This window comes from Panulirus ornatus, chromosome 58 (genome assembly GCF_036320965.1).
Source record: "Panulirus ornatus isolate Po-2019 chromosome 58, ASM3632096v1, whole genome shotgun sequence".
NCBI classification, from domain to species: domain Eukaryota; kingdom Metazoa; phylum Arthropoda; class Malacostraca; order Decapoda; family Palinuridae; genus Panulirus; species Panulirus ornatus.
In genome coordinates this window covers 7065394-7209572 of record NC_092281.1, presented here as the reverse complement: position 1 = coordinate 7209572, position 144179 = coordinate 7065394, and the positions used below count along the sequence as shown (strand labels likewise).

Genomic DNA, 144179 nt, shown 5'->3' with positions numbered 1-144179 from the left:
TCAGATATCCAACATCAGACAGTCTGATAGCTTCAACCTGCCAGCCTAATAGCGAAAACCAATCAGGCTGATAACCACAACCAATCAGTTTAATAACTCCAACCAGTCAGTCTGATAGCCACAACCAGTCTCCCTAATAACTCCTACTAGTCATTAGTGTAGTTACAACCAGCCTACATTTAGTTACGTTTAGTCTAATAGCTACAACCAGCCTGTCTTATAGCTACAACCTGACAGTCTAATAACTACAACCAGTCACTGTATCAGCCTCAGCGGATTATAAAAGCCACAACCAGTCAGTTTGAGAGCCGCAATCAGTCAGTGTAACAGCCACATTCAGTCAGTGTATTAGCCGCCCCCAGTCACGCCAGGTCACAGTGAGTAATGAGGCATTATCAGCGACGTGACGTCATGAGTTATACTTTCGATTAGGGTGGAGTGGGGAGGAGGGAATGGGGAAGGGTAGGTGGAGATAGTGGGGAGGAAAAGAGCGTGGGGTGGAAAGGGAGGAAGGGGGAGTTGAAAGTAATTAATAGAGTCATCAGTTTCCCCCCAGGGGAGGTTTGGGTGTGGTTATTGGCTCCTTGCTGCTTCCACGGTGGGCACGTCATACACCCGCAACACCAGCCGCACACACACACACACACACACACACACACACACACACACACACACACACACACATGTCTTGCGAAGTCGTTGCCTCTCCTGCGACATTCCTGCCGTCTCTAATCATTAAGACCCGACGGGTCCTCAGGGCGCAGAGATTCGCCCTAAAATACGTAGGCAAACTGGACAGCGTTAATTCACTCGCTATCTCAGTACTGAGTTGTTATCATAACGTAAATAGCATGTAACACGTTGTAATGAAGTCGTTATTAAAGGTGTTCGGACGTATGGCGCAGGGGAGGTTGGGGGGGGGGGGGTAGGAGCAGGGTCCCAGTCAATCATTATTATCACTTTTTATCTCTCACCAAAATAAATATTCACAAACCCTCCAGCATTTCAGGCATAAAATTGTAATAATGAGGACGCAGAAAAGCTTATTAATTTTACTAAACCCGAAAGAAATAGAGCAAATTAAATTGTGAACTTAGACACACGGCAATATATTTCTTTCCCGATATTTATATCGCTGTTTATAAGACCCTTCCATTTCAAATGATGATTTGGCTTTTTGCTTTTTAATTATGCATTATTAGGAAAAGTTTTTCTTTGAACTTAAATCTGTTTAGAAAAGTTTAAAATACACGTAAACCAATAACGTTTTACGTTAGCTTCAGGGCGGAGGCTGGCAGGATTGCAGCTGTATGACCCTTACCGACGTGATCAAGGGTCGTAACAGTGTGTTCCAGGGCTGCGCACTCGTGCTTCCGTAGTTAAGGGCGAGTTGTTTGAAGACAAGACCCCTGAGGAAAGCCTCTAATGACGCTGTCCTTGTTATGGCAACTGCTGACGCCTTTGTAAATTCAGGTCTAAGTCGAAGCGCGCGATTAACGTTCGAATGTAAGGGTCTGTGAACGCACGATAGTCAGGAAACGACTAATTCTGGTCCATCAGAAATCAGCTGAGGTAATACAAACTTCAATTTGGGTAAATTAGAACATGGCCAGCGAAGCGGTAATGCCGATTCTAGCTTGCATTGCCTCAGCCAAAACTCGTGTATTCAGGGTGGTAACGTGAAGTAACATTAAAGGATAAATCACAAGAAATAAGTCATTAATATAATCATAATAAAGATGGTGTTGCTCAGAACTCATTGTTTATTTCGATGGCTCGTGAAGTCAGCTATGGACACAGTCTTAGCGAACGTCCCGCAATGAGAGAGGCTGACGAACGGCTGCGTTCGTTGGTGGCTTGAGCGGCGGTTCCCATTACCCTCATCTCTCACAGGCTTTCCTTCTACCAGGTTAATGAAGTGTGTAATTCTCTGATTTCTCTGGGTCTCTGGAGGCAAGTATGGAGTGCGATTAGATATGCATTTAATACGTGGATAGTTTCATGAAATAGAATTGATACATTATATATATATATATATTTTTTCTTTTCTTTTAAACTATTTGCCATTTCCCGCGTTAGCGAGGTAGCGTTAAGAACAGAGGACTGAGCCTTTTTTGGAATATCCTCACCTGGCCCCCTCTGTTCCTTCTTTTGGAAAAAAAAAAAAAAAAACGAGAGGGGAGGATTTCCAGCCCCCCGCTCCCTCCCCTTTTAGTCGCCTTCTACGACACGCAGGGAATACGTGGGAAGTATTCTTAATCCCCTATCCCCAGGGAATATATATATATATATATATATATATATATATATATATATATATATATATATATATATATATATATATTAGTAGCCGATATGGCGATATCAGATGAATTGAAAATGAAGAGGACGATGATAAGAATATAGAACTTGATTTGAGCTTCTTAGTTGTTTGTAGAGAGGTTAAAGGAGGAGAGAATGACGGTAGAGAATTCCACAGCTTGACTTCAACACCAGTACTTTGTATCATCACCTCTTAGGGAGACATACAGAAGACAAAGGTGAAATGATGCGAAGTGACCCGACAATTGTCAGTGTTATCAGTATATGCAATTTGGTCTTGAAAATCAATCTTATCTATTATTATCATTATTGTTACTCATTATTATTATTATTACTATCATTATTATTATCAGTATCATTATTATTATTATTATTATTATTATTATTATTATTATTATTATTATTATTATTATTATTATTATCATTATTATCATTATTATTATTATTATTATCATTATTGTTATTATTATTATTATTATTATTATTATTATTATTATGAAAATTGTAATTATATCAGGTTTTTAATACAGAAATGCTATGCTAATACTGTATCCAGACTTAAATAAGGAAATATTTCATCGATTGGCATGTGTCGTGTTATCGCAAGTTAATTATTCTATTGGTTCGAATTCTGAGCAACAGATGTCGTAGCTGTTTTGGCATTGCCGCCTTTGTTATTGATAGCCTGTAGGCGTTCACGTGACACTTCATCTCTTCCTGTTCTTAGTTTTTCCTTTCATGCTGGTGGTATTGATAATATATGCAGGCAACTGTACATTTTCGAACGTAGCACTCGCCATTACCATCACTCTCTCTCTCTCTCTCTCTCTCTCTCTCTCTCTCTCTCTCTCTCTCTCTCTCTCTCTCTCTCTCTCTCTCTCTCTGTTACCATCTCCCCATACGTCATAGTAAGCTGTGGGGTCCAATCGTTTAATCTCGAACGCGCATCTCAGGTTTCGGGTCATCTTCTCTTTATGTTCCGTTCGGCGCATTATGATACGTCCTCTATTTCCAACGAACCTTTCTGGCATAAATGAAAAGCAAAGCTTTGTAGTAAACTACAAAAGCTAATTAAAGGAACTTTCATAAACACGTAGCTAAGACTGAACGAGGCCAACAGATCAGATATTTATTGAGTTATTTAATGTTACGATAAGCTTTTTGGCCTGCCTCTGGCGTGGCCTGGGTAGAGTATGTATGGCTCCGGGAACAAAGTCCGTTGCCTCTGAATGATTTATAAAGATGCCGACTTGTTACGGGGTTCCTTTGTACTCCAAATTTTTCCCGTAGACAAAGACTCCCAGATGTTAAAAGAAACAAATGTTGTAGAATTTTTCTAAGTTAGACAAAAGGTTAATTCATGCTAGGCAGGAATAGTGCATGCACAGAAATCTTTTATGTTTATTCATAAGAGAAAACATTTGTTATTTTGGATACTTGGTGTAGAGGTTTTAGAAGAATAGTTTCCCCTTAATTTCTATCTTTTTTTCGACGATATGTTTCGCTTGATTACATAGTTTGTAAAAGAATTTAATGACAAACACAGGAAATTAGATTTAGTTGTGATACGTACCCGCCATATATATATATATATATATATATATATATATATATATATATATATATATATATATATATATATATATATCAGACTCATGACACTATTATCTTTTAACGGTTGATAGAAACTAATGTCTTTTAATCTGTCTCCACGACCACCGCCACCATCAATACCACCACCAACCCACCCACTTACCATGTTTCCTTCTTCACTAGCCCCACCTTTACTCCAGTTCCCTCCCTACCCTCCCGCTCCCCAACTCTCCTCCTCCTCCTCCTCTTCTTCCTTCGTCTCCCGGACTCAGAGCCGGCCTCAAATGCCCTTATCAATAATTCAGAACCTCCAGCCGATTCCTTCATTGTGCGCAGATGGAAAAAGTTCCTAAATCCAGCAAATAGATAGACAAGGGAATTGCCGTGGGAGCTGGCGGGGCTTAGTGTCGGGGGCCCCATCACCCATTCCCCCACCACCACTCCCACTCTAACATGCACTCCACGAACCTCACCTTCCCCTCCACCCCCTCCACCCTCCAATCCCAACCTCCAATAAGTGTTTATATCCGTTTTTCCATTTTTTTTTCTCCAAACTCTCGTGAGTGGAGAAAATAATGTACGGGAGAATAAGGTTGTATAGGAGAAAAGTCCTTGTTGGAGATAAGTTGTGTTGTAGTAAGGATTGTGAAGGGGAAGGAGGTTTATGCTGGCGTTAATTGTTATTGCTAAAGTATTGAATCTTGTGGAAATGAGGTTTCAAAATGTGGAGGTTGGGTTGGGTTTTTAGTTTTGCGTTAAGATGTAGTTTCTTCGGCTGGAACTGTGGGACACGAGTGGAGGTTGAGTGTAGACGAGGATAGTGTATAAGGAGAGAAAAATGCCAAAAATTGAAGGTAATAGTTCAGGGTATTTTTTAGCTCAAAAAACTTTTTGTTTCAAAATTGAAAGATAAGATATTCAAACACTTCTATATTTGAAATAATCATGGAAAATATATCATAATGCTCTTAGTCACCGATACATACCCCGTAAATACGATGCAAAGGAACAGAAAATATTTCAAAATTGACCTCATTTAACAGCTTAAATGAATGTCATAAAGACGACTAAACGAAATTTTAACTCCGGATTTGAATTAAGCATGAAAAATACTTCTTATAATGAGTTTTTAAAGGAAATCTATTTTTCTGCGAATAATGCCAAAAATTGAAGGTAATAGTTCAGGGTATTTTTTAGCTCAAAAAACTTTTTGTTTCAAAATTGAAAGATAAAATATTCAAACACTTCTATACTTGAAATAATCATGGAAAATATATCATAATGCTCTTAGTCACCGCTTCATACCCGTAAATATGATGCAAAGGAACAGAAAATATTTCAAAATTGACTTCATTTAACAGCTTAAATGAATGTCATAAAGATGACTAAACGAAATTTTAACACCGGATTTGAATTCAGCATGAAAAATTCTTCTTATAATGAGTTTTTAAAGGAAATCTATTTTTCTGAGAAAAATGCCAAAAATTGAAGGTAATAGTTCAGGGAATTTTTTAGCTCAAAAAACTTTTTCTTTCAACATTGAAAGATAAGATATTCAATCACTTCTATAATTGAAATAATCATGGAAAATATATCATAATGCTCTTAGTCACCGATACATACCCCGTACATACGATGCAAAGGAACAGAAAATATTTCAAAATTGACCTCATTTAACAGCTTAAATGAATGTCATAAAGACGACTAAACGAAATTTTAACTCCGGATTTGAATTAAGCATGAAAAATACTTCTTATAATGAGTTTTTAAAGGAAATCTATTTTGCTGAGAAAAATGCCAAAAATTGAAGGTATTTTTTAGCTCAAAAAACTTTTTGTTTCAAAATTGAAAGATAAAATATTCAAACACTTCTATACTTGAAATAATCATGGAAAATATATCATAATGCTCTTAGTCACCGACACATACCCGTAAATACGATGCAAAGGAACAGAAAATATTTCAAAATTGACCTCATTTAACAGCTTAAATGAATGTCATAAAGACGATTAAACGAAATTTTAACACCGGATTTCAATTAAGCATGAAAAATACTTCTTATAATGAGTTTTTAAAGGAAATCTATTTTTCTGAGAAAAATGCCAAAAATTGAAGGTAATAGTTCAGGGTATTTTTTAGCTCAAAAAACTTTTTCTTTCAAAATTCAAAGATAAAATATACAAACACTTATATACTTGAATTAATCATGGAAAATATATCATAATGCTCTTAGTCACCGATACATACCCGTAAATACGATGCAAAGGAACAGAAAATATTTCAAAATTGACTTCATTTAACAGCTTAAATGAATGTCATAAAGACGACTAAACGAAATTTTAACACCGGATTTCAATTAAGCATGAAAAATACTTCTTACAATGAGATTTTAAAGGAAATCTATTTTTCTGAGAAAAATGCCAAAAATTAAAGGTAAATATGATGCAAAGGAATAGAAAATATTTCAAAATTTGACTTCATTTAACAGCTTACATGAATGTCATAAAGACGACTAAACGATATTGTAAGATTAGATTTGTATTCAGAATGAAAAGTACTTCTTATAATTCGTTTTTCAAAGAAATCTATTTTTCTGAGAAAAATGCCAAAAACTGAAGGTAATAGTTCGGGGTATTTTTTAACTCAAAAACTTTGTATTTTAGAATAGAAAGATAACATATTCAAACACTTCTATATATGAGATAATCATGGAAAATATATCATAATGCTCTTAGTCACCGATACATACCCGTAAATACGATGCAAAGGAACAGAAAATATATTAAAATTTGACTTCATTTAACAGCTTAAATGAATGTCATAAAGTCGAATAAACGAAATTTTAACACCAGATTTGAATTCAGCATGAAAAGTACTTATTATGATGAGTTTTTAAAGGGAATCTATTTTTCTGAGAAAGATGCCAGAAATTGAAGATATTTTTTAGCTCAAAAAACTTTTTGTTTCAAAATTGAAAGATAAAATATTTGAACACTTCTATACTTGAAATAATCATGTAAAATATATCATAATGCTCTTAGTCACCGATACATACCCGTAAACACGATGCAAAGGAACAGAAAATATTTCAAAATTGACTTCATTTAACAGCTTAAATGAATGTCATAAAAACGACTAAACGAAATTCTAACACCGATTTGAATTCAGCATGAAAAATACTTCTTATAATGAGTTTTTAAAGGAAATCTATTTTTCTGAGAAAAATGCCAAAAATTGAAGGTAATAGTTCAGGGTATTTTTTAGCTCAAAAAACTTTTTGTTTCAAAATTGAAAGATAAAATATTCAAACACTTCTATACTTGAAATAATCATGGAAAATATATCATAATGCTCTTAGTCACCGATACATACCCGTAAATACGATGCAAAGGGAAAGAAAATGTTTCAAAATTGACTTCATTTAACAGCTTAAATCAGTCTCATAAAGACGACAAAACGAAAATTTAACACTGGATTTGAATTCAGCATGAAAAATACTTCCTATAATGAGTTTTTGAAGGGAATCTATTTTTCTGAGAAAAATGCCAAAATGCCAGGGTATTTTTTAGCTCAAAAAACTTTTTGTTTCAAAATTGAAAGATAAAATATTCAAACACTTCTATATTTGAAATAATCATGGAAAATATATCATAATGCTCTTAGTCACCGATACATACCCCGTAAATACGATGCAAAGGAACAGAAAATATTTCAAAATTGACCTCATTTAACAGCTTAAATGAATGTCATAAAGACGACTAAACGAAATTTTAACTCCGGATTTGAATTAAGCATGAAAAATACTTCTTATAATGAGTTTTTAAAGGAAATCTATTTTTCTGCGAAAAATGCCAAAAGTTGAAGGTAATAGTTCAGGGTATTTTTTAGCTCAAAAAACTTTTTGTTTCAAAATTGAAAGATAAAATATTCAAACACCACTATACTTGAAATAATCATGGAAAATATATCATAATGCTCTTAGTCACCGCTTCATACCCGTAAATATGATGCAAAGGAACAGAAAATATTTCAAAATTGACTTCATTTAACAGCTTAAATGAATGTCATAAAGATGACTAAACGAAATTTTAACACCGGATTTGAATTCAGCATGAAAAATTCTTCTTATAATGAGTTTTTAAAGGAAATCTATTTTTCTGAGAAAAATGCCAAAAATTGAAGGTAATAGTTCAGGGAATTTTTTAGCTCAAAAAACTTTTTCTTTCAATTTTGAAAGATAAGATATTCAATCACTTCTATAATTGAAATTATCATGGAAAATATATCATAATGCTCTTAGTCACCGATACATACCCCGTAAATACGATGCAAAGGAACAGAAAATATTTCAAAATTGACCTCATTTAACAGCTTAAATGAATGTCATAAAGACGACTAAACGAAATTTTAACTCCGGATTTGAATTAAGCATGAAAGATACTTCTTATAATGAGTTTTTAAAGGAAATCTATTTTGCTGAGAAAAATGCCAAAAATTGAAGGTATTTTTTAGCTCAAAAAACTTTTTGTTTCAAAATTGAAAGATAAAATATTCAAACACTTCTATACTTGAAATAATCATGTAAAATATATCATAATGCTCTTAGTCACCGATACATACCCGTAAATACGATGCATAGGAACAGAAAATATTTTAAAATTGACTTCATTTAACAGCTTAGATGAATGTCATAAAAACGACTAAACGAAATTCTAACACCGATTTGAATTCAGCATGAAAAATACTTCTTATAATGAGTTTTTAAAGGAAATCTATTTTTCTGAGAAAAATGCCAAAAATTGAAGGTATTCAGGGTATTTTTTAGCTCAAAAAACTTTTTGTTTCAAAATTGAAAGATGAAATATTTAAACACTTATATGTTTGAAATAATCATGGAAAATATATCATAATGCTCTTAGTCACCGATACATACCCGTAAATACGATGCAAGGGAACAGAAAATATTTCGAAATTGACTTCATTTAACAGCTTAAATGAATGTCATAAAAACGACGAAGCGAAATTTTAACACCGGATTTGAATGAAGCATGAAGAATACTTCTTCTAATGAGTTTTTAAAGGGAATCTATTTTTCTGAGAAAAATGCCAAAAATTGACGGTAATAGTTTAGGGTATTTTTCAGCTCAAAAAACTTTTTGTTTCAAAATTGAAGATAAAATATTCAAACACTTCTATAATAGAAATGATCATGGAAAATATATCACAATGTTCTTTGTCACCGATACATACCCGTAAATATGATGCAAAGGAATAGAAAATATTTCAAAATTTGACTTCATTTAACAGCTTAAATGAATGTCATAAAAACGACTTAACGATATTTTAACACTGGATTTGAATTCAACATGAAAAATACTTCTTATAATGAGTTTTTAAAGGAAATCTATTTTTATGAGAAAAATGCCAAAAATTGAGGGGTATCTTTTAGCTCAAAAAACTTTTTGTTTCAGAAGTGAAAGATGAAATATTCAAACACTTCTAAACTTGAAATAATCATGGAAAATATATCATAATGCTCTTAGTCACCGATACATACCCGTAAATACGATGCAAAGGAAAAGAAAATATTTCAAAATTGACTTAAATTAACAGCTTAAATGAGTGTAATAAAGACGACAAAACGAAATTTTAACACTGGATTTGAATTCAGCATGAAAAATACTTCTTATAATGAGTTTTTAAAGGGAATCTATTTTTCTGAGAAAAAAACTTTTTGTTTCAAAATTGAAAGATGAAATATTCAAACACTTCTATATTTGAAATAATCATGGAAAATATATCATAATGCTCTTAGTCACCGATACATACCCGTAAATACGATGCAAAGGAACAGAAAATATTTTAAAATTGACTTCATTTAGCAGCTTAAATTCATGCTATAGAGTCGACTAAACGAAATTTTAACACCGGATTTGAATTCAGCATGAAAAATGCTTCTCATAATGAGTTTTTAAAGGAAATCTATTTTTCTGAGAAAAATGCCAAAAATTGAAGGTAATCCTTCAGGGGATTTTTTAGCTCAAAAAACTTTTTGTTTCAAAATTGAAAGATAAAATATTCAAACACTTATATACTTGAAATAATCATGGAAAATATATCATAATGCTCTTAGTCACCGATACATACCCGTATATACGATGCAAAGGAACAGAAAATATTTCGAAATTGACTTCATTTAACAGCCTAAATGAATGTCATAGAGACGACTAAACGAAATTTTAACACCGGATTTGAATTAAGCATGAAAAATACTTCTTATAATGAGTTTTTAAAGGAAACCTATTTTCCTCAGAAAAATGCCAAAAATTGAAGGTAATAGTTCAGGGTATTTTCTAGCTCAAAAAACTTTTTGTTTCAAAATTAAAAGATTGAATATTCGAACACTTCTTTACTTGAAATAATCATGGAAAACATATCATAATGGTCTTAGTCACCGATACATGATGTAAATATGATGCAGAGGAACAGAAAATATTTCAAAATTAACTTCATTTAACAGCTTAAATGAATGTCATAAAGACAAGTAAACGAAATCTTAACACCGGATTTGAATTCAACATGAAAAATTCTTCTTATAATGAGTTTTTAAAGGAAATCTATTTTTCTGCGAAAAATGCCAAAAATTGAAGGTAATACTTCAGGGTATTTTTTAGCTCAAAAAACTTTTTGTTTCAAAAGTGAAAGATAAAATATTCAAACACTTCTATGCTTGAAATAATGACTGAAAATATATCATAATGTTCTTAGTCACCGATACATACCCGTAAATACGATGCAAAGGAACAAAAAATATTTTAGAATTGACTTCATTTAGCAGCTTAAATTCATGTTATAGTGACGACTAAACGAAATTTTAACACCGGATTTAAGTTCAGCATGAAAAATGCTTCTCATAATGAGTTTTTAAAGGAAATCTATTTTTCTGCGAAAAATGCCAAAAATTGAAGGTAATAGTTCAGTTGATTTTTTAGCTCAAAAAACTTTTTGTTTCAAAATTGAATGATAAAATATTCAAACACTTATATACTTGAAATAATCATGGAAAATATATCATAATGCTCTTAGTCACCGATACATACCCGTAAATACGATGCAAAGGTACAGAAAATATTTCAAAATTGACTTCATTTAACAGCTTAAATGAGTGTCATAAAGACGACAAAACGAAATTTTAACACTGGATTTGAATTCAGCATGAAAAATACTTCTTATAATGAGTTTTTAAAGGGAATCTATTTTTCTGAGAAAAATGCCAAAAATTGAAGGTAATAGTTCAGGGTATTTTTTAGCTCAAAAAACTTTTTCTTTCAAAATTGAAAGATAAAATATTCAAACACTTCTATAATAGAAATGATCATGGAAAATATATCACAATGTTCTTTGTCACCGATACATACCCGTAAATATGATGCAAAGGAATAGAAAATATTTCAAAATTTGACTTCATTTAACAGCTTAAATGAATGTCATAAAAACGACTAAACAAAATTTTAACATCGGATTTGAATTCAACATGAAAAATTCTTCTTATAATGAGTTTTTAAAGGAAATCTATTTTTCTGGGAAAAATGCCAAAAATTGAAGGTAATAGTTCAGGGTATTTTTTTGCTCAAAAAACTTTTTGTTTCAAAAGTGAAAGATAAAATATTCAAACACTTCTATGCTTGAAATAATCATGGAAAATATATCATAATGCTCTTAGTCACCGATACATACCCGTAAATACGATGCAAAGGAACAGAAAATATTTTAAAATTTACTTCATTTAGCAGCTTAAATTCATGTTATAGGGTCGACTAAACGTAATTTTAACACCGGATTTGAATTCAGCATGAAAAATGCTTCTCATAATGAGTTTTTAAAGGAAATCTATTTTTCTGAGAAAAATGCCAAAAATTGAAGGTAATAGTTCAGGTGATTTTTTAGCTCAAAAAACTTTTTGTTTCAAAATTGAAAGATAAAATATTCAAACACTTATATACTTGAAATAATGACTGAAATATATATCATAATGCTCTTAGTCACCGATACATACCCTTAAATACGATGCAAAGGAACAGAAAATATTTCGAAATTGACTTCATTTAACAGCCTAAATGAATGTCATAAAACGACTAAACGAAATCTTAACACCGGATTTGAATTCAACATGAAAAATTCTTCATATAATGAGTTTTTAAAGGAAATCTATTTTTCTGCGAAAAATGCCAAAAATTGAAGGTATTTTTTTAGCTCAAAAAACTTTTTCTTTCAAAATTGAAAGATAAAATATTCAAACACTTCTATAATAGAAATGATCATGGAAAATATATCACAATGCTCTTTGTCACCGATACATACCCGTAAATATGATGCAAAGGAATAGAAAATATTTCAAAATTTGACTTCATTTAACAGCTTAAATGAATGTCATAAAAACGACTAAACGAAATTTTAACACCGGATTTGAATTCAACATGAAAAATTCTTCTTATAATGAGTTTTTAAAGGAAATCTATTTTTCTGCGAAAAATGCCAAAAATTGAAGGTAATACTTCAGGGTATTTTTTAGCTCGAAAAACTTTTTGTTTCAAAATTGAAAGATAAAATATTCAAACACTTCTATAATAGAAATGATCATGGAAAATATATCACAATGTTCTTTGTCACCGATACATACCCGTAAATACGATGCAAAGGAACAGAAAATATTTTAAAATTGACTTCATTTAGCAGCTTAAATTCATGTTATAGAGTCGACGAAACGAAGTTTTAACACCGGTTTTGAATTCAGCGTGAAAATGCTTCTCATAATGAGTTTTTAAAGGAAATCTATTTTTCTGAGAAAAATGCCAAAAATTGAGGGTATTTTTTAGCTCAAAAAACTTTTTGTTTCAAAAGTGAAAGATAAAATATTCAAACACTTCTATACTTGAAATAATCATGGAAAATATATCATAATGCTCTTAGTCACCGACACATACCCGTAAATACGATGCAAAGGAACAGAAAATATTTTAAAATTGACTTCATTTAGCAGCTTAAATTCATGTTATAGTGTCGACTAAACGAAATTTTAACACCGGATTTGAATTCAGCATGAAAAATGCTTCTCATAATGAGTTTTTAAAGGAAATCTATTTTTCTGCGAAAAATGCCAGGTATTTTTAGCTCAAAAAACTTTTTGTTTCAAAATTGAAAGATAAAATATTCAAACACTTATATACTTGAAATAATCATGGAAAATATATCATAATGCTCTTAGTCACCGATACATACCCGTAAATACGATGCAAAGGAACAGAAAATATTTCGAAATTGACTTGATTTAACAGCTTAAATGAATGTCATAAAGACGACTAAACGAACTCTTAACACCGGATTTGAATTCAACATGAAAAATTCTTCATATAATGAGTTTTTAAAGGAAATCTATTTTTCTGAGAAAAATGCCAAAAATTGAAGGTAATAGTTCAGGGTATTTTTTAGCTCAAAAAACTTTTTCTTTCAAAATTGAAAGATAAAATATTCAAACACTTCTATAATAGAAATGATCATGGAAAATATATCACAATGTTCTTTGTCACCGATACATACCCGTAAATATGATGCAAAGGAATAGAAAATATTTCAAAATTTGACTTCATTTAACAGCTTAAATGAATGTCATAAAAACGACTAAACGAAATTTTAACACCGGATTTGAATTCAACATGAAAAATTCTTCTTATAATGAGTTTTTAAAGGAAATCTATTTTTCTGAGAAAAATGCCAAAAATTGAAGGTAATAGTTCAGGGTATCTTTTAGCTCAAAAAACTTTTTGTTTCAAAAGTGAAAGATAAAATATTCAAACACTTCTATGCTTGAAATAATCATGGAAAATATATCATAATGCTCTTAGTCACCGATACATACCCGTAAATACGATGCAAAGGAACAGAAAATATTTTAAAATTGACTTCATTTAGCAGCTTAAATTCATGTTATAGAGTCGACTAAACGAAATTTTAACACCGGATTTGAATTCAGCATGAAAAATGCTTCTCATAATGAGTTTTTAAAGGAAATCTATTTTTCTGAGAAAAATGCCAAAAATTGAAGGTAATCGTTCAGGGGATTTTTTAGCTCAAAAAACTTTTTGTTTCAAAATTGAAAGATAAAATATTCAAACACTTATATACTTGAAATAATCATGGAAAATATATCATAATGCTCTTAGTCACCGATACATACCCGTAAATACGATGCAAAGGAACAGAAAATATTTCGAAATTGACTTCATTTAACAGCCTAAATGAATGTCATAGAGACGACTAAACGAAATTTTAACACCGGATTTGAATTAAGCATGAAAAATACTTCATATGATGAGTTTTTAAAGGAAATCTATTTTTCTGAGAAAAATGCCAAAAATTGAAGGTAATAGTTCAGGGTATTTTTTAGCTCAAAAAACTTTTTGTTTCAAAATTGAAAGATAAAATATTCAAACACTTCTATACTTGAAATAATGACTGAAAATATATCATAATGTTCTTAGTCACCGATACATACCCGTAAATACGATGCAAAGGAACAGAAAATATTTTAAAATTGACTTGATTTAACAGCTTAAATGAATGTCATAAAGACGACTAAACGAAATTTTAACACCGGATTTGAATTAAGCATGAAAAATACTTCATATGATGAGTTTTTAAAGGAAATCTATTTTTCTGAGAAAAATGCCAAAAATTGAAGGTAATAGTTCAGGGTATTTTTTAGCTCAAAAAACTTTTTGTTTCAAAATTGAAAGATAAAATATTCAAACACTTCTATACTTGAAATAATGACTGAAAATATATCATAATGCTCTTAGTCACCGATACATACCCGTAAATACGATGCAAAGGAACAGAAAATATTTTAAAATTGACTTCATTTAACAGCTTAAATGAATGTCATAAAGACGACTAAACGAAATTTTAACACCGGATTTGAATTCAACATGAAAAATTCTTCTTATAATGAGTTTTTAAAGGAAATCTATTTTTCTGCGAAAAATGCCAAAAATTGAAGGTAATAGTTCAGGGTATTTTTAAGCTCAAAAAACTTTTTGTTTCAAAAGTGAAAGATAAAATATTCAAACACTTCTATGCTTGAAATAATCATGGAAAATATATCATAATGCTCATAGTCACCGATACATACCCGTAAATACGATGCAAAGGAACAGAAAATATTTCGAAATTGACTTCATTTAACAGCTTAAATGCATGTTATAGAGTCGACTAAACGAAATCTTAACACCGGATTTGAATTCAGCATGAAAAATGCTTCTCATAATGAGTTTTTAAAGGAAATCTATTTTTCTGAGAAAAATGCCAAAAATTGAAGGTAATAGTTCAGGGTATTTTTTAGCTCAAAAAACTTTTTGTTTCAAAATTGAAAGATAAAATATTCAAACACTTCTATACTTGAAATAATCATGGAAAATATATCATAATGTTCTTAGTCACCGATACATACCCGTAAATACGATGCAAAGGAACAGAAAATATTTCAAAATTGACTTCATTTAACAGCTTAAATGAATGTCATAAAGACGACTAAACGAAATTTTAACACCGGATTTGAATTAAGCATGAAAAATACTTCTTATAATGAGTTTTTAAAGGAAATCTATTTTTCTGAGAAAAATGCCAAAAATTGAAGGTAATAGTTCAGGGTATCTTTTAGCTCAAAAAACTTTTTGTTTCAAAAGTGAAAGATGAAATATTCAAACACTTCTATGCTTGAAATAATCATGGAAAATATATCATAATGCTCTTAGTCACCGATACATACCCGTAAATACGATGCAAAGGAACAGAAAATATTTTAAAATTGACTTCATTTAGTAGCTTAAATTCATGTTATAGAGTCGACTAAACGAAATGTTAACACCGTATTTGAATTCAGCATGAAAAATGCTTCTCATAATGAGTTTTTAAAGGAAATCTATTTTTCTGAGAAAAATGCCAAAAATTGAAGGTAATAGTTCAGGGTATTTTTTAGCTCAAAAAACTTTTTGTTTCAAAATTGAAAGATAGAATATTCAAACACTTATATACTTGAAATAATCATGGAAAATATATCATAATGCTCTTAGTCACCGATACATACCCGTACATACGATGCAAAGGAACAGAAAATATTTCGAAATTGACTTCATTTAACAGCCTAAATGAATGTCATAGAGACGACTAAACGAAATTTTAACACCGGATTTGAATTAAGCATGAAAAATACCTCTTATAAAGAGTTTTTAAAGGAAATCTATTTTTCTGCGAATAATGCCAAAAATTGAAGGTAATAGTTCAGGGTATTTTTTAGCTCAAAAAACTTTTTGTTTCAAAATTGAAAGATAAAATATTCAAACACTTATATACTTGAAATATTCATGGAAAATATATCATAATGCTCTTAGTCACCGATACCTACCCGTAAATACGATGCAAAGGAATAGAAAATATTACGAAATTGACTTCATTTAACAGCCTAAATGAATGTCATAAAGACGACTAAACGAAATTTTAACACCGGATTTGAATTAAGCATGAAAAATACTTCATATGATGAGTTTTTAAAGGAAATCTATTTTTCTGAGAAAAATGCCAAAAATTGAAGGTAATAGTTCAGGGTATTTTTTAGCTCAAAAAACTTTTTGTTTCAAAATTGAAAGATACAATATTCAAACACTTCTATACTTGAAATAATGACTGAAAATATATCATAATGCTCTTAGTCACCGATACATACCCGTAAATACGATGCAAAGGAACAGAAAATATTTTAAAATTGACTTGATTTAACAGCTTAAATGAATGTCATAAAGACGACTAAACGAAATCTTAACACCGGATTTGAATTCAACATGAAACATTCTTCATATAATGAGTTTTTAAAGGAAATCTATTTTTCTGCGAAAAATGCCAAAAATTGAAGGTATTAAATAGTTCAGGGTATTTTTTAGCTCAAAAAACTTTTTCTTTCAAAATTGAAAGATAAAATATTCAAACACTTCTATAATAGAAATGATCATGGAAAATATATCACAATGTTCTTTGTCACCGATACATACCCGTAAATATGATGCAAAGGAATAGAAAATATTTCAAAATTTGACTTCATTTAACAGCTTAAATGAATGTCATAAAAACGACTAAACGAAATTTTAACACCGGATTTGAATTCAACATGAAAAATTCTTCTTATAATGAGTTTTTAAAGGAAATCTATTTTTCTGCGAAAAATGCCAAAAATTGAAGGTAATAGTTCAGGTGATTTTTTAGCTCCAAAAACTTTTTGTTTCAAAATTGAAAGATGAAATATTCAAACACTTATATACTTGAAATAATCATGGAAAATATATCATAATGCTCTTAGTCACCGATACATACCCGTAAATACGATGCAAAGGAACAGAAAATATTTCGAAATTGACTTCATTTAACAGCCTAAATGAATGTCATAAAGACGACTAAACGAAATTTTAACACCGGATTTGAATTAAGCATGAAAAATACTTCATATGATGAGTTTTTAAAGGAAATCTATTTTTCTGAGAAAAATGCCAAAAATTGAAGGTAATAGTTCAGGGTATTTTTTAGCTCAAAAAACTTTTTGTTTCAAAATTGAAAGATAAAATATTCAAACACTTCTATACTTGAAATAATGACTGAAAATATATCATAATGTTCTTAGTCACCGATACATACCCGTAAATACGATGCAAAGGAACAGAAAATATTTTAAAATTGACTTGATTTAACAGCTTAAATGAATGTCATAAAGACGACTAAACGAAATTTTAACACCGGATTTGAATTAAGCATGAAAAATACTTCATATGATGAGTTTTTAAAGGAAATCTATTTTTCTGAGAAAAATGCCAAAAATTGAAGGTAATTTTTAGCTCAAAAAACTTTTTGTTTCAAAATTGAAAGATAAAATATTCAAACACTTCTATAATAGAAATGATCATGGAAAATATATCACAATGTTCTTTGTCACCGATACATACCCGTAAATATGATGCAAAGGAATAGAAAATATTTCAAAATTTGACTTCATTTAACAGCTTAAATTCATGTTATAGTGTCGACTAAACGAAATTTTAACACCGGATTTGAATTCAACATGAAAAATTCTTCTTATAATGAGTTTTTAAAGGAAATCTATTTTTCTGCGAAAAATGCCAAAAATTGAAGGTAATAGTTCAGGGTATTTTTTAGCTCAAAAAACTTTTTGTTTCAAAATTGAAAGATAAAATATTCAAACACTTCTATAATAGAAATGATCATGGAAAATATATCACAATGTTCTTTGTCACCGATACATACCCGTAATTACGATGCAAAGGAACAGAAAATATTTTAAAATTGACTTCATTTAGCAGCTTAAATTCATGTTATAGAGTCGACGAAACGAAATTTTAACACCGGTTTTGAATTCAGCATGAAAATGCTTCTCATAATGAGTTTTTAAAGGAAATCTATTTTTCTGAGAAAAATGCCAAAAATTGAAGGTAATAGTTCAGGGTATTTTTTAGCTCAAAAAACTTTTTGTTTCAAAATTGAAAGATAAAATATTCAAACACTTATATACTTGAAATAATCATGGAAAATATATCATAATGCTCTTTGTCACCGATACATACCCGTAAATACGATGCAAAGGAACAGAAAATATTTCGAAATTGACTTCATTTAACAGCCTAAATGAATGTCATAGAGACGACTAAACGAAATCTTAACACCGGATCTGAATTAAGCATGAAAAATGCTTCTTATAATGAGTTGTAAAGGAAATCTATTTTTCTGCGAAAAATGCCAAAAATTGAAGGTAAAAGTTCAGGGTATTTTTTAGCTCAAAAAACTTTTTGTTTCAAAATTGAAAGATAGAATATTCAAACACTTCTATACTTGAAATAATCACTGAAAATATATCATAATGCTCTTAGTCACCGATACATACCCGTAAATACGATGCAAAGGAACAGAAAATATTTTAAAATTGACTTGATTTAACAGCTTAAATGAATGTCATAAAGACGACTAAACGAAATTTTAACACCGGATTTGAATTCAGCATGAAAAATACTTCTCATAATGAGTTTTTAAAGGAAATCTATTTTTCTCAGAAAAATGCCAAAAATTGAAGGAAAAAACTTTTTGTTTCAAAATTGAAAGATAAAGTACTCCAACCCTTCTATACTTCAATTAATCATGGAAAATATATCATAATGCTCTTAGTCAACGATACATACCCGTAAATACGATGCAAAGGAACAGAAAATATTTTAAGATTGACTTCATTTAACAGCTTAAATGAATGTCATAGAGACGACTAAACGAAATTTTAACACCGGATTTGAATTAAGCATGAAAAATACTTCTTATAATGAGTTTTTAAAGGAAATCTTTTTTTCTGAGAAAAATGCCAAAAATTGAAGGTAATTATAGTTCAGGGTATTTTTTAGCTGAAAAAACTTTTTGTTTCAAAATCGAAAGATGGAATATTCGAACACTTCTTTACTTGAAATGATCATGGAAAATATATCATAATGCTCTTAGTCACCGATGCAAAGGAACAGCAAATATTTCAAAATTGACTTCATTTAACAGCTTAAATGAATGTCATAAAGACGACTAAACGAAATCTTAACACCGGATTTGAATTCAGCATGAAAAATTCTTCTTATAATGAGTTTTTATAGGAAATCTATTTTTCTGAGAAAAATGCCAAAAATTGAAGGTATTTTTTAGCTCAAAAAACTTTTTGTTTCAAAATTGAAAGATAAAATATTCAAACACTTCTATACTTGAAATAATCATGGAAAATATACCATAATGCTCTTAGTCACCGATACATACCCGTAAATACGATGCAAAAGAACAGAAAATATTTTAAAATTGACTTCATTTAACAGCTATAAATGAATGTCATAAAGACGACCAAACGATATTTCAACACCAGATTTGTATTCAGAATGAAAAGTACTTCTTATAATTAGTTTTTCAAAGAAATCTATTTTTCTGAGAAAGATGTCAAAAACTGAAGGTAATAGTTCAGTGTATCTTTAAGCTCAAAAACTTTTTGTTTTGAAATTGAAAGATGAGATATTCAATCACTTCTCCATATGAAATAATAATGAAAAATACGACATAATGCTCTCAGTTACCGATACATGCCCAGTAAAAACGATGCAAAGGAGCAGAAAATATTCTAAAACTGACTTCTTTTAACGGCTCAAATGAATGTCATAAAGACGACTAAACGACATTTTAATACCAGATTTGTATTCAGCATGAAAAATACTTATAATGAGTTTTTAAAGGAAATCTATTTTTCTGAGAATAATGCCAAAAATTGAAGGTTTCTTCACCTCCCTCTTAACCTTCCTCCTTCTCAACGTCTGATCACGACCTATGGTAACTCTGGTACTTCATCTTAATTTGACTGTCAACCTCGTTCACTTGATTTAGGGACTTCAAGGCGGCTATCAAGTCACCCTCTCCTCTTCTCTCTTTTAAGGTGGACAGCAGTGTAACGCTCATCTTTTCAGTGTGGCTCAGCTTTCTTAACTTTGATACCGTCTTGGTTGGTCTTATCTTGACCTTTCCAATCGTATCTCTGCATTTCTTTAGATGCGTCGACCAGACCTGAGAGGCATAATGCAGTTCCGGTCTTATGTATGTTGCGAATAGTTTACCAAATATTTCCTGATTTTGGTAGTTGCCAGAAGACATTTTACTCCTTCCAAATTCTCCTAATGTAAAATTAGTTACACTGTCAACACCAAGATCTCTTTCACACATGGAATCCTGTCGCTTATATCCCGCTAAGCAGTGTTCAGACTGGGATCGTCTCTCGCAGTTTCTTTTTAAATCGTACTTGGTTCGACTCTCATCATCCAGTTATCAGACCAACTTTGGAGTTAGTCCAGGTCCCCCTTGAAGCTGATGCTATCGTTTTCATTCGTTATTTCTCACACAACCTTTGCACCACCATCCACAGACATCTTTAAGTTGGATCCTAGTCCTCCAGGCAAGTCATTTACGTGCATCAAGAACAGCGGTGGGCCCACGACCGACCCATGCGGCTCCTCCAGTTCTAACCTCGGCCCATTCTGAGAATGTCTGTCTCTCTCTCCTGCGTCCTGTGTTCCTCAAACCAATGACGATGTCAAATCCTTATTCCTGCCTGTAACAGCTCGAGCTTTTTTCTCAACCTCTGTTGGGGTACAGCGTTAAAAGGCTTTCTGGTAGCCAGGGAAACCACAGACTGCCCGTCCATCTCTGGACTAAAACAGAGCAGAAGTCTCACAGGTTCGTGATGTTTGTCTCTCTGTTAAGAAATGGTTCCTTTTCAGGTTGTCTTTCATTTGCTTTCTGATTATATTTTCCAGTGTTTCATATAAAATCTCTGTCGTCGAAACAGACCTATAGTTCAGTGCGATTTCCCTGTCTCCTCTCTTAAAGAAAGACATGATATATGTATAAGATTATTTATACTTCAGGATCTTTCTAAAGGTTCATGCAGCAGGAGGCTGTACTACTTCCAGTGGCAGGGAAATATAGACTCCTTTTGAGTAAGAACTTCTTTGACGCGACTGTATTTCCGGTGAGACAGCCTCGTCAAAGGTGACTTTTCGCTATTGCAGGTGTAGAGTTTGTTAGTATCTTTTATATATATATATATATATATATATATATATATATATATATATATATATATATATATATATATATATATATATATATATATATATATATTTTTTTCTTTTAAACTATTCGCCATTTCCCGCGTTAGCGAAGTAGCGTTAAGAACAGAGGACTGGGCCTTTTTTGGAATATCCTCCCCTGGCCCCCTCTGTTCCTTCTTTTGGAAAAAAAAAAAAAAAAACGAGAGGGGAGGATTTCCAGCCCCCGCTCCCTCCCCTTTTAGTCGCCTTCTACGACACGCAGGGAATACGTGGGAAGTATTCTTAATCCCCTATCCCCAGGGATAATATATATATATATATATATATATATATATATATATATATATATATATATATATATATATATATATATATATATATAAAGTAGATTTTAACGTGTATTATATTTTGTGTCAAGATGCGCTAAAGTTTCAGTCAACTGGACTAAATATTTATTAAGTCTTTGGTGCTTTTAATTCTCCAAAACCGAGACTGCAGTTTCTATGCCACATTATTATTATTTTTTTTTTTTTTTGCTTGTTATGTCAAAGATGTGCTACTAATTCCCATTTAAGGCCTTTTATTTTTCTAGTGCTTCCACTTTACATAGTGTTTTGTAGGAGCATAATTAATGAGCAAGATGGGGGTAATTTTGCCCGGGAATAAAAATTTCATCGATAGAAAATAATCACAAATAAGTGATCGAGTCTCGTGGTAGCGGGAGGAAAACCGCGCTACTTACCGGAGCGCGTCTCCCAAGGGATCCACAATGCAGAATATGACGATGTATATTTGAACACGTTTTCAAAGGAGCTCACTGAAGTAAGCCACTTTTCCTTTTTAAAATGCGATTATGCCCCGGCGCTAGTATGGCCAGAAAGGTACATCATACATAAACCACAGGTAATTACATAACACCCGGGACTTGCCTGTTCCTCAGCCTTAATAGTCTCTAAGTCGGCTTGCGGCCCGCGCCCGTTACACAAACGCTCCCTCAAATGTTTGTTTACCTGCGCGCGATCATTCGGGAACACCATAATCCCCCGCACGCCGTGGCTTCCTCCGATGCACGCTCAACACCACGCCCCAACCTTACCTCCCGGAACTACATAACAAGATACAAACTGTTTTCCCTCAACTTTATCAGTCCTGCAAGGCGATAAGATTTTTGTTTTTGATTAGGGCGATCATTGCCGCTTAATGGCTTGCTTATTTTGAGGGCGAGTGTCTGGCTAGGCTGCAGATTTTCCCCGCCCGGAAAAGTCTCCTCAAAGCCGCTGTTAATTTTACAAGCCAGCGTTGCGAGGTGCTGGCATATTTACCGTTCAATTAGGATTTATGCGTTGATTCCCCTACGGACGGCGTTTCAAGGAGAGAAAATATAATTTGTCAGACACTGATTTATTATTCACGACAGTATTAAGGTAGCGGCTTCGAAAAGCATTAGGGAGGACATTGTTAACCCCACGGAGCTCGGCGGTACGTCCACCCTTGAGCAGCACGGTACGTCGCCATGAGCACGACGGTGCCTCCTCCTTGAGAACGACGATACGATCCTCGGGTGCGATAGCGTGATATTTTGACCTGATTCGAGTTACGACCCACGACGGTGCGATCGCACAATTGGTGCGATCGACAGTGTGACCAGCAACAGCCCAAGGGTCACTCCGTCGTGCTGAGGTTGAACTATTTGTTATGGGAGGTGCTGGGGGAAATGCGACTCTAGCAGGATATACATATGAACGTACGGACATCGAATCCCGTTATTTACTTTAAATCACTTCGCCTGTAATCACTCGATTCCCTTGTCTCCCGCAGAACTACAGAAAAAGCCGTTGGGGAATTTGCACTATTAGCAGACCACGTATTTTCTGGCAAATGCGCATTAATTCGAGGCACTAACAGCAAGGAAATATCATTTAATGTTCATGTCTATTAGTCGATTTTTCAATAAGACATACTCGGTGGGTTACTTTAGTTTCAGATATTTGGTATTTTCGTCATTTATTATTAAAGGATTCTTGGTAAATCTTAATAACGGCCCAACACGTTGTTAAACTGATCTTTTGGTTGGTTACTTGAGCTTTTCGCCCACCAACGTCCACTGTCGTTATAACAAGGTGTTAAAGATTATCACAAGACCAGATACAACTTTAGATTAAATTTTACTCATCATCCTCAAGTCTTATTTACGGACTTTTATTAAACACTGATTCTGATCGAGATATCTAATCATCGTAAACTTTAAAAAAAAAAAGAATTCATGAAGTAAAAGAAAGATATAAAAGAGCGAAATTCCCTAACTTTCCTGACAAAATATAACCACCACTCACTGGAAAAAAAAAAGGAGGAAAGATAAGTTGATAAGATGGGAAAAATGTATGAACACTTAAGGTTTGAAAGGAGATTCCGTGCGGGAGAAAATTGTCCCAAATGGTGACGTACTCTTCTTATCTGGGATTGGCATCCGCTTGAGGATGATGGTCTGTCCTAATATTAACCATATGGTCAGAAATGCCCTGGCGCTCTAGGTGGCGCTATAACCCAGACGTTTTACTCTACGTTATCACACGACCATGAGAGAGGGTAGGCAGGAGGCAGTGGCTTGTGTGCGTGGTTAGGGAAGCAACGTTTGGGATCAGATAAGTGAGGGTGAGTGTGTGTAATGAAAGGTCACTTGCCGGGATCTGTGACCGAACGAATGGATAACAACGAACATTGTTATGTGCAGCGAACGATGTCGCTAGCTCTCGTGCAGGCATGATGGAAGCAAGTGTTGTATAAGATCATGTAGAGATGGTGAATATTACGATGATTATCTTCCAATTACTTACCTTGACATTGATGATTATGTCCAACACGGCTGTTTCCCAGTACTGCCTCTCTGAAAAAGTAAATGAGGGAGTTACAATGTGTCTGGACCAAGACGGACATGGACGCTGTGGCTTCGTGTGTTCCTTATCGCTCCCAAAATCTTGTCTTATTCCATTTTCATTCGACTGTCTCTTGTTATCAGAGTTGGATTTGCCAGGCGATAAGGTTGTTAGCAAAAGTTGTGAAGTATAGCATTATGTTCATAATAAGCGTGACCCCCGTTATCCCACTACAGGGAAGTTTCACACAGCAGCGGTGTAGTGACAAAATACTTGCATGAAACTAAACCAAAAAATATTTCTAAACATAAGTATCATAATTATCATTACACATTCTCAGGGTTGAATCGTGAACATTGGACGCTCATTTATCTAATCTTCCTTAAACGTTATATAACAAGCTGTACACGTGAACTGGTTATATTGAATTAACACGCAATGAGAAACTTTATTTTCATATTTATATTTACGTAACTTGATATTCCCATGAGTTTACAATATGGGTTAGATCCACACCATGAAAAACAGGAAGCGTATATCATGACATTTCATTCTCCCGACAAAGGACGTACTAAATATGCTTTTAAATGTTATATATATATATATATATATATATATATATATATATATATATATATATATATATATATATATATATATATATATACATACGGTCTTCCGTGGTGTAGCGGTTAGCGCTGCTGGTCGTGACGCATTCACGGGCCGCCTGGGGTCGAGCGTGTAGGTTCGAACTTTGGTTGAGGCAGTCGGTCCACAATCAACACAGCTGTTATTGATGCTAAAACTGTTTTTTACAGATAGCTGATGTGAAAATTGACTTCCACGAAAAGTGCATCATTCCTGTGTGTTCTGGTCCACATCATCTTAATGAAAACGGACTTAATGATAATAGATAGATATTAGGTAGACTAAGACATTCCAAGGAATATGAAGAAGAGATATATATAACTATCAGGTCTTCGTTACACAGAGTACGTAAAACATCATGTCTGCTTTTCGTCTGATTATTATAAAGCATAAGTTCACAAAACGTTAAGACGTAATGCCTTGCCGTGAAATGCTGTTGGGCATTCGTATTCGTAAGTGAACAGAAGAAAAATCAATTAGGTGAAAATTCAGACGTGTTGGAGAACCACTCAGGCAACGGCAGCTGAGAAATTATACCGAATGATGCGTTAAGGATCTGATGTAGGACGTTAAGCTTAAGATCACACGAGTGGATCGCAGTCCCCTACACCATTGTATATTCTGGCCTGTGTCAAGTTATTAAAGTAACGTCAGATATGACTAGGCTAAACCAGCGTTACTGACCACATGTCAAGCACGGGCTCGCCCGGGGTCGGGTTTACCATGGGGTCGAATCCTGGGCGCAGCAGTGAGCCCATACACCCAACCCAGATGTTCATCCTCCCCTCGGGGCTGGTCGATTAATGGGTGCTTGGCTTAATCTGGTGTGTGTGTGTTTAGGAATAAAGAAATAGTAACATATATACAAGGTTGAGACGGGACAATACGAGTCTAGAGCTTCTCTCCCGGTAACACACAAATAGTAATGATAAATACGCATATAAATCTTATATGAAGCTGATCCTTTCTTGGACTTAAAAAAAAAGACTAAAAATCTTTTTTCCTTATTGCCAGACGCAGTGGCGGCCAACATAAAGTCATTTGCCGGGCCGGATGTGGCCCGCGGCCATACACTGCCTACCTCAGGGTTACATTCTATAAAAGGGCCAACAGGAAAGAAAACAGATGAAGAAGACAGAGTTGAAGTCCCGGGCTGGGGTGATCATAGATGTATAAATCGTCTAGTGATGAGTGGAGTGATAAAGATAATGGTATAACAGGAGTCAGATCTTACCGTAAAACAGATCATTTAATTATATATATATATATATATATATATATATATATATATATATATATATATAAACACACACATAAAGAGGAGAGAGAATACTTCCCACGTATTCCCTGAGTGTCGTAAGAGGCGACTAAAAGGGGAGGGAGCGGGGGGCTGGAAATCCTCCCCTCAAGTTTTTGCTCTTAAGACTCAGCCCTCTGTTCTTAACGCTACCTCGCCAAGGCGAGAAATGGCGAATATGTATGAAGTATATATATATATATATATATATATATATATATATATATATATATATATATATATATATATATATATGAATTATAAAATCATGATTATACTAGTATAGTTGCCCTGCATTTTAATACATATTTGTGATTTCAGAATCAGATGCTTTTAGTGCGGAAAATGAATACAGAACACCTTTTTCTGTGTGTGATATGAGGTTATTTTTTTCTTTTTATTTAGAGGTAAAAGAGTTCCGCGGAAAAGATGAGAGAGAGAGAGAGAGAGAGAGAGAGAGAGAGAGAGAGAGAGAGAGAGAGAGAGAGAGAGAGAGAGAGAGACTAGTCAAGTAAGAGGTCGAGTGACTTTTCACGCTCACATCAGTCAGTCCATCTTTAGTGCCATGACAGAAATGATCGTCGGTTATATAAGACGCGGTTAAGGGTGTCCTCCTCATTTTTCCTGTACGTTGGGAGGCAGTTGGCACAGATTTCCGTCCGCCATGAGTCCCAGGACCATACTCTTTGTTATCATTCATCCCAGCATGTCCACCTCATATAGATTAATCTCAGATTTTCGCAGGAGGGAAGTCGGAGGGGCGAGAGGCCTGACTGCCTCCTCTCTCGACCTAAATGTTGTATGTGGGTCGACAGGCAAGACTCTGTTTTCCCTCCTCTGGTTACAGACAAGAACACATCCCTGCTGGAGCTCCACCGGGCACATCCGATCACAAAGTAACCGTCATACGGCTGAAGGTTGGGCGTCACGTGACGCGCGCGCCCTGGCAGAAGTGACGTTCGATATCGAAAGTTTCCACAGCGAAAGCAACACTGCCTAAAAAGGTTCGGACTGCATTGTGCGTCTGTCCTCTTTGAGAGACGTCTTAAGGAGCCTTTTTTTCTTTTTAAGTTTATCTCTGTCATGTGCGCTTTCTCGTCATAATAGGGGACAAAAATTAACTACATGGATATAAAATTCTAAACCCATGTACAGCCAGGTAAGAGTACATGAAGTAATTTCATTAGGAATTATATTATTTTCGTCGAGGCTAAGACACCAGACAGCCCGGGACGGAGGCGTGCGTTGAGGTGCCCTGCCACAGTGACCCGCCGGGCATACGAGGTTGAACATACCCGACAGGCGAGGTGCGCGGCTGAACGTGGAGGTGGGGTTAACAGCGGAGCAGTTAGGTTAGCTGATAGGTTAGCGGCGGGGACATGTTGATGGTGGGGTTAGCGGCAACAGCTTATTTGTGAGAGGCGGAGCATATTTAACACTGGAGGAACAACGGGGCATATTTGATAGTTTCGTCTTGTTTGCTAGTGCCTGTGGACAGTTAATAACAATGATAATAATAACGGTAGCATTTAATAAGATCTACACAAGCGTACTTACCTATCTCTGTGTTTAGTGATTTTTATCCTTTTATAAAGAAAAAACGAGATACGAGATCACACTCGGCCATCACCTGATGTTATCGGGTAATAAATGATGAGTTGACGTCCGTCCCTGCCCTCGTTTTCCGCCGCCACTGCAGCTGCATCATGTCTCAGGTCATATATATATATATATATATATATATATATATATATATATATATATATATATATATATATATATATATATATATGCAGTACTTTAATGTTTTAGAAAATGGATTCGAATGCAAAGTTTAATAAATTAGTCTGCACACAGTATTCATTATATCATATGTCCAGACTAGACTGCTTATATATTTCAGAATTTGGCTTTTAATTATATCGCTGGAATAAATATTTTTGATTTTTTTTTCTGTGAAATGTTACCCAGATAGATTTATTTTTGTTTAAGCGTTTGGGTACAGAAGTACGGCGCTTGAAGATGTCAATATAAACCTCGGGTATGATGGGTAAGCCTCTTACGAACTTTGATAAAACAAAGTAAACAATAACGATATAACGTGTGGGATGTAGGTGAAAATAACTAAGGGATACTCATAAATAAACAGTGATCCATGTTCATACGGTTGTAAGTACACGATACCCAACTACGTTACCCGTAAACACGCTGTAACTCCTCGCTTACATAGATGTAAATATTGAACAGACCAAATTATGTTTGTGAAAGATACGCAGTTTGTATGTATATAGAGATCATCACACAAATTGACCAGTCAAGCACAGTGTAATGAAAATTGTTTCTCGTGGCGCTTAGAAGCATTTAAATGATCTGATTTGTTCCTGCTCTTATCATAGTGGCAGTTCCCTATGGGTGATGGGGGAAGGACATGGCTGCCGGGGTTAACACAGGAGTTAATCTATTATGAACGCAAGGGCTCGGAGCTATCACATGAGCAGAGTTGGAACTAACACTCGAGCTAAGTTGAGGTTAACACGTAAGTCCCTGAGGGCCAGCTCTTTCCATAGTAAAAAAGAAAAAAAGAGAAAAGAAATGGTTACATATGAATTATAAAGAAACATTTGGTTTCCCTCTTGTGATATTTAACTTTTTGTCCATTTTTTATCATTTCCTTTTTCAAGTCAACGAATAATGTAAGTAAATGAGGTGTAGATAATGGTAGTTGTAAATAGCCCTTTGAGCACATAGGTACGAGTCTTAAGCACGTCGGTACGACCTTTGAGCACGACGGTACGACCCTTGAGCACGACGGTACGACCCTGGGATGTGATAGCTTAGTCTCTGAAGGTCCACGACCGAGTCGTCATACCCCACGGTCGTTCCGTTGTGCTTCTGGGATCTGAGGTGTTGCTTCTGCAGGTTTGCTGTTTCCTGTGCATGACCATCGTTGTGAGCTGAGCACCACACACACACACACACACACACACACACACACACGGGTGGACAAAATATCCACTCCGTTTCGAAAGGCAAAGTGAAAGGTTATACTTCTGTTTGGGGAAGGGAAGGAGTATTTTCACTGGCTTCCAGTTCTGTGTATGTGTGTGTGTGTGTGTGTGTGGTGTGTGTGTGTGTATGTATGTGTGTGTGTGTGTGTGTGTGTGTGTGTGTGTGTGTGTGTGGACCTAGATTTACGTATATATTTCTATGTGTATGGATATTCTCTCACTTTTTCCTCTGTGTGTGTGTGTGTCGTAGGTGGGAGGCAGCCATCGGCCCGGGAGGTAGAGTAGCGTCACTACCACCCTGGACCTGAAGGGTTAATGACGGAGGAGCACTGAGCCGCCACTTCAGTGGCTGTCAGATGTCACTCCTTTGGCCTATGTCGCTATTTTTTCTGCGTTGCATGTTCCCTTACCACCAACTGACTTACCATAGGATGGTCTGTTACCACCACATGACTTACCCTAGGGTGGTCTGTTACCGTCACCTCCTGACTCAGTGGAGAATTATTCAGACCACCAAGTTATTATCGGACCCACCCCTGCAGGGATGAATGCTAGATCATTAATGAGTTAACGGTAAATAATGCAGAACACAAGTAACAAAAGCTTAATCATCAAGAGGCAAAATAAGTAAAGAGCCAAGTAAAGCAAGGTCTACATAACGTAGAAGCTATGATAATTCAAAGGGTAAACAATTGAGAAGCTAAATCCGTGAAATCCCAAATAATTCACAGGGAAAATTATTCAAGAGCTATGTAATCCCCACAGCTGAGAACACTATCAAGGATTTACTTAAACAGGGCCGAACAGGAGGAGGATTTCCAGGGCAGGGATTTATGTGTAATAATTATCATAAATCCCATAGGAAGTCCGATGATTACCTTAGTGTTACCTTGGTGATCATGATCATCTCTCTCTCTCTCTCTCTCTCTCTCTCTCTCTCTCTCTCTCTCTCTCTCTCTCTCTCTCTCTCTCTCTCTCTCCCTTCCTCTCTCCCCTCGCTCTCACCCTACACAGCCGTGGTTCCCTAACTTGTGAGCCGATGATGACACGATATATTTAATTAATTAGGGGGGAGGGGGGGAGGGGCGAATTAAATCAGGCCCCTCGGCACCGATACTAATTGGGACGCTTAGGGCTGGGATGGGGGTGTTGGGAGAGCGGCCAACCGGGCCCACGGTGTGTGGTGGCAACCCCTAGTGTTGGCAGCCTGTCCCCAGTGGTGTTGTCAGGTTAGCAGCATATTTCGCAGTACGGAAGTCGTGGTGATTGTTGGCAGCCTGGCCACCGTGATGGTTGGAAGGCGGGTGAGTGTTGGTAGGTCATTGGTAAACAGGACCTATAACTTCTGATATTTCCAACTATTGGTGGCAGACACCTGACAACTTCAGGTGCTGGGCATCCTACGACGTATTAGTAACCCTCACAACAGTTGGCAGCTTGGAATTGGCACCTGTTGGCAGTCCTGCGAATGCTGTGAGGCCGACTTTAGTGTCTATTGCCATCATTCATGCCTGATGGTGGCAGTCGGGTGACTGTTGGCAATTAGACGATTTCCAAAGACTGACCAAATGCATCCTCTGTGGCTGTTGGCAATCAGGACACCGTCAGTAGCCCATCGACACGCTGTCAGTCAGGCAGCAACAAGTGCTGGAAGCAAGTGATTGCGTCACTGTTCGAGGTCAGGCCCAACTTCACTGTTGGCAGGCGATACTGTGGGTGGCGAATGGTGGGAGAACGAATACTGACCACGTATGCCCTGTGTGTCCTAGAAGGAAGACTAAAAGCAGTGGGAGCGAGGGGGGCTGGAAATCCTCCCCTCCCCATATATATATATATATATATATATATATATATATATATATATATATATATATATATATATATATATATATATGGAGAAAACAGGTTGAGAACACTTTAGAACAGCAAGGTCCCAAGTTTGGTAACTGAATAACTGAACGATAAAATTCAGACTGCAAAAATTGTTGCAATAAATGCCGGGGAACGAGAGGAAGACGCGTCCGAAACAGTCAAAACCAACGTCAAAACAAAGGCAGATGAAGCTGGGGTGAAATCCGCTACATTTAGCGAAGGGGGAGAGGAGGCAGGCTCTCAATATGGCTATAAAAAATTTATTGTTCTCAGTAGAATAACATTTTCTTTATAGTTGTAAGTATTTAATATATATATATATATATATATATATATATATATATATATATATATATATATATATATATATATACACTGTATATGTTCGTTATATACAGGCTTAACATTCTATGGGTAACTGAGGAGTTAAACCTGATTATTATATAATAACATTTTTCAGATCCTCCGGAAGAAAAAGTTGCAAACTCTTCATGTTATGTTACTCTAAAAAACAGTTATGTTTATTACTATAATTAATATCATTGTAACTATCATTATCATTATTAGTTTTTTGCATTTCATTCACATACGTATGAGAAACCAACACGCAGACACAGTTCACAAGACCACCACACCAGCTCGAAGCCTGCCTCAGGGACGAACAGACCCGTGTGTTGTTCAGTGCTTCGCTGGGGATCACATTTCTGGAGGCGATTTTTCCCAGGTGATTGCGCCAGTCACTGTAAATAATAAACAAAGGAGAGAGAGGGAGATAGAGGTTGAAAAACGGAGAGAGAGAGAGAGAGAGAGAGAGAGAGAGAGAGAGAGAGAGAGAGAGAGAGAGAGAGAGAGAGAGAGAGAGGAGCGAGGTTAATAACTCACCTTGCCTTACCCCAACCAACAGTCCTCTGGCGGAGGTCGGCAAGTGTCTCGATCTTTCTTAAACTCGTTGATGCCACGATTCCTCCCTGACCTCGTCTCAACTCATTGTTGACATTACGTGCAACTGCAGCTGGTCTGGCAGGGAGATGAGACGGAAACTGATGACTAAAAGACGAACATAACTTTTAACCAGTTTATGAGTTGCACTGTGCTGGTGTTGATGGCGTGTGTGCTCTCGACATATCAGCTTAGTTTGAAGTGTTTTACGTTAACACACTGGGCATGGGTGGAGGATGTGTGTGGTTACTGCTGGTATATAATGGGGAGAGAGTTTTACACTATCATTTGTACACACACACACACACACACACACACACACACACACACACACACAAGGATGGCAACCACTCATGATTTTCTTGTGGTTAAGGTGATCGAAATATACTTTATACAGCGACACACATACCTTTTTTTTTTTTTTTACTTTTAAATGCATGTAGAGTCGGACAAACCTGTCGTGGTAATAACTGATTGGACAATATATGTATTTCAGTTTCAGTATATACATTACAGGCTAGTAACACACAATACGTTGTGTGATACAGGGATGTATATGTGAGACTGACAATGAACAGTCTCGCACAAATAAACGATACGTTAACAAACAAGTTCTCTCGTTTTATACAAACAAGATATCTTGCCATGTACAAACAAGTTGTTATATACAAACAAGTTATCTGGGTATATACAAAAAACTTACATCTTCCTGCACAAACAGTTACCTTGTTATACACAATCAAGATATCTGGCCATACACAAAGTTATCTTCTCTGCACAAACAAGTTACTTTGCCGTACACAAACAATTCATGATCTTGCTACACATAAACCAGTTATCTTTCCATATACAAAACAAGTTAACTATGCCATACAGTGACATACACAAGCATGACATCATGCCATAGCCTGGCATACCCGAGCTAAATATCACGCCATACACCGACATACGCAGAGGAAAGTAATATCTTCCAAATACACAGGAAAAAGGTATTCTTGCCATACACCTACACACGGAGCAGGGCGGCCATACGCAGCAGCATTCAACAAGAATTTCGGCACCGGAAGCTGTAGAACTGTGCCCTAAACGACTCCAGAATGTTTTTGGTCAGATTGGACTGGTTCAGCTTGTAGTGGTTGGTTGATGTAGTGGTGGCGGTGTGTGTAGGGGGAAGAGGCATGAGGGAGACACGGTGTTACGGCAGTGTTACAGTTGATGTCACGGGGATGGCTGGGGAGAGGTGGTGTTACAGGGGTGGTGTGTGTGGGGGGGTACTGTGGTGTTACAGGGTGGTGCGGGGGTACTGTGGTGTTACAGGGTGGTGCGGGGGTACTGTGGTGTTACAGGGGTGGTGTGGGGGGGGGGTACTGTGGTGTTACAGGGGTGATGTAAGGGGTACCATGATGTTACAAGGGTGGTGTAGGGGGCACCATGATGTTACAGGGGTGGTGTAGGGGGCACCATGATGTTACAGGGGTAGTGCCAGGGTCATTTAGGTCGTCATGGTCAGGTTATAAACACCCGTCGAGAAAAAAAAATGAACCTATTTTTCAGGTATTCAAGACGAACTGGACAGCAACATACAATCTGGCTGTCTGGACGACCTGTGGTAGTTCAGTACCTCCACATGTGTTCACTGTGTGGAATGAACACACGTTTGGGATGCGGTGGTCAGTTGAACGAGTCCTTGTATAATGTATTTCACTTATTCTTAGTCTTATTCATCATTGTGAAGTTATGATATTTACTATATGATTTTACCTTGAATTATTTTCTGTTATTAATCATAATCAGTAACTAAAATTAAAAGAAATATGGATTTTTTCGTAAATATGGCAAAGGAAAGTCAGAGTTTGAGTCTATGTTTGGTTAGCTTGCAAAATAAAACTGAGTTTTTATTGGAAAAATGAAATACGTATTAGATACAAACGAATTATTTATAATTGGTAATGCGTGGCCCAAATGTAAAGTGAGTCTTATGTGGTCTTGGAATTATTCGTAAGATCTTCTTCAGTTGAGAAGGATGTAGTAGTTTGATGTTGACGGCCTTAAAGACCCTGGCAGTTGATAGGCCTAAAGACCAAACAACCAATTTCACTCGTCCCACAATTTTTTTCTCTTTTTTTATTATCACTCGAATGGTCGCGTCTGTTCCTGGCTACGGGTCAATGATCTATACCTGCTAATAACCAGGAAACGAACAATGCACGCACATGCACGGAGTTGTTAAATCATAACAGACATAAGATCAGAAGCTGTCCTGAGCCCTCCCGGTCGTCCGCGTCGACGTTCGAATCAACTTTCTGAAGCGTTCGAACCCTTGGAGGACGCGAGCGTGCAACACGAGAACAGCGCGGCGGTACGACCCTATGAGTACGTTGGGACGACTCTTGAGCACAATGATACGACCCTTGGGCACGACGGTGTTAACCTCGAGGAACAGCGAGTGCGAAACCTTGAGCTGGGCGGCGCTGCCATTTGAGCACGAGATACGACACCGTCCCTAACCTGCCGTTCAGAGCCCCACATTGCGGAAATAGTATGAGACAAATTGTCCTCTGCCAAACGTTAGAATATCATTGAAGTATGTGGATAAGGAACTTCTCAGGAAGCTGTTCATATCCTACAGAAGGCCAGAACTTAAGATATGTTCCTCAGGTTTGGCCACTGCACGTCAAGGACTACTTAAAGACTTCTTAGAGAAGGTCCAGAAGAAGTCAACAACGATGATATCAGAGTTTAGAGAGCTAACGTACACAGAAAGGCTAAAAGCCTTAGATTTCTCCCACCTCGGACGAGAGAAGAGTAAGATCTTAATCCCGGCTAATGACGTAGACTGAGAACAGTTCTGCCAAACATGTTAGGATATTAGTACACCCAGACGTCATAACGGTAAAGTAAGCAAGGAACTTGATGTGAGGGTGTGCTTACCCATGGAATAACATGACTGTGGACATGGTTGGTCAGGATAGCAAATGTGAGAAGTTGTATGGTTGTAGATAATGTTCAAGGGATGGGGCCGCACGAGTATAAAACACCCGCCACCCCCAGTATAGTACAAATAGGTAAACACACACTGATACAAACAGACACGCACACACACAAAACCAGATGAGGATGATAAATCATTACGTAATATGAACACGAGAGACGGTGTAAGAGGAGACATGGCGTGGTTCAGTTCCATTAGATTTTCCCGCCCAGCCTAGTGCAGCATATGCCGAGAGAGCGTCCGTCCGTGCGTGCGTGCGCCCGCCTGCCAGCCCGAACCCGTCCCCTCACACCACACTACTACTCCCAAAACCCACTCTTAGATACTCTATTATTAAACCTAATTATTATAACACTCATGGACACTAATGAGGACTAATTTCTCCTCATTCGCCTAGTCATCCAGCTCTCCTACGAAAAACATTAGACCACAAAATTTGTAAAAAGGAAAATCGTGGTGGTGATGCCGGCCGTGTTTCCGGCCTGCCTGCCGGTCGCAGCCGGCCGGGCAAGGCTACTGCTGCTCATCTCGCCCACAGAATTATCCTGATTGGCGAGGGTAATGCCGGAGGCGGACTGGGAAAACAGCGCCAGAATTCTTTCCTTATTGCGCCGGAAGTGGAGTGAAACGCGCTAATGCACTCACGTGACGCACGCGGCGTCCAGCATCTCTCTCTCTCTCTCTCTCTCTCTCTCTCTCTCTCTCTCTCTCTCTCTCTCTCTCTCTCTACACACACACACGGTTTAAAGGTCTCACTTGCAGTGGGAGACATCGATGTCTGGTGTGGCTAATCTGCGAACGAAAAGTCACCTACAGCCAGGTTGTATCGTCGTCAGGGGACGAAAAAGAGTATAGTCTCGTCGAGAAACTTTTCATTGTAAAATAGTCCATTGTCTCTCTGCTCCTGATTGGAGCGCAGCCTTCAAGCTGCTGGAGCCCCATGAATGCGGGCCGTCATTCCCGTTCGCCGTTTCCCGCCATAGCGAGGTCACGCCATAGACAGATGACCGAGCCTTAGAAGAAAAGTCCTTTTTTGACTCTTTCTTCTGTTCCCTCTCTTGAAAATAATGTAGCCCTTTCAGTCGTCTCCTACGACACGTAGGAGATATGTGGGCAGTGTTCTTTCTTCCCTGTCCCAGGGATAATATATAGGTGCAAATGGATTAATACCAGCTTATCCCGACCGTATTTTTACGTCCTGTCTCAGCCCAGCCCATTGACATCACGTCGACCCCAGTATACCACGTCAATCCTGTTTACTCTATCCCTTACATCCCTAACAATGTCTTCCATATTCAGGCTTCGAACCTACAAAACATCTTTCCCGCCATCCTTCCACGTCCTCCTCTGTTTTCCCCTTGTCGTAGTTACCTCCACCTCGGAGACGTGCACTCTCCTTACCCTCTCCTCGCTCGTCCTCTCCTTATGTCCAAACCATTTCAGCATACCCTCCTCAGCTTTCACATACATACTTCTCTTGATATATATATATATATATATATATATATATATATATATATATATATATATATATATATATATAGAGAGAGAGAGAGAGAGAGAGAGAGAGAGAGAGAGAGAGAGAGAGAGAGAGAGAGAGAGAGTCAAAAACTATATCGCTACACTTGGGTTTGATAGGATTAAAAATGAGCTGTGTTGTTCATCTAGTTTGTTTCGGTATACTTTGAAGGTTTGGTTATTTTTGTTTTTACTTCTCAGACATTACAAAATCCCTTCCTCGTGCCAGGTTCTTGACTTGATTAATTGAAATATCTAAAACTATGTAATGAAACAGGACAGACAAGTACACTTCACTGCTGTGTTGATACTTCAAGCAGTTAAAAAGCTAAGGGGATCAGTTTCCACTTCCAGGTATTATGTAGCTTTCAGGACATTTTCCTCGTGCATGAACGAATAACCATAAATGTTCAAAAGGTACGGATCTACATCAGAAACATCCATACTAACTCAGACTCGAAGTTGCGGCCGTTCCAGTCGTCAACAAACACTTATACACAGGATTGAACGCATAAATAATAGCGAGATTTCCCATGGAACACGAATGAAAGACTAAGATTACACCAGTATTATCTGCCGTGTTTTTATTTTGAAGTGTGACTTTTCGAACTCAGCTAGATATTCGAATATTCTCCAATTGTTGTGTATCTATTTTTTTTTTTTGTACATTAAATATTCAGGTATATTTTACCAGAAAATAAAAGCACAAAGTTTTCAGTATAAGAGAAAGCAGATGATAGGAATATAGAAGTATCCAATAATTCTGCTCTGGGATGTTCCTTTACTTATGTCAGTGCACATATCATTGTGCTCATGTAGGTAGTGTTATCGCTAAACGAGGGGAGTAGCCGTGCCACCAAGGTTTCAAATATCAAAACAAGTGTAGTCATGCCTTCTTCCCTCGACAGTAGGCTACATTGTTGGATGTGACGCTTATCAAGAGATACCAAGCGACAATCAGTGTTGCCTAGTCTGTGGCGGCTGCGCGCCATACAAGCCCACACGGCAGACGACGCTTCTGCCCGGCACTGCCCTGCGTCAGCACCGTCACCACCTACTCCACATAACCGAAGTGTGTCGCCTCACTAGAATAAGTGGCCACCTGAACTCTTAACCTTTACCTCACCTAATGACAAAAGATACGACTTGATTAGCCGTCTTGTGTATGCTGGGTGCAACCCGACACCCTAATGCTGTCTGCTCCTACCCGGCTCATCCGCCAATCTTGTCAATTATGTCAACAAGACGCAGGCGGAGGGGAATGGCAGGCAGCTCCCCGACTGGAGAGTGGCAGTATCTCCTTACCTCCGGACGGACATCGAAATAACACCGCACGGAGACACGCATGGCGGCAACCTGAAACCACGAGCCATCGTTGTTATTTTGATGGTTGAGGGACATACGCTGGTTGCATCACTCATGATGGGTTATGGCGAAGCTGCTTAAAGCCTCCGTCAGGCAGGTGGTGATGCCTGGTAAGAGGAAAATTGCTTACGTGACGAATTGGCATTTTACATATTTATTCACTGTCATATAGGGTCGTTATTTACAAGTTACTGGAAGGAAAATGTCAACTGATAAGTGAATTGCTTATCGGATAATGCCCTAGTTGAATACTGCAGCCAATAGAGAGACGGTTCAGCAACCAACGAACGACTCAACTAACCAGTTACACAGCCAGTCAGCGCGCTCATCAGCCAGCCAAGCGACGGTAGGGACGACCACTTAACATAGCGGTACGACCCTTGAACATGTAGGCACTGCTCCGGCCAGAAGTCACCCTCTGCGAGGCTGTATCGTTTTCAATGGAGGGAAAGAAGTACAGTCTCATTAAGACTCCTGCGAAAGGTGGAGCCCCCATAAAAGGAGTCTGAGCGTTGCATGTTAGCAACAGTAATGATCATAATGATACAAGTTGTAATGATGATAACGAGAGTAATGATAATGATCATTCCAAAATAATGATGATGGATTTTCTTTATCCACTTGTTGGTGGATTATTTGGGTTCTAAGCCCGTCAACCTCACGTTATAGTAACTATCTGATCAAATCTCGAATATCTTTTATGGAGTTGATTGTAAGACCCCGTACGCTCTCACTACGTATATATAGCTCTCGTCTTTTAGTGCACAATATGATTTCTCTAGCATGTACATATACTGCACAATTAGATCGCTGTTAGAAACACTGTACACTTAGATAGCTGTTAGAAGTAGGTTTGTTTCATATTAGGAAGTCTGTCGTGGTGAACGCTACATGTAGATCAGCCGCTCACTACAGGTCAGCAGCAGTACTCTTCAGTTCGCACATAAGTTTATGCGCTGGATGAGATTTTCTCCACTTGTGTCAGTGGAAATACCGGCGATCATGCTTGTTAACGAGTGTCATTCACTAGCGCAGCATTACTGTTTGTTAATTTGCTTCAGTACGTGTCGTAAAGAAAATTAACTTTTTTTTAAGATAACGAGATATATTTGATTATTTAGGATGTATTAACTTGAATTATATGTATATATATATATATATATATATATATATATATATATATATATATATATATATATATATATATATATATATATTTTTTTTTTTTTTTTTTTTTTTTTGCCGCTGTCTCCCGCGTTTGCGAGGTAGCGCAAGAAGCAAGAAACAGACGAAAGAAATGGCCCAACCCACCCCCATACAACATGCATATACATACGTCCACACACGCAAATATACATACCTACACAGCTTTCCATGGTTTACCCCAGACGCTTCACATGCCCTGATTCAGTCCACTGACAGCACGTCAACCCCGGTATACCACATCGATCCAATTCACTCTATTCCTTGCCCTCCTTTATATATATATATATATATATATATATATATATATATATATATATATATATATATATATATATATATATATATAAAGCTCTCTGGGTTTAATCATATGACCATGAATATTTTTGTACAGTATATATCTGTTAATGGTTGTGTACAAGTATATAATCATATCCTCTCATGTATGTACATACAGTTGTGTGTATGTATCCGTATACATTTAGCCTATGTACAGTGTATACTTTTGTGGGAATGTGTGTACATGCGTGTTATGATCGCTGACGTCAGCGAGTTGCTAGTTAGCTCCAGCGCCACTGGAGGGAAGACTAGCCCAGCTTTCTGCCCACCCATTGCCAACATGCGAGTAGGTTTTCTGTCGCGCTTGATGTCTCTCTGTAATTTCTGATTTTACTGTTTACTAGCAATCACGATTCTTTATTATTGGATGGAAACTCAAATGCAGAAAGTTTTGTTGTAATCCGACAATTACATACAAAGATTTATGCCTGGAATCCAAAGGTTGAACAAAAGGATCACAAAAAAAATGAATTTGTTATAGAACCAAATATTGCTTGTTACCTTTTAAGTAATTATTTAAGATACTTTTAAAGCCCATCCATTTTCTTGTAAAGTTACTAATGGCAAAAATAACTTATGATTATAAAACCCTTAAGATTCCTGTTTACTTCGTAATCATCATGGTCCACATTGAAATGCAAAGTGTTTTGTAAACTCCTAATCCCATATTGAAATCCTCTAATCCTTATTGAAACCATCTGACTCAACATTCGGCGCTCTTAAATCAAATTGGGAACTCCCTGAATTCAATATAAGAATCCCTATATCCAATTGGAAACCCTTAAATCCATAATGGAAATGCAAAATCCACAAAGGGAAGAAGGAACCACACAGGGCAAGAATCCCCAGAGAATCCGTCTACTTTCCTTAGATACTCCTCCAGAGAAATCTTGAAAGACTCTCCAGAGAATTCCTCAAGAAAAAATAACCTAATAGTTGACTAGCGGAAACATTGGACCTTTGACCAGGTGATAGGTAAGCTACTGTTTCTCTCTCTCTCTCTCTGAAGGAAAAGAAGAGAGAGAGGGAAGATGAAGGAAGAAGTAAGAGTGAAGGATATTCATTCACTCGTTCATTCACTAAATCAGTCAGCAAGCTAACCATCGGTAGCGTATAAACATTTCCCAAAGTAAAACTTCTTCGTTATCCACAAAATTCATCATAATTATCTCTCCGACTAATCTGCTCCCCACCAAATTATGTCCTTTGATCTGATTATTAATACAGGATAGGTTATTTTTCACCGCCAAATAATTTCGTGTATTACCTAGCCCCTCGCTGCCATCGGCGGCTTATTAGTTCCCTCCAGGCTCGTCCTCTGCGAGCTAAACTTACCGATCCGATGCCTACTTAATTCAAAATGTATTCTCAAATGATGAAGGGAAAATCATTCATCGAGAAAATTCTGAATCCATGTAATTTACTTGCCCTCAATCTCACCTTTCATTTGGCGACATCTAATTTGATATTTTGGTAATGAAAGCGAGTACGACCATGATGGGAATTCGAGTGTCATATATTTTCGCAAACATTCCGAATGCATCGTGTTTGTCAGTTTCTTGGCATTGTTCGACCTGCATGTGGCAATTATCAGTCTGTCGTTATTTCTTTTGCTACAGTTGTACCTCATCAACTGTATTTTCCAAAGTAGAATATTTGATACAAACATATCATACTATAAGATAAAAATGAGGTGATGTATGTAATAACTTCTCAGTGTTTATGTATCAGATCATGTTCATGCCAAGCTGCGGTTGTCGAGCGATGCATTGTGGGAAAAACTGTTAGCCAGAAAATTACAGAAGCCACGAAAATCGTCTCACTTTGACCCCCGACGGCAGATTAAGAGGCAGCGGCAGAAAAGGCGGGAAATTGTGACACGGTTTTCAATCTGCGTGTGTGTCTGCTCCCTGACACGGCGGCTGCCGATATTAAGTCATATTAAACTCCCTGCTTGCTTGCTGATATATATATATATATATATATATATATATATATATATATATATATATATATATATATATATATATATATATATATATACCGGCCTTAAATAAAAGAAAAAGATAAAACCTTCGGTGAGTGTACAGTTGGGTGATGGTATTATGAGGAAATATCTTCCTGATCTAGGGCATTCAATGTCGGACGTTCACAGATTAGAGGGAAGTGACAAAAGAGTGTCACTCGGCGCGTAAAACAGTTTTGGTTGGTGGACTGAGGGTGTTCAGCCATCTGCAACGCTCTTACCGGGATTACATCCCTCTGTGACACGCCGCTCCTCCGTCATCCCGTTTTCTCAACGTTACCGTGACATAAAGGCGTTTTCTGTTGCAATATGAATAAACGACTACAGCCATTATCATGTGAAATCTCATGTAATATCAACACTGAAATAAAGACAAACATGAATTTCTTCCAGATGTAGGAGCGAGTAGATTAAAATCCTGGAAATCAAGAGGGTCACCGGCCCCACTGGTTGGTAACGGTGTGAAAAACTAATGTTTGCGTTTTCGGCGGAATTCCATTTGAAGTTCAGTGAGTCATGAGGAGCGGCACTTAGGGCGTCGAGAGGGGGGAAAAGTAGACCATTTAAGGACCCGGCAAATACAGGCAGTGTTCTGATTTACATCTCTCACACCACGCTCTAATGCCCGGCCTTTTATTACTGGTGATCTGAGGGACTTGCAGGAGCCCTCTGGTGGGATTAATACTGTGAGTGTTAGGGCTGGAGGGTGGCTCTCCACACGGCCATAATTAAGGGATAATTGTGAATGGAGATTAAGCTCCTACGTTTGGTTGGGGAGGCAGAGAATAATGGCTCCGAATCCTGGAGAAATCTTGGCTAGGATATCAGCATTTAAAACTAACATCTGGCACGAGTTCCCTCTTGGTATTTTGTCGAGAGAAATTAATTTACAGTCGTTATGTATAAATTACATCAGGTGGGTGTCATTAGATATTTATCTAATAACAAATTGGATAAGCTGATGATGGTGTCGCGATGGAACACAAAGGCTTATCCTTATGGACGGCATTATACCTTACTATGTAATAGATAAGATTATAGCCTAAAAAGATAAGCTTGCCACAACATTTTCATCTCATTTTCAAAATCAATTTTTCTTGTTTGTACTTATAAGAAAAGTGATTCAACTCTTATTGAAGGAATGTATTACTTTCACTATGATAACGAAGCCGTATTTCGCAACGTGTATCAGTTCCACTATTTAAAAAAAAATTCATTTGTAAGAATAGACTGTGGTTCTTGTCATAAATCTTCTGATATTGTTTATACACTATTGATAATAAGGTAGTAATACCTTGAGGTTACAGAATATATCTATCAGCTCTACGAAAGAAATATAGATTCCACTGAATGTCGCCGCCTGAAACAGCAACAATAAACAGATGACGCGAACTCTTCATAAAATAATCGGGATCTAATTAAGAATATTTGAGATACGCTGAAGATCAGACATACAGCGAAAAATATTTGTAATTTTGTTGAGAATAAGACGTAGTGAAGCATATTTGAAATATAGGATAGAATACAGACATTGGCAAAGAGGTTATAATGGAAAGGATGACCAGTAGCTGTGTACGTACAGGGAAGGGAGAAACATATGGGAACTTGGACTTAATTATTCATTTTATTATACAGTTTGGAAATACAGGTCTGTCACGTGAGCTGGGCACAGTAAGCCACTGAATGTCTGATGGCCTCGCTGTTTCCTCGAAGCGGCAAAGTTGTGGGATTATCTTCCTTCTTCCCGTAACCCTTACTCATGATACCTTGGCCTCAAAATACCCGAAAAGCTACAAATGAATTTTGCATTATTTTTCTGATTTAATGTTTCTATTTTCATCCGAAAATGGTCATGATTAGGCCATGTATTTCTCTGTGCCATTTAGGATATCATAATGATAATAATATAAAAAAAAATAGAATATTGCAGGAATGCTAACGAGTTAAGAAGCAGAACACAAGGGCCTTCGGTAGGTACCTGTGAAACGAGTTCAAGATATCAAACGTCAGGTCAAGGACCAGGCTATCATACCCATAAGGGTCGTAAGCCCCGTCTTGTTCAAGGGTCGTACGTCCCATTGTCCTCTGGGGTCATACTTGATAGGCTACGGACTGGGATCTGAGTTAATGGATTATTTGTCTGTGTAAAATATTCCCCAGGTCCACACCAAGCATGGCCTCTTGTCAACGACACTCCGTCCTATGGTATAACATGACCGGCCAAGGTTGGGTGTGTGTGTGAGTGCTTTGTGGTGGTTAGGTGTGCGTGTTGTTGATTATTTTCCTGCGGTTGGTTGGTTATTTGGGCTCTAGGTTAATGCCAAGCTTCATGAAATATCGACATAGTTAAGATTTTTCTATTATACCCTCGACCCAAAGGACAAGATACTGGTTTGTGGTTCACAAGATTCCAAGGTGCCGAAATTGACGTGGCTGCGGGAGATGCGACGGTCTGGGAAGGTGAGTGGGAGCTGGGGGTGTGAAATACGAGGGTGTCTCCCGCATAATGCGTGAGACCAGACGTCTCTATTAGAAAGCGACTGGTCCTTAAAGTTCAGCATGATGCATGTAATTCATGAAATGCAAGGCAGACATGTTGATGTGAAGATGATGAGTTCTACAAGTCTGCCAGGATGATATTCATGGGAGTTCAAGAGGTTCAGAAGAACGCGTATGTGATGGTACTGTAGATGGTAGTGTGGGGGGAGGAAGGCGAGCCAGCAGCCGCCTGCATATTAGTCTGTGCAGGGCTGATGGGCTGGCCAGCCCCACAGTTGCTAAACAGGAGATAAGCTGAGATTTGTGTACATAAAACTAAGGCAAGGCTCTATATGGGGGATGTAGGGTGACCAGGTGGAGGAAGGTTGTGAGACGGTGAAAGAAGGAAGGAATGGAGGGATGAGGGAAGGAAATGAAGTGAAGGAAGGGGACAAAAAGGGTTGAGGAAAGTACGTGGAGAAGACAGATAACAAAGGACCTGATATATTCTGTGACGAGGTTAGCTGAATTTGGCCATAGTAGACTAAACGACAAATATATGCAGATGAAGTCAGTGAAGCAGAAAGCTCCTTCCTACTCACCACTGTATATGGAGTGAGGATAGTAAAGTAGAAGATTCTCCCCACCCACCACTATATAGATGGAGACAGGATAGTAAAGCAGAAAGCTCCTCTTCAGCCCCCACTATAGATGGAGGCATGATAGTAAAGTAGAAGGCCTCCACATCCACCGATATAGATGGAGACAGGATAGTAAAGTAGAAGGCTCATCTCCAACCAATACTCCCTCCGGCACATCAGCCAAGAGTACAACAGATTGGCACAGCATGTAGAGAGAGTATGTTGACAAACAAAATGCATAAGAATTTTGATTGGAAAAATCATTTAAACGCAAATTGTCGTCTGCAAAGAAAAATTACCGAAAAACGTGCATGTTATATTGTCATTCTCGATCAGTTATTTTTCACCGATTGATATTTGATATTTTGTTGCCGAGTTTTGAATATCATGATAGCGCGAACAGGTGAAACAAGGGAATAAAAAGGTAAAGAAAAGGGATAAAGGAGTGAAAGAAAGATCTTGATGCAGATGACAGAGGTTCGATGGAGCGGTTACGGCTCCATATTCAAATCAGTCACAAGGCATCGTATGTGTAATTAGTATAGTGCAGTATAGATAATGTACACAGGTTGAAGAGGATCAGGAGGGTGAAGAATGGACAAATGACTAGACACGCAGCATTGTTTTATCATTCTGATAACTTACTCATATTTTCCATAGAAGTGTCTGGTTCCATTCTGTAAATACATTATTCACTGAATCCGTACCTGAGAAATATTTAGAAATTCCACATAACATTATTGGTGATTTAATTGAAAAATGTCACAGGAAGTTCATATATATATTTTCTGTAACCTGTGAGCTTTTTCCTATGAATTATCGATCTTAATGAAAAGATGAAGCACAAAGAAGAGGAGAGTTCGCCTTACCAAACTAAATGTTTTCACGAGATGAGCCGTTGCTGTTGATGCTAATTCTGAGGATAATAATATTGCTACTAATAATAATGTAGAGTCACAGCTGTAGAAAGATAATCAAGACAGAATCACATCCTAATAGTGATGATATTATCATTATCACATAGAGTAGGGAGCTTCGAAAAAGTGTGTGTGTGTGTGTGTGTGTGTGTGTGTGTTGGGGTGGGGGTGGAGGGGGGAACTCACTTGAGCAAATGCTGAAGGCGACGATGCAGCCCACTGCAGTTCTGTACAAGTGAGTCTAAACAAAATGAGGGCTGAGGCCCCCCCCCCTCCACCCCAACTTTTCAAAGTGGGGGGAGGGGGCTGAGGCCACCACCCGTGCCGCCGCCACTGTACTGTACAGAATACTAACATATTATCGGCATAACAAACATCAACAGGTAACCATCTCAAGATGCAAAAGACTAAATATTCATAACGAAAGCAGGGGAGTGGGAAATGGCGCACAAATTACTTCGGGAACATGTGGCGTCTATTGATGTGAAAGGAAGTAGAAAACGGGATTTTTGTGGCCATCCCCATATAAGACGGGTAAGAGTAGCTCTCCATTAACATCTCCAGAGACCGTTTAACGCCCTAAGAAACCCCGCTGGCCGGACACTTTGTGATTCATAAGGAAGCGATGTGGTGTCTCCGTTGCAGGTCAAATCATCCAGATTTTTTCTGATTTATCTTCTGCATCCTTTTCTATTCCACGTTTGTCAGAGATATTGGTTTGTACGCATATGCACTTTACTCATCAACTTGGGCATGTCTGGTTAAGAAAGATGGACTGGTTTTGATTGAAAGCATATACGGGTGGATAGATAAGCATATATATATATATATATATATATATATATATATATATATATATATATATATATATATATATATATATATATATATTTTTTTTTTTTTTTTTTTTTTCAAACTATTCGCCATTTCCCGCATTAGCGAGGTAGCGTTAAGAACAGAGGACTGGGCCTTTTTCGGAATATCCTCACCTGGCCCCCTCTGTTCCTTCTTTTGGAAAATTAAAAAAAAACGAGAGGGGAGGATTTCCAGCCCCCCGCTCCCTCCCCTTTTAGTCGCCTTCTACGACACGCAGGGAATACGTGGGAAGTATTCTTAATCCCCTATCCCCAGGGATAATATATATATATATATATATATATATATATATATATATATATATATATATATATATATAGCAGACAAGGTAGCTCCGTTGTTTTGAACACTGAACACCGGAGCTGCAGTGCCATTCCCTTCCCCTCAACGCCTTACAGATCTCAAACAATGGGGACATTCTGATATACATACACATATACAATTGGCAGGTGTTACATCAAACTTTCATCAAAAGAGGACAAACACACACAAGTGCTCCCTGACATACGTCCGAGTTCCGCTCTGACCTACCGGTCGGATCTAGAAATGGACGGAAGTCATATATCAGCATATACATACATACATATATCAGCATATACATACACAGACATATACATATATACACATGTACATATTCATACTTGCTTGCCTTCATCCATTCCTGGCGATACCCCTCCCAACAGGAAACTGCATTGCTGCCCCTGCTTAAGCGAGGTAGCGCCAGGATAGGAGACAAAAAAGCCACATTCGTTCACACTCAGTATCTAGCTGTCATGTGTAATGCACTGAAACCACAGCTCCCTATCTACATCCAGGTCCTATAGGCCTTTCCATGGTTTAGCCCAGACGTTTCACAAGCCCTGGTTCAATGCATTGACAGCACGTTGACTTCGGTATCTCACATCGTTCTAATTCACCCTTCCTTTCACGCTTCTCACCCTCCTGTATGTTCAAGCCCTTAATGCTCAAAATCTTTTTCACTCCATCCTTCCATCTCCAATTTGGTCTCCAGGTTCTCCTTGTTTCCTCCACCTCTGATACATATATCCTCTTTGTCAGTCTCTCCTCACTCATTCTCTCCATATGTCCAAACCATTTCAACACCCCCTCTTCTGCTCTCTCAACCACATCTCTCTCACCCTTTCATTACTTAATCAAACCTTCTCACACCACATATTGTCCTCAAACCTTTCGTTTCCAACACATCCACCCTCCTCCTTAAAACCCTATCTATAGCCCTTGCCTTGCAACCATATAATATTGTTGAAACTACTGTTCCTCCTTCAAACATACCCCTTTTTGCTCTTCAAGATAATGTGTTCTCCTTCCACACATTCTTCATTGCTCCCAGAGCCTTCAGCCCCTCCCTCACCCTGTGACTCGCTTCCACTTCCATGGTTCCATTCACTGCCAAGTCCACTCCCAGATAACTAAAACATTTCACTTCCTCCAGTTTTTCTCCATTCAAACTTACCTCCCAATAATAACCTTGCTCTTATTCACATTTACCCTCAACTTTCTCCTTTCACACACTTTTCCAAACTCAGTCACCAACTTCTGCAGTTCTCACTCAAATCAGCCACTAGATCTGTATCATTGGCGAACAACAACTGACTCCCTTCCTAGGCCCTCTCATCCCAACAGACTGCATACTCACCCTTCTCTCCAAAACTCTTTTGCATTTACCTCACTAACCACCCCATCCATAAACAAATTAAATGTCCATGGAGACGTCACACATTCCCGGCCGCAGACCAACATTCACTGGGAACCAGTCACTCTCCTCTCTTCCTACTTGTACACATGCCTTAAATCCATGGTAAAAATTTTTCATTGCTTCTAGCAACTTACCTCCTACGCCATATACTTCTAAGACCTTTCACAGCATCTCTATCAACCCTATTATAAGCCTTCTCCAGATCCATAAATGCTACATACAGATCCATTTGCTTTCCAAAGTTTTTCTCACACATTCTTCAATGCAAACATCTGATCCACATATCCTCTACTTCTTTGTCTACCATGCACTGTTTTACTTCAATATTTGTATGACTCCTTTTTTTTTTGGCACAAATCTAGTCATCACAGTTCCAGCAATCCAAATGTAGTCCTTATCCACTGCAAACTATTGGTTACTGACAATTCTTTTTCAATTCATTACCCTTTGATGGAAGGGATTGTCTTGTAGATTTCCATTTTTGTTGTTATGATCAAGACCTCATTGAACCAAAACCCTTGTTAGATGGGATACGAACTTGAAATGAAACAAACCAATATTTCGTTACAGAATAATGATTTTGTCATAAAATATCACATTTTTTCTTATACCTTGCACATACAAAACAACAATATATTTATCTTTTCTTTTATTATACTTAACCACTGTCTCCAGCATCAGCGAGGTAGAGCAAGGGAACAGACGAGGAATGGCCGAACCTACCCACATACACATATATATACATAAACGCCCACATACGCACATATACATTTCAATGTATACATACATATACATATATACACATGTACATATCCATACGTGTTGCCTTCATCCATTCCCATCACCAGCCCGCCACACACGAAATAGCATCCACCCCCCCCCCTTCATTGAGGCAGTGCCAGGAACACACAAAAAGGCCACATTCATCACACTCAGTCTCTAGTTGTCATGTGTAATGCACCGAAACCACAGCTCCCTTGCCACATCCAGGCAGCACAGACCTTTCCATGGTTTAACCCAGATGCTTCACATGACCTGGTACAATCCATTGACAGCATGTTGACCCCAGTATACCACATCATTCCAATTCGCTCTATTCCTTGCACACCTTTCACCGTCCTGTATGTTCAGTCCCCAATCACTAAAAATCTTTTTCACTCCATCCCTCCACCTCCAATTTGGTCTCCCACTTCTTGTTCCCTCCACCTTTGACACATACATCCTCTTGGTCAATCTTTCCTCACTCATTCTCTTCATGTGTCCAAACCATTTCAACACGCCCTCTTCTGCTCTCTCAACCACACTCTTTTTATTTCCACACATCTCCCTTACCCTTTCATTACTTACTCAATCAAACATGTCCATATGTTCACATGGAGTGAACAAGATTTTGAGCGATCAGGGCCTGAACATACAAGAGGGTGAAAGGCATGCAAGGAATACAGAGAATTGGAACGATGTGGTATACCGGGATCGACGTGCTGTCAATGGATTGAACCAAGGCAAGTGAAGTGTCTGGGGTAAACCATGGAAAGTTTTGTAGGGCCTGGATGTGGAAACAACAAATGTGGCCTTTGTTGTTTTTTCCTAGCACTACTCGCACACATGTGGGGGAGGGGGTGCCATTTCACGTGTGGTGGGGTGGCAGCAGGAATGGATGAAGGCAGCATGTATGAATATGTATATGTGTATATATGTATATACCTGTGTATGTATATGTATGTATACGTTGAAATGTATAGGTATGTATATGTGCATGTGTGGGCATTTATGTATATACATGTGTATGTGGGTGGGTTGGGCCATTCTTTCGTCTGTTTCCTTGTACTACCTTGCTAACATGGGAGACAGCGACAAAGTATAAAAAAAAATATATATTTTATTTATTTATTTATTTTTGCTTTGTCGCTGTCTCCCGCGTTAGCGAGGTAGCACAAGGAAACAAACGGAAGAATGGCCCAACCCTACCACATACACATGTATATACATACACATCCACACATGCAAATATACATACCTATACATCTCAACGTATACAAATATATGCACACACAGACATATACATATATACACATGCACGTAATTCATACAGTCTGCCTTTATTCATTCCCATCGCCACCTCGCCACACAATACATTCAATTACAGGCCTTCAATTTATTTTTTTTAATTTCCTTTCTAAACATTCTTCAGTATCAGTGTTATCCAGCTTGAATCTATTAGCCTTTAATACAAGCATGGATCAGTAACTTATCTCAATACCCCCTTCCTGCTTAAGTTATCGGATAAACAGTAGGCTCGTGGAAAAAAGACTAGATATTAAAAGATAAATGCTTTCTTACAGATTTGTGACGCTTGTATATCATAAAAGTTCATTCGTGTGGAGGAAAATTATAATAAAACATCCTAAGATTCATGATACAGGCAACAAATACAGCATCTGGCATGCAATAGTACACTGGTGATAATCATCCCAACTCTCAAGTATTTCATCATTACTAAGTCACTCCAGTGAACAGAAAAACTTAATAACCTGTTTAACATATTTGCATAACAAATACTACTTAAAGATTATCATCATATAAGCATGACTCTTTGAAAATACTGTATTATGAATTACTGAAACTCATCATTAATTATGAAAAACATTGGGCACCCGCAGGCAAAAAATTAGAGGACGGAGGGCATGTTCCTTTATCATGCATTATTAGTATTGACTTTTTTTTTTTACCATGATATGAAAATAATGAAATTCACTTATCATGAATTATGCTATCAGTTTGTAGGGAATTATTTCAGTATTCATGGAAAATGACAATACACACAGTACCTTACCATACCTTCCCTTCCCGGATCCCTATTCTATGGGGGATCTGCAGTGCTAAAGAAGTTGGCCACATCCATCAGCTGGGACCACAAGTCAAAAAGTTTGGTAATGTTATATGTGTCTTTGTGAGGGAAGCACCAGACGGTTGAAGATAAACTGTTCTTGTTTCAGAACAATATATTGGGCTTCTTGGTTCCTGTGATATGATGAATCGGTATTTGTAGTCCTGGAAAGCTAGGTGCGTCCATGACATTAACAAAGAAGGGTAACTCTTACATACGTCTGGGGATTGTGATTTCAGTTGGTTGTATCTTTGCTGGAGTGTTGTGTAAAACTGGGTTGGGATGATTGTTGTTTAATCCTTGTTGCATAATCATGGTGTGTACATGATTTGCAGTGCTATGTTGGGAAGGGGGGTTCTGTAGATATAGGTTGCTGAAATGTGAAGTAGGGACAAGATTTATATTTCTACTTGGTTGGTGGTTGATTATCAAGAGGTTTGATTGGATGGATCTTGTGGAGTTGTAAAACTGAATGCCATGCATATTGAAGTGCAACCATATTATAAGCATTTCTGCTTCACTGTGGTGCTGATGACTGTTCTGGGTGCTCTGTGTTGTGTAGTTTGCAGATTACTTACATTTGATTTTGACAGGATGGATGACAGGCAATGCTTAGTTTAGGGTGAAGAGGATGCTTTGTTTGTAAAGGATTCAAGGGATTATTTTATCGAAATCTGGTACCACTAAGTGTTCTCCAAGTGTTTTATTGGGTCCTGGCCTTTGTGTTGAATTTTGTGATGTGGGTTGTGATTGTTTTGTCTGTCATAAGTGATATCCACAAGATGAATGGGGTTTTGTTAAGTGGGAGTGGTTTTCCATTCACTGTGATGTGAGGGTGCATGCTGATTCAGTTCTGTGAGAGGTTAAGACATTAGTGATGGATTTCTGTTGGGAGTAGACATTCTGTTTTATGTGAGCCAGGGATCTAGTTGTATGATGTAGTGTTGCATGTTTGTTGTTGCTTGAGCAGTTTCAGGGGGCATATGAGGAAACTTTCAGAGTGTGATCTTACAAGGATTGATAAGGTATATCGGAAGAAATTTGAAGTGTGCTGATGATACTTCTTTATGAGAACTTCATTTGCAGATCTTTAAGATTTTAGAGGTGAAGCCTTTGTTAATCACTCTGCATGGGAGGCCAACTATGAAGCTGGCTAACCATTTTCTGTCTTCATTGTGTAAGATGATGTCAGGTATTTTTTGTAAGATATGTAAGTGGATGGTGTTGAATGCCCTGTTGATGTGTGTCCACTAGTACTATGCAGGAGGGGGTTTGAGGTTCGTTGAAACCATCCAGGATGCATTGTGTAAGATTTGTGTGCAGTGTGGTATTAGATTTATTAGGTCTACAGTAATGTTGTGAGGGTGAGAGTGGGATAATCTAGTTGACACCGTAAAGGACAACGTTTTCAGGATGTCTGGATACAGATGATAGCAGTAATATTGGGGGGATTATGAGGAAGGGGAGTTAGATGGTTCAGAGAGTTTATGGATAGGTACTTATTGACAGATTTCCACATGTGTGGAATTATTATGTGTAACCAAGAGTGGTTTAAGATATATATAAGTGCTTGAATGGCACTGGGCTCAAGTGTTTTAAGGATAAGTTTTATAATTTGTCAGGGCCTGTTGCATGAGAGTTCTTTGAAGTTTTATTTGAGTTGCAAGTGTAACTGGGAGTCAAGTGTGGTAGAGCAGTTGTTTCGAGTAAATCACAGGTTTTTCATGCGTCTGGATAAGATGTCTATCTTAAAATTTCTCTGCTTTTAAATGTCTATGCCTTTGAGATGCGTTAAGACTAAAAACAATCCTTTCATCAACCTTGATCTCTTTAACAATATCTCACAAAATACAACAAATGAATTTACACCCTATGTGAAAATAATAATCATCTATTTATATTAGAGTATATACAAGAAAAAATATCTTTAATCTATTAGGGCTTTTCTAATATTCATTTAGCCTTAATAAAAAAAGGTTGACTTCATACACAGTTCTTGATGCTACATGCCACGAGCATCAGCAGTGCCTTCAGGAACCTTCACTGTAGTCCCATTCAACTTCTTCGTTAAACACACCTGACAACCCAAACGTGACCTGGAGAGAGGTACATGATTTTGAATCATTAACTGTGATATAGTCCTCAGAGTAGAATAATTATAAATGTAAATATGCCAGAGACATTTGAATAACTTACAAAGACTGAAAAGCGAATAAACACTACTGAGGTAACTGGTATGTACATGCTACTGGAATATCTATAGAGTGTAAGTGACAGAATAACTTGTGTCACCCACAAAGACTGGAAGGCAAATAGAAATATCAGATGCAACTGATGTAAACAACAGTGACTTTACAGATAAATTCTAAAAAATGTTTTTTTTTTAAAGTTAAGATGGTATGAGAAAATACCTACATGATAATACATTAAATACATGTGATGAACACTTCTAGTCTCCTTTGTTTACACAAAATCAACATGCTGAATTCATACGATTCTGATCTTTTCTTTACTACCCAAAACTTACTTTTACTGGAATAGGGTTCACATTTATGCAGCTGAGCATACATTTGACAATAAGAGACATTTATTTTCCAACAGTTTATGCAGCCAAACTTTTGCACAAATTGATGTAACCAATCAGAGAATACCCAGCTACTACTGGATCACTCTATGGCTGGTACAAGGTAAGAGCAGCATGTTTTAGAGGCAAACACAGGGAACAAACAACATAGTCATGGGGGAGATGGAACAATGAAAATAAAAGTTAATACAATACAAAAGATTCATCAAGAGGAGGACTGGCATTGGCTGATCACGTAACCCTTAATTCACAATGGAAGAATGCATTCACTCATGCTGAATACATTTATACCAACCTCTTTCAGGAACTTGACCATTGGTATCAATGAGGGAGACCAGTATTTTCTGTATTCTCCACTTTCTTATGCACTGATCTAAGCTTCTAGAACTTCTTTCCTTGCCTTCTACATTTCTTTCTCTCAATCATTTTTTCAATAATTCATTCCTTAGCAAAAGCATATTTACTCTTAGTAATGAGATAATTGTAAGGCTGACTACAACTGAAGCTTTCCTTTAGACATAAATATAACATATCACATTGATTACATACACAATGTGTACAGGTCATTGTAAACAATGCTATGTCTGTTTGTCTGTAGACACATTCTTGTTATCATCATAACTTAAGAATTCATGACAGAAATTTCATACTTACACCGTGCATATCGCCTGTTGAAGTTACAAACTCATCCGATTAGGGGGACATAACAGCATAAATTTGTACATTAACTAGGAAAGTTTTTCAGTTTTTCTCGGTGCTGTAACTCAGGAATGCTGAATGATGAGAGCTTTCATAAATTAATTGGCTCTTTAGTGTTCCTTCCATGCCTTAAATCTAACCTGAGTTTGGGTATTATGCAATAAAGTGCCTCTTGTTATGTTCTGGATATGTAATGCTGTATAAAATATACAGCGTCATAATCATGTTATAGTTGAGATTGGGATATGAAATAAATACCCTGTATTCAACAAATCATTTTTTTCTAATAACTATTGTACTCTACTATAATTTCTGGATTCATCTAAGTAAACCAGCATATGCTGGCTGACCAAGAAGTATCAGGACATTTTTGTCTTTTCCATCCGAAGATCCAAATGATCTGCATCTAGATAACCAGGACTTCACTGTATAGCAGAAAAATAACAGTTAAATTTCTAACAGCTATACAAATCACCCTGTTAAGGTTACAATAAATTCAAACCATAATACATATGCTCATGTTTTTTACATCCATCAAAATCCAAAATCCTAACACTGCTTGGTCCCAATGATTACTTATTCTCAAGTCTTGATCTGAATTGTCAAATGACCCGTACAAAAAAAAAGAGCATTTTAGGGGACCTTCCTGCCCAAAAGGAGCTCACCTTACCCTACTCCTACGTGGAACAAAGTCTCACAGCAGAAGTTCGTCACTGAGTTTGAAAGAATGTGTGAAATGACCAAGTTGGGGTAAATATTAATAAAAGCAAGGTTATTAGGTTTAGCAGTGGAGAGAGAGAGAAAGGCTAATTGGAGTGTGAATTAGAATGGAGAAATCTTAGAGACGTGAGGTGTTTCATATATCTGGAAGTTGACAAGGCAGCAAGTGGCATCATGGGAATGGAAGGGAGTCATAGGGTGGGGAGGGGGAAAAAGGTCGTGGGAGCAATGCGGAATGTATGGAAAGAAAGGTTGCTAAGTAGGAGTGCAAAGATGGGCATGTTTGAATAAATAGTTAGTTTCAGCAGTGTTGTATGAATGTGTGGTATGGGCTTTGGATAAGAATGTACAGAAGAGAATGAATGTACTGGGAAAAAAGTGCTTGAAGACAGTATGTGGTGTGGGGAGGGTCGATTCAGTAAAGTAGGAGGGAAGTTTGGTAATAAAAAGAGTATAATTGAGAGAGCTGAAGAGGGTGTAACAAAATGCTTAAACACATGGAGAAAATGGGTGAGGAGAGGTCAGAAGTGGAGGTGACCTGAGAGGGCAAGGACAAAATTGGACAAGGAGTGATGGAGTGAAAAAGGTTTAGAAAGCACAAGGGTAGAAGGCGTGTACAAGGTAGAGTGAGTTGGTCTACAGGGTTGATGTGCTGTAAATGGACAGGACCAAGGCATACGAAGAAGTCAGACAAAACCATAGAAAGGTCTGCAGGGTCTCGTTATGGATTGGGAGCTATGGTTTCAGTGCATTACACATACCAGCTACTTCACTAATGGGAAACTGTGAATGTATGAGAAATCATTTCATGTGAAAAGGGTTGATTGAATGAGAATAAGGTAAGGGAGAGGTGTAGTAGTAGGAGGAGTATGTATGACATAGCTGGAGCTGGAGAATGTGCTGATATGGTGTGGCCATATGGAAAGGTTGAGTGAAGAGAGGATGACTGAGAGGGTTTGCATGCCAGAAAGGGAGGAAACAGGGAAAAGGGGGGAACCATGTTTCAAAGATTCAGGGCCTAAATATGCAGGATGATGTGAGGCATACAAGGAATAAAGTGAAAAGGAGCAATAGCTTTACAGGGGATGATGTGCTTAAAGTGGGCTAAACTAGGGTATATAAAGCAGTTGAGGGAAACCAAGGAAAACTCTGTGGGGCTTGATTTGGCCACATCTACCCCAGCTGCACACATAGGTTGTGCAGCTGGGAGGCTGGCTGCTATACCTTCAACCATCATTGCAGTACGCGTGTCAGCAGATCATCCGCCTAGTTGTTAATAGAAGTCATGAGAGTAGGCAACATTTGAAGGCTATACACTCTAACCAGCGACAGCACTATTCCCACTTTCCTCCAGAGGAGCATTTCACTTGCTGCCTTGGTCTTAAGCCTATTTCTTCCCAAAAGGGCATCAGAAATCCAGCAGTGCACAGTCAGAGTGTCAGTCAGTGATTCGACTTTCCTCATCCACCAGGCCAGTGTGAGGTTCAACGCTTTGATGACTTCGTTGAGCTCAGCTATGTTGATGTGACCGGATAAGTCTTTGCACAGACAGCTAATGTCTTTGATGGTGCGTCTGTTGTCTTCAAGTGTGACACCAAGCACTAGAGAACTTAAAGATCTCCTTCAGACAAGGCTTGCAGACCTGTTGCCTCTTGAGAATGCCCTTGAAAACTCCTTTCTGTCTTTTTTTCTCAGGCCTGGTTTAAGATTTATTTCTCCAGTCCTTCCTTCCATAAACTGGTTGCCTTTTTTCACCACAACCCAGTGGAAGCTTTCATGCATTAGTCTTTTACAATATCGTTACAGGTTTATAATAACAAATCTCAGTTTAAATCTGTTACATCTAAATGTAGATTTTTCTCTCAGTTTGGGAAGTTTTCATCAAGAGAGTTTCATCCTTGCCTACTTGTATCTCTTAGAAACCTTTGGTCTTCACCAAGTTTGCTGAAGAAACAGTATATTTGCACACCCTGTTCCCATGACCTTTTCCAGTTGTGATTATAGTATATGTCTCAAGAACTTGATCTGATAGCAGATATTAAACAATTTGGACTGATACAAAAAGATTAGAAAATGCCCTATGCAAAGGTGACATGTATATCATTAAGTGTTCTTTATTCTTGTATGTGGATTTCTGACATTATTTGGTTTGACTTGAGCTTTATGTTGGAGCAAAGTTGTGAGAAATCGGTCTGTACCTTACCCTACTCAGGTTCTTTCACTGGAGGAAATCTGGTAAGTTGTTTTGCACCCTTCTACCTTTCTCAGAAGGGTTCCATAGTTTTTGATGTTTTGGATACACTCTGTGTATCATGAAATAACCCCTAAAGAAAAATGTGATTTCTGACACATTAATACCATTAACTCTAAGATTCTGAAACAGTAACCACATAATTGACAATGATTCTTTAAATGTATTACATGTATCCTAAATCAAAAGGCAGTTGTTTCAGTAGAACCTTTTTACAAAAATTTTTCATGGTTATATCATATGAAACTTTCAATACTGTCCAAGGCAGAATGGATGTTGTGCTATATTTATGGACACTTCTTATTGATCTGTGACATCAAGATACCTTTTCATTACCACACTTAAGAGTGGGAAATTCAAACATATAGATTTGATATTAGTTGTATAAAAAATTTTTCAGCAGTGGCATTTTTACATGTATGGTGATGTCCGAGAACCAAATGAATTTACCCCATAGCCCAGTCAATTTTCATCTTTATATATAAATCATCTTCGGTTAAAATGATACTAATACACAATGAAAATTGCTGTATTTATACAGTCAGGATACACTAGATTATTATTCAAAATTTTAACATGGAGAAATCATCTGTTCAATCAAAATGAAAAATTCTCCCTAACTACTACGATAAATATAAAAAGAAGAGATCTCTAAGAAAACTAGCAACTTTAAGTAAGTACATATTAGGTATAGTTAAAGTCCTGATCTCATTAAACTCAGAACAACTTTTGTGTCCTGAAAATAAAAGTCTCTTTCCCTTGTTTTAACATGGCTAAAGTAAGGGCAGGGTTAGGTCAGGAGAATTTAGAGATCAGGCCAGCTACAACACTCTAACTATACTTGAGGTGCTAAGTAACATATGAAAGTATTGTAGTCTTCCTTGGTTCACAATGTCAAAGAATTCAATGATGAGGATCATATCAAAATCACCTGACATTCAAAAAACAAAACATAAAATGCTCTCTACAGGCAGTGATATATTACATTCCCTGATATAGGCATACAGTTTACCTTCAGTAGTTAAAGGTTAATACTCATATGGTAGTCCAAAGTTGTACATACATACATCTAACTTTTTCCGATGTAAGAATCTTTTGTTGATGTAACCAGTAAAAGTTTTACGCTATTACAATGGGTACAAAATATTAGGACAGGAATACAATATAAATGCAAACATAAAATCATCTCTTATTTGAAAATGGCAAAGCACACACATACCCACAAGAAATGAGTGTGGGACTCACTCCCCATACTAAACAAAAAGGTGATTAAACATAAATACATACACACTTACATATGTAAAGAGAAAGTTGTATGATACAAAAGAAAGTTTAAAGGATCGGGCTCCACAAGCAGAAATCCCTCCCCACACTCTACAAATAGATAGCAACACACACAGATAACAAAGGACCTACATTTGAGGAGCTTTTTCTAGATGTGTTCAGATAACCAACAGAGTGCCACAAGGTTCAGTTTTGGTACCATTACCCTTCTTGATCTATGTAAGTGATTTGCCTGAAGGTATGGAATCCTACCTGAATATGTTTGCAGATGATGGAAAGGTCATGAGGAAAGTGAAAAGCAAGGATGATTGCATCAACTTCCAAAGGGACTAAAAACACTCCAAAGTTGGTCTGAAACATGGTTGATAAAGTTCAACCTAAGCAAATGTAAGGGAATGAGGCTAGGACAAAGTGAAAGACAGCCTCAGTTTGAGTATTATCATCTAGCTGAAAATAAGCTTCATGATTCTATGTGTGAGAAGGACTTGGGAATCAACTTCATCACTAACCTATTGCCACAGTCCCATACTTGGATAACAGTTAGGAAAACAGAGTATCTGCTAGCAAATAACAGAGCAGTTTTCAAGTCTATGGTTAGGAAATATTTAGCTAGCTATTCATATCCTACATAAGACCAAAATTAGAACATGCCTCTTGGGTTTAGTCACTGCACCTAAAGAAGTACCAAGAGCTAATAAAGAAGGATAAGAGGAAGGCAAGAAAGATGGTACCAAAATTAAGAGAACAAAGACACAGGTAAAGGATGGAGGCTATAAATTTAGCCTACATGAAAGAGAAAAGAGTGAGGGGTGCCCTGATCACAACCTTTAAGTTTTTAAGAGATTAACAATGTGGACAGAGAACACTTTTTCAAGAGATGTAGGGATAGAGCAACCTGAGGACATAACATAAAATTAAATAAGAAACGTTAAATATAATGTAAAGAAATACTCTTAAAGTATGAGTGGTGGATACATGGAACAGAATGACTGAGGACACGATAAATGCAGACAGAATACATACATTTAAGAGGTGTACAACTCCCTTCTCATACAAATAAGTACACATAAGTAATTACAAACAGGCAAATAAGTAATCAAAGACAGGTAATTACACATGGGTCTCCATGGTGTAGTACATACTGACCATGAGTCACCATAGGCCTACCCAAAGTCAGACCCGCATGGGTTCAGATCCAGGGTGCAGCAGTTGCCTCACAGCCAATCCCAGTCAATCATTCTTCCATCTAGGCTGTTTGATAAATGGGTGCCTGGCTTAGCCTGAAGTGTGTGTGTGTGTATGTATTTATATATATTCATTTATTATACTTGACTGACGTCTCCCATGTCAGCAAGGTTGCACCAGGAAACAGATGAAGGATGGCCCATCCACTCATATACACATATATATACATAAACGTCCACACACAAGCACTTAAATATACATATCAGTGTATACATGCATATACATACACATACACAGACATATGCCAAGAAAACATACAAAAAAAAAAAGCCACTTTTGCTCACACTCAGTCTCTAGCTGTCATGTGTAATGCACTGAAACCACATCTTTCTATCCATATCCAGGCCCCACAGACCTTTCCATGGTTTACCCTAGACATTTCACGTGCCCTGCTTCAGTCCACTGACAGCACGTTGACCCCGATATAGCACATCATTTCAATTCACTCTATTCCTTGCCTGCCTCTCGCCCTTCTGTATATTCAGACCCCAATTGTTTAAAATCTTTTTCACTCCATCCATCCACCTCCAATTTGGTCTCCTGCTTCTCCTCTTTCCTTCCACCTCTGCCACATATATCCTCTTTGTCAATCTTTCCTCACTCATTCTCTCCATATGTCCAAACCATTTCAACACACCCTCATCTGCTCTCTCAACCACCTTCTCTGTTCCCTCTTTTGGAAAATTAAAAGTGGAAGGAGAGGATTTCCAGCCCCCTGCTCCTTCCCCTTTTAGCTGCCTTTTACGACATGCAGGGAATACGTGGGAAATATTCTTTCTCCCTTAACCCCAATATATAAAGATATTATACTTTTTAAAGAAACATGTCCTGGGTTAATCATGAATAAATAAACAAATACAATATATATACCTGAATTAGAAAGAGTGAAATATTACTGGGTGTAATGATGCAACTTCTCTTTGTAAAAGCCAGGCAAAAATGTTACACACACACACACACACACACACACACACACACACACACACACACATTACAAAATTTCTTATCATACTCAGATGATACACAAAAGTGTTTCACACACAGGTACAATATGGCAATCAATATAAATATGTGAATAAATATCATTTCCATACTTCCCATAGTGTCAACAATGCTATCATGTGCATCATAAGAAATAGAAAATATCCACCCTAAAAATATTACCATACACAAGGAACAACTAGTTCTCAAGATGTTATCATACAAAAGAAACAACTAGTTCTCAAAGTATCATCATACAGAAGTAACACCTGGTTTTCAAATACCTTATCAAGTTCAACAAAGACTACAAATCCTTTGATGAGCTGCAAAACTAACATTATTCCTGAGTTCTTGGAGGTTTTCCAGAGATAAATAGCCTATAGGATATAATATTCCTTTATAATCCAGCTTGGTGCTAGTTGTATTTCAAAAAGCCTACATCAAGAAACTTTGTGACAAAATTTTACAAGCAAATAAAAAGGAACTTTATAACAGTAAAGAAAAAGGATCGAGTGAGTGTACAGTTGGAATTTAGAATTATGTAATAATGTTGCCAATCAGCCAGTCTCTTTTCTCTCCTGGAGGGTTTACTCTGTAGTACTAATGTAACTGAGATAACATGCAGTTAGTGGTACTATGGATACGGTATAAAGAGTGTGTTGTAGATGAGTATTCAATAGTAACTGGTTGAGCAAACTGCTTACAAAAGTGATGCAGCTATTGAAGGGTGCATTAGCATATAATGCACATGACATCTTAACATGCTGAATTTATTCATCAAATGTTTGAAGCTTTGCTTTTGCATCTGGTATTGATTTTAACACACATAGATGTGGAGCAGCATAGTGGTAAAGTAGCTTTATAAGGTTTCACTGATTACTTTTAATGTAGTACAAAGAGCTCTCACAGAGTTCACTAAATAAACTGTTACATAGCTTTCATATTAAGTCTATGAGACTAAATCATTATGCTGCAGAGTACTGCAGGGACAAATGAAAGGAATCTGAGTGACATATCTCTTTACCTATATAATAACACAAGAAGGTAAAGCTACAATAACCATATTTGGGAGGAAAATCTCTTCTTAATATGAGGCTGAGAACAGGACTGAAAACATAAATATGTTCTACAGCACCTGAGAAATTATACAAGCTATTGGATAAGTGAAAAGCTTTTTGTTAAAATATGAAACTTGGATTTGTTATGACTGAAGGAAAGATGATGATTGTGATATTATATACACACAAGACAAAGTGAAATCTGAACTGATGAAAATAAATAGTTAACAATAAGATAATTGAGGAAAATGTTCAAGATAGGATGTGTCTCTTCAGTGTGTTGCACTGTACAGCAAGAAGTAACTAAAACAATGAGATGGCCAGTCATGAATAATGTTTTTTTTTTTTTTTTTTTTTTCATACTTTGTCGCTGTCTCCCGCGTCTGCGAGGTAGCGCAAGGAAACAGACGAAAGAAATGGCCCAAACCCCCCCCCCCATACACATGTACATACGTCCACACGCGCAAATATACATACCTACACAGCCTTCCATGGTTTACCCCAGACGCTTCACATGCCTTGATTCAATCCACTGACAGCACGTCAACCCCTGTATACCACATCGCTCCAATTCACTCTATTCCTTGCCCTCCTTTCACCCTCCTGCATGTTCAGGCCCCGATCACACAAAATCTTTTTCACTCCATCTTTCCACCTCCAATTTGGTCTCCCTCTTCTCCTCGTTCCCTCCACCTCCGACACATATATCCTCTTGGTCAATCTTTCCTCACTCATTCTCTCCATGTGCCCAAACCATTTCAAAACACCCTCTTCTGCTCTCTCAACCACGCTCTTTTTATTTCCACACATCTCTCTTACCCTTACGTTACTTACTCGATCAAACCACCTCACACCACACATTGTCCTCAAACATCTCATTTCCAGCACATCCATCCTCCTGCGCACATCTCTATCCATAGCCCACGCCTCGCAACCATACAACATTGTTGGAACCACTATTCCTTCAAACATACCCATTTTTGCTTTCCGAGATAATGTTCTCGACTTCCACACATTTTTCAAGGCTCCCAAAATTTTCGCCCCCTCCCCCACCCTATGATCCACTTCCGCTTCCATGGTTCCATCCGCTGACAGATCCACTCCCAGATATCTAAAACACTTCACTTCCTCCAGTTTTTCTCCATTCAAACTCACCTCCCAATTGACTTGACCCTCACCCCTACTGTACCTAATAACCTTGCTCTTATTCACATTTACTCTTAACTTTCTTCTTCCACACACTTTACCAAACTCAGTCACCAGCTTCTGCAGTTTCTCACATGAATCAGCCACCAGCGCTGTATCATCAGCGAACAACAACTGACTCACTTCCCAAGCTCTCTCATCCCCAACAGACTTCATACTTGCCCCTCTTTCCAGGACTCTTGCATTTACCTCCCTAACAACCCCATCCATAAACAAATTAAACAACCATGGAGACATCACACACCCCTGCCGCAAACCTACATTCACTGAGAACCAATCACTTTCCTCTCTTCCTACACGTACACATGCCTTACATCCTTTTATCGAGGATGAATAATGTGTATGGGAAAATAAAGTTTTGAACTTTCTTCAACATTGGTGATTAGTTGCAATCATAAGAAAATACAAAGAAACTGAGTAACATATCTTTTTTTAAGCTTTTTTTTTATTTTGCTTTGTCGCTGTCTCCCGCGTTAGCGAGGTAGCGCAAGGAAACAGACGAAAGAATGGCCCAACCCACCCACATACACATGTATATACATACACGTCCATACACGCAAATATACATACCTATACATCTCAACGTATACATATATATATATATATACACACAGACATATACATATATGCACATGTACATAATTCATACTGTCTCCCTTTATTCATTCCCATTGCCACCCTGCCACACATGAAATAACAACCCCCTCCCCCCCTCATGTGCACGAGGTAGTGCTAGGAAGACAACAGAGGCCCCATTCGTTCACACTCAGTCTCTAGCTGTCATGTAATAATGCACCGAAACCACAGCTCCCTTTCCACATCCAGGCCCCACAGAACTTTCTATGGTTTACCCCAGACACTTCACATGCCCTGGTTCAATCCATTGACAGCACGTCGACCCCAGCATACCACATCGTTCCAATTCACTCTATTCCTTGCATGCCTTTCACCCTCCTGCATGTTCAGGCCCCGATCACTCAAAATCTTTTTCACTCCATCTTTCCACCTCCAATTTGGTCTCCCACTTCTCGTTCCCTCCACCTCTGACACATATATCCTCTTGGTCAATCTTTCCTCACTCATTCTCTCCATGAGACCAAACCATTTCAAAACACCCTCTTCTGCTCTTTTAACCACACTCTTTTTATTACCACACATCTCTCTTACCCTATTATTACTCACTCGATCAAACCACCTCACATCACATATTGTCCTAAAACATCTCATTTCAAGCACATCCACCCTCCTCCACACAACTCTATCCATAGCCCACGCCTCGCAACCATACAACATTGTTAGAACCACTATTCCTTCAAACATACCCATTTTTGCTTTCCGAGATAATGTTCTCGACTTCCACACATTCTTCAAGGCTCCCAGAAATTTTTACCCCCTCCCCACCCCATGATTAACTTCTGCTTCCATGGTTCCATCCACTGCCAAATCCACTCCCAGATATCTAAAACACTTCACTTCCTCCAGTTTTTCTCCATTCAAACTTACCTTCCAATTGAAGGTAATTTTAAGCTGTCATACATAAAGTATAGAAACCAAAGCCTACCATCCACATCCATGCCCCCCAAGGCTATTTCAAGGTTTACATGGACCACCTCATATAATGTAATTCAACCAACTGACAGCAAGTCACTTTCACATACCAAACTGATCTAATTCATTCTGTCTAATGCAAACCTCTCAACCTACTGAGCATTCAGGCACTTATACCCTAGAGCTTCCTACATTCCATCCTTCCATCTTTTCTTGTTCTGAGAATAGTAGCAAAGAGGAACACAGTTAATCAATAAACATTTTGTGTAGTAAGCACTATGCCCTAGCTCTGACTTTTCACAAGATTCTGTTGTAAGTACTTCTACGTTGGTAAGTACTTCTCTCTCTAACACAACTTCAGACATATTGATCCTCTTTCTCAGTCTTTCTTTGCTTATCCTCTCCATAAATCAGATCCAATTCAAAACACTGGTTAGGTCTCTCAATACAAGTGCACTTACTACTAAACACATTGCTTTTACACTGTCATTCCTCGTACAACCTGCTTCACACTCCGTATCCTCCTCAGGTATTACATTTCTTACATATACATCCTCACATACATACACACACTCTACATGAATAAGAAAAATGATTACTCAACATCCTTTATAAACAATTCATCCACTCTACTTTAAACTATGCATCATATGCCTGGTGTTTCACCTTCTCAAAAGCAAATATAACAAAGCTGTAAACCACACAATATAATGCATTCAGAGCAATCACTGGCTGCCGAGCAATCGCAGATACACAGCATCCAGCACCTTCACAATGTTACAAAGATCCTCTCGTTACAGTCCTCCCTTAACATGCTTGGCACTCGCTTCTAAGTGACAGCACTAGACCCTTCTCTTCCATACCACTCTATACCTAATCACCATCCCCCCCATAAAAATAAAAAGTTTACCCCTGCCTCACACTTAAGTAACCTCTACTTACACACTCCCTCTCCATAAATATAACACTGACGAAACACCTACACACTAACATAACCTAGCCAGATTTTAAAAAAATTGACCTCCAATTTCAGTTTAGACTCACTGACTTCCCATCTTTGTTTAAAACTCCAACCCTCCAGACAAAAACCCATCAGAAATAACACTCCCCAGACAAACATGGTTTATACTTTTCCACCTATGCTCTGGACATCACACATCACTATAATACTACAAACACCATTTCAACATATTCAAAGACCCTTTGTGCCCATGATGCAACTACCATAAAGAAGACAATGAGCCCTTACAACTCAATTGCTCTCTCTCTCTCTGAAGAAACCCCAACTTACAACAATGCTCAGCTGTCACAGACACAAAATATCAACATTTCTTTAAATTTTTGAACCACTCAGATCAAAGTTACTATTTCATTTTCATCAGTTTAAGAATCTTTTCCTTTTTTCTAAAACATGAAAAATCAATAATATAAGTAAATTTGTTAAGATGAATATATATATAATTATAGCACAGAATTTCCTTTACCTTCAACAATTTCATCCTAACAGCATCATTTACAAATTCAGTAACTATAACAGCAGACAGTACTTTTCAAGGGCATAACTTCCTGCCTGACCTAAGTGATGAACATTTTACTTTAAGAAAATGAAAAGCATCTCTATATCCCATTTGATGCAAGTCCTCCAAAACTTCAGCTGGGGGTGGTATGAGGGCACGGACTAGTCGTATCACATTTGATAGTGTCACAGCCATCTCTTCTTTTGCAAGGCTTATATAAACAGGTCTTTTTGCGCTATTTCGAGGACAGATATCAACTAAGCTGTCAAATGGACTTATGGTAATGGTTGGTTGCTGGATAATGGGAAGGTTATTACTAAATCCTCCATCTATGTATTTCTCTCCACGAAAGACTGGATATTTACGACCCGAGAACACTGGGATAAAGCAAGAACACAAAAGACATTGGATTAACTCTTCTTTTGATTCCCAGCTTGAGACCAATACATTTTCAGCACTACTAACCTTAGTCAGGGACACAAACAGTCTATCATTGGCCCTTAAATGAGCATCAGGAGGTAAGGCTTCTAGACCCAGTTTTAAGTAATCCTCAATGTTGAAGTTGGGGTTAAATGGGCCCATTTTCCATCTGTGAGCTTCAATTGCTGTTTCCATAAAGCTAGATTTCATAGTTTCCAATGGCACATTACATACCAAACAAGCTGCCAGAATTGCACCAGCAGATGCCCCAGCCATGTCTGTCCTCTTAAATAGATTTGGCCAATGTTGCTTGAGGCACTCAACAGCACCAAGTTGATAAATGCCTAAGAAGCCAGAGCCAGACAGCGACACACAAGCCCTCCTAAAATGGCATAAGCCTTCAGACTTAGATAAAAATTTGGAACCTCTATATGCTAAAGACAAAAGAGAAATGTGTCACCTATGGTAAAGATACTAGACTACGAGATAACATAAAATCTCTACACGAGAGAATATCTGAAATCTTTATGCATTATGTGAAAATATCCTTAGCTCACAAGGACTTCATCATAATATCTACAATGACACATACTTGCTACTAAAATAAAACTGTAAAAGAATTCTGATACAGTATTGTACAGATATAAACACCTACACCAGTTCAACACTGCTCATTTTTTCTGCACAAAGAAATGTTTTTATTTATAATATGCTGATAGCATCAATACTGAGAGGAATCTTAGTTGAAATGTTCCAGTTTCTGTATAAAATCAATTTTATAATACTATCTCCTACTATATATTTACAACAATCTTGTCATGACACAAGAATCATGACGAACTGATTCACAATTCACAACTGTCTTCTGTTCTCCACTAACATAAATCAGAATTTGGCATACAATCTACCACTGCATGATGAATACTGACAAGATACTCTTAGTCAACAGCACAGGGAAAAAAAAAAAGATAGCAAAGTTGCAAGATTGCAGTAAATAATACAAGAGAAAAGTGAAGGAGTTCTCAAGAAATTTTACAAATGCACAAGGTACTAGTTCTACTTTATCACAAATCTAATCAGCCATCTACCTGTGTGTATAACCAAAAGGATACAGGATACGTAAACTCTTATTTGAGGCTCACCGTGTCACATGGGTACACCAGCCATGGTCCCAAAATTTGTTTTCTATGGTATCAGGAATGCCTAACCATTTTCTATCACATTACATGATCCTTATCTTGATGGGCTTACCCTTAGTGCCCATAAATCCCATGTTTTAGAGGGGTGGCAGACCATGTGTGTGAATCTGAAAGTGTAGCTCTGCTGTATGTTACATCAGACCACCTGCCCAAGCCAGCAATCAATCAGCATCTTTGTCGCTGGCTGCATTAGCTGATGAGCATCAAGTTTACTGCTGCAGTTCCACTCAACTTGTAATCACAGTATTGTGATACTCTTGCTCATTTTCTGCCATACTTCTGCAGTTTGTCTTCATTATAAGCTCTTGTGATGGTAATATGCAGCCTAGTGAATAATTGTAGATAAGCTGAAAAAGGTGGAAGCAAAGCCAAAGATATACAAGGGACAATGCTAATGCATTATGGGTCCACCTCATATTTGAGGCTGTTTTAATAACTTGGGAATGGACAATATTATGGTTATTTTTGATGGTTTTGGACTTGTGGTGTTTATATTCAACGTGATGCTCATCTTGCTATGCTTGTGAGTTCTGGGGATAACAAACTTTGCTATTAAATAAAACACCAAACAAAAAGTTACGCTACATTAAGTACACTGATTTATGACAATATCAAGCATAGTGTGTGCCCCAAATCATTTCATAGCATTCATGGTGTTGTATATCCGAAAAACATGTAAGGACTGATCTAGCTTAGCAGACAGAGTGCCACAACACAACCTGATAAATGTGATACAGGACCATCTGTCAAAAAATTGACAAAATAAAGCAGGCTGTTCATGAACATGTAAACTATTTACTGTGAGTGTCTATTCACTACAGTAGGACCAAAAGTCAAAACAGGAAATATCCTCAAACTGGCCTCAATATCAACAACCTCTAAAATAGTACCATTTGTGGATGAAAAACAATCATAAGTGAGCAACAGCTTGAACCCTCCAAAAGTGACATCCGTACTTATTAACAATGTGAATATTGAAAATAGCAATTTAAGTAAAGAAACTGACAATGAACCAATTGGACAACTTAAAAACAGACAATGTAGAGCATGAAACATGTCAAAGCAGCTCAAAACACTCTAAAGTCTTATAAGATCATCCAGGACTCAGCATTTGCTCTGATCTGCATCGATTCGCAGCAAGTAGTGCCAATCCCAAAACTTACTACAAGTGTACAGTACTACAAAAGAAAATATACAATTTTGGTGTACATAAAAATAAAAGAGGCGAGTTTCAATGTATGTCTGGAAAGAGACTGTGGGAAGCATTTATCAGCATATACTACGAGCTGTGTCAACCACTACATTAATATCAGTACTGACAGTGACATGGAAACATTAATATTGTTTTATGATGACTCTGGAGACCACACTAAAAGCATAAACATGGTTCTTGTCTGCCTTTAGAAAATTCATCAAGAAAGGTTTAATATAAGAGAACATTACTTTTGTGGTACATGGCCATTCTTATTTACCCTATGATAGGAATGTTGGCCATACTGAAAGGAAACAAACTGAAGCAGAAATGTATTCAGAAGACCACTATGTAAACCTGTATTACGGTTGAAGAAAACCAAGTCCTTTTATTGTGATTAAAATGGGCTGGCCCACATTCCTGGCATTTGATATACTTCAGGAATCAAACTCCAAGACAACAACAAGAGCAAGCTCCAAGGATGGCAGGGTGTTTGTTTATTCTAATAAATAAAAGCGAGGCTTTGCCATTAAACCAAGTCAGCAGCACACAGCTCCTGTTCAAATACAGCAGCAGAATGGCATGTCAAGATTATATAACCAGAAAGCCTTTAACCTTTCTTACAGGGTTTTGCCTGAGAAGTATCAAAAATCAGTTGAGAAAGTGCAGAACCTCAAAGTCTTGCTCATGTACATGCCACTACATCACAAGGACCTCACTACACTATAAGAGTGTGTTGATGATACTTAAGCCATTGAAAAGGTTTTACCAGACAAGGATGAGGGATAGTATTGATTTCACATTCATTCACACTGAGAGATAAGTGAAAAGCATTGGCAGTCAGTGTAAATACAGTATTATATTATTTCGACTTCTCTGCATAAGTCACATTCATTTCTCTACCTATCTATTTATCAATCTATATCTCTGACGCATGTTCCCTCCAGGAGCTCCCATCAAGGGGGTGGCCACAGCAAATGAGTCTCCACTTATCCCTGTCCTTACATGTCTCTCCTCAAATTCACCATTCCACACATTCTTCCATTCTATTTTCCCATGTCACAAGAGTTCATCCTCTCACACCAACCTCTTAACTGTACTTTCATACACTCTCCTTGTAAACTCCCATTCTACCACTTCACAATTCATTCCCTTTCCATACCACATCTCTTATACACCCCCTCATCTTTTTTCTTCATTCCATCTAGTCATACTATATTCTCCTTTTAACTCATTTCCACAGCCTGGATTCTTGACCACTGAGACTTATTCCATGTTCATGTTTTGACTGCATAGGTATGGGATGGGAGGACTATACTGTCCCTAAATCCTTTCTTCACTTCCATACTTACACCTTTGCCCTTCACTGTTCTCTTAAGAGGTCCAGTAACTCTTCTACCTACCCTGTACTGCTCTTTCCCTTATCTCTCCTTCCCTATCACCACACTTACCTAAGATAGCTACTAAATACTTAAATTGTCACTTCCAGTCTTTCTTCCCCAAGTATATAAAACAAATAAGTACACTTCTTTCACTCTGTGGGGTTTTGCAAAATCTACACTTTCACTCTGTTTCCTTTCAGACACCATTACTTTGCTTTTATTTGCATTATATTCAGTCACTCATGCTTACACACATCATAAAAAACACATAGCCTTTTGCTACTCCTCTTCACTCTCAGCAAACAACACAGTATCATCTGCGAAACAGGCTTGTCACTAGCCACCATATCTCACCACCACACTACATCTCTGAACCCCACTTCCCTAGTTTTACTTTCACCTCTTATCACTCCATTCATGTATGTGTTAGAAATGCCATGGTGATATCACACAGCCCTGTCTCAAACGCACAGGTATACCAAAACTTCAGCTCAACTCTCCATCCACTCTTAGACATGCATTTGCTACTCTGTAGAAGGCTTTCACACCATCCAACAGTTGTCCCATTGCCACATACATCCTTAGCACATCCCAACAAGCATTCCACTCAACTCTTTCAAACACTCTCTCATGACCATTAAAAGATGAATAAAGCTTCTTACCTTTCACTAAATACTTTTCCAGTCGTGTTCATCGCAAAAATCAAATTCACACATCCCCAGCCTTTACTAATACCCCCTTACTCCTCACTTATTCTGCATTCAGTAACTTCCATCACTCTGTCAAACAACTCTCCTGCATACACTTTTCCTGTTATACTTAACAGACTTATTCCCCTGTAATTGCTATATATATATCCTTAGTACCTTTTCCTTTAAATAAAGGAACAATGACAGCTTTCACCCAGTCCTCAGACACAACCTTCTGCTTTCATGCTACATCACATATCAAATGCATCCACTGTATCACAGTTTTTCCCCATACTTCAGCTTTTCAGGTGTAATCCCATGATTATTGTCCTTTCTATCTTCCTTCTTGTTATAGGCCCATGCATTTGTATCCTTTTTCCTCCATACCCATACATGCAACAACTGCTGCCTCACCTTCACCCAGATTCATCAGTTTTCAAAAATACTCTTTTCATCTTCCTTTTGCCTCCTCCTTCCAACAACTCCCCTCCCTTATTTCTCACATTAATATTTCCACTCTTACATCCCTCTCTTTCCTTTTTCACCTCTTTCCAATATCAATTTCTTATTTTCCATTAGCTTTTCACTCAACTTTCTTCCAAAATCTTCATCTGCACCTTCACTTATTTCTCTTTACAGCATAAAGTGCAAAAATGGCATGGCAATATAAAAAAGTTTCCTTAATATGACTTGAGACCTTAACATTTGAGGATCTTCAAAATAAGCGCTTGAAATATAAAAATACTACCATCTGGAAATAAAGACAAGGTATGACTAACAATACAGATTACAGCTGTCAGTTGCTCGCTACCTCTTTGCATTTTAAGGTTGATTTAATTCATTTACTAATGACTAGTTTAAGATATATTCAGTATCAAAATATATATCCTCTGTTATACATTACAAGCCTGAGTTTTTGGATTATGCTCCTAAAACGCTTATATATGTCAGTGGTTATAACTTTTGCATTCCTGTTCCTCCAATCAGAGTCTATGTGTATGATGTTTCAGTTTGGAGTTTTCAATGTGCGCAAGTTACAGATGTAATATCAATATCCCTGAAGTACTCTAAAGCATGTTTTATTTCCTCTTCTAAGCATATATGAGCCAAAAGTTTTGGAGAGCCTCATTCTGTCAGCAGAGCAGCCTGTAATGTTTATTTACATTCAGTCAGCTGACTGATTAAGCAGTGAATGAGTTGCTATTCAATGCTTGTGGCTCTTTAAATTGTTTTGATTGTGACATCGTTGATATATTATTATATGCCAAAGGTTTTGTGATAAGCTGCTGAAACGACTTTATACTGTATGCCAGTGTACAGTGTTTGAACTAGACCTTCTTCATTCACAGTCCATGTACATGATATATATTTGAGCTTTTATTTTCATTTCTAGGAAAGTTTCATGTATCATATTAACACGTGATAGTCATAAGCATACTTTTTATCCTCTTCCAGGTATGTATGGGTTGGAAGTTTGGATGGCTGCCTTCTGATAACATGCAGCATGTAGTGTTTGTTTAATCAACTGACTGATTATACAGTAAGTGAGTCACCATTTAAATGTCATAGATCTTTAACTTTGTGTTTTCAGTGATATTTCTATCATTAGTCAACTAATCTGTTAAAATCTATATTACTAAGATACTTTATTTTCCTTCTATGCTGATATAGTGAAATGCAACAGATGAAGATCAGTTGTTATATAAAGAATTCATATGACTAAAACAACCCAAATGGAGAAACTGTAAATGCAGACAATAAAGGAAGCTTAAAAATTTGTATAATCAGAAAAATAACAAGAAACCCACAAATGTAGAAATTCCTCCCTGACTTGCACAAGTATGGAGGCATTCATACATACAAAACACAAAACATCAGATTTCATGTGAAAAAAATTCATGTAATAGTCAAATTTATTCAAAAGGCTGGGGAGAAATAACAATTGGGGAAAAAAGGAAATACAAGGGTAAAACTACATAAAGCTAAATAAAACTTTAATACATAAACTGGGCATTGTATCTCTGATTAGAATAATGAACAATGTTAAAGGAAGTTCTCTGAAATCTCAAATGAAGAGAATTTATGGGTACCAATTGCAAAATATGGAGAAAAGGGGTCAGATAAAAGAAAGAGGGATATTGTTTAACATTTGTCAAAAAATTAAAGTGTTAACTTTAATACTGTTAGCTGTGAGCCAATTTCTCTTACCTGTTGAAATATGGACCCATAATAACTGTGGTTCATACACGCAGCCACTTCACTGTGTGTTTGTATATGCATTTGTATAGGTGTGTCTGTGTGTAAAAAGTGTATTCAGCATCTTCAGTAGTATATCCAGCTGACAGTCATTTCACTTACTTGAAAACGATCATGTACTGTACACTTTCTCTGATACGTTAACATTATCATGTTCAAAAAGGACTGCAAGTTGTCGCTAAATTACATCAAAACCTTAGCCTGGAGAGAGCAACACTTGTAAAAGCATACTACAGTCCTGAGAGTCAAGAGCACAACAACTTGCATATATATATATATATATATATATATATATATATATATAGATATTGAAGGAAAAAAAAGACACGTTCTGGAAAAGCTAGGTTTAGTTAACAACCCATGGTGTGACTCGAGTTCATACCATCAACATAACATGGTGGTGAAAAGGCTGCATGTTTTTGAGACTAAGGTGCAATGTGTATACAGCAAGCTATGATCAGCTTAAAATTTCTAGCTTTTAAGCCTGGTTGAACTCTGAATGTTCCACAATAATTACAAGGTTAAACCTGCATGCATGGTACTCATCTGTTATGTTGTAGCTTCCTCCGCTTTCTAAGAAAACGGAGTGCATCATTGTATCCTAAGTGATAGTATTGATTGAGTATATGTGGGGGTGGAGGCATCAAGGTTCTATATAAGCGACGAGCATTAGCATATGTGATATTCATACCATGGTTTGCCCACTTAAGGTGGCCCAAAACTTGCTTCTCCTCAGGGCAGATGTCCACATCTCCACTCAGGGGACTAATGGAAATGGTGTGAGTACCAACTACTGGCAGTCTGTTTGAGTATCCACCATCAATATATCTTTCCCCATGAAGAAGGGGTGGCTGCATTCCAGAGAATCCCAAGATGAAACACGAGCACCTCAGAGTTTGAATTAGATCATTCCGAGACTCCCAGTCGGAAAAAATTACATTTGACATGTCTCGCATCCGAGTAACTGACACATGGAGACGACCTTTAGCCCTGATATGTGCATCTTCAGGCAATAATTCAAGCCCAGTCTTTAAATAATCTTCAAATCTAAATCTTGGACTAAAAGCTCCTATTGTCCATTTCCTAGCTTCAGTTGCAGTACGAAGAAATCCAGCTCTGACATTATTCAGAGGCATATCACAAACAACTGATGCTCCAATCAAGGCACCTGCTGATGCTCCAGATATAACAGCATTGCATAATAAGCTTGGAGAGAAGCATTTCAGACAGTCCATAGCTCCTATTAGGTATACTCCTAAGAATCCACATCCTGATAGTGACACACACACATTCCTAAAATAAGATGAAAGGCAATTTTTCATCGAGTCAAATATTATTCAGCTAAACTAACATTATCCTTCTTATGCATTATTTGATAAGCATAATGCCCTAAGACAGATCAATTCAAGGATTTCAAATATTTTTACTGTACTTTTTTTTTTTTTCAAACTATTCGCCATTTCCCACGTTAGCGAGGTAGCGTTAAGAACAGAGAACTGGGCCACTGAGGGAATATCCTCACCTGGCCCCCTTCTCTGTTCCTTCTTTTGGAAAAAAAAAAAAAAAAGAAAAAAAAAAAATTGAGAGGGGAGGATTTCCAGCCCCCCGCTCCCTCCCCTTTTAGTCGCCTTCTACGACACGCAGGGAATACGTGGGAAGTATTCTTTCTCCCCTATCCCCAGGGATAAATTACTATACTGTACTATATACTATTATTATTATTATCATTATTATTATTATTATCATTATTATTATCATTATTATTATTTACCCCTGGGGATAAGGGAGAAAGAATACTTCCCACGTATTCCCTGCATGTCGTAGAAGGCGACTTAAAGGGATGGGAGCGGGGGGCTGGAAATCCTCCCCTCTTGTTTTTAGTTTTCCTAATGAAGGAACAGAGGAGAGGGCCAAGTGAGGATATTCCCTCAAAGGCTCAGTCCTCTGTTCTTAACGCTACCTTGCTGACGCGGGATATGGCGGATAGTATGAAAAAAAAAACATTATTATTATTATTACTATCATCATTATCATTATCAATATCATTATAATAATCATGATAATGATTATTATTTCATTTTCTTTATCATACTTAATTGCCCGCGTCAGCGAAGTAGCGCCAGGAAACAGACGAAGAATGGCCCATCCACTCATATAGGGTTGTACAGAGGAGGGTGGATGTGTTGGAAGTGAAATGCTTGAGGATAATATGTGGTGTGAGGTGGTTTGATCAAGTAAGTAATGAAAAGGGTAAGAGAGAGATGTGTGGAAACAAAAAAAGTGTGGTTGAGAGAGTAGAAAAGGGTGTGTTGAAATGGTTTGGACATATGGAGAGAATGAGTGAGGAAAGATTGACAAAGAGGATGTATGTGTTAGAGGTGGAGGGAACAAGAAGTGGGAGACCAAATTGGAATTGGAAGGATGGAGTGAAAAGAGTGAGAGGCATGCAAAGAATAGAGTGAATTGGAATGATGTGGTATACTGGGGTCAATGTGCTGTCAGTGGACTGAAACAGGGCATGTGAAGCATCTGGGGTAAACTATGGAAAGGTCTGTGGGGCTTGGATATGGATAGGGAGCTGTGGTTTGGTGCATTACACACGACAGCTAGAGACTGAGTGTCATTTCCCACATCAGCTTACTCCTTTGCAATTCCCATTTAATTTTCTTTTCTTTCCACCTTTTTGTTAAGTAGGAAAATGCTGTCTTTCGTGATTCACATATTTTATCTGAAGGAGACATACGAGAAGCTACAGATTGTTTTGGAAATGGTTGATACCATAGACATCAATGGATTATGTACGGAGATATGAGTTTTGTACATGCTACTTGCTTAGCAGTCTCAGTACATGAAAATACCATGCATTTTATGTGAGTGGGATAGTAGAGCAAAAAATCAATACAGTAAAAAGGGGGAAGCTAGAAATTCCAGGTTCAAAGAAAATCAAAAACTGATTGAGCTCTATAAAGTTTTGTTATCACCACTCCATATACATTTGCACTGATGAAGCAGTTTGGCAAAGCGCTACTAGGTCAGGAAACTGCTTCTTATACATCTACAGTAATTTCCAAAACTTACCTATGAAAAAGTGAAAGAAAGCATCTTTGTTGGACCTCTAATAAAATTGATAAAGGCTGAGGAGCTTGAAGGAGCAATGAACACGGCAGAGAAAGAAGCTTGGAATGAATTCAAGAATGTAATCCTAAACTTTCTGGGTAATCACAAAGATCCCAACTACAAGGACATCATCAGAGAAATGCTCTATAGATTTGAAAAACTTTGCTGCTACATGAATTTGAAAATTCATGTCCTTTACTCGCATATGAACTACTTTCCTGAAAACCTGGGTAGTATGTGCAAGGAACATGGGAAAACATTCCACCAAGACATCAAAACTACGGGAAAAGACATTAAGGAAGGTGGTGGGATGTTAGCATGATGGCAGATTACTGTTGGTCCCTGAAGTAAGGGAGCTCAGAAGAACTGCAGCAAAAGAAGCTGGCAAAGGAATGAACATTTTTTCCATAAAATCAATGACGACAGAGTATACATCAATCAAGAGTGAAAGATATATCTTATGATTTGTTCTGTCTTTGTAATTCAAAAGAGAAGCTTTTGGCAACATATAAATATCTTACAATTTTGTGCTCTAAGAAACTTATCTGTCCAATACATACTATGTACATACCATACTTAATGTTTGTAAGAAAATCTGAAGTGATACTTAAAAATATTATTTCATACTTAAAATCAGCAGAGCCAGATTGTATAAAAACACATAGTAAAAAGAAAACCTTGTAGAATGTAAACTAGTGTTATATATACACTGTACTACTTGCTACCATAGCTGTCTTTAAAAAACAGAATGGTAGGTTTACTGTATTCCTTTCAGAAGGCTCATGTTTTCCACAGACTTACCACTGGGATATGTAACAGTGATTGTAATTTTGCATAATGAAAGCTGTTAAAAGCTGTTAATGTATCACTCTACAGGTACTAAGAGTAAAATTCATGAGCATTAAGGAATTATGCTCTTACTGAAACCCATAATTATGACTGAGTGTCCCTTCACCTACATACAGTTATGCATGTTGGCAATAAAATTAGGCAACCTAAATATTATATTCAAAATGTTATATAATGCACACTTACGTGTCTGTGAGGCCATAAGCTAGATCTAGCATGTCCAGTTCTTCATCGGTGCATGGATCTTCTATTGCGTCAAAGTCCTCCTTCTTAAAGATCAAATGACATGTAGAACAAGCCAATGTTCCCTCACATGCACCTGTAGAATCATTTTAAAATAAAATTTTTCAAGGTCTGAAATTAAGGATAAAACAAATCCTCTTCATAACCCAAAGGTAAGCTTAATCAATATTCATCTAGTCTGTTTCTGGACAGGTTATCACAAATTTGAGCTTTCTTTCACTGTGTTCCATCTTCACTATCATGGTAAGACATTAAAAATTCAAAAAGTAACTGGCCCTAGGAATGAGCACCCATACCTAAAAAAGGCTACTCTGGCATAAGTCTTCTTTTTCCTTCAAATTGGAAAGACTTCGATCCAATGGAGAATTTTTTCCTTTGTGCCTGCCTGAAAGTCCAAGTTCTTATGTTGGACATTTACAGATGCCTTCTGGCAGTCCATGAACCCACAATCAACCAACAATAAGCCCCACTCCTACAAACTAAATACTAAAATCATAACTGCTCACTGCTATGTAAGATAGCTGATTATTCTTAACAAATAACGAGACTGACTTTAGCTAGAAAAGGACATTAAAATCACTTCTAAGGTCATCAGTGAGAGCATGTAACCATCTAAATAACTTGACTAAATCACACATTTTTGGATGACCAAAGGTCTCTGATGGACTATACTGTATTAACAAACAACTGATATCAGTCTGATTCACTTCCAAAGTTTGCAAATCATTCAAAATTTTAAGCTTTACTGTCTTGTAACATTGCTCACTAATATTTTCAGCCAAAAGCAACATGAGTTACAAAAGTACCATTAAACCTGAAGAAATTCATTCAGACATTCTAGTCCCTAAGAAAAAGTACAATGGACCGTTATAATTCTCGCACTGAAGGTTTAGAAGCATGAAAGAGCTAATTAGTTTATACAACTTTAAACTTAGCATAAGCTGTGAGGGAAGATTTGTGAAGCCTGTAAAATTTGTGATGCTCATAGACTGTATGAAGATTAAGAAGTTTAGATATGAATCCGAAGCTGAAGACAAAGTTGTCTGTGTAGTCAGGATGATCCAGGCAGTATATGTGTGAATTGTCCTACTTCATTATTCAAAAACATGAGAGCACAGGCCGATTGCATGATCAAAGGTAACAAAAGCTTAGTTTTCCATGGCTGATATGTTGTCTGGTGAACAATCAAGTCCAAATATGAAGCCAGCAAGTTTATTTCCTACAGCTAAGCATGTTTTAACCTGAAAGGGGAGCTAATGTCTTGTTAACCAGGGAAATGAGTATCTAAGCTAATAGATTCATGTCACTTAAGTTTATGGGGAGCATACAGGAAAGTATGATTCCTTCATTTTAAAGACTTCTCATTCTGAGGTATATGCTGACTAATGCTTATGCAGATCAGAGGTATGTTTGTCTTTGGTTCCTTTCTAAGTCCACAACCAAGAGAACTGATAAAATAATATCACAAGCCTTCCAATCTACTGAGAGTTTCTCTATGATAACATCTACTGTCTCTCTTCATCTCTGACACCTACTTTTCGAGGAACTCCCATTAAGGAGGTGGCCGCTGCAAAAGTCTCTTAAAGTATCCCTGTCCTTATAAGCCTCCCTCACATACACTATTCCACTTATTTTTCCACCAATTCTCTCCCTTTGACACTCTTCCACTCCAATTCCCTACATCACTGGTGGTCTTCCTCTCACACTTACCCCTTTAACTATACTATCATACACCCTCCTTGTAAACTCCCAGTCTTGCATTCTTTCCACATTCTTAAACCACCTCAAAGTTTTATGTTTCACGTACTCTACCACTCCACAATTAATCAATTTTGCATTCCCTGCCATACCACATCTCTCATACACCTCCTACTTTCTTCCTTCATTTCATTTAATCATATCACATGCTTCTCTCAAATAGCTCATTTCCAAAGCCTGGATTCTTGACCTCCATGTTCATGTTTTGACTGCATAGGTCATGATTGAGTGGACTATGCTATCCCTTAATCCTTTCTTCACTTGCATACCTACACCTCTACCCTTCATTATTCTAGCAAAGGACCATGTGACTCTTCTACCCTGTACTGCTCTCTCGCTTTTCTCTCCTTTCATATCACCAAACTTATACTAGACAGCTCCAAAATATCTAAATTGTTAACTGGAAACTCTTGCCCCAGTTTGGACTATGGACTCTGAGAGTTAGGATATTTGATATTCTACCTGTACCATAAAAAACTTATTGTCATCTACTCCGTTAGTCTCTCCTTTGATAAACTGATAACTGAACATGTAATATACCATATGAAGTCTATAATTATGGAACAGAATTTTAAAACTGCTCAGTTACTCAAACTCACCATAGCCATCAAGGTCCAGGTCATTATTGATAGCGATGTCTAGCAGGTTGTCTCCTTCTTTACCCTTCACTGTGAATTTTGTTCCATCCACTTTCTCATAAGTTACTTCAAACCTGTCAATTCATGATTAGTTTTACTAGTGATAAAATGAAATGCTCTGCAAAACTCATATTTCTTTACCCCTGCTTGCAGTTTTATAAAACCATGAACTGGGCATAACTGATCTTACACGTTTTAGCAGGCTTGAAGAGTGGCTTACTTTTATCTTTCTCCATGTAAAAAGTCACAAAAATCTAGGCAAATACAAAACTACTTACGTATCCTCACTTCTTTGTGTTTATGTTTGTGACTAAGTGACATTTTCAAAGAAACGACTTTCCAGAACTCATTCTGGGAGTTTGTAGCTCCATGACTTTATTGCCCCACATGCATCTAATTGTTTCCAGGTGCTTTCATGCAGTTAGAATTATTAATGCTTGTTATATAGATTTGTCTCTACCTTCTGTATAATCTTGATTGTGCTTTCATATTTTCATTAAACATTAGCTCTTCAAACTTATATCAGAGAACTGTAAATCATAAGGCATACATGTGTCTTTTTCAGTAACTCTTCCCTTTATGTACTGTTTAAAAAGGTACCCCAAACACACAGGGAAAAATAAGATAAGCTTCTTATACCATATTATCTATGGTATCTCTGTGTCCCTAACTGATAAGAGCTGGTGTGAGCTGTACAGCCAGCACCAGATCTTTTCACAGCTGCTGATATTAGCCAGTATGTCTATGAATACTGTTTTGTTTACTGTTCATATAAAGGTACTATTCTGAACCGAACTTTATGAGTAACACTATGGTAATCACAGCTATCATTATCATTTATTTGTGAAGATGTATGGTCAGTGCGAAAGAGACACATATTGAATGCACTGAAACTATCAAATATCAATATGTAATACTCGGTTGCATTAATTATATGACGTACCATGTCAGTAAGACATCAGCATGTAATAATCACCTGAGTTACTTTCATTGAAACATTTTACTTTCCAGTATTCCTCACTTCCTCTAAAAGTAGGTTTAAGCAAATAATCTTTTCTACTCTCTTAAAAAAATGACAAATGTAATCTATGAGTATACTCTCAAAACTAGCAATACTACTGTTAAGTCTTGTATAAAAGGGGTCAAAAGAGGATAGTACATGTAATGAATGACAAAGGCCCAAGCCAAGTTATATTACGGCATATCTACAACAACAACACTTCTCATACATATTTGTCTAGGTCATAAATATTTCCTTAATTTCAAAAAATATATCTTGACTGTAACTGGCATAGACATTGCTGAAATGGACTAGGTTTCAAAGCCCACTATTGTGTACCACACATGCTGTGTAAAAGAAGTAACATTATCAAGTGAAGCACAATACATAGCGAATACATAACAATTATTTTGCCATACAGGATCATGATAAAAACTGTCTTTCTTGTAAGTCTGAGAGTTCATTTGCTTGAAACATTACAGTTGATTTCAGCCTAATATAGAATGCTTACAAGATATTGTGACATGTTAGCATCATAATGTATATCTATAGAATGAGGAATGACCTATTTTACCATTTACCTTTTACGATGTTTTGTAAGGTTATGCAGTGCTGAGTTAGATCAAGTAGGGAAAGGGTTCATTTGGTTAGGTACATCAAAAAGTTTATAATAGGTAACAAAAAGGGTGCAGTGGTCAGAGGGCACCACAGAAATAACTTATGAAAATAACTTATGAAAATGCAATGCTGGAAATGATTTAAAAGGGCACTTAAGAGTTCTGATGGACTTGATCAATCACAGGATAACAAGTGACAGGGTGCAGATATATATATATATATATATATATATATATATATATATATATATATATATATATATATATAGTGACCACATGATACAATTAGAGGACATCGTCTCCAAACTACACTCTGGAATCATTTCAAACATTTGTTTAATAGTGAAATGTAATGTAATAAGCTGCATAAATGACAAGGAGGGACAGGCTGAAAAGTATTTTAAACCGTATGCTATTATACTTAAGCCCGAAACTGATTACATGTTTTGTTAGTGAAGAGATCTCATAAAATCCTTGATGCTTGGAGGTTTTACACTTACTGAAGCTTACATAACCACGACTAATCTTTTGATGTGTTGGTGAATTTGGAACAGTAGTGTCAATAACTGTATATATACTTTGATGCCTATGTATGTCAGCGATTCATGGACACAATAACTTAAAATTTACCATTCCTTTTTCGAGCGTGTGGCAGTGGCAACAGAGGTGGAGAAGGACAGTTTTGGCACTACCAAGCTTGCACCTCTTATTACAGAGTTCGGCACACTGGCATTGCTTATTCGGCAAACCAGAGTGACATTTCTGGACACTAGGCGTGGAAAAAATATTGAAAATGCAGCCATTTCTCTGAAGAAGATTTGCACAAGTCACTGTGACTAGGAAGCAATCAGGATGGTTTAACGCTGATGCAACCTTGTAGACCTTTGCGCTCTACCCTCCGTACTAAACTACATCTGTTATCCCTATCTATTGGCAGTTTTTATCACACGCCGGCTCTGTGCTATTGATATATATATAGGATAAATCGCCTCATATTCTTCTTATTACGGTCATCGATCTATCTACATGAATAGATAACTTGCAAGTGTTCACCTGTATGGATATTAACCTTGCTTATAGAAGTAGACATTGCGTATTTACCACTTGTAGTTTTGCTTAGTTTTAGGAATTGCTCTTGAATATAATTATATGAATGATTCTTGTATTTCATGAGTTATTACATGAATAATTGGATGAGTCCGTATCCCGCTACTATAGGAGATAAACACAGGCGATCGAAGATGTCAACAAATGCCGAAAAAGTGAGTTAACTCATGTTAATTTCCCTGGATAGATTATCAGTTTAGCAGATTCGTTTACTCATGACTCATGAAAACACAAGGATTATTTTTGCTGTTGTAGGTAGATGTTATACCGGCATGCGGCATTTTGTGGCCGGCCATTGTGCTTTTCTAAGTTATCATGGTGTTATGAGTGTTGGGAGTTCTTTAACCACGCGGTCCGGTGTGACTGTGGGGAAGTGGCAGTCTGATACTCTAGCAGTGTATGTGTATGCGATGCAGACAACTTCGTTGCTGGAATTTTATTGAAACTAGAGATTAAATTAGGGAGCAGTTTATTTTTTTCTGCTAAAGATTTCTTTTTTGGGGGGGGGGGGCTCATCACATTGCTCTTCAATTTTTTTTTTCAAGAATGGAGACTTTTTTCTCAGAAAATTTAATTCTAACATTCATGGATTGGCTTTAAAAACATTCCCTTTCTATTTAAACCATCCATATCGAAATTAACCCCTGATTAATGGGCATCATTCCTTGGATCACCACTCTCCCAAGTTTTAGACACCACTGTTTAATTTTCCTTTATGTTGATAGGTGTATATTCTTTTAAAGGTATTCAAAAGCTACACTTTCAGCGGATACACAAGGTACATGGATACAAATATTGGGTGAGAATTATATATGTCAGAGGATAGTACAAGAAAGGTTTAAGGAGTGTATTTCTAATAGGGTCCATATAAGAGAACAAGATTGATGAATGTAACTAGATGACATACCCTTTGCTCAGTTTTACCATTATTTCCAGTTATTTGAGATCCCCTGTGTAAGATGTGAAAAGGGTAAGATGTGGGAGATGATTAAAGTAACACAATTTCAATAAGAAAAGTGAGGACAGGTTAGGATAGGAAATGATTTATAAGATACTATGTAGCCTCATGATTTTCATGCCAAGTTAGCTTGAGTGATTGAAGCTACACTTGTGTGTGTTAATCTGGTGCATGGAAAGCATCACCTTATCATGTGAATTAGATGTCTTTGTTGGTGTTTTCTAATATCTAGGAAACATTCTTACAGTGTCTGAAAAGTTTTGTTGTACTTGTTAGTCTGCACTGTTTGTTGGATATTTGACTGGTAAATATTTTGATCAGCCTTTATCCAACAAATGTGGGGTAGTTTGAAGTTTGTAAAGAGAATGTATATGGAAAGGGATTCTGGAGCTAGTAAGGCATATTGCCATACAACTATTTTTTTTTCTTATTAATGAAGCACTGTGCTTTATGGCACAGTTTGGGCTCTTAAGCATGACTGCCAACACTTACATATCAGATGAAAGTGATATATTTATAAAACTATTCCAATGTGTGCCATGGTGATGCTGCTCATCACATTCTTAAGAGAATTAAGGTTTATGGGTAACTGAAGCATGACATCTAGTTGCATGTGGTTCTTTAAAGAAATTGATAATCAAGTAGCTTACAAAATGTGAAAATGAAAGTTAGTTTATTTTACTTGGGAGAATAGTCTCTACAGCTATGATATTTAATTGATTTGCAGCAACACATGATGTTATTGCATAAGCACTGATGGAGGTGATGTGATTTAAAATTAACTGAATACCTATGTCTTGATTCACAGGTCACAGAACTCCGAGAGAGAGGAAATGAGTGTGTTCGTGCTGGTAATTATGCTGAAGCAATAATACACTACTCACATGCCATAAAGATTGATAGTTCCTCACCACAATTGTATAGTAATCGTTCGTATGCTTTCCTTAAGCTTCAGCAGTACTACCATGCTCTTGAAGATGCCAATGAAGCTATACAACTTGATCCTTCTTGGGCAAAGGTAAGATAGACATGGGAAATCATAGATTTGCTTAATTTTTGAAGAATTTCATCTATCTGCTTGTCTGTATCTCTGACTCCCACTCCCTCTAGGGACTCCCGTCAAGGGAGTAACCACAGCTAAAATGCCTACTGTTTACTCTTTACAGTTCATTGGTTCATCCACATCTTGAATATTGTGTTCATTTTTGGTCACCCTCCCTGGAAAAAAATATAGAATGGAGATAGTATAACATTGAGCTACCAAGATGATTCCTGGACTCAGAAACGAATCCTGTGAGATCAAATTGAACAACCTGAATCTATTAAGCTTTGAAAAGAAAAGGCTTAGAAGTGATCTGATATAAGAATTCAAAATGGTCAAATGCCTCAATAATCTTGATATATCATCACTTAAGACTTGATTTGCTTGATTTTACTTGTAGTAATGGATACAGATTCATGGACAAATAATTTACCTCAAATGAGGTGAAGTAGTTGTTCTTCAACAGGATTGTTGACATATAGAGTGATTTGCTAATTAGAATGGTTGAAAGCAGTGCTGTATATACATTTAAGAATAGACCTGATAAATGCTTTTCTTCAAGTCCATGAGTTTTATTATATGTGCTTCCATATTCACAATAACAATTTGCAGGTTAATCTCTCTGAATTATCTGTATGCCTTCTAACTTTTACCACATTAATCCATGAGTTTCTGATATCTTCTGCCATCATAAGCTGCCTTGAAAGGACTATTATGCACTGGCCATCATGATTTGGTAACCCAGCCCAAGGTTTCTTAGCAGATGTTGTACACCTTAACAATATATATGAAAAATGTATCCAAGATATTGCAGGTGTAAGGATTAATTCATGAGTGGTCTGCATTATATTTTAATAGCTAATTATTTCTGTTCATTTAGTAGTGGTGCTGTTGTTGGTATTACTTTTATGGAAAATATTCCATGTGAGGTTAGTGCTATTATATATTGGAGAGGGGTTAAGAATACTAGGACCTTAAGTTTGCCTAGTTTTGACACAGAAAGGAAAGTTTCCTCCAAACCCTTTCTTTCAGTCATAGCATGTTATATTTCATAGTATTTTATAGATAATTTGACTACATTTGCAGACATTGTAGAGATAATTTCTTGCAAAAATTCTTGAAAGATGAGTGGTAGGATTTTGCTCATTGTTGTGATCAACTTAGCTCTTGCCTTTTACATTTGTTATTGTAAGTGACACCTGATTTCATTGGTAGATTTTATGAATTTTCTTTATTATTACTGCTCAGACATTGTTACATTAAACTATTAAACTATTTATATTCTCATTCTTGATTTTGCAGGGATATTTTCGTCGTGGAGAGGTTGAATTTGCGACTAGTCACTTTGCAGAGGCATTGGAGTCATATCGTCGTGCCTCCCAGCTTCAAAATGATCCTACCTTACTGGAGTGTGTTTTGAAAGCAAATAGGGAGATGACTCACCAGCAAAAGGTATGAAGATTGCTGCATGACAGGTTTTTATGAACAAAATTTGCTACTGCCATTTGATGTGTCTTTTGAAATAAGTAAAATTTTCATGTAATTCTGTGCAAAAGTATGGGACACTTTATGAAAAGTAGATTATCTCATTATTATATTGTAATTGGCATAGGAGCTGAGAGCCAGATTCATCACCATACTTGAAATATATTTCCTTGGCATTGTCAGGTATAGTTTTCAGGGAATAATTTGTGTATATCTTAAAAGTTAATGCCAGTGAAATATCCTTTTGCAGGTAGACAAACAGACACCATGGGTTGGTGCAGGTATTGGACTTATCTTAGGAGTGCTGGTGGTCGTTGGTGATGCAGTCATTGCAAAGGAGTCACTCCTCATAGTAAGTGCCATATTAAGATGTAAGACTTCAAGGTTTTAATGCTTAATGAAGTATTGTCAGTTGAACTCACTTATGTAAAAATCCCTTGTAGGAGGGAAGAGTAAGATGCCTTATGGTACAATATGTGGGTTTAGGATTAAATTATCATTATTAGCCATTTGTATGTCTTAGCAGCTTAGACTGTTGTCATTTGGCTCTTCTTATGACCAAGAGTGTGCTCACAGACATGTCTTCATCATGACCAATCCTTGAATGAAGGAAAGTGGACAAATGAAAGGGGGGGAAGAGAGGGAGGGAGAAAATAGGAAGAGGTTAAAAAAAGGAAAGTTAGGTGTATGATGTGTCTAAGCAAAAAAGATAATATTAACTAATCTTGTTGCATGATTTTGATTTGACAGAAAATAAGATCAGCAGTCTTGATACATATACACTCAAAGAAAAATATGTGAAGCAGTGAAAGGTTCCACAAGTATGAAGTCTGCAATAATAACAAAGCAACAACAAGGACCCATATATACACATGTACATATTCATACTTGCTTAACTTCATCCATTCTTGGTGCCACCTCACCCCACAGGAAATAGCATCACCACACCCTACATCAGCAAGTTAGTGCCAGGAAACATTCAGTCAGTATAATTGGTAGCTAAAAATCATAGTGAAACAAGCATGTCTGTCCACTGTTATTAATGGTACAGCAATTTATTATGGTTTTTGCATGGCAAGATTTACTTTATTATTGTTTGTCTCTCATTCTGGAGGGATAAAGATGTTTTCATACAGCTTGAAAAAAAGAGTCATACAGAAATGAAGAAAATTAGTATTGAGTGGTTAAAAGGCTAAGTGACAAAACATATTCTTTTTCTTTTCAAGAGGAACTTCTTTTATTTTGCTCAGACCTTCAAAATCATTATGTTTTTATACACTGCACTGTTGTTGTTTTTTTTTTCAGCATCCTGTTCTTCAGTCCATGGTGACCATCATGTTTTCTCTCTTGGGCTTGGGCCTTGGTTTCTGTTACAGAATGTACATACAAAATCAGCGCAAGGCATTATTAGAACCTCCAATTGACCTCTTAGGTAAGTACACCTAAATTCCTGTTGGGATGGAGAGTTCTTAACAGTAAATTGATCGTGATAATGACACTGGTTTTGACTGAAATCATTAACACTGCCACTAGTTACTGAAAATACTCATAAGCAATGATGATAATGAAATTAATCATAATAGTGATATGAATAGTGATAATGATATCAGCAATGGATATAATGATAATCCCTTCTCTTTGGGATAGAGGAGAAAAATATTACTCTAGTATATCCTGCGAATCTCATGAGGTGACTACCAGGGATGGGAGTTACAACTCTCACTTTCCAAGGAAAAAGAACAAAAGGAGCCATGTGAGGATTTATTCCCACAAGCAAAAGCTAGGATTTCTGAATGCATGCATTCATAACCAGAATGAAAAGATGGGAGAGACCATTGCTATGTTTGAAGAGAGAAACCTGGATAATCTGGCTTTGAAAGAAAATATGTTAAGGGGAATGATTTATTGAAAGGAGTGAGGGTAGAAAGAGTTAGGAATGTTCAGATAGTAAAGAAGACAAGTGAGAAAACAAGAGCAAAAGAGTTGGTGTCAACTCTGGTGAAAAAGGAGCTATGGGGTTGCATTAAAGAATTAAAGAGAGTTTGAGATTGTTGTAAATTAGAATGAAAATGAACTGTAAGAGATGGGAGATTGTTAGTGCTTTTGCACTTGGCAGAGCAAAGTCATCATAAAAGTAGTGCAATTTAGGAGGAGCAGAGTGAGTGCTTTAGCAAAGATGAGTGATTAAGCAGGGAGGAGGGGTCCTGGTGTAATTGGAGAGTTAGCTGGATTTTAATGTGCTAAAAGGGGCAGCAAGTGGAATGAATTATCATTTCTTGTTATAGATGTGTGAAAATTTGTAGAGGAGTTAATAAAAAGGGGATATGACATTGCATACATTTGGAAGAAGTGATGAAAGCAAATAGAATTAAAAATGTAACCAGTAAAACCAAGAGAGATTGAGTGAAGAATGGCAGTGGGTGAGAATGAATAAAACTGTAAAAGGAAGGGACGTGGAGGGATTGGGGTAGTATTGTTTAAATGTGGAGGTGAAGTGTATAGCATGTGGATGAAATGTGGACATTTGAGTTAGTTATCAGTGGTGGAATGAGGAATTTAAATCAGTAGTGTAAGGGAAAAGGAAGGTGTTTGGATGATATTTGCAAGAAAGGAGAGTGAACAATTGGGAGAATTAGAAGAGAAAGGAGCAGACAAGTTTAGGATTATTGATGAACAGAGAAAATAAGGAAAGCATATGGGAGGATGCGAATAGTGTGAAGAAAACGAATGGGGGTGAAAGTGAGGAGAGCAGATGTGAAGAGATGGAGTGATTATGATATACTGAAACTACAGCCTACCATCTGCAGCCAGACCTTACACCATATACATATAGTTTACCTTGACTGCTTTATATGTCATGGCCCAGCCCATTAAGAGCACATCACCCCCACATACCACATATCACGTCAGTCTGATTCAGTCTGTCTCATGCACACCGTTTACCCTGATTGATGGTCAGCTCTGATACCCAGAATTCTTCATGTCATCTTTTCAGTTTCCCCCTTCCCCTTGTAATCTCCACTTCTGACACAAATATCCCCTTCGTCATTTTTCTGTGCTCGTCCTCTTTGTGTTTTCCATTCATTTCAGTACACCTGGTCAGCTATATCGGTTTAAGTGCACTTACTACCACATGTTGTCTTTAGGTATTTTCATCTATTTGAGAACATTTTGTCCTCAGCATTTCATTTTCAGCATGTCCACCTTCTTCCTTTCTTGTGCATTTAAGTACCAGGACCCATGTCCATACATATCTGTAAAGACTACAGTACCATCACAAGTACCCATCTTTACCCAGCTTTCCTCCCATATCATCAGTTTGTAACACCTTCCATAGGTATCCATGACAGCTCTGTTATACGCTTTTTCTGGGTTCATGAATAACAACAGATCCCTTTGTCTCCAATTATTCCATACCCAATATATTTATAGCAAATTATCTCCCACCTTACCCATATACCTGATCACTGTGACCTCTCTCTTAATATTCTGGATTTGTTTTTCACTTCTAGTCCATCTCGCTGCAAATACACAATCTCGGCCCTAGTTGGTTCATCCGATCACACTCTCATAAATGTATCTATTCTAACGGCACCTCCCCTTCATCAGCGCCTTCAACAAAGCTGACTGGAATGATTTAAGTAACTTCTTCTGACTTCCCTTTGGTGAATTACTGTCTCTTATGTGATGATGCTTCTGTCTCTGCCAAACACATAGCAGAGGATATTTTTGTGGGAATGAAAATATTTATACCCTCTGCCTCCAAGACTACTTCATCCAATCCATGATTCAACCATTCCTGTTCTGAGGCCATTTAGACAAGGGATCAAGCATATTAGGCTTGGAAAAACTCTCCTTCCTCTGGCTCCCATTCAGCTTTTATCACTATCCATAATCATTGCAAGCACATTATCCGTGAGGCAAAGCATTACTTTATTCAAAGGAAGTGCGATAACTTATCATCATCCACTGATAGGTCTCTCTGGCCTCTAGCAAAGGGCATCTCCAGTGAATTCTGTCGCTCTACTTTTCCTTCACTTTTCTGTTCTGATGGTACTATAGCTGTCTTTTCTGTTGACAAAGCAAGTCTCTTTGGTTTTTGTTTCTCCTCTAACTCTACCATGGATGACTCTAACATTCCTTCACTCCCTAATGCTCCTCTTACTAATCCTATGCCTCTTCCTGTATTCTCTTCAGACTGTCCAAAAAGTCCTCTTTCTCTGGACACAAGGAAGGCTTATGGTCCTGATAGCATCCATCCCTGTGTACTGAAAGAATGTGCCTTAGAACTTGTACCTGTGCTTGTTCATTTTTCTGCTTTTGCTTAAAAACCAAAACTTTTCCTTCTCCTTGGAAACATGCTTTGATACATTCCTTCCCTAAGGGGGTGACTATTCTGACCTCTCTAATTGTTGTTCCGTTGCTTTGACAGCCTTTGAATCCCTCCTCAACTCCCATATCCTTAAACACATCAAATATCGCAGTCTTCTCTCTGATCACTGGGATCGCTTCCCTAAGGCAAGATCCACTGGTGATACTCCTTTGTTCATACTATTCGCCTTTTCCTGTGTTAGTGAGGTGGCGTTAAGAACAGAGGACTGAGCCTTTGAGGGAATATCCTCACTTGGCCCCCTTCTCTGTCCCTTCTTTTGGAAAATTAAAAACGAGGGGGAGGATTTCCAGCTCCCCGCTCCCTTCCCTTTTAGTCACTTTCTACGACACACAGGGAATACGTGGGAAGTTTTCTTTCTCCCCTATCCCCAGGGATGAGGTGATATTCTTACCTATCATATTAATGTCTGGTCATCATCCCTGAGAGATTTTGGGGAGTCATATGTTGTTGTCTTTGACACATCTAAGGCTTTTAACAGGGTGTAGGGTCTCATCTTAAGCTCCCCACTTTTGGCTTCCCTCCTTCATTTTGCTCCTTCATATCTAGCTTCCTTTCTGGCTAATCTAGCTAAGTGGTCATTAATGGATCACCCTCCCCACTTTTCTCCATCAACAGTGGTGCCCTTCAACGTTTTCTCCTGTCCATTACACTTTTTTTTCCTTCTTTTTCAACAATTTCCTCTTCTCCCCAAATAGTGCAATGTGCTCATATGCTGATGACTCAACACAGCATTCATTTGCAACCTTCAATTCTGCTCCCTTTTTTCTCATTCGATTGCATCTTGTCTTGACACAGCTTCCTCAGCAAACTCAGATTTTGACAGGATATCTCAGTGGGATACACAAAATCTTGTTATTGTTAAGATTGATGCCTCCAAGACCCAATTTCTGCCCATCTTTCTATTGAAAACACACAACTCTTGTCTTTCCCCTAATGGTTCTGTAATTCCACCTCTTGACTCAGTGAACACACTTTGTATTACTGTAGCATCCACTTTTTTTTTGGAAACCCCACATTACGGGAATAGCTAAGTCTGCCTCTAAGAAACTGGATGTCCTGCTTAGATGTTGAAACTTCTCTTCTGAACAGTTGTTTCATTTTGGGGTGGTTTTAGCTCTGTATCCTTACTTGACAGAGTTGATTTGAAAGTGGTCTGATTTTCAAAGTGGTTCACTTTCCTGCTTCTCTCGGTTTTACTTTAGTGTTTGCTCCCGAGAGGTGGCTGCTTGTGTGCCCCCACCACTAGCTAGACCACGCAATACGCACATCCTCCAAAATTCGTAAATACTTTCCCTTGTCTTTGCTTTTTCTGTTTCATAGCTCTCTCTATATTTCATTTAAGGCGTTGATGTGGATTTTGTCCGTGACTGGAGCCTTCAGCATAAAAAAAAAAGATATCTGGCCCATAAATCCTCTACCATTGCTGAAGCCATATTGTTCTTCCCCATTTAGATGCTCTATGCATGCCAACATCATCTCAGTCACCGGTCTCCCTTATGCTTTACTAGGTAAACTCTGAAGACGTACAGTCCTGTAATTCAAAGATTTACATTTTTCCTTGCATTTGTATAAGTGCATTATACATGCATTATGCCAGTCCCCAGGCACCTCACCTTAAGCCATATGTATTGAAAAGCCAGACCAACAAATGAACAACACAGGTACCCTTGTTCTTAAGAAATTCATCTGTAATTCCATCCACTCCTGTTACTTTCATGTGCTTCATCTTATACAAGGCTTTCACAGTCTCCTCTCTTTTCACAGAACTATCTTCCAGAACTCACTTGTTCCATGTACTATTTTGTCCCAGACACACCATATCCACCATTTAGTTATCTAACACATAACAATATCAGTGAATTAATATCTATGAGAAATACAAATCTGAAAATGCAGGTCACCACTAAGAACACAAGTGAATTATTACTTCACCCTGGTTTATGAGTACCAGAATTACAGTACAGGACACAATTTGGCTAATATTTACCTTCTGCTCAAGGCTATGCATTGTTACATGTGATTTAGGTATGAAGAAGATTGAGTGGAGAAGAAAGATTATAACATTTGTTTGTGGTAAGAGAAACAGATGAATAGCATCCATTGAATAAGATATTTGCAGAGATTAGAAAGGAGTATATGAGATCATTGGAAAGTAATATGTAAGGTAGCAATTTACTATAGATTTCCTAGAAAATAAAGTGGAAAGGAACATGGGAAAGCAAGGCAAATGGATGAGTTTGGTACAACTGTTTAGTTAAGACCAAAGGAATATAACCATGAGAATCCATTTATAGGCATTACCACAGTTGTATTTGAAAGTGTAAGGAGAAAGTGTGAAAATAGAGAAAATGCTTTCAAGTGATGAATATGTAATGCAGAAAACTAGAAGAGAAGAAATGTATTTAGAGAAGATAAGTCCCCTGGAAAATTGTGATGAATTGAAAGGAAAATATGTAAAATTTGGGTTACAAATAGAGTAAAACAAGATTAGGACAGTGAATATAAGAAAAGTGCCCGTTGAACTAATTTCTTTTAATAATGATCTGTAATTAATTCTCATATAGGTGTGGATGAAGGGGACTCCAGAGCTGAAGTGAATGGAGCTAGAGAAAAAGCTAATGCTGGAGGGACAGAGGGGGAGGAGCGCCGCCACCATCCTCGTTATAACAAGGCCCAGGCCCGACACCGCTACAGAAAGGGCAAGTCATAGAGAAACGCCAAACCATTGATAGGTTTTGTTTCTATGTATTTGTATGAGAATATTTATGTGCTGTACTAAGTTCATACACATTTATGATATGCAAAAACCTTTGCATTTGCACTTTTTCATTCTCCTGGACATGACTAGGAAATGATTTTTAATAAGCAATTGAATTACCTTCATAGAATTTTTATAGTCATGTAAAAGTGAGCCAGTAGTTATGAACTAGAGTAACAGCCTTGAAATTTAAATATAAGCCTTTCTTGATAGATGTTGAAGTAAACTGATTGATGACTATATAGGACCTCCAGATTCCTTTGATTTGAGTATGTGAGGGTTTAAAAATTATATAGGAAAGTTTTGAATTGATTCTGTAGACTACTTTAAGACAAATCATTTTTGGTTAACAATGGCACCACAATTTATGAAATTTTATGAGCCTATACTGCCGTCATTAATTTTTTTTTAAATGATTTCCTTATTCTTTTTTTCTTGTAGATTATAAGTTTCAGGCTTTTCAGATCAGTGGAACAAACTGCATTTTTTAACTCATTACCTTTGGAGTTTATTCACCAGTATTCATTATTAGCTATTTTGTGGCCATAATCTTATATGAAATACAAGAGTTATCAAAAGCTAACTTTGTAAAGTAGTGAAAGTTTGTTTACACGTTTATGATATTTATGATTATCTTTATACACACATTTCTTAAAACTTGCTGAATGAATTTAAGTGAATGGCAAGAAAGTTTACTCATAGCTTGAGGTTTTTCTGGAGAAGCCATTCATTAGTGCCTTTAAGTACGATACCTAAACCGAGTTGTTCTTACTACTCCGAGTGCTGACTCACAGTTATATGATAGAATGTGCACTTGATTCAATATTTTTCTGAACCTAATGTTGTTGAGGTTATGTTTAGGTATAATGTCTTACCCAGACATCAGTTTGCATGGTGAATTATAGGGTTAGAATAAAGAATAGTGTGATAGCCCCAGAACTTCCACAAACAATTTTACTCTGATAATCAGCCATATGCAGGTCTGGTAAATCAGGTTTTCTCTGTTGCTTAATCCCATGACTAGATAACAACACCCCACCTTTAGGTCTCTGCCAAGCAAAAGTGAAAATTTTCCAGTATAACCTTAGAACCACATTGAAATAAACTACATATTCATGTAAACAGTGATAGGAGATTGATATCTTCTTTCCTCCAACATGTATACAATGAAGTCTATGAATATTGATCAGGCCAACTTACTTGTATCATAGGCTAAGCTGATTTATGAAATTTGAAGCCCATTCAAGTAGTTTTTGTTGCTCGACACATTTGTGTTACTCGGTTTTCAGATCAAGTCACTGGCAGTGAATGGTCTGTGTTTTGGCTGGGATATCTCTTTCTTTCCTTCCTTCCTTTTATTGATTTGTTTTTTGGTATTTAAGCTTTTCTTTTGGATATAAGGGGGTTTTGGTTATTCATAATTTCCCTGTTGTCTGTAATTGTCCTTGCTGCTTAAGAGATTCTATTTTCAAAAAATACACCGTAGGAAATTGTGGCATTAGAGGTTTCATGTTGTGCTTCACCCTCATTCAGAGCTTACATTTTCACATTTGGACTCCTTTCTTACTTTAGTAAAGTCTGTTGGTTTCTTGATTTTTACTTTAAATGTTAACAAGAAAGCTTACACAGTGGCTGCTTTTCTGAAATATCAAAATTTAAGTCCAAGTTTATAGAATATTTTGGATGTTAATTGTTTAAAGATTCTTGATACATTATTCTCTGCAGAGTATAATATTTTGGCCCTACTATACTTTTTACTCAGAGAAAGTTCAGGACATTAGTGAAGTAAAAGGCAACCTTGACTCTGTCTTTTAATTAAGTTTGTAACTTTCATGTATCACCATATCTGCAGACTTATTTCTGATGAGTGTCTTTGAGTCTAATTCCCATAGATGAGTCTTCCCAGTATGATTGTTTTAACATTTTTTTTTTAGATATGAGGAGTCAGCATTTAAGCCTCTTTGCCTATTTTTTGTTAGGTGTGGCACAGAAAGTGTTGTTTTTGTTGACTTAGGTTTTGACATTGATGGATGAATAGATTTTTTTTTTTTTCTACTCAGCACCTAATTGCCTCTCCTGCCTCAGTAGAGTAGTATCAGGAAAAAAATGAACAGTGGCCTGATTTATACACATTCTTTCTGTGTCATGCCCCACAGGCCACTCCATGATGTACCTTGGTCAGTTGATATGTCCTTGTTCACCCTGATGACATCATCACTCCCCACACTCATATACCACATTGCTCCAGTTCATTCAGTCTAATGCACACCTTTAGTTCTGAAGGTTTAGGCCCCAACACCCCAAAGCCTCATTCAGTCCATCCTACCATCTCCTTCTTGTTCTTCCCTTCCACCTTACACCGTCCACCTGTGGTGCATAGATTCTTTTTGCCTGCCTTTCTTTGCTCATCGTCCTCATTTGTCTGAACCATGTCAGTATACCCTTTTCAACCCCTCTTAAACAGACTGTACTTATTGTCACAGCTCCCTTTTATGCTGTCATTCATTTCACACTTCACTCTGCATTTCATTTTTAACAAATCCATCCACTTCCTTTCTTTTGTACTCAAGGCCAGAGACTCACATAAGTTTAACACTGCCATGAAATACTCATGCATGCTCTCTTTACACAGACCTCTCTTAATTGCACCCAGGACTTATGGCCCCGTATTCCACCTTATGACTCACTTCAGACCCCATAATTCCATCTGCTGTCATGTTTTGTCCTAGGTTCCTGAAGCTCTTTGCTTCCTCCAGGTTCTCTTTGCTCATACCATCCTGTCCTACTTCCTTGTTGTACCTTGTTAACTTACTTATTTCATATTTCACATATACTCTCAACTTTCTCCTTTCAGACACTCTCCCAAACTCTACTCTTAGCTTTTGGAGTTTCTCACTTAAGTGTGCCATTAGAATTTGCCATATGCAAACAGCAAATGATTCACCTCTCATTCCTCCCCCACCACCAACATGCTAAAGACCTTCCTTACTCCAAGACCCTCATATTTACCTCCCTTAGTACCCTTTCCATAAACAAATTATCAACTGTGGTAACATTACATATCTTTGACATTGATTCACCTTCACCAGGAACCACTCATCCTCCACCATTCCTACTTGCACACATGCCTTAATATCTTGGATAAAACTCCTAATTCCTCCCTGTGGTCACTGACTTTGTGTTCACCCCTTATATTTATACCACATTCTACAGGGCCTCTCTGTCAACTCTGTCATACAAGTTCTCCAGATCCATTTATGCCACACATGATTTACTTGCTTTTGCTAAGGATTTCTCACAGATTTTTTTATAGCAAATTCTGGGTCCAAACACCCTCGACCTCTCCTGAAGCCACATTGACCCCCCCACCCACACACACACACACACACACACACACACACACACACACACAATCAGATATTCTGTGCACGCAGTAACCTTCTTAAACACCACTTTTTCCATATACCTTAACAGGAATACCAAACAGAATTACTATCCACCTATCCATCTATCTTTCTGTTTATTTCTCTGATGCTCTGGGAACTCCAGTGAAGGGATGACCTTGGCAAAAAAAAATTCCAGTCATAAACATGAGTCAGCATTGAGTCCAGGCCATATTTGGAAAGTTGAAAGAATTATGAAAGGGGAAAAGAAGAGACAAGGGAAAGTATTTACAAATTTTGGAGGAAGTGAAAAAACCTGCCTTTTAGAATGTGCCAGCTCATAGTTATTGGGAAGGATGTGATGAGGTAAGAGTTCCAAAGCTTCAAGGTGTAGGAAAAGAAATGGTTATCAAAATGGCCCACCTGTGAGTTGTGAATGGCCACACAGTAATCATGTGACACAGCAGCTTGCCAAGTATTGCATGGTCTACCTAGCATTTGGGTACACAAGCAACCAGCTCTCGGGAGCAAAAACCAATGTAGTACCTATAGAAGAGGGAAAGTGAACCCACATTGTGGCGTAGGGCAAATGGGTCAAGTGTAGAAGGTAGCCTGGGAGGGTTTATATGTTGGATCACTTTTGACTCACCTTTTGCCGAGTAAGGATGTAGAGCTAGAACCACCCCAGATATAAGAGCAGTACCCTATACAAGGAACAAGGACATAGTCATTGTATATATGTTGACGTAGAGAAGCAATTGAGTTTTTTCATGTTTATTTCAAGTATAGAAGTATTTTATTGTGTCATATTTTTGTTTAAAAATGTTGTTTTAGTACTTGCAATTTTTGGTATTTTACATAAGAAAATAGATTTGACAGAAAACCTTGGTGTAAGGACTCCTTTTCATGCTGAATATGAATCTGAGGTTGAAATTAAGTTTGGGAGTCATTAGATCCTGTAATTATGTGATCATATTTTACAGATTGTGTCATTATTCGCTTCATATTTATTGGGCATCGGTTGGCTATGCGAAGCATTATTAGATATTTTCTGTGGTTATTTCAAGTATGGAAGTGTTTCTATATGGTATCTTATGATTTTGAAAGAAAATTTATTTGGGCTAAAAATCCCCTGCAGTTCTTGGCATTTTTCATAGGTTAATAGATTTGTTAGGAAACCGTAGTATAAGGACTATTTTTTATGCTGAATACAATTCTGGGGTTGAAAATATGTTTGGGGGGTCATTAAATCCTGTAATTATGTGATTAAACTTTACAAGGATTGTGTCAATACACTTTGTACTTACTGGGCATGTGTCGGCTTGGCAAATCATTATGAAATATTTTCTTTGATTATTTCAAGTAAAGAAATATTTCATCATGTTATGTTACAGTTTTTAAAGAAAAAATTTTTGGGTTAAAAAGTTCCCTGCAATTTTTGGTATTTTTCAGAGGGTAATGGTTTTGCTTGAATACCTCAGTATAAGGACTATTTTTCATCCTGATTACTAATCTAGGGTTGAAATATTCTTAGGTGTCAGTATGGCCTGTAATTAAATAATTACCCTTTAAAAATATTTTGTTATTTGCCTCGTATTCATTGGGTATATGTCAAGTTAGGGAAGCATTATGAGATCTTTTCCTTGATTATTTTAAATTTAGAAAGGAATTTGTTATATTACAGTCTAAGGAGAAAGAGTTTTTTGTGTGTTAAGATCTTTTGGGTGTAAAAAAGAAATCTGAACTATTACCTGTACTTTTTGGTATTTTTTGAAGGATAGTAGATTTGCTTAAAAACCTCGGTATAAGGACTATTTTTCATGCAGAATGCGAATCTGGGGTCGAAATTGTTTAGGGGTTATTAAATCCTGCAATTATGTGATTACATTTTGCAGAGATTGTCATTATTTGTTTTGTATTTATTGGGCATGTGTCAGTTAGGCTAAGCAGTTTGAAATGTTTTACATGATTATTTCATGTATAGAAGCATTTCATTGTCTTATGTTATGATATTTAAAGAAAAGATTTTCAGGCTAAAAAATTCCCTGAACTATTACGTGCAACTTTTGGTATTTTTTGTAGGGTAACAGATTTGCTTGAAACACCTCATTTTAAGGACTATTTTTCAAGTTGATTAAGAACCTAGGGTTGAAATTATATTTGGGTGTTATCAAGACCTGTAATTATGTGATAACTTTTTACTTAGATTGTGTCATAATTTGCTTCATATTTATTGCAAATCTGTTGGCAAGATGAAGCATTATGAGATATTTTACGAGATTATTTCAAGTATGGAAGCATTTCATTATGTCATAATTTTAAAAGCAAAAATTGTTAGAAGCAGTGAAAAGTTTTTATCGAGGATGTAAGGCATGTGTACGTGTAGGAAGAGAGGAAAGTGATTGGTTCTCAGTGAATGTAGGTTTGCGGCAGGGGTGTGTGATGTCTCCATGGTTGTTTAATTTGTTTATGGATGGGGTTGTTAGGGAGGTAAATGCAAGAGTTTTGGAAAGAGGGGCAAGTATGAAGTCTGTTGGGGATGAGAGAGCTTGGGAAGTGAGTCAGTTGTTGTTCGCTGATGATACAGCGCTGGTGGCTGATTCATGTGAGAAACTGCAGAAGCTGGTGACTGAGTTTGGTAAAGTGTGTGGAAGAAGAAAGTTAAGAGTAAATGTGAATAAGAGCAAGGTTATTAGGTACAGTAGGGTTGAGGGTCAAGTCAATTGGGAGGTGAGTTTGAATGGAGAAAAACTGGAGGAAGTGAAGTGTTTTAGATATCTGGGAGTGGATCTGGCAGCGGATGGAACCATGGAAGCGGAAGTGGATCATAGGGTGGGGGAGGGGGCGAAAATTCTGGGGGCCTTGAAGAATGTGTGGAAGTCGAGAACATTATCTCGGAAAGCAAAAATGGGTATGTTTGAAGGAATAGTGGTTCCAACAATGTTGTATGGTTGCGAGGCGTGGGCTATGGATAGAGTTGTGCGCAGGAGGATGGATGTGCTGGAAATGAGATGTTTGAGGACAATGTGTGGTGTGAGGTGGTTTGATCGAGTGAGTAACGTAAGGGTAAGAGAGATGTGTGGAAATAAAAAGAGCGTGGTTGAGAGAGCAGAAGAGGGTGTTTTGAGGTGGTTTGGGCACATGGAGAGAATGAGTGAGGAAAGATTGACCAAGAGGATATATGTGTCGGAGGTGGAGGGAGCGAGGAGAAGAGGGAGACCAAATTGGAGGTGGAAAGATGGAGTGAAAAAGATTTTGTGTGATCGGGGCCTGAACATGCAGGAGGGTGAAAGGAGGGCAAGGAATAGAGTGAATTGGAGCGATGTGGTATACCGGGGTTGACGTGCTGTCAGTGGATTGAATCAAGGCATGTGAAGCGTCTGGGGTAAACCATGGAAAGCTGTGTAGGTATGTATGTTTGCTTGTGTGGACGTATGTATACACATGGGTATGGGGGGGGTTGGGCCATTTCTTTCGTCTGTTTCCTTGCGCTACCTCGCAAACGCGGGAGACAGCGACAAAGTATTAAAAAAAAAAAAAAAAAAATTATATTGAAAAAAATTCCCTGAACTATTACCTTTCAGTTTTTTTTTTTTTTTTTTTTTGAGGGTAGTAGATTTACTTGAAAATCTAATTATAAGGACTATTTTTCATGCTGAATACGAATCTAGGGTTGAAATATTGTTTAGGGGTCATTATGATCTGTAATTAAGTAATCACCTTTTCACAAGATTTTATGACTTTTACCTCCTATTTATTGGGTATGTGTCGACTTACTGAAGCATTTTGAGATAGTTTCTATGATTACTTCAAGTATAGAAGTGTTTTATTATGCTATTTTACAGTTTTGAAAGAAGTTTTTTTAGTTCTCAGAAAATTTCTGAAATATGAGCAATATTTGGTATTTTTTGTAGGGTAATAGATTTCCCTGGAAACTTTAGTATGAGGACTATTTTTCATACTGAATGTGAATACTGAATTGTGTAGGTCTCAGTATACTCAGTAATTATGTGATTACTTTTTACAAAGATTGTGCCATTTTTTGGCACCCGTCACATATCGCGGCTGACTAACCAATGTAAATTATCTTTTCTTTTAGTATGTTTGAAAGATAAGATTGAATTGTGTTTTTTCTCATAAGCTAAAAATATTTGCTTTCAGTTCATCATATGTCATCGTAATTTCTTATAAGGTCAGCAATATCTTATTTGCTCAGTACGTGAGCTATAGGCTGGCATTCTGTTATCCATGAGACATTGTATCCTTAAGAAAAGCTTGCAGCATATGGCAAAGGTTATTAAATTTGATTTTTCAAAATATGAATGATAATATATTAGAGTAACAGTCTCACAACTTTGCCATTTCATTTGCTGCTCACAACCTTACCACATCATTTGCTGCCAGCTTGGCACAGGGCTTGGCCTTAATATGGCTGAGTACAGGTGTAAGACCTTTGTTTTTCTTAAATTTTTTTAGTTGAATTTTCCCATGTTCTGTTGGGAGTTCATTTTTCCCATAGTACTCTTGCTGATCAGTGAAGTGTTAGTGTATAGTAACCCACATCATGTGTACTGGACCTCCTGATAGGAAATGAAGTGTCCAGGGAGAGGGGATGTAAAGACTAAGTTACTGGCATGATATTTAGTACCCACAGCTTGCCATCATATTCAGAAGATTGGTTTGGATCTGAATCATCTGAACCAAGGTAAACTGAAGGTACAAATTGTCATTTATCCTCCACTTTGGTGTGGTAGTTTAGAACAAATATGTTCTGATTTTTGCTACTTGTAGGCAGGGCAATGTGAATTTGATATGCGTCAGTCATGTGGTAAGATCAGGCAATATAGTAGGATTCTGTTGACATGGTCTTTGAACTGTAAACTACTGGTAATCAGCTGCATGCAGTGGCTGTAGTGCATATTTAAGATTATATCTGGGAAAGACATTAGAGATATAGCAATTACCTCATTGCATATAGGCTCAGGAAAAGTAAGTTTTCGATCAGAACTGATGTTCCTTAGGGACATGACTGGTCTGTGGCTCTCCAGAGACACAATAGCAAAAGGAAATTGGACATACCATTTACTGTACTTGTCTGAAATGTAAAGCTTCTTTTGTTGAAGTATATGTCTAAAATGAAGGTATCTGCCTTTTATTATTTGATTAAAACTGAGACTTTTTTATGGTGACCCTTTCACTTTAAAAAATCAAGGTTCTTGTTTTCTAATTACAGTACCCATTTCTAGTAGTTTTATTGATATACATTGTTGATATTGTTGTGATACTTCAGTTGTTCAGTAGTAGTAATTACCTTTCTATGGTAGCTGTATAGGATTTGTATGCATCCTGAAAACTTTTTTTAGGCTGGGAATGCTTTGAAAACAATTTCTTTAAGTATTTCTTTCATGGAAAAGACTAAAGTCATGGAAAGGAGTGTGTTTCTTGCCATATAAGCACTTTTTTCCCAAAAAAGATGTCTGCAGAGATCACCCTGCATCTTACATGCTAATGCTTTGGCATTATTTTTCCGAGACATTCCTTTCTAAATACAGGGTGTCTAATATGGCAGAAAATACAGTGATTATACATATTGTTGATCACATGACTGTACTTTTAGTTGCTAAGGCTACTTTTCATTTTACCAAATGTAAAAGTGTAAATCTAGTACTCATTAATTAGTGCTTTGGCAGCTAGTCCATCTTTGGGGATCATATGTAAGAATTTTCTAATGTAAACTTTTTTTTTAATTAATGAATAGTTCATTTTAATTTTTTATATTCTGCTTTGAAAATTATAGGGCAGATATGCAGAATAAAAAATTTTAAAATTCAAGCTGATATTAATAGTTTAAGAAAGTCCTGGAAATTAACAATGCATTTCATTTTTCCCAAATAAGTCCAAAATTATCATCTGAAAATCTTGAATGAATGCCTTTATATATGCTTTTGACTAAATGATAACTAACATTCTTGGAAACATCTTCAAGCGTTGCATGATTTGGAAAAATAAAGGTAAAAAAGATTTTGAGTGATTGGGGCCTAAACATACAGGAGGGTGAAAGGTGTGCAAGGAATAGAGTGAATTGGGATGATGTGGTATACCGGGGTCGACATGCTGTCAATGGATTGAACCAAGGCGTGTGAAGCATCTTGGGTAAACCATGGAAAGGTCTGTGTGGCCTGAATGTGGAAAGGGAGCTGTGGTTTCGGTGCAGTACACATGACAACTAAAGACAGTGTGAATGAATGTGGCCTTTTCTTGTCTGTTCCTGGCACTGCCTTGCTGGGAGGGGGATGCTATTTTGTGTGTGGCGGGGTGGTAACGGGAATGGATGAAGGCATTTAGTACTGATATGTTCGTGTATATATGTCTGTGTATGTATATGTATGTATATGTTGAAATGTGTATGTGTGTGTGGGCGTATATATATGTACATGTGTATGTGGGTGGGTTGGGCCATTCTTTATCTGTTTCCTTACACTACCTCACTAACGTGGGAGATGGCGGTTAAGTATAATCAAATAAATGAATATAAAATATAATTTTTTTTTGTATTCATAACACCTCTACTCTTGTTTTGAGTTAAGACTTGTTAACATATTTTTTTCATAAAATGTTAATAGGATGACTGGTGAGAGTAAAACAAGGGAGCTCATGGAGAATTTTGAAAGTTAATAGTTTTGGTATGCTGGCATGAATGCAAGTTGTGTGAGGATGTGGAAGGAGGAGTGGTATGGACAGGAATGAAAGAAGATTATTAGGGAAGAGGGAAAGAAGGTTGTGCAATTTTATCGTCGTGATTATGGGAGGTGTGTTATCGAGCATGAATGGAATGGATCAAGAATAGTGTGGATGAAAGGAAATATTGTAATTGTGGACTATGGATGGATATGTGCATATGTGCCTGTGAATATGAAGATTGTATTAGGTAGGGATGAAATGAAGTGTTTCTGGAGAAATTTGAATGACTAGAAATTTCAGAATTTCTGTTCTTCCAAACAGTTGTTCCACTTATACAAAGAATTGATATGTCCTTGTGTGAATTGCTGCTCTCACATCCAGAATGGTTCTTGCTCAACAAGCGTACTTGACAGAGTTGAGTCAAAAGTGGTCCAACCTACAAACTCTCCCAGGCTAACTACAAAACTTGACCCATTTGCCATACGCCACAATATTGGTTCACTTTCCCTCCTCTGTAGGTATTAGTTTGGTTTTTGCTCCCAAGAGTTGGCTGCTTATGTGGCCCCCACTGCTAGGCAGATCACATGGCAAGCAGCTGCATCACATGAATACTGTGTGGCCATTGGCAACTCAGAGGTGAGCCATCCTGGTAAGTTTCTTTCCCTATGTCTCAAAGCTTTGGAACTCTGTACCCTTTAGTGTCTTTCCCAACAATTATGAACTGGTACATTTTAAAAGACAGGTTTTTCACTTCCTCCAAAATTCGTAAATATTTTCCCATGCCTCTCCTTTTTCCTTTCTTTAATCTCTCTCTATTTCAGTTAAGGCCCTGCTTTGATGTGGACTTTTGTCCATGACTGGAGCCTCCACCATAAAAAGAATTGGCTTGAAAAGGAGAGGAAGATGGTTGCAATGGGTTATGTGAATGCAAAGGTGGGACATGATGAATTCGGCAAGATGGTAAATGGGGAGTGTCTGGAGTAAATGAGAGTGGAAGTTATCTTGCGGATGTCTGTGCTGAGAGGGATTTATTCTTTGCAAACACCTTTTCTCAGTACAAGATGATTAACTGATTTAAGTAGATGAGAAATGATGGAAAAGAAGAACAAAAGGGTTCCGTTGATTATGTGGTACTGGATGAAAGGTTTAGAAAGATGTCCTGGGTGTTAGAGTTGTGAGAAGATTCTTTGGAGATTCTTGCCATTTTGCAGTTCATGGGAAGACCAGAAAGTGTAGGTATAGCATATGGAAGAATTGAGAGGTAAGTGTTGGCATGGGAAAAGGCAAGCATACCACAGTAACTTGAGACTCATTATGAAATAGCAATTGCTAAATTATTCAAGTATCTTACAAGATTATAATATTTAAATGAACTGGTTGATTTTGTATAATGTTCCATTAGATTATGAATCTTCATTGCTAGTTCTTTGACCAGAAATATCTATATCATAAAAATTTGGACAAGATTATCAGATGTGGCAGTCCACTTTACAATGAAAAGGAACATTAGAATTTTTACTTGTCATTATTATGATGATCTTTCATTGTAGTTCTACATTTCAAAGTTTGCTGGTGCTTGCTAAACCTTATTATTTTGGATACAATGGTGGATTACACAGAATCTTCTGCACACTATTATCTTTAATGTTTGAGGCTCCAGTCATAGACAAGTCAATAGTGAGGCCAGGCTGTTAACAAAATACAAAAGGATTGAAAAAAAACCTTAATGAAATATGAAAGGATGGAGAAGGAAAGAAAGTAGCTTAAGAGAGTTTGGAATGTTGGAAAGTCAGCCTTTTCAAAAGGGCAGGGCACTGTTCAGATAAAGTGGGAAAGTTCCAAAGCTTTGTGAAGTAGGGAAACAGATTATCACAACAGCTCAATCTTGAGTTGCAAATGCTTGCTTTATCACCATACAACACTAAGGATATGTCTTATCTTCTGGATGATACCTTGCTCATGTGAGAAATAGTGAGTATGTATGAAAGAAAGTAGTGTTATGTCTCGCATAGTATTCCTTACCACCTTTGATCTCCCTCAATCCATTTCCATAAACATCACCATTATGCTTATACCATACGACTACTATCTATCCATCTCCGACGCACGTTCCCTTCGAAACTCCCTCAAAGGGGTGGCCACTCGTTTCCATAACTGGTTATTGCAAGTGATGCTTCTTCGCCTTTAGTTCCTCTCTCTTATAGGCCACTGGCAGAGGGCAACTTTAGCACAATGTTTTCAGAGGCTTCTACCTAACAACTCTTTCTACCTGATGTTCATTCACACATTCCTTCCTTCAATTCATTGAATTAATGTCATACTTTATCTTCTTTCATAAAAGCTGCCAAGGGCATTAGTCAGTGCTAGTAAAATGTCTGCTGAAAATTATATCTTTAAAGAAAAAAATATTTTCAGTCACAAAGATAGAATACTTACAGATCCAGATCTCATGACAATCCTCTTAACTTGGCGGTAGCGGTCGTACAGTGGTCTGGCCAAGTCTCTATCCTCTCGAGTTGTAGGTCGTCCATGGACAGATTCATAGTAAAGAAGGGCCTTTTGCAAAGCAGTTTTCTCCTCCTGCATTTCTGTACAGTTCATTTTCTTCAATTCAGCAGGCCGTCCAACTGCTGAACGTTTCTCCCGTAACCTATCTTCCACCTGCTTTAAAGTATCTGCAGTACCTGATGATGATCCAGAGGTTCTGGCACCAGGGTTAGTTGACTCTTGACAACGAAGAAGTGACAATGGAAACACTGTTGGTACAGACACTAGCCCAGCAACATCATCCTTCATTTCTGCAAGTACATTAACAAACAATTACTGACTACATATCCCAATAATTCTTAACAGCGCATCAACACCAAAATTTAAGAAATAATATGCATTACCACAGTCAGAAATATATTTAAAGGGATAGAGAAAAGAATAGGTAGTCTCAAGTTGTTTGAAGATGAGGTTTTATATCTTGTTTTTGTTTCAAACTATTCGCCATTTCCCGCATTACCGAGGTAGCGTTAAGAACAGAGGACTGGGCCTTTGAGGGAATACCCTCACCTGGCCCAATTCTCTGTTCCTTCTTTTGGAAAATTAAAAAAAAACGAGAGGGGAGGATTTCCAGCCCCCTGCTCCCTCCCCTTTTAGTCGCCTTCTACGACACGCAGGGAATACGTGGGAAGTATTCTTTCTCCCCTATCCCCAGGTTTTATATACCACGGACTATTTCACAGCAAAGGATGGTGTAATATGGTCTGGCTAGAAAATGTCTTATAATAAGATATGAAAAAATAAAAGCAGAAAAGGATGGTGTACACGCAACAAACTTTGTGTATGAATAAGATGGCCGAGGAAATGTAACAACTATGAGGTAATCTGGGTGTTTATTATAAGATATGAAAAAATAAAAGCAGAAAAGGATGGTGTACACGCAACAAACTTTGTGTATGAATAAGATGGCCGAGGAAATGTAACAACTATGAGGTAATCTGGGTGTTTATTATAAAGATGAATGTGCATGAATGGGTCACTTTATTAGTGTACAAGAGAATACCTGCAAGGTGTGGATGTTGACTTCCAAACACAATGCACCGATTGAGTGCATCTATGTGAATGGTGAACTACTGGAATGGTGGCATCAAAAATATATAAGTAAGGATGTAAGAATTAGTTTTAAGAGACCAAAAGTGTGGGAATATGAAGTAAGAATTGAAAGTGCAGTGAGAAGTGTCTAAAGTAATGCAGGGACTAGGAGATAGCAAGTCGCACCCTGGACAAAGAAATGTACAAAATCTGAACATTTTTCTAAGCACTTACGTTTGAGTTCCTTACGGGCCTTGCTGAGTTCACTCATATATTTCTTGATTTCCTTGTGCTTCATTTTTTCACTATGCGATGGGCGGTAGCCAAAGTCAGCTTCAAATTCTTCTTCGTAGCGCTTTATCTTTTTCTTAATGGAATTTATGTTCTTCATAAGCATTTTCACTGCACCTTGGCCTGGGGGTGGGCTGTGTTCATCTTGTCCTGGAGGTGCTCCAATTTCAGTAAAAGCCTGGGATGTCCTGGGTGATACCATGACATCATCCTCATCACTACGATACCAACTGCTTTGTACTGCAGCATCATCATCAAAAACGGCTGTTAAAGCAAACAAGAATCCTTAAGTTTCCCATTTCAGGAAAGGTATTCAGGAATTCCCTTCCAAGACTCCTGCTTTTTATAAATGCAAAAAATAAACTTTTGATAACCTCTATGAATGATGTCCACATACTATTTGGTAAGAAGTAACAGCCTATATAAAGTCTCCTATCAGATATATGATAATAAAACAATCATAGGTAATGATTTAGGTTTACCTATAGCGAGGAGCAGTTCTGTGCCAAGAATCTGAGTGGGCAGCATCACGCATGCCCCATGAGCCACGGTCGCTTGTAACTGGTTCACTGGCACCCACTAATTCACTCAGGCCTGATTTTGGACCCTGCAAGAGAGATCGTATTAGTTGGCATACATTTCACTTTTAATGCAAAACTAATTCAGGAGCTACGTTTATCTTACTGTGCTTATCAGGAAGACAGATTACAAACAAAAAAGACCAATGTAGATAATTGCAATTATTAACTATCAAATGTATACCCAATGTTACCTGTTGTGATGCTTTTAGGCCAATATGACAAGGCGTGACATCCTGTGCTTCTGGGTTATAACGAGTTGGCTCGTCATCTGACGTTAAAGAACTTAAGTAGGAAGGAGTCTTCTCTTCTTCCGTCGAATAGGACTGACTTCCACTGTCCTGTTGAACATCAGAAACTATCATTATGTACTATCCAACTGCGCTACTGTATACATATATACTCATGTACATAATTCATACTTGCTGCCTTTCTTCATTCCCTTGGCCACCCCCCACACATGAAATGACATCCCCCTCCCCCCTCATGTGTGCGAGGTAGTGCTAGGAAAAGACATCAAAGGCTACATTCGTTCACTGTCTCTAGCTGTCATGTATAATGCACCGAAACCACAGCTCCCTTTCCACATCCAGGCCCCACACAACTTTCCATGGTTTACCCAGACGCTTCACATGCCCTGATTCAATCCACTGACAGCACATCAACCCCGGTATACCACATCGATCCAATTCACTCTATTCCTTGCCCGCCTTTCACCCTCCGGCATGTTCAGGCCCCGATCACTCAAAATCTTTTTCACTCCATCTTTCCACCTCCAATCTGGTCTCCCACTTCTCCTTGTTCCCTCCACCTCCGACACATATATCCTCTTGGTCAATCTTTCCCCATTCATTCTCTCCATGTGCCCAAACCATTTCAAAACACCCTCTTCTACTCTCTCAACCACACTCTTTTTATTTCCACACATCTCTCTTACCCTTACATTACTTACTCGATCAAACCACCTCACACCACACATTGTCCTCAAACATCTCATTTCCAGCACATCCATCCTCCTGCCGCAACTCTATCCATAGCCCACGCCTCACAACCATACAACATTGTGTTGGAACCACTATTCCTTCAAACATACCCATTTTTGCTTTCCGAGATAATGTTCTCGACTTCCACACATTCTTCAAGGCTCCCAGGATTTTCGCCCCCTCCCTCACCCTATGATTCACTTCCGCTTCCATGGTTCCATCCGCTGCCAGATCCACTCCCAGATATCTAAAACACTTTACTTCCTCCAGTTTTTCTCCATTCAAACTTACCTCCCAATTGACTTGACCCTCAACCCTACTGTACCTAATAACCTTGCTCTTATTCACATTTACTCTTAACTTTCTTCTTTCACACACTTTACCAAACTCAGTCACCAGCTTCTGCAGTTTCTTACATGAATCAGCCACCAGCGCTGTATCATCAGCGAACAACAACTGACTCACTTCCCAAGCTCTCTCATCCACAACAGACTTCATACTTGCCCCTCTTTCCAAAACTCTTGCATTCACCTCCCTAACAACCCCATCCATAAACAAATTAAACAACCATGGAGACATCACACACCCCTGCCGCAAACCTACATTCACTGAGAACCAATCACTTTCCTCTCTTCCTACACGTACACATGCCTTACATCCTCGATAAAAACTTTTCACTGCTTTTAACAACTTGCCTCCCACACCATATATTCTTAATACCTTCCACAGAGCATCTCTATCAACTCTATCATATGCCTTCTCCAGATCCATAAATGCTACATACAAATCCATTTGCTTTTCTAAGTATTTCTCACATACATTCTTCAAAGCAAACACCTGATGCACACATCCTCTACCACTTCTGAAACCATACTGCTCTTCCCCAATCTGATGCTCTGTACATGCCTTCACCCTCTCAATCAATACCTTCCCATATAATTTACCAGGAATACTCAACAAACTTATACCTCTGTAAACTGAGCACTCACTCTTATCCCCTTTGCCTTTGTACAATGGCACTATGCACGCATTCTGCTAATCCTCAGGCACCTCACCATGAGTCATACATACATTAAATAACCTTAACCAGTCAAAAATACAGTCACCCCCTTTTTTAATAGATTCCACTGCAATACCATCCAAACCTGCTGCCTTGCTGGCTTTCATCTTCCGCAAAGCTTTTACTAAAAAACCTCTTCTCTGTTTACCAAATCATTTTCCCTAACCCTCTCACTTTGCACACCACCTCGACCAAAACACCATATATCTGCCACTCTATCATCAAACACACACACACACACACACATATATATATATTTACATTTATATTTTGCTTTGTCGCTGTCTCCCGCGTTTGCAAGGTAGCGCAAGGAAACAGACGAAAGAAATGGCCCAACCCACCCCCATACACATGTATCTACACACACGTCCACACACGCAAATATACATACCTATACATCTCAATGTACACATATATATATACACACACAGACACATACATATATACCCATGCACACAATTCACACTGTCTGCCTTTATTCATTCCCATCGCCACCTCGCCACACATGGAAAACCATCCCCCTCCCCCCTCATGTGTGCGAGGTAGCGCTAGGAAAAGACAACAAAGGCCTCATTCGTTCACACTCAGTCTCTAGCTGTCATGCAATAATGCCCGAAACCACAGCTCCCTTTCCACATCCAGGCCCCACACAACTTTCCATGGTTTACCCCAGACGCTTCACATGCCCTGATTCAATCCACTGACAGCACATCAACCCCGGTATACCACATCGATCCAATTCACTCTATTCCTTGCCCGCCTTTCACCCTCCTGCATGTTCAGGCCCCGATCACTCAAAATCTTTTTCACTCTATCTTTCCACCTCCAATTTGGTCTCCCACTTCTCCTCGTTCCCTCCACCTCCGACACACATATCCTCTTGGTCAATCTTTCCTCACTCGTTCTCTCCATGTGCCCAAACCATTTCAAAACACCCTCTTCTGCTCTCTCAGCCACGCTCTTTTTATTTTTTCTATGAGTCCACAGGGAGAGAAAAAGATTTTGAGAGATTGGGTGAGAGGCATACAAGGAATAGAGTGAATTGGGATGATGTGGTATACCAGGCACCAGGGTCAACATGCTGTCAATGGACTGAACCAGGACAAGTGAAACATCTGAGGTAAACCATGGATGTGGATTGGGAATTAAGGTTTTTGTGCATTACACAAGAGACCTAGAGACTGAGTGTGAACAAATGTGGTCTTTTCTGTTTTCCTGGCACAACCTCATTGAAGCAGGGGGTAGCGATGCTGTTTCCTGTGGGGCAGGATAGCGCCAGGAATGGATAAAGGCAAAGCAAGTATGAATATGTACATGTGTGTATATATATACATATGTCTATTTATGCATAAGTAAATGTAATATATGTGTATATGTTGATATGTATAAGTGCATGTATGGGCATTGTGTATATATATATATATATATATATATTTTTTTTTTTTGCTTTGTCGCTGTCTCCCGCGTTTGCGAGGTAGCGCAAGGAAACAGACGAAAGAAATGGCCCAACCCACCCCCATACACATGTATATACATACGTCCACACACGCAAATATACATACCTACACAGCTTTCCATGGTTTACCCCAGATGCTTCACATGCCCTGATTCAATCCACTGACAGCACGTCAACCCCGGTATACCACATCGCTCCAATTCACTCTATTCCTTGCCCTCCTTTCACCCTCCTGCATGTTCAGGCCCCGATCACACAAAATCTTTTTCACTCCATCTTTCCACCTCCAATTTGGTCTCCCTCTTCTCCTCGTTCCCTCCACCTCCGACACATATATCCTCTTGGTCAATCTTTCCTCACTCATTCTCTCCATGTGACCAAACCATTTCAAAACACCCTCTTCTGCTCTCTCAACCACGCTCTTTTTATTTCCACACATCTCTCTTACCCTTACGTTACTTACTCGATCAAACCACCTCACACCACACATTGTCCTCAAACATCTCATTTCCAGCACATCCATCCTCCTGCGCACAACTCTATCCATAGTCCACGCCTCGCAACCATACAACATTGTTGGAACCACTATTCCTTCAAACATACCCATTTTTGCTTTCCGAGATAATGTTCTCGACTTCCACACATTCTTCAAGGATCCCAGAATTTTCGCCCCCTCCCCCACCCTATGATCCACTTCCGCTTCCATGGTTCCATCCGCTGCCAGATCCACTCCCAGATATCTAAAACACTTCACTTCCTCCAGTTTTTCTCCATTCAAACTCACCTCCCAATTGACTTGACCCTCAACCCTACTGTACCTAATAACCTTGCTCTTATTCACATTTACTCTTAACTTTCTTCTTTCACACACTTTGCCAAACTCAGTCACCAGCTTCTGTAGTTTCTCACATGAATCAGCCACCAGCGCTGTATCATCAGCGAACAACAACTGACTCACTTCCCAAGCTCTCTCATCCCCAACAGACTTCATACTTGCCCCTCTTTCCAAAACTCTTGCATTCACCTCCCTAACAACCCCATCCATAAACAAATTAAACAACCATGGAGACATCACACACCCCTGCCGCAAACCTACATTCACTGAGAACCAATCACTTTCCTCTCTTCCTACACGTACACATGCCTTACATCCTCGATAAAAACTTTTCACTGCTTCTAAGAACTTGCCTCCCACACCATATATTCTTAATACCTTCCACAGAGCATCTCTATCAACTCTATTTGAATATATATATATAAATATTTTTTTATTTATCATACTTTGTCGCCGTCTCCTGCATTAGCGAGGTAGCGAAAGGAAACAGACGAAAGAATGGCCCAACCCATACACATGTATATACATACATGTCCACATGCACATATACATATATACTCATGTACATAATTCATACTTGCTGCCTTTCTTCATTCCCTTGGCCACCCCCCCACACATGAAATGACATCCCCCTCCCCCTGCATGTGTGCGAGGTAGTGCTAGGAAAAGACATCAAAGGCTACATTCGTTCACTGTCTCTAGCTGTCATGTATAATGCACCGAAACCACAGCTCCCTTTCCACATCCAGGCCCCATAAAACTTTCCATGGTTTACCCTAGACGCTTCATACAATGCTTCAGGACAAGTAAGTTGAGAACTGCTAATAGATGATCAGTATCTGCTAACTGTATACAAATATAGTTTGAAACATAATATCCAAGTAAAATGAAACAAAGAACATTAGTTTCATGTGCATCCAGTAAAAAATGCAGAATGATACTCCAGAAATAAATTTTTGCTGTGGGTAATGGAAACATTATGTGTGAATGGAAACTTGTCTCAAAGTGACAAATCGACTAAGTGTGCAGAGTTAGTAGTGATCATAATGTAATGAACTACATGCTCATTTTACCATGATGGACAAGTGTAAATGACAGACATGCTATGTGTACTTGATTAAACCCATATAAATGGAAAAAAAAGGAAGTGTTACATATAGAGAGCTGTTTTCTTGTTGTAATAGGAGGAAAATTGTAGAGTATGAAATTAGCAGAAGACCTCAAGAGATTATAAGTGATAAGCAAGGATGTGGACAGGGTGGATTTTTGATGGCTTGCAGCTTTGAGGATCAGACATTAAAAAAGATAATGATTAAAATACAAATGTTATGAAAACAAGAAAGCATATTTACTATTTCAGGAATTAAAAAAAAGTAGATGATGGAGCCAATAAGAAAGGTGCTGAGAGGAAAGACAAAGAGCATGGCTTTAAAGATGGGTCAGAAATTATTTAAAGGGATAGAGAAAAGAATAGGTAGTCTCAAGTTGTTTGAAGATGAGGTTTTATATCTTGTTTTTGTTTCAAACTATTCGCCATTTCCCGCATTACCGAGGTAGCGTTAAGAACAGAGGACTGGGCCTTTGAGGGAATACCCTCACCTGGCCCAATTCTCTGTTCCTTCTTTTGGAAAATTAAAAAAAAACGAGAGGGGAGGATTTCCAGCCCCCCGCTCCCTCCCCTTTTAGTCGCCTTCTACGACACGCAGGGAATACGTGGGAAGTATTCTTCCTCCCCTATCCCCAGGTTTTATATACCACGGACTATTTCACAGCAAAGGATGGTGTAATAATGGTCTGGCTAAGAAATGTCTTATAATAAGATATGAAAAAATAAAAGCAGAAAAGGATGGTGTACACGCAACAAACTTTGTGTATGAATAAGATGGCCGAGGAAATGTAACAACTATGAGGTAATCTGGGTGTTTATTATAAAGATGAATGTGCATGAATGGGTCACTTTATTAGTGTACAAGAGAATACCTGCAAGGTGTGGATGTTAACTTCCAAACACAATGCACCGATTGAGTGCATCTATGTGAATGGTGAACTACTGGAATGGTGGCATCAAAAATATATAAGTAAGGATGTAAGAATTAGTTTTAAGAGACCAAAAGTGTGGGAATATGAAGTAAGAATTGAAAGTGCAGTGAGAAGTGTCTAAAGTAATGCAGGGACTAGGAGATAGCAAGTCGCACCCTGGACAAAGAAATGTACAAAATCTGAACATTTTTCTAAGCACTTACGTTTGAGTTCCTTACGGGCCTTGCTGAGTTCACTCATATATTTCTTGATTTCCTTGTGCTTCATTTTTTCACTATGCGATGGGCGGTAGCCAAAGTCAGCTTCAAATTCTTCTTCGTAGCGCTTTATCTTTTTCTTAATGGAATTTATGTTCTTCATAAGCATTTTCACTGCACCTTGGCCTGGGGGTGGGCTGTGTTCATCTTGTCCTGGAGGTGCTCCAATTTCAGTAAAAGCCTGGGATGTCCTGGGTGATACCATGACATCATCCTCATCACTACGATACCAACTGCTTTGTACTGCAGCATCATCATCAAAACGGCTGTTAAAGCAAACAAGAATCCTTAAGTTTCCCATTTCAGGAAAGGTATTCAGGAATTCCCTTCCAAGACTCCTGCTTTTATAAATGCAAAAAATAAACTTTTGATAACCTCTATGAATGATGTCCACATACTATTTGGTAAGAAGTAACAGCCTATATAAAGTCTCCTATCAGATATATGATAATAAAACAATCATAGGTAATGATTTAGGTTTACCTATAGCGAGGAGCAGTTCTGTGCCAAGAATCTGAGTGGGCAGCATCACGCATGCCCCATGAGCCACGGTCGCTTGTAACTGGTTCACTGGCACCCACTAATTCACTCAGGCCTGATTTTGGACCCTGCAAGAGAGATCGTATTAGTTGGCATACATTTCACTTTTAATGCAAAACTAATTCAGGAGCTACGTTTATCTTACTGTGCTTATCAGGAAGACAGATTACAAACAAAAAAGACCAATGTAGATAATTGCAATTATTAACTATCAAATGTATACCCAATGTTACCTGTTGTGATGCTTTTAGGCCAATATGACAAGGCGTGACATCCTGTGCTTCTGGGTTATAACGAGTTGGCTCGTCATCTGACGTTAAAGAACTTAAGTAGGAAGGAGTCTTCTCTTCTTCCGTCGAATAGGACTGACTTCCACTGTCCTGTTGAACATCAGAAACTATCATTATGTACTATCCAACTGCGCTACTGTATACATATATAATCAATTTTCAATGTTCGCTTGATATTCATACATCTTTATTAAAGCTACATGGAAACAACCAATGTACTATGACATGAGTTTGGTGGACAAAATTGCAATATTTGAAATGCCCTCATCACTGGTGCTGAACCAAAGAAATGTGCAAATTGAAGATTTAAACAATTTCCCTGCATGGTATTATGCCTTCAATTAAATCTGCTGTCTTCCTAAACAATATTCTTTTCACATTTTAAGGACTGGACCGGTGCCTTTTCGATTAGTTTTCCATAAATTTGAGAAATTTTCAATATAGATAACACAGAATCAAACTTATATCATGTTCCCCTGTGATGACATTTCTGAAAATACTGATTAGCCTTCATTTATAATACCACTAAATCTGCAAAATTCTCTTACTTTAACCTAAGTAATTACCGGAATTTGTATCAATTTCGAACTGGAAATTGAGGACATGACGAAGGGAAGGCAACTATTTTGCATTAAAATGACAAAGGGAAGGTAACTGTTTAGTATTAGAAATGTGGCCCAATTTGGTACCCTCTACAAAAAGAACACTGCTAAGATCACAACCTACTTAGCCTCGGACAAATATTTCCAGCTATATCATCTCTCAACATTTTATCATATATCTAGTATTAGCGATGCAGTACAGACTCAAAGTGGATATGTTATGTATCGAAGTATGAGAAAGCACCGTATGATAAGAGCTAGGGATGTGGACAATTGTGTAAACACATGAAAGTTCGATTCGAAATTAATGTATGGTTTAAGAGTGCGGTCTGCATGGACGGAGATGGTGGGCACATGGGAGGGTGAAATACAACTATGTTGTGATGAATATGTGGATGTAAGTGGTGAATATGCTGTCTGAAAAATATATGGTAGGAGTTGTATATGGTTCGGCTGTGTTCGAACGCTGTTGGGTGATATAATGGGGCTGGACTTAGATATTATCTGGCAGGTGAAGAATGGAGACCATATAATTATATTCTAAAGTGTAATGCATCATTACCGGTGTTGAGAGTTGTGAGAATTCTGGTTATATTATGTTCCGTGGAAGCAGCACCAGCCAGGCAGGAGATGCAGTGTCACCAACAACTCCACCACCAACACGCCGCCTCGGGCCCACCTTACCTCCTCTTCCCACTGGCTGCAGACCGCCCACACGGGCTCTAGCTCCAGCAACATCTTGATTAACGCACACCAGTAAGTTCAACTGATCACTTATTAACAAACTTTAATTACGACATTCACTATCCGTAAAAAAATACAAATATGGACTATCACGTTATCAAAAATATATATCACGGGATCGGTGAACACTTGATATGGAATGTTTTTTTTCTTCTGTACTATAGCCTGGTTTAACACGAAGTGTACTTTCGCCACCTTATACTGTTATCTAAATGTACTTGCGGTTGTATTACGTGGTAAGATTTTTCAGCCACAGTTATCACAAGTAGTGGCAGCGAATGTTCTAGTAACACGTGTTTGAAGTGGCCACGAGAGACTCTCGTAGCACAACCGTTCACTACGGGCGGCCGTGAGGTACTGAGCAGGGCGTGCGGTGCAGGCCGAGCAACAGGCGCTTACGTCAGCAGCACCACTGAACACATTCCTCCCAGCCTGTCCAGTCCAGTCCAGCTTTGTCTCTACCACCACCACCACCACCACTCAACCAGCAGGAGCCGTTCAGATCAACCTCTGACCTTTAATCATATTTTCTCGAGGTAGATGCCACTGATATCGCTCCTTCGTGTAGTGTGAATACTGGGTGAAGGTGGGGCAGCCATGCTGGGACAGACTGGTGGTGCTGAGGACAAACTTAGCAATGCGTCATAGTTTCTCTTCAGCCCTGCCAACTTCTCAACCTCGCTACTGTAAACACCACCATCCTCGGCATTCATTGTACTACGCTAAACTCTTCATCATACAGAGCTTAAAATCCATTTACATGTATTAACCTTCTGCACAGTTCTCGAGGACTTTAATGCGCAGAAATGGCGATGTACACTTACTGGGGAAGCGGGGGAGTGGGGTCTGGCAGCCGTTCGTAACTATCGGGAAAGTGATGCACACTGCAATGCCAAATATTTACTGTGCTACCCTGTTACTGTGCGGTAAAAATGCCGCTTTCCCTAACTGTAAAGTTTTAGCCAATATGTATAACAAATGAGTTTTTATCAATCTATTGATCTGATTATTTACCCGAGAATAATCAATGACAAAACTATCAAATACGGTGAACACGCCCACGTATGGTTTTGTTTGCTTGGTTCTTTTGGTATAAGCAGACGAAGGACGGGGAATATATTTGTTAAGAACTTAGAAATATGGGAAGACTAATGGATTTGCTGACAAGGATGTCAGGGATTATGTGCTTGAGGGATTTCACGTTACTTAAAAATATGTAAGGTCTAAAGGGGAAGGTATGGATGGATATGTGTTGGTGTGCAGGTAGGAATTGTGGTTCTCCATGAGCAAGAACTTAAATTCAAGGTTTTGGTTGGCCATGGGCTGAAAGGCTTGGGGGTTCAAGGATTTAAGTGGGCTATGGTAAGAGAATGTTAGTATGAGCAAGAGTTGGTGTGAGGATTAGACTATTCGGCCAATCATACGCAGCTGTCTGTGTACGGCTCTCCACGTTGGGGGTGGGGGAAGGTGATAAAACCAATGGTCATCCTAGCTTATCCTGTTCGCAACGCTTTGACTACAACAATTCCTTAAGCCTCCAGCAGACCAAGTCTTCACAGAGACTAGATGGGTAGGAGTAAACAAGCCACTAGCAAAAATCAAATTGCAGTTGTTGATGACTTTGGCATCAGGTGAATCAAATCTTACCGCTACAGATATTCCTTTCCAGAGTCTGTATTATTCAATCAACGCCAAAAATAATAAATGTCAACTAGGTACCTTAAGCCAGTGAGACAGACTCAAACTTGGGGAGGAGGAAGGAGCGGTACGACAGCTTGGCTTAAGTTGCCCGACCACTGGCAGCAGGCGTCAAGGGCCTCGCGCGCACAACTTCACTTACAACATGGGATCTGCCAAGTTGTTTTACGGAAACCAGTTCTTACTGGTTACATAATTGGACACAAGCAGATGATGTTCTACAATGAAAGAGGGTTTGCTTCGCTTTATTACGCCATTATTCGTGTATTTTCCATTATCTTCAGCATCACTTTCAACTGTGTGACTGGCAAGTGCTCACCGGAAACACCCCGCCATTCTACTGGCGTCCGACCCTGAGCCACAGATACTTATGAATGGCCGCGCAACACTAGTGACAGACAAGAGTCCTACAGGCCCGTGGATACATGCTCAACTTCACCAGCTTTGCTGGCTAATGGGAACTTGGTCAAGGCCAGGATGTGCAGGAAGCGGAGTTGGACTGCTACATGTCACCAACGTGGCTTGGCTGCCACCGTTCTAGAAAGTTCTGTAACAGTTCGTTTCCCATGTTGAGCTTGTGTGCACAACATGACGCAGACCTCAACGTCCTGAGACCGCACTGTACGTCCGGATCAATATTTCGACCACAGTAATTTCAAAAGCCTAAGAGCGTAAGTAGAAAGTGATACAGGGTACCAACGAGCGAGCTGGAACTGGCTTAATCCCTTCATCACGACGACAGTGATGGTGTGGAGCGGCCACGGTGTTAAAATGTGCAGCCTCTGATTGAAGTTGATACCATGATTTCTACGAACATCAGCAGCCGGACGTAGAAGTCTACCACAAGAAATAATACTTCCTCTACCCGGAGGATATCCCGTTAAAGCCTAATACAATAAAGCTATCTCCTGTAAACTCATGAGAAACAGTCACTGGGAAAACTCATAGTCGACTGGAATATCGAATAGTTTTCAGTTTACACAAGTGAAACAACGAGAGAGGAGAATACAGATATAAGTGTAACTAGGTCGACATGAGGATAGTGGTGTGTGTCACGTATGACAGGGAGGATGTTAGTGTGGGTGAGCAGTGCTGAGTTATTTTCATTGCGGGTGTCGCGATGTGTGGCGGGTGGGTTGAGCCCACCACCAGTGCGCCCCACACGCCTCCAGGTCACTTGGCAGCCTCGTGGTAGTAAACACGACCCACACACGTGGACCTGCCGTGGCGTACGGAGATATTTTAGGGTGGCAGCTCACCCCTGTTCAGATGCCTTACGTCTTGCTTGGTCCTATACATATGATGCCCTGGCCTTTGCCCTGACCCTTACTTAAGGGACAGGTTAAAGGCCAGCTCATCATGTCTTGCAATCGAACTAATGTGGGTTAAATGTGGAATAAACTTTGACGTGATATATATATATATATATATATATATATATATATATATATATATATATATATATATATATATATATATATATATAATCTTTCTACTATTAACATATATCCATGAGTAAAAGAAAGGAATGTGTAACGATGACCGTCTAGCGAGGAGTGAAGGTGGCAGGCTGGTTGCAGCTACATTCGACTGAGAGACTAAATGGGTTGGAATCTGGAGACAAACCCCACCTAACCTCTCTCTCTCTCTCTCTCTCTCTCTCTCTCTCTCTCTCTCTCTCTCTCTCTCTCTCTCTCCCCGCCCAAGAAATTCCTCCCAGAGTCAACGGACGGACCTGACAAACCTCTGCCACGGCCTCACTGTCGCACATTAGAAAACAGATCTGATGGGTCGTGACGAGGTATATCATTGGTTTACGAACTGGGCAGAAAGCGATGGTGATGACGGAGTCCGTACCCAGCTACGGGTGGGGTTGGGGAGTAGCACAAGGCTCTGTCCCCCAGGGTTCCAGAAACACGTATAGGAAGGCGCCTCCCCTCCACCCCAGCCAGGTTGTCACGCTCCAAGGAAACCTGTATCTGGTTTCCTCGTCTAAATGTACAACGTAATACCAAGGCCAAGCTGACTTATGCAAACATTCTTATCTAATAAAGGTCATCATATCTACCGTCCTTGAGAATGAAGGTACAAGCCTTACGTATGACGGCAGGGGCTGCTTTTCCTAAGACATTTGATTTCTGCCGCGAGAGCAGCGAATATATTGCGTGCTCCCACCCATCCTGTGGACGGTGGCGCGAAAGAGAATACAATGCACGAAAGGTTAAAAGGTCCCAGTACTGGACCTCGCCGACTGAATTACATTATAGGTTAGACGGTGGTAACACTGAATGAATCTTCCAGTAATTTACAGGGTAAATGATCTGTTTAGAACAACTAAAATGACGATTATGAATCAAGATTTGTATATAATAAGTGAAACATTTACAATAAGCTGAGTTTGGGGTGGGTGTCAATTATCCGTGGAAGAATATAGTTATGGATGAAATATGTTCGGGAAGAATAATCTCTAACTCACTAATTTTGTAACAGTTAATATTAATCACATAATGTTGCCGAGTGTGGAAGGTCTGCTGGAAAAAGCTTTGTCTGTCTTTTGAGGAATAAAGCAATCACCTCCTGTCTCACATCGTGTCTGCAAGTGGTGCCACACGAACCCAGCGTTAAGGTAGTCCCATGGCCGGTTGTCTGGGGAAGTGAGGGTTATCATGATCTGGAGGAGGAGTGGGTGCTGGAGGTCCGACACCCCAGGAGAGGATGTGCGGTAACAGGGGAGGTAATACAGATAACTCCCTTATGTCACGTACACACCAGGAAAGTGTCAGGTGTCAAGCATAACCAACCATGACACCAGGAGAGTGTAACCAGCTATCGCAGCTCTGCCGTCTAATTTTAAGCCAGCATTTCGTCCTCCAGTCAGACAATCTCCATCATACGTGAGACGTGCTTCAGGACTTGACACTCTAGTTCGCCCGGAGTTGGTGCCAACACTATCCCTCCCTCCTACCCCCAGATGTCATCTCTGCCCGCTCCAGCCATCCACCCGTGCGGTGCACCGCCTCCCTCCAACACACATTATTAGGGCCTCCACTGCCGGCCGGAAGGTTGGCTGGGTCACTGACCCTCCCAAAAGGACCTAAAACTGACATATGCCTCAGAAACATCAGTCTTCGAGGTAAAATATACTGACCCCCTGCAGCCAGACCACTGGTGATGCACCCAGCGCCCAGGCAGGGTAGGGTGCCGTCCTTGCCAGTGCAGAGGAGGGGCTGGGGCACCCAGGATAACTCGCGCTTCACCAGCCAGGTATTCTGTCCTCACACCCACACACCTGCCTACCTACCAAGACTGTCCTCTGACTCATCTCCTCATCTCCACAGGAAGAGCCTCCTTACACACACCCCCCACACATACCTACCCACATACACAATCCAAATAAAAATATATATACATAAAAAAAAAAAGAGCTCGACAGGCATGAAAACATGCTGCATAAACACACAAACACAAGTGCCCTGACAAGAAACATAAAGACTTTTACCAGACAAAAATAGTTTAGAGATGGGACCCTCACAAGTGTAAGCCTCTATCCTCGAATGAACAAGTATGTGAACCTTACATACATTCTAATACAGCTCATCTCTGATGTGCGTTAGAGTGAGGAACCTGATCATCAACTAAGACTACAATGGCAAAGTCTGGGACGCCATCTATACGACAATCCCTCCACATCGCTCAGTGCAGTTATCAGTCAGTGCTCAAGTGTTTGTCCGTATTGTCAATCAGTTCACTTTGATGGGAACCCATGTTTTATACTCGTTCCGTTCGCACAGTAACACCTGACTCCCATACCAGGTGTGTGGCGGTCAATGTTCCTTCCTAACGCCTATGGCTTCCCGGCCTTGGACTACACAGCTGACGAATACCTCCTCGTCGACTCGCTACTCGGCCCCTTGAAGGACGACAGCAAGACCCTTGATCATGATGTTACGAGCTTCGGGTATGTTGGCGAGACCTCTGACATGATACTCCTATAATGTCACGTCAGATGTCACGGCCACGATGCTAAAGGGTCGTAAACGTCGTGTTTATGGGGTCACAGAGGCAGGAGTAGAAGAGGAAGTGACTGGCAAAGGTCATGATGAGGATTTCTGTCGTCTAAGCAGGGTCAAGTCTGGCCAGGCCAGGCCAGCGGAGGGCAGTGAGGAAGCTGAAGCAAGGAGATGGGTGGGTCAGCACACACCATGCACGAGAATGTGACCGGTGGATTTGCCCGAGGCGTCCGAAGTGTGGTGGGTTGTACACTGTAACGTCAACATGCCGGATATTGCTACGTTGTGCCTACCCATCAACCCGACCCGCCGCACGTCAGCAGCTGACGTGCAACAGTTTCGTGGGACCGTATCGCGGTGGGAACCCAGACCTGACTATTGAGGCTGCCAGTATCCCTCTGACGCAGCAATGAGTCTGCTCGACAACCGATTCATTATACATTACAGAGCAAGGACACACACACACACACACACGTCCTACTGCGATGCTGAAACGAACCTCTTGGAAGGATGACACCATGGAAGCTCCTCCCTAAGCAATAAAGAACTTCGTGTGGAACAGAGGGTCAACGTCACTCAGATGGGGACTACCTACAAGATGTCTTATAATCCCTCGAGAAGGAGGGGCTATGACCCTTGAAGATTACGACGACGACAGGCCATCGTGCCCAAGGGTCGTACCGTCGAGCTCGAAGGGTAATGAAGTCGGTCGTTATCTATCTAGAGAATCCCACGGGTGATGGACGAACCAGTGCACTGCGTCATGGCGTCCGCCCTTGACCACACAGCTTCGATAAGGAAAAATCTGAACCAAAATCAAACGTAATCGGTCGCATGTCCTTCGAAGCGTTATCTCTGATGTAGTTCGTCATCTTTCACCTACACTACAAGATGCGGGCCTTCCGGGCCCTCACCTGTTCGCTCCTGCGGAATGGCGTTGTTCGGCGGTTTATACAACTACTCACCCTAACCATTTTCCGCTTCATACATCCCAAATTGCCGGTAGAGCCCTCCCACTCAACAACAACATGTTTTTCCGAAAATCTACAACCCGAAAGGCCAAGAATATTTATCCTTCCATGATGACTTCAGAAAAGACAGCCTTTTCACAAAACAGAACAACAGAAAGATTACCCCTTAAACAGTTTACTGGAAGACTCGGAATCCTTGCAACCAGTGTTGACATCCACCAAGTTCACTCTGGTCTAGACATGACGGGCATGTGAGGAGAGAATAAATAAACAAAATGTGTCTGTGCCGACATCACCAACACTCGCCGATCACCACCACCAACCGCACACACTCACATCACCTAATCTTCGCAGTGATGGGTGAGTTCTCTATCACTATACAACTTTCACTCAACACCTGTGGCTGCACTACGATGCCAGACGCAACGCACAGTCTGGTGAGCCGCCACCACCACGTCATATATGGCCGGGCCTGCGTCACTAGCTCGCCTCTACGGCTTCCCCCACGCTCACCACGCAAGTCTAGTGTACGTGGGAGAGGCTCGTTGTGTGTGTGTGTGTGTGTGTGTGTGTGTGTGTGTGTGTGTGTGTGTGTGTGTGTGCGTGTGTGTGTGTGTGTGTGCGCGCGCGCGCGCTCGAGCGCGCGCTTAACTACACCAGGCCAGTAGCCATCTTATCTTCGCTTGTAATCATTGCGGTATACATTTCATATCTAAAGCGAAGGCTTAATGACCACTTGGGGTTAATGACTATTAGGGCATCACATCCAACAAAATCCACTACGTACATGCACTGGGTACATGGAAGACCCCTGGTATGTGGTGGCGTACCTGAGGGCTGTGGCTGTGGTGGCGTTTCTTGGTCCTGCGTCGGTTTCGGCGTGAGGACTGAGGGTAGGCCCTGGGGAAGGAACGCTCGCTGAGGCGTCGTTCCTCGTGTGTGTCGTCCAGTTCGGGGCACACGCCGGGCCCCTCGCTCTCGCCTCCAGTCTCCCAGTAGTCGTTTGCAGAGACGCAACTGCTCTCTGGGCTCTGTTAAACACGGACAGGACGACCATCGTCTTAGTTACTGTGGTTATCGTCATTACACAGACATGCAGATGAAGAGACAGGCATACGTACACAGAGACATGCTATTAAACAGAGAGGAAACTGTGAATGCTAAACACGTACGTAAGTTTAACAAGATGTAATGATTATAGAAAACGTTCAACAGATGAGGGTCCACGAGTGTTAAAACCCTCCACTTTCCATAATGTAAAAAAAAAAAAAAAAAAAAAATCCTTCAACACAGTTTCATCTCAGATAACCCTACAATCAGACAAATAACTAAAGGCACGTTCACATCCTTAAAGTACAAATAGGTTTGCGTTAATGCCTGATTTTTCAGGGTTTCTACTTCTCAAGACGGGAGAGGAAGGGTATTGACGTACGTGTAAGCGGTTTGCAAGGGATAGAAAAGAGGATCTTAGGAGATTCAGGTCGGCCAGATGTATTCAGAACAATTTAGGAGGGAATAAAGTCCTTGGGAGGATGGGAAGTTCGTATAAATGGAGGGAGGCGATTAAGACGACGACATGGCGTCTAACGGCAATGAGTAGGGTTGAAGGGGGAGTTACGGAAGTTCGAGTGGGACTCGAGAGGGAGTCAAGAGTTACCTGTGCGCTCTGGTCCTCGTCAACGGTCGAGGGCAGGTCATCGTCGTCGGGTGAAGCCAAGGAGTCAGCGGGACTATCCAAGAAGTCCTGCGGGAGAAGATCATCCACGTTAGTCTCCGCTTGTCTCAACCAGACGTGTAGAATATAGTTCCCAATACCCTTATATCTGCTAGTCATCCAGGGCGGCCCAGACATACTACCCTGTGCATGTACCCATATACATGGCCCCTTAGCCCATGTCTGTGACTATTCATACAACACTACTGCCTCTTATATAAGGGGTTCCATCCCTTCCTGAGCTATGCATCAGTTACTAAATACCTCGGACTCTCTGCCAACCTCTGTAACTTGTCACATATCAACTCTATATATCTATACACAATCCAAGTTTGTCGAGTACCTGTAACCTCTTTGGGGCAGGTAGGTAGCCTGGCTCACTGCCCTGCCCTGCCCTCCAGACATACCAGACTCAAGAGAGACGTGCCCTGCTGTGAATATCATTATGTGTGCCGCTATAAGATGTAAGACTCAGTCGGACGCTAAAAGCGTATGACACCCCTGCGTTAACTTTGATGAAATTCATTTTTCTTTGAATAAAGCGTAGCTATGTCTTCCCTGACATACTACACAAACAACAGCAGTATTTCACAGAACTTTAACCAATTTTCAACTACGGTCAAGTGCTGTTTACTAATACTAAATCAAACAAAAAGTCTTTTTTGACACATTGTCAGCTATATATATATATATATATATATATATATATATATATATAGAGAGAGAGAGAGAGAGAGAGAGAGAGAGAGAGAGAGAGAGAGAGAGAGAGAGAGAGAGAGAGCTGTATGTTCCTCTTTGATGTCATCGTGTTTCTGTTGCTTGTGGTAATACCCTGATTGGAAATTTCACTGACGATGCTGTAGCCACCTACTGCCCCTTATCATCATCACTCGGTGTGTTGTGTCGGGTCACTTGGGGACCGCGCTACACCTGCACCGGATGTGTTTCCCGGAGACAGCGGCTCACGATGGTGGTGGTAATAATAGCCCCAGCGGAGGGAAACACGCGGCGGCAACCGCCTCGCTATACCACAGTAACAACAATATCAGGACCCACCAGTCAAAACCGGCCTTCCCATGAAGTTACACGTTATATCGACACAACGTCACGATCGGTCCCCTAAGGGAGGGCCTCTCCCACCATTCATGCCCTCCAGCGACATCCGGAGCGAGTTATTGAGAGAGAGAGAGAGAGAGAGAGAGAGAGAGAGAGAGAGAGAGAGAGAGAGAGAGAGAGAGAGAGAGAGAGATTAACTGTACCAATGACGAGGTATAGCTATTGGGCAGGTCTAACTCCTCGTGCACTAAACCAATTCTCTTTTTTATGTTAGCAAAGTGAGACGATACGGGCAACTGAATGCCCTAATCAATATATATATATATATATATATATATATATATATATATATATATATATATATATATATTGGAAAGGATCACAATTTCGCGCGCGATCAAGTATTCATTGACCAGCCCTTAGGTAAAGACGAACAGATATAGGTTGACATCTGATCAATTGCCTCGACCAGGATTCGAACCTATTATTGGCGGAGGCGGGCTTGATCCTGGTCGGTCGGCCAGTTAACTGCGTCATTTGGGGAAGCTAACCGTTACATTATGAAGCTCCACGCTTCATTATGGGCACTGTAGGACAGTTATCAAATTTGGGTTTATCAAGCAGCTTTCTGTGTGTTTACTGCCTGGGAATTTCTCATTTCTTCTTGGCACATTAAACCTCTCCATTTTTCTTATGTGTTTTCGTCGTACAGTTTTCTTTGAAGTCGTCTTAGTATGTCACGTGCTATTACTTCATATTTATTTAACTTTTCCTTCTTCAGGGCATTCTGTTCCTAAGGGAGAGAGAGCAGGTGTTGGGATGTCTGAGTTGGGCATGGCTCCAGCTCCCGACACGAGGACTGCCATGTGCCTAACTGTTCACTCCACGACTCCCATTTTCTACACCACGACGGGTCATTATCTTTACACTTTGGCCACGACTAAGGAACTCCATTTTCTGATATCAACACCTAAGCACCGCACGCCCGGATGACGTCCAAACCACATTCAAGTTTCTGATTTCCTGTTTTTTTTGGTCTGGCGAGAAGTGAGGTAGCAACACACAGGAGGGTCACTGGGCAACAAGGAGCACAATTAAGATGAAGGGATAACACAAAGGAAGAGCCTGACTTAAATTTACGAATGGTGTCCAAGCTTCCATTACGTAACTCACGTGGCAAAGGATTTTAATAGCATTTCTGGTATTTTGAGAAGCGGCACATCTTACCAAGCGTGACGACGCAGGGATGAAAAACTAACCAATATCCTGCAGGGAAATGCGTACGTGCCGACTCGCGCATCAAACTACACACGCCCAGAACCAGTAACCCTAACCCTACCCCACAACTACCTACCAATATGATAAGGTAAAAAAAAATACAAGTCCAGAAGAAAAAAAAATCGGTCAGGGTGGTCAGTGCAGTACCAAGAGAAAGGAGAAACATAGTTGAAGCAACTACAGAAAGAATGAAAAGAAAATGATAAATAGCCGGAGGAAATGATATATGGTTGAAGACGCTCTCTGGTGGACCTTGGATTAAGGATTTTATATAAGGTGGGTCGCGGGGGACAGGAACAATATCATTCATTAACCAAGAAATGCGGTGAGCGTTACGTGTTACTCCTGCCTTGTCATGACTTTCCGGTAAATATCTAGCCAGTTTGATGCCAGTGTCATTCCCATCCTACCCCATCCCAACCACTGTATCCCTTCACCCCATCAATCCCAACCAATCGTCCCAAACCACATCATCTCAGGTATGGTCTCCGTCGCGATCCTCTCACAGTGCCTCTCCTTCGCACGTCACTTACATCGAGGTGATGATGGTCTCCGAACAAGACGACTGACAACCCCCGGTGAACACCCTCTGTAGCGGTGTGACCCAGTTAAAAAGGTTCTCGCCGCGTACCCTGGCATGCTGTTGCCATGTCCCACCCTACCCTCCCCTGTTGCCATGCCCGTCCCTGCTACTGTGCGGGACCACGTTGCTGCGACAGTTAAAGTGGCAACTGTGACCTCGGGACACAGCAGGGGATCGTAGCAATAGATGCTGATCGTTATACGGGAGGTTAGATGGTATCATCGTTAGGCCAGGCGGTGCAGTCACGGAGGCAGCTGTGAAAGGAGAAATGCCGTCATCGCTCATGTCCACAGAAATGGGAAATTCCCTTCAGGAAAAAAAATAATAAGTAAAATCCGGCATGAATTGTGGCGGAAGGAGTTAATCTGAACGTCTGGGCTGGAAAACACAAGAAAAGATGAAGACACAGGAACGCCCTTGGATATCCCTTGTGGAACGTAACGAGACCAGAGAGGGTAAGAGAAAGGATGAAGCCTAGCAGGAGATGCGTCCATCACGCCTGGACCAACACCAAGAAAGGTGTGCCTTATCTCCGGACGCCCGCCACCCGACCCTCTCAACCACCTCTTCAACCTACTGTGTTAACGTCTTCATAGCGGCAGTGACGTTTTGATATCGCGTCCCCAACGACTCCTTCCTCCCTCCCCTATCTACTCCTACCCCTCCCCGCGGCCTCCCCGGACGATCATGAGGCTCGTGTCCGCCTACACCCTCACCCCCTCCCCCCTTCCACTCGGTGCATCACAACGTGATAGAACGCTTGTAATCCACTGTGAAATAAGCAAGGACTCATCAAGTCCATAAGAACAATACTGGAGGATCCACTGAAGGTAAATCCTTCTACACCAAGGCAATAACTACCTTAACTTCTTACCATGTATAAATCCCGACAAGGTTAGGACCCAGAGCATTATCTCTTACTAGGCTGGGTTCCAGTGCATTAACTCTCACTAGGCTGAGTTCCAGTGCATTAACTCTCACTAGGCTGAGTTCCAGTGCAATTTTTCTAATCTTCGATTCACGAGTGCCGCCCCGTACCACCTTTGCGATTCCCTGAAGTCAACATCGAGCGAGGTTACTTAGTCCCACCACCACCTATAACTACCGAAAAGGACTAGAGACAAGGGAGCGCTGATGAATAAGAGAAAGTAGGAGGAAAAACAACGACAGAGCAAGAGTCATTAGGAGGAAGAGAGCAATTGAAGGAGAGAAGTGGTCTAACGACATTGTTGTACGCAGGCGCATGAGGTACAATGGTCACAAGTGGTGTCAACCTCCCACTTCCTCGTTATCAGTGCCGAGGGGCAGTCAGACTGGTGTGGAGGGGGAGGTGACAGTGCCAGGGTGGAGGGGATGATAGCAATGTTGGTGTGGAAGAGGGAGGGTCCGTGTTGGTGTGGAGGGGGAGGTGGCAATGATGGTGTGGAGGGGAGGGGTAGAGATGGCGTGGTGGGGAGGAGGCGGTGTCACTAGGGCGGCCGCGTTGCTTGAGAAGCCTGACACACACCACCGCTCCAGCAACCACCTCCCACCACCATTACCACCTCCAAGAGAGTATAGTGCCTGTATAGTGAAGACACGGGATAGTTATATTCAGTATGTTCCACACATGAAAACGAAAAAACTAATATAAAAGAATAGCGTGGTCAGGTAGTCTGCAGTAACCTATCTTTTAACTAAACTTGAATAGTTTAAGAAAGAAAATCCTAGTAGTTTATAGAACCATTGCCAATTCTTGTAAAGATATGAAACTTTTCCTGTAAGGAAATTACATGACAGCGATTGGGAGATAAGCTAACGTTTAGTTTTTCTTTTCCTATTAAAAGTTGTACCACCGTATGTTAGTCCTATTTCACATACTTTCAAAACATGCAAGCTCAACAGTTGTGTACAAGATAGACATTATTGCCAATGATTCAACAGAATGCCCATCAAGCGTCACGTAACCTCAAATAAAAGTGGGTGACATTATTTATAGCACAGCGAGACACCTATCACTGTCATGATTATGGAAACCTCATACCTGCTCCTTCTTATGGTATAATACCGCAGTGTTATGCAAGGTCATTCACCTTGGCAATTGGTGCCAATTTGCAGATAACGTTAAATATATGGCACAAGTAATCCTTTAGATGTAAATGATGTTAAGAAAATGAAATTTACGGATGACAGCGTCAAGTATGATAAAATCTGAGTTACCGCACATCGTGCATCACAATGTAAACATACTAATCTCTTGTAAGGTAGGTACGGCTTCTCCGACAAAAGCAAATACCAGTACAAGGTTGAGCATACCACTCCTGTACTAATTCAAAATCTTGACCCCGCGATATTAACAACTGCAATACGAAACAAATTACAAAGTCCAACTAAAACGCTTTAACTGATCAAGTCTTCAATGTTAAATGTGACTCCAATGTTATCCAACGAACATCTGAATAATTCGATTATCATTCAACTGGTTTACTAGTAAAATGACGTTCACTTATATCTACTGCCACTAATAAGAACAGGACTGGCGCATCACATTCCCTTAATAATAGGAAAACAGCATAACTAACATTCCTCAACCTTGTAAGGAGGTGATATTAGATTAATTCATGAGTGGTCATCGACTGATCGCCCAGAATAGATGACCACATCTGAGGCTGCGACGTCCCCATGAGAACGCGATTTGAAACCTCCGTGACGACCATAGCCTAGTATCCACGTTCGCCTTGCGTTCCCAACTCCGTAATATATTTCCTGGACTCGGAAAATACTCTCGTTCTTATGAATGATATCTAAAAATTTACATTTACAAAATCTCTCGCACATGTGAGCGAAAAACGTTGTGCCAGGAGTGATAAATAAAACCAACAAAGGCTTTAAAACCCATACCAAGACTTGCCTATGGTACGCGCAAGCTGCAATGCGCAGCTTTCCAAGTTCAAGTCTGTCCTTAAAAGAAAAGTTTTCAACTCAGTGTGGATAATACTTATGCTAGTAACTGTGGAAGTGGGTAATGTTGCTGTCGCCTTTAAACACCCAAATGAAGTGCTGAAATCTTATCTCCTCATCGAACATACTTTTTACTTGTAACTCTGTACACTCCTGCCCACCATGCTCGCTCGCCAGGCCAGGCGCCTAGGTGGGGGCACACGGGCCTTGGAGACGAATAATCCTGTACAAGTATATATATCCATGCACGACACCTTGCCACATCAAACTCTCTTAGCCCTGTCATCTCCAACACCCAGCCAGAGAACACCTCCCACTTAACCCCCTAACTCTTGACATATCACCCTCAAGCAAAATCAAAATACGAACGCTCGAGAAGGGAAGTTTGGAAGTTCCCTCGCTTGCGCAAAACATGCCCCGCCAAACCGTATAGACTGACGACGATTCTTATATAAAACAGGCAAGTTATAAGGAACATGATGAATGGTGGCTCTTTAACAAGATCAGGTCAGGCGAGCTCATTCAATGGCTTCAGTGCCCGTTATTAATAGCAACAGAGGAGCGTCCTTTATTGGCTTAAAGAGGACGTAAGGCGGGTTATAATTAGGTTGAAGAGCGTTTGCAGATCGTGGAGGAAGGGAGGGAAGGAAGGGGAGAGAGGGAGGGACACGTGAGGAAGTGATGGGGGTCGTGAAGCCGCAGGTGATGACGTTAGCAAGGGGTCTTGTGCAACGCTGTGACTGCCAGCCTGCGGACAAACTCACCCTCCCCTATCGCTCAACACTGAGGCTTCTAGTGTCAAGTGAGGACGACCACTAAAAGCAGTAGGGGGGGGAATGGGGGGTCAACACTGGAAACCGCCCAACCGATAACTTTGGGAATTATTATTATTAGAAGTGACGGATGTAGGCATCGCACAAGCCCTCATCGTACGCCAAGGGCCCGCGTCACGCACAGTCAGCACCTGGAATATCTAAAACAATTCCTGAATGTACGGTAGGACGGTCTCGACTGGAAAGGGAGACTCCTCACCGGCTAAAAATGTCCTCAATAGACTCAAGAGACTTTATTAGATTCACAGGTGGCACAACCAGCTCAGGAAGCCTCACCTCTGCGTCCATCCAAACTACGGCGACCCTGAGCAACCATGGCCACTCTCCAAGCACGAGGAGGAGGTCCGGCCATTCGTGGTGGAGGGTTACGTAAACCGGGGCATGACAGTAATCCTCATTCCGTGACTCGATCTATCACTAACCCTTCCAACAGCACTCCCCAGTGAGGACATCATCAAATCTCAGTGTTCACAGGGATGTGTGGCGGCTTCAGGGGACATCTGGTTGCCTCCCACTCGATCTGTATCCAGGCAGGATGTATTTGTGTGGTACTCCTCGAGTTCTTTATCCCTCCCGTCATCAAACACATCAGTCCCGACCTCCTCATATATCTACTACACACTAACCCTCCTCAGTGCTCTCTGCTTCGAATGTACAGGAAAAATCAAATAATATGTAATCAAATGGTTATTCACCCTTTCTATTCATCTAGTTATATGCACAAGTGGTGTGTGTGAGTGTGTGTGTGTGTGTGTGTGTGTGTGTGTGTGTGTGTGTGTGTGTGTGTGTGTGTGTGTGTTCCACAACCTCCTTCCCTCAGTCCACTTCTCCCACTACGCACCAAAACTCCAAAGAGAACAATGAGGACACATGAGGACCCAGCCAGGACCTCAGATCTCCGGGGGAATAATAGGCGAATCCGTGAGGAGCAAAATTCAGAGAGGCAAATGTTGAGCAGGACCCGCTTACATTGAGGAAGTAGGAGGAGAGAGCTGATGAGTGTAGTGAGGGACGACCATGATCATGAGTGTATGCGAGGCGCCTGTCGTGCTAGAGGACATTGATAGCGTCATGGGACTGCCGGTGACATCTCGAAAGGTCATGTGGACGCGGTAGGTAACGCACTATTTGCCAGAGAACATTCCTCTCCTGAACTCATATGCATTTGACCCTGGGCTCTACAACACAACTCCTCGTATTGCTAAAACCTCTCCTAATATATACGACCCTTTTACATCCTACAGACGGAATGAGATTATAATCTAAACGGAAAAGCCCATTCTTCCCATCCCTCACCCACTGCCTCGTTTGAGGTTCTAAGTCATCACCATAACTATGACGAACAAGGTGTGTGTATATATAAATATAGAGAGATAGATAGATAGATATATGGACGGGGTGGGGGGGGGGGGGACACTCACCTTGGCGTAGGCTGGCACCTTCGGCCGGATACTGATGCTGTCAAGGTCACCCACGACCTCCTTGTTGGACCTGTAAAATAAACACAAGAGCGGTCAGGGGTAGTTTGGTGTCGTCATGAGGGGTAAGGTTCAATCAACATTACTTCTCTATCTGGCACGAGCGGGGTAGAGTACCTGGCACAGGGTGGGTGGGTGGGTTTGCTCCCCACACCTCGCGTGCACGGGGCTAAGAGGCTATAACACGCGCCCAACAGAAAAGCTCACGTGCCGTAGCGGGGAACAGGTAGGGAGGAGGAGGAGGAGGAGGAGGAGGAGGAGGAGGAATCATTCACGCGTACCTCAGGGATTAAGCTTTCAAAGTTGGTGCTGGGGTAAGGAGAGATGAGCCGAGGGAGGAGGAGGAGGAGGTATTGATAGCTTTAGTCCAAGACCTGGCCAAAAAGGGTAAGGGCCGGATAGGGGGTACATCATGGTTGACATGAGGCATGGACTTAATAGTGATGATGTGGGGCAAGGTCCAGTCTGGGGTAAGGGCACATGAGGATGGGGAGTGTGTGGATGGGGCAGCAGGTCCGACGTAAGTACACCACATCCGGACTGTCGCTACCCACACAATCCGAGGCTAGACAGTGGCCATGAGACTGGGGATAGGAACAGTGCTGGGACAAGGACAGACCAGACGGGACTGCTGGAGACAGGGGGAGATAAGGGTGACAGCGCATGCCAGGGGCAGCACAAGGGGAGGGGAGGAATATGACAGCATGCCAGGGGCAGTAACAGGGTAAGGGGGGGGATGTTATATGACAGCATGCCAGGTCGTGCCATAATATCAATCATACCAATACACAAAAGTGCCAGGCAGTGTAACAAGCTCCACTTTCAACAATATACATAGGTGCCAGGCGATGCCACACACACACACACACACACACACACACACACACACACACACACACACACACACCAATCAAAACATAAAAACTATATTTCAACATATAATCAAAACGTTGCTAGCCTATACAAATATCCTGACTCGTGTACCGTAGCTAATAAGGCATGCGACTATGTCCCCAGACGACAACACACAGCGCCCGACGAAGCGGATGTCATGATTGGACACGTAAAAAAAAAAAAATAAATAGCCGTCAGGATGCTGACGTCATCAACGGCTTCACCTGAACACAACCGTAATTTTGTGAACCGAGAGGTGTCTTGCTCGAGAGCTGGGGGGGGGGTTGGCCTCAGTGAGGAGAGACTACGGGGAGAGTACTGTTGGCCTGAGGGAGGGAGGGAGTGAGGGGGAAGGGGAGAATCCTGACACGTGGGGGGGGGGGGGGAATCCTGACACGTGGGGGGGAAAGAATCCTGACACGTGGGGGGGGGGGATGGCGACAGCGCCTCCAAGGACAGACGGACGGACGGAAGCACGGACGCGCACACATGCGGGGGAGAGAGAGAGAGAGAGAGAGAGAGAGAGAGAGAGAGAGAGAGAGAGAGAGAGAGAGAGAGAGAGAGAGAGAGAAATATTAGAACCGCCTTATAACAACGTGAGCTAATAAGACAGGAGGGAGTGAACATCCAAATGAATCACACATTTGGGAAATGACTGTGAACATATGGTTCATCTGTAATGAACTTGAAAAACAAATCAAATAATTTGACATATCAACTGAGGGATCGACTGGTGCGTCAGTCACGAGACATGAGGCACAAATTACATGACAAGGTCAAGAGAGTGGCAGAGGAGGGCCCGCTGCTGCTGGGGCAGTGTCATGGCAGCGTCCTACTCCAAAGCCATGACGCTCTCCCATCAAGCATAACTACCTGCACATACGTAACAAAGCTAATGGAAATAAAAACAACTAAAAAGCCCACAATATTTAACAAGGGAGGAAGGCTACACGTAAGCATATAATAAGCAGTGCTGGGAGGCCGCCCTTAACGGGGCTCCATGCAAGCAGCGGGACGGGGCTTGCACGTTACTGGTGGCAGCGGAGGATGGAAGGATAGGTAAAGGAGGCTGATGGCGCGTCCCACTGGTTCACACGAACAGCAACATTATCCAGGTAGGGATAGGCAGGGCGTGCTAGGTCATGCCAGGGGGTGAGGCCGCCCTCCCCACACATACTCTCTCTCTCTCTCTCTCTCTCTCTCTGCCGTTTTGTACCTTATCACTTTGGGGTCGTGCTCTCCACCTTCATAGCCATCTGCATGTTCTTTACGCTTCCGGTGGAGACCCGGCAGGAAGAGATCCTGACGGGTGGCGCCAGCGGTGGTAGTGGTGGTGGTGGTGGTGGTACAGGTGTCCTGTGGGACATCTCTGACGCCCTCCCGCTGGGGGTCAGGATCCGTCTGCCGGTCCTGTTGGGCGGTCAGGTCGAGCGCGGTCGGGGCGTGGGTCACAGGCGCACCGGGGTCGAAGGTCACGGGCGAGGCCGGGTCGAGGGGCAGGGCGTCTGGGTCCTTCTGGGCGCCGCCCCCCGGGATGGTGGAGGTAGACCCCCAAGCTCCACCACACATGATGCCACGGCTGCTGCTACCAACTTCATCCAACCTGGCGAGACGACTCTCTCTCAGTCACGCAGCCAAACCTCACATACCACCACCATCAACCTCACACTCTTAGGTAATGCTGCACTCATAATCTACCTGTTGCCGGAAACACTTGCCTCATCGATTCCCCCTCCCCATCCACTTTCCTCCCAGCCACACCTGTGGGCCAGGATGATAGCTTGGGGGGAGGGGGGGGGGGGCGAAGCCAAGGTCTACCGCCATGCGGTTCAACAACTTCACACCCCGAGCACACCACAAACAGGCAGGCAGGCAGGCGGTCCTGACGTGGTGGATGTAAACCAGTCATCCACCTTGGGCGAGGCGGGTGCTGCTGGTTATGGCGTTCCACCAGCAAGACACATGGACCATCACACACACACACACACGCACCTGCACATGTGAGTCACCAGCAAGTCTCGAACCTCACCGTGAGTCAACAGGTGACACCAGCAGATGGTAAGCTCATCCACCAACACGACCACAGCAACGCTTCACGACCACAGCCGCGCTATACGACGACCAAAAACACCTGCTACACAGTACGAATGGTATGATGAAGGATGGTTCGTAATAATAAAAAAAATAAAACAGTGCTTTCACGATGCAGGTTCCATGCATTCTGTCCTTATAGTTGGATACACCTAGTTCTTTTCCCCCCGCATGTTCGAGTACTTTAATGGTCTTGTGACAGCCAAATACAAGCTTTACATACTATAATTTGCGTATTCTTCAGGTCTAATCAATATCTTTACTGTTATATAAACTGGCATATATTCAAATTTACTTTTCGTGGTCTTAAAACGGTAAAACAGACACTCTACTGGGAGGATAAACTCGGGCGAGCGGAACATTCCATCTTCCCTCACCTGCAGCGAAAAAAAATTCCAGCTTTTTTCCTATTGGTTAACCCTCACCAGGCCGCTGATGACGTCAAACGTAACCTATGGTAACCAAGTCATAGCTGGAGGGGCCGCAGTGGCGGAACCCCACCCATCCCACCGGTCCTGCGCGGTAACGCCCTGGGTTGTGAGTGGTCCTGGTCACACCCTGGGTCACTGTGACAGTCCTCAGAGCGTAGCGTTACCGTAGAAGACGTGGGTATCCGGCCTATTAGCATCCAGCAGGAGCGAACGATGCGGTCATGACTGCGGCAGGTGAGGCTGTACCGTACACTCACGTCCGTCGTAGCTGCCCTGCAGCGTCCTGGTGAGGCAGGGAGGCTGACCCTGCCGGTGGAGGCCCAGGGACGGACTGCACCTCCCCTGAGAAAGCTTCATAACCCGCCCGAGATCCCAGGGTAAAGTGCGAACGAGTTAATGGAAAAGCCAACCTTTTACTTCCTCCAGGAGACATACGGAATAGAAGATAATTTCGGGAAAGTATTAAAGATATGAGATCCAACCAGACACAGCGTCCGTGGTGGTGTCCTGGTTCGTGGTAGGCTGTTGGCACAATGATCATTACTGCCCAGCCTCGGCTATAGGAAGTCTGGGCCGGGAGCTGCAAAAACTATGAAAGACATTGTGATGAGGACAGGGATATTAGTAGTTCCACCTTTTAACCTTCGTTCAGCAATGTCTCACACACCCCGCAAATTTGATCAATTTCAACCGAAGGACCCGTGCAGGGAATGGGGTCCAAACTGAGGACAATCCCTCCTCCCTGGCCCCGCCTGGGTCTATGAGATTTTTTTTTTTTATTTTGTCTTTTACCAAAATGAACATCGCACACACAAGGTTAAGCAGGAGGAAGTAACCCTTTCCCGACCTCAGGATCTTCAACAGTTCTCCAAGTGCCGTCCCACCCCCAGCCAGCGGAACATTCCATCTCCCTCTGCTTCTCTTTCGCTCCTCCACACACTTACCTCACCTGCTGCTACAAAGGAGGTGGGGGGTGGGGGGAGCTGGATCCAGTTTTTCTCGTTTGGCTTAACCCTCAGCGGTCCACTGTGACGTCAATCGTAACCTAATGTGGGAGCTGGGGGGGGGGGCACGGGACCCCACTCCTCTCACATGCATATACAAACTGCAACACTAAGCAGGAGGAAGAGGAGGAGGAGGACCTCGTCACCTGCATCTGGGGGAAGGCGTCGTCGTCTACAGAGCCTCATTACCGGCCCAAAGTGCTGCAGATAATGCTATACAAAGCTTAACATGAAAACGTCTTCCATTTGATGTCAAGCGAGATACTGAATCCTACTGTCACACGACCATACGTTTTCCCTTAAAGGAAGCTATAAAGCTACCTCTAACCTCCTGCAGGAGAGAGGCGCCTGGGCCAGGCCGCCGTCAGTCCCCACGGCACAGTTTCTACAACTCTCCCCAGTACCTCCCCTTACCTCCCAGGCGGCCACCCTCAACGTTACCAACAGGAACAAACGCTCTCAGGAAAAAAAAAAAAAAGGAAAAAAAAATCAGAATGTCAGGGCTGATGGAGCCCCGACTGGCCAGTGAACGACCTTGGCGGAAAACAGCTCGTAGTTTTACCCAGCACCTCATTAACACCACCAATCAGAAACACCCATCATCACTCCTCAGAAATACCCATCGCCATCACCACTTCTCAGAAATACCCATCATCAACACCACCCCTCAGTTTTCAAGTCAAGGTAATGCTTTCCGTACAAAAATATGACACACACACAGACACACACACACACGATGTTTAGGCCCGAAGACTGGACAGCTCCTTCCCCGCACACTGCAAATAAACACACACACACACACACACGTCTAGAAATATTAAAACCTAGAGTGAAGTACGTCCGACGCACGAGCCTCATTTTTGCAGTGTCAGTTGATGTGTGTAGCAGTGGAGCCAAGAGGGCTGTCACCTCACGACCCACACATCATCCTCCTCCTCCTCCCTCCTGCCTTACTTCGCTCGCCTAACCCAACCCTGCTATCACACATCAAGCGTCTATATATGGTGTGGCGGCCCGAGAAGATAGTTAAGGGAGGGAGACGGCTCTACCACAGTCTTCGCACAGATTACGACACCAACTCTGACATACATGGAGTGTAAAAGTCAGCCAATACCGCTGGGGGTAGATGGTCTATCCTCTCCTTTCCTCTTGGCTTCAAGATGTGAATCTTTTAGACGTTTATCCATGTGCCGTGTTGAGCCATACCACCAGAAACAATGTGGTGCTGACCAAGTAGCAAGTCGCGGCAAACTACCTGGGGTTTAAAAGCCTAGTTCCTCCACAAATAAGAATACTGTAACAAGTCTAAACAGAAGGGGACAATTCCCTTTGCTTTCCAATGACTCCGCTAAATTTCAATACACAACCTCCTAGTCTGGCTGCGTCAAGGGTCATATTCCGTTTTTTTTTTAATTCCTCATTTAAAGCGACTGAAAGGCTGGGTCACAACGTTCTATGTTTTCACATCATCGCCACTCTCATTCCCTGTTGTTACAACCCCTCAGCGGGCAGGGATACAAATATCCCAGCCTTAGCGTTGCTCTTACAACAGCCACCGGCCTTGGAAACAGTTATGCCAATCTTCGTCTCAAAATAACTTAATCCCTTTCTCACCATAGGTACAGAACTCTAACGTACAGAAGGCAGAACATTAAACAAGCAGAGGAACTGAGAAGCACTTCAAACTATCGCTGGCTTCTGGATAAATTTAAACTTTCCAAAGCAATTGGATTTAAGCCAAGACTTTTCGATAAAAACACCTACATATCACTGTCCGATTATGAGCAGTTGTGTGTATATCTTCGTGACCGACATATTGGATGACATAACAAGTCTTGAGTGTGTTCAGTCACTCACTCGTAAGTCCCTCACACCTCACGAGAATGTCCTTTTCTTTTCTTCCCCCTGATAATGAGACGCCGGCGATGAGGCACCAAATGACCAGAATGCGTGAAGCAATCACGAGTGATCACCACACACTCACACACACACACACACACACACACACACATAGGCCTTGTACTGCTGAGACATATGGCGGAAGTCGACCACCAGTCGAGAAAAACTTCAGGATGGGCAACACCGGAACCTTCTGCGGCGGAAGTTTGAGGGCCAACCTACGGAAACTTCCATTTCCAAATCAGTTCTGTAGGAACATGATGCCTGGTTGAGGCAGGGTGCACGGGGCTGTGGTGGTGGTGCCACTGGTCGGCCAGACGACCACGAGGGGGAGTCGCTCTCAAGTGCCTGGGTTAAGGTGTACGATGATGATCCCACACAGTCGGCCCTCTTAGTCCTTGACACCCCCCCCCCCCCCCCCCCCCGCTTCGCCTTTCAAGGTCGCCTGGCGCGCTCCCGCCCCACTGGGGGTGATTGGATAGCTCTCCAGTCCATCCTTACCCGCCCCTCCACCCTTGCCTCACTTAAAAGAGACGAAACTACACATGAACCATCGAGTCTGTCAAGGCTAGAACCAGACATACGACCAGGGAGCCGGCATAAACCAAACTTGATATGCTGTGACATTTTCGAAGTGGCCTCACCATCTTCTTGTGTGGCACTTCGACTCAACCTGTGACACCTACAGGTCGGGCACTTGAGTGCTATGGCATGGGTCTCCCTCCCCAACGGGTTGGCGTCGAACAGTTATATGAGACGTCTGGGTGGACATATATTACCATAACGACGTGGGATGAATACTGAGGTTTCTCACAGCAACGGTTACGGTACGAGAGGGGAAGGTGGCCAGGGTCATAGAGGAACCTCGCTTGCGTACTGTCTCATCCACAGACGTTCGTATGTCCTCCGGCATAACTGCCAAGCAGTCAGTGACCGGCTGGAGACGGCCGCCAACATCTTGATCGTAGTGGGTCAACTGTTACAATCAGACGGGGAGCATCTGTCTGACTGGTACACCACAATCCCCCCACCCTCGGAGGGCCTTCTTCAGCAGACTGTCAAAGTCTTTCGCGTGCCCCATCCCACCCTACGACATATGGCCACCTACCACGCATCGCAGGAGTGTCTGTACGTTAACACGGAGGTGGAAATTTGGAAGAAACAAAGGAGGGAGGGAGGGTGTGATGAACGGAGAGCTGTGGTGGTCTGCTGCTGGCGGCACTCCTGATGACCACCTTCTTACTGTCCTCCCGCACCAGCAGAGGAGACCGAGAGTAGCGCCACTGGTAAGAAAATCCCCAACTTCTGGTCCGATTCTGGTGACTGACAAGACGCGGTCTGTGCCCAAGAGAAAACCAGAACACCTCCGGGGATACTTACATGTGACTCTAGTGGCGGGAGGAGGAAGTAACAGCGAGAGTACAGCAGGATGCCGTCTGCACGCCTCCTCCTACACTGCACGTGGGTCCCAGCACCGTCAGCCAATATGTGGGTCCCTCACCCGTGTGGCAACAGTTGACAACGAGTTTGTGTGTGCTGGGCTGACTGGCTGGCTACCCCCCCCCCCCCCACACACACACACACACACACACACACACACACGCCACCATCACCTGCCTGTCTTCTAGGCCAGTCAGCAATGAGATAGCATAACATGCTCAGTGTCCGAGACCAAAGCACAACACTGGCTCTACACCACCCGCTGACCACGCTCCTCCATTCATAAACATCTAGACGCATGCAGGCCAGTCAGCGATTCCCGTCCGTCCGGCTTATTCTCTCTACGGCCGTCTACTGACGACATGATGCGACTCTAACATATTCCTTACCGACTGGCAAGTCGCTCCGTATCCCCCCACACCCACCTGGGATTTTTTTTATCCCCCCAGGGACGGAACAACCTTTCCCCTGGGAGGGTTAGGAAGTACCACCCCGGTGGTCGGTACTAGGGATGAGAGGCTATTGTAAAACTCTGGGGTTCAGCAGACTGGGCGCTCACGAGTGGTGTCCACAAAACACGTCTGGAGGGAAGGGTGCGTTCGTCCCGCCAATGGCGCCACTGGTATCCCCACTCTCCCACCCACTAAGACATACTCTACCCATCGGATCACGCACTTTACCCACCCTCCCAGTGCTGCCAACAAAGAGCGGGCTCAGATACTGTCCCACAACAACAACAATGACATACAAGACAACAAGGATAATGCACAAACAACACTACCTACAAACAATACTGATAAACGAGTTACTAACTACGGTAACTAAAGCACCTTACGTCATAAACTACTAAGGCACTAATTCAATCTCTACTGCGATGATTCAATTAACTCATAAACCACCAGGAAAATGACTTACATAACTGAGTTACATATACAAACAAGTAAAACATGGAGAAACAGAAAACACAGACAATAGCCCACAAGACCCCAAGGTGTCACCGCTAACGAAGTAAACAACTATGATGCGCAAAACAACACGACCACTAAACTAATCGAAGAAAACGACTCACACAAACAAAACAACGACCTCAAACAACTAAGACGCCAGTTCATTAGTACGATAGTAGACGCAGAACAACCAATACACAAACGCAAACGTGCAGTGGCTCGAGCAGCTACAACACTCACTCCTACAAAGTGTTAATAACCATTCAAACATAAACACCACGGACACTCACCCCCTCCCCCACCCATAATGACTCTGGGTCACATTCCATGTGAAATTAGTGTCCCACGAAACAGCATCAGAACATCGTATAAAAAGGTAAATTCTCATTCAGTTCTTATGCAGCCATTCAACTATAATTGCTCTTTCCCTCTGCTGAGGAATATGATTAGAGAAATAATGATTGTTAAAATGAACCTGATTTAGCTGGCTTCCAAGACCATTTTTGCGGCCACGCCCACATACTGAAGGGAATTAACATTACAAAAGCCAACTTGTGGATACAAGTCATTCCTCATATACAGAGCCTGGATGACTGGTTGGTTACCTGCGTTTTAGGTCTCCATGACTGTCAGGGTCATTAAGACCGTCCATAACACGTTATTACCGCCAATCAAACAATACTGAAGATCTTCTTCAGGTGTTGACGATCATTCTAAACCACCATAAACACACTCACTGCATGTATGTATGGCCTGTGAAGAGCCTGTGGTAGTATTAGTGGTCACAACTGATGCATGGGTGATGTTCATAATGGATCAGTCATGTCGAAAACCGACAACAAATCCGCCAAGTAGGTCTCTTCTTCCATATGTTTTGGTTATCTTGTTCCTCATACACTTCATCCACTGTAGGTCCTCATACACTTCACCCACTGTAGGTCCTCATACACTTCACCCACTGTAGGTCCTCATACACTTCACCCACTGTAGGTCCTCATACACTTCACCCACTGTAGGTCCTCATACACTTCACCCACTGTATACACACTAAATCGACAGTGTAAAGATACAGCCTCTTAAAAGTCGTGTCGTGGTCACATCCTAACCCATGATGCTAATATATCATAACTGGTAAAATGATGCGTGTGGCTTATATACAAGTCTCAGACACAGTACAACAGAACAACTTAGGTCTTTCATAACAATATTTGTATTAATGACTTTTGACAACAGTCCCAAGATCACGATTTACCTTCCACCAAAAAAAAAAAATGATGTTTAGCGTGACATCAATCTATAAATGTACCACAAACATACCCACTGGTACAACGTGACGTCATGCAGTATGAGCATCTGTTCAACTACGGATAAATAGCGTAGTCTGCCTCTTGAGCCCGGACGTGTGAAACACCTTGTACTTGAGATATGCGGAAAGAACTAGGTAAACCTGGCAAGGCGAACGAGAAGCCCAGCCACCTCGAAGCGTGCTGGCTTCATAACCTCGCCTGTTGTTCCAAGTGAACATTTGATGAAGACATACTTAATACAGACGACCTTTGAATGTGTAGTGGTAAACTCTGCTTCACACACACACACACACACACACACACACACACACACACACACACTCAAAGGGATGGGGACCCAGACCCAGGAGAGACACTCCCTCCTACAAAAATAGCTACTTCTACACAAGCGTCGTTGCAAACCTTTTTTTCTATAATTACCCTACTAACACTACCTGTGACACGACACGTCCGCCCATAAGAAAAAATCGGGTCTTACTCAGAAAAAAAAGAAACAAAAACTAGTTTGGTGGTGGCCCGAGATTATACAAAACCCTGATGTACTGTGATGTTTGGGTAGGTAAGTATGAAGGTTGAAGTGCATGGGCTGACAACCAACCACGTCCTGGTGACTCTGAACCATACCCTGGTCACCGACAACCACGTCCTGGCGACTCTCAACCACATCCTGGTCACCATCAACCACGTCCTGGAGGACAATAATACCAAGTCTTCCGACTCCTACCACACTAACCCACGATTTTCTGTTCTCCATCAACAACCAACAGCCTCGTTGGCACAAGCGGTCATTTGCTGTTTGACTTCAGTTGTGTTTGTATGCTTCAGATCGTGGTAGGTGAACCCTCTGGCGTAG

At 39.7% G+C, this 144179-nt stretch overlaps 4 protein-coding genes across 7 annotated transcripts in view; 1 reads left to right on the top strand and 3 right to left on the bottom strand.

The window, feature by feature from the left end:
• Window positions 1-48909: 48909 nt before the first annotated feature.
• LOC139766913 (adrenodoxin-like) lies at window positions 48910-82605 on the bottom strand. Of its 2 annotated transcripts, none has more exons than XM_071695947.1 (4): window positions 82321-82603; window positions 80035-80147; window positions 77621-77753; window positions 48910-53333 (listed from the first exon to the last, which is right to left on the bottom strand). In XM_071695947.1, the coding sequence occupies exons 1-4, from the start codon at window positions 82491-82493 to the stop codon at window positions 53240-53242; spliced, it is 513 nt and encodes a 170-aa protein (XP_071552048.1). In that variant the 5' UTR covers window positions 82494-82603; the 3' UTR covers window positions 48910-53239. The 2 variants fall into 2 exon arrangements, with proteins under 2 accessions (XP_071552048.1, XP_071552047.1); XM_071695946.1 differs by lacking the exon at window positions 48910-53333 and adding an exon at window positions 73866-74761 and having other exon boundaries at window positions 82321-82605.
• LOC139766915 (1-acylglycerol-3-phosphate O-acyltransferase Pnpla3-like) lies at window positions 65286-73718 on the bottom strand. The gene has a single exon (XM_071695949.1). The coding sequence runs from the start codon at window positions 67024-67026 to the stop codon at window positions 66364-66366; it is 663 nt and encodes a 220-aa protein (XP_071552050.1). The 5' UTR covers window positions 67027-73718; the 3' UTR covers window positions 65286-66363.
• Window positions 82606-82821: 216 nt separating the features above from the next.
• LOC139766914 (uncharacterized) lies at window positions 82822-102682 on the top strand. The gene is made up of 6 exons (XM_071695948.1): window positions 82822-82952; window positions 84564-84773; window positions 86100-86249; window positions 86533-86634; window positions 87588-87714; window positions 93240-102682. The coding sequence occupies exons 1-6, from the start codon at window positions 82860-82862 to the stop codon at window positions 93383-93385; spliced, it is 828 nt and encodes a 275-aa protein (XP_071552049.1). The 5' UTR covers window positions 82822-82859; the 3' UTR covers window positions 93386-102682.
• Window positions 102683-105899: 3217 nt separating this feature from the next.
• LOC139766912 (uncharacterized) overlaps window positions 105900-144179 on the bottom strand; it is a 332290-nt gene continuing 294010 nt past the window's right edge. The window contains exons 10-19 of one of the 3 annotated variants that reach the window (XM_071695945.1): window positions 135424-135810; window positions 133257-133326; window positions 125089-125175; window positions 124262-124462; window positions 123426-123440; window positions 116693-116746; window positions 115350-115496; window positions 115060-115184; window positions 114523-114842; window positions 105900-106295 (exon numbers count right to left, since the gene is read on the bottom strand). In XM_071695945.1, coding sequence (XP_071552046.1) covers window positions 105913-106295; window positions 114523-114842; window positions 115060-115184; window positions 115350-115496; window positions 116693-116746; window positions 123426-123440; window positions 124262-124462; window positions 125089-125175; window positions 133257-133326; window positions 135424-135810 — 1789 coding nt within the window. In that variant the 3' untranslated portion in view covers window positions 105900-105912. Of the gene's footprint in view, window positions 106296-114421; window positions 114843-115059; window positions 115185-115349; window positions 115497-116692; window positions 116747-123425; window positions 123441-124261; window positions 124463-125088; window positions 125176-133256; window positions 133327-135423; window positions 135811-144179 lie in introns of those variants that run through there. The other 2 variants (XM_071695943.1, XM_071695944.1) reach the window with 2 other exon arrangements.

What these genes read in the sequence shown, in the direction of transcription:
- LOC139766914 (XM_071695948.1), top strand. Translation starts at nt 82,860, where the DNA reads ATGAGTTATTACATGAATAATTGGATGAGTCCGTATCCCGCTACTATA. An exon ending in CAAAGGAGTCACTCCTCATA is followed by an intron (nt 86,635 to 87,587) that starts GTAAGTGCCATA and finishes TTTTTTTTTCAG; the next exon opens with CATCCTGTTCTTCAGTCCAT. An exon ending in ACCTCCAATTGACCTCTTAG is followed by an intron (nt 87,715 to 93,239) that starts GTAAGTACACCT and finishes ATTCTCATATAG; the next exon opens with GTGTGGATGAAGGGGACTCC.
- LOC139766915 (XM_071695949.1), bottom strand. Translation starts at nt 67,026, where the DNA reads ATGGCTGGGGCATCTGCTGGTGCAATTCTGGCAGCTTGTTTGGTATGT.
- LOC139766913 (XM_071695946.1), bottom strand. Translation starts at nt 82,493, where the DNA reads ATGGCTGCATTTTCAATATTTTTTCCACGCCTAGTGTCCAGAAATGTC. An exon ending in ACACGCTCGAAAAAGGAATG is followed by an intron (nt 80,148 to 82,320) that starts GTAAATTTTAAG and finishes ATGAATTGACAG; the next exon opens with GTTTGAAGTAACTTATGAGA. An exon ending in GCTTATGGCCTCACAGACAC is followed by an intron (nt 74,762 to 77,620) that starts GTAAGTGTGCAT and finishes ATCTTATTTTAG; the next exon opens with GAATGTGTGTGTGTCACTAT.